The sequence below is a fragment of the Phasianus colchicus genome, chromosome 24 (genome assembly GCF_987193195.1).
Source record: "Phasianus colchicus chromosome 24, bPhaCol1.hap1.1, whole genome shotgun sequence".
Taxonomy (NCBI): Eukaryota; Metazoa; Chordata; class Aves; order Galliformes; family Phasianidae; genus Phasianus; species Phasianus colchicus.
Genome location: NC_143459.1, coordinates 6,616,658 through 6,757,824, shown reverse-complemented (window position 1 = coordinate 6,757,824; position 141,167 = coordinate 6,616,658). Strand labels below are relative to the sequence as shown.

At 46.0% G+C, this 141,167-nt stretch overlaps 5 protein-coding genes and 2 long non-coding RNA genes across 32 annotated transcripts; 3 read left to right on the top strand and 4 right to left on the bottom strand.

Annotated features, from left to right (window-relative positions):
* Positions 1-23,679: 23,679 nt before the first annotated feature.
* Positions 23,680-31,560, bottom strand: LOC116229899 (uncharacterized). 3 transcript variants are annotated; one of them, XR_016459753.1, is made up of 5 exons: positions 29,326-31,560; positions 29,181-29,229; positions 26,779-28,462; positions 26,101-26,233; positions 23,680-25,805 (listed from the first exon to the last, which is right to left on the bottom strand). It is a non-coding gene; the product is annotated as an uncharacterized LOC116229899 (long non-coding RNA). The 3 variants fall into 3 exon arrangements; XR_016459754.1 differs by lacking the exon at positions 23,680-25,805 and having other exon boundaries at positions 25,844-26,233; positions 29,326-29,403; positions 29,711-29,730; XR_016459752.1 differs by lacking the exon at positions 23,680-25,805 and having other exon boundaries at positions 25,844-26,233.
* A 4,641-nt stretch (positions 31,561-36,201) lies between these two features.
* RCAN3 (regulator of calcineurin 3) lies at positions 36,202-44,867 on the bottom strand. Of its 2 annotated transcripts, none has more exons than XM_090124048.1 (5): positions 44,529-44,867; positions 43,255-43,494; positions 40,910-41,083; positions 39,023-39,194; positions 36,202-38,228 (listed from the first exon to the last, which is right to left on the bottom strand). In XM_090124048.1, exons 2-5 carry the CDS (start codon positions 43,447-43,449, stop codon positions 38,020-38,022), a joined length of 750 nt encoding a protein of 249 aa, XP_089980174.1. In that variant the 5' UTR covers positions 43,450-43,494; positions 44,529-44,867; the 3' UTR covers positions 36,202-38,019. The 2 variants fall into 2 exon arrangements, with proteins under 2 accessions (XP_089980174.1, XP_031450550.1); XM_031594690.2 differs by having other exon boundaries at positions 44,324-44,864.
* A 98-nt stretch (positions 44,868-44,965) lies between these two features.
* On the bottom strand, positions 44,966-56,917 carry NIPAL3 (NIPA like domain containing 3). Of its 10 annotated transcripts, none has more exons than XM_090124045.1 (13): positions 56,782-56,882; positions 56,049-56,454; positions 55,554-55,917; positions 54,825-54,893; positions 54,555-54,726; positions 54,377-54,436; positions 53,731-53,876; positions 52,994-53,090; positions 52,482-52,617; positions 51,753-51,841; positions 50,406-50,469; positions 49,254-49,348; positions 44,966-48,633 (listed from the first exon to the last, which is right to left on the bottom strand). In XM_090124045.1, exons 3-13 carry the CDS (start codon positions 55,650-55,652, stop codon positions 48,434-48,436), a joined length of 1,227 nt encoding a protein of 408 aa, XP_089980171.1. In that variant the 5' UTR covers positions 55,653-55,917; positions 56,049-56,454; positions 56,782-56,882; the 3' UTR covers positions 44,966-48,433. The 10 variants fall into 10 exon arrangements, with proteins under 10 accessions (XP_089980171.1, XP_031450545.1, XP_089980170.1 ...); XM_031594685.2 differs by having other exon boundaries at positions 56,369-56,454; XM_090124044.1 differs by having other exon boundaries at positions 56,679-56,875.
* Positions 56,918-68,815: 11,898 nt separating this feature from the next.
* Positions 68,816-120,147, bottom strand: GRHL3 (grainyhead like transcription factor 3). Of its 11 annotated transcripts, none has more exons than XM_090124035.1 (22): positions 119,485-119,620; positions 112,648-113,002; positions 108,323-108,419; positions 105,020-105,348; positions 104,808-104,905; positions 104,223-104,413; positions 91,644-91,744; positions 83,887-84,073; positions 83,153-83,214; positions 81,591-81,927; positions 81,245-81,324; positions 79,918-80,071; positions 79,007-79,118; positions 78,236-78,330; positions 76,029-76,187; positions 75,214-75,292; positions 74,711-74,844; positions 73,829-73,863; positions 73,064-73,152; positions 72,845-72,930; positions 71,800-71,864; positions 68,816-70,233 (listed from the first exon to the last, which is right to left on the bottom strand). In XM_090124035.1, the coding sequence occupies exons 7-22, from the start codon at positions 91,658-91,660 to the stop codon at positions 70,119-70,121; spliced, it is 1,806 nt and encodes a 601-aa protein (XP_089980161.1). In that variant the 5' UTR covers positions 91,661-91,744; positions 104,223-104,413; positions 104,808-104,905; positions 105,020-105,348; positions 108,323-108,419; positions 112,648-113,002; positions 119,485-119,620; the 3' UTR covers positions 68,816-70,118. The 11 variants fall into 11 exon arrangements, with proteins under 11 accessions (XP_089980161.1, XP_089980160.1, XP_089980162.1 ...); XM_090124034.1 differs by lacking the exon at positions 104,223-104,413 and adding an exon at positions 92,426-92,604; XM_090124036.1 differs by lacking the exon at positions 104,223-104,413.
* LOC149915144 (uncharacterized) lies at positions 111,470-112,855 on the top strand. Of its 3 annotated transcripts, none has more exons than XR_016459763.1 (3): positions 111,470-111,553; positions 111,677-111,786; positions 112,775-112,855. It is a non-coding gene; the product is annotated as an uncharacterized LOC149915144 (long non-coding RNA). The 3 variants fall into 3 exon arrangements; XR_016459762.1 differs by having other exon boundaries at positions 112,747-112,826; XR_016459761.1 differs by lacking the exon at positions 112,775-112,855 and adding an exon at positions 112,616-112,724.
* On the top strand, positions 120,059-126,115 carry IFNLR1 (interferon lambda receptor 1). 2 transcript variants are annotated; one of them, XM_090124043.1, is made up of 7 exons: positions 120,059-120,129; positions 121,945-122,068; positions 122,317-122,498; positions 122,920-123,062; positions 123,574-123,730; positions 124,268-124,392; positions 124,607-126,115. In XM_090124043.1, the coding sequence occupies exons 2-7, from the start codon at positions 122,001-122,003 to the stop codon at positions 125,519-125,521; spliced, it is 1,590 nt and encodes a 529-aa protein (XP_089980169.1). In that variant the 5' UTR covers positions 120,059-120,129; positions 121,945-122,000; the 3' UTR covers positions 125,522-126,115. The 2 variants fall into 2 exon arrangements, with proteins under 2 accessions (XP_089980169.1, XP_031450557.2); XM_031594697.2 differs by lacking the exon at positions 120,059-120,129 and adding an exon at positions 120,141-121,091.
* Positions 126,116-130,247: 4,132 nt separating this feature from the next.
* On the top strand, positions 130,248-136,162 carry IL22RA1 (interleukin 22 receptor subunit alpha 1). The gene is made up of 6 exons (XM_031595139.2): positions 130,248-130,414; positions 131,121-131,299; positions 132,605-132,789; positions 133,251-133,386; positions 133,606-133,727; positions 135,155-136,162. Exons 1-6 carry the CDS (start codon positions 130,248-130,250, stop codon positions 136,160-136,162), a joined length of 1,797 nt encoding a protein of 598 aa, XP_031450999.2.
* Positions 136,163-141,167: the final 5,005 nt, after the last annotated feature.

Sequence of the window (141,167 nt, the reverse complement as noted above, 5' to 3'; positions counted from 1 at the left end):
ACCCTAACCCTAACCCTAACCCTAACCCTAACCCTAACCCTAACCCTAACCCTAACCCTAACCCTAACCCTAACCCTAACCCTAACCCTAACCCTAACCCTAACCCTAACCCTAACCCTAACCCTAACCCTAACCCTAACCCTAACCCTAACCCTAACCCTAACCCTAACCCTAACCCTAACCCTAACCCTAACCCTAACCCTAACCCTAACCCTAACCCTAACCCTAACCCTAACCCTAACCCTAACCCTAACCCTAACCCTAACCCTAACCCTAACCCTAACCCTAACCCTAACCCTAACCCTAACCCTAACCCTAACCCTAACCCTAACCCTAACCCTAACCCTAACCCTAACCCTAACCCTAACCCTAACCCTAACCCTAACCCTAACCCTAACCCTAACCCTAACCCTAACCCTAACCCTAACCCTAACCCTAACCCTAACCCTAACCCTAACCCTAACCCTAACCCTAACCCTAACCCTAACCCTAACCCTAACCCTAACCCTAACCCTAACCCTAACCCTAACCCTAACCCTAACCCTAACCCTAACCCTAACCCTAACCCTAACCCTAACCCTAACCCTAACCCTAACCCTAACCCTAACCCTAACCCTAACCCTAACCCTAACCCTAACCCTAACCCTAACCCTAACCCTAACCCTAACCCTAACCCTAACCCTAACCCTAACCCTAACCCTAACCCTAACCCTAACCCTAACCCTAACCCTAACCCTAACCCTAACCCTAACCCTAACCCTAACCCTAACCCTAACCCTAACCCTAACCCTAACCCTAACCCTAACCCTAACCCTAACCCTAACCCTAACCCTAACCCTAACCCTAACCCTAACCCTAACCCTAACCCTAACCCTAACCCTAACCCTAACCCTAACCCTAACCCTAACCCTAACCCTAACCCTAACCCTAACCCTAACCCTAACCCTAACCCTAACCCTAACCCTAACCCTAACCCTAACCCTAACCCTAACCCTAATTGATGGTGCCTAACCCTAACCCTAACCCTAACCCTAACCCTAACCCTAACCCTAACCCTAACCCTAACCCTAACCCTAACCCTAACCCTAACCCTAACCCTAACCCTAACCCTAACCCTAACCCTAACCCTAACCCTAACCCTAACCCTAACCCTAACCCTAACCCTAACCCTAACCCTAACCCTAACCCTAACCCTAACCCTAACCCTAACCCTAACCCTAACCCTAACCCTAACCCTAACCCTAACCCTAACCCTAACCCTAACCCTAACCCTAACCCTAACCCTAACCCTAACCCTAACCCTAACCCTAACCCTAACCCTAACCCTAACCCTAACCCTAACCCTAACCCTAACCCTAACCCTAACCCTAACCCTAACCCTAACCCTAACCCTAACCCTAACCCTAACCCTAACCCTAACCCTAACCCTAACCCTAACCCTAACCCTAACCCTAACCCTAACCCTAACCCTAACCCTAACCCTAACCCTAACCCTAACCCTAACCCTAACCCTAACCCTAACCCTAACCCTAACCCTAACCCTAACCCTAACCCTAACCCTAACCCTAACCCTAACCCTAACCCTAACCCTAACCCTAACCCTAACCCTAACCCTAACCCTAACCCTAACCCTAACCCTAACCCTAACCCTAACCCTAACCCTAACCCTAACCCTAACCCTAACCCTAACCCTAACCCTAACCCTAACCCTAACCCTAACCCTAACCCTAACCCTAACCCTAACCCTAACCCTAACCCTAACCCTAACCCTAACCCTAACCCTAACCCTAACCCTAACCCTAACCCTAACCCTAACCCTAACCCTAACCCTAACCCTAACCCTAACCCTAACCCTAACCCTAACCCTAACCCTAACCCTAACCCTAACCCTAACCCTAACCCTAACCCTAACCCTAACCCTAACCCTAACCCTAACCCTAACCCTAACCCTAACCCTAACCCTAACCCTAACCCTAACCCTAACCCTAACCCTAACCCTAACCCTAACCCTAACCCTAACCCTAACCCTAACCCTAACCCTAACCCTAACCCTAACCCTAACCCTAACCCTAACCCTAACCCTAACCCTAACCCTAACCCTAACCCTAACCCTAACCCTAACCCTAACCCTAACCCTAACCCTAACCCTAACCCTAACCCTAACCCTAACCCTAACCCTAACCCTAACCCTAACCCTAACCCTAACCCTAACCCTAACCCTAACCCTAACCCTAACCCTAACCCTAACCCTAACCCTAACCCTAACCCTAACCCTAACCCTAACCCTAACCCTAACCCTAACCCTAACCCTAACCCTAACCCTAACCCTAACCCTAACCCTAACCCTAACCCTAACCCTAACCCTAACCCTAACCCTAACCCTAACCCTAACCCTAACCCTAACCCTAACCCTAACCCTAACCCTAACCCTAACCCTAACCCTAACCCTAACCCTAACCCTAACCCTAACCCTAACCCTAACCCTAACCCTAACCCTAACCCTAACCCTAACCCTAACCCTAACCCTAACCCTAACCCTAACCCTAACCCTAACCCTAACCCTAACCCTAACCCTAACCCTAACCCTAACCCTAACCCTAACCCTAACCCTAACCCTAACCCTAACCCTAACCCTAACCCTAACCCTAACCCTAACCCTAACCCTAACCCTAACCCTAACCCTAACCCTAACCCTAACCCTAACCCTAACCCTAACCCTAACCCTAACCCTAACCCTAACCCTAACCCTAACCCTAACCCTAACCCTAACCCTAACCCTAACCCTAACCCTAACCCTAACCCTAACCCTAACCCTAACCCTAACCCTAACCCTAACCCTAACCCTAACCCTAACCCTAACCCTAACCCTAACCCTAACCCTAACCCTAACCCTAACCCTAACCCTAACCCTAACCCTAACCCTAACCCTAACCCTAACCCTAACCCTAACCCTAACCCTAACCCTAACCCTAACCCTAACCCTAACCCTAACCCTAACCCTAACCCTAACCCTAACCCTAACCCTAACCCTAACCCTAACCCTAACCCTAACCCTAACCCTAACCCTAACCCTAACCCTAACCCTAACCCTAACCCTAACCCTAACCCTAACCCTAACCCTAACCCTAACCCTAACCCTAACCCTAACCCTAACCCTAACCCTAACCCTAACCCTAACCCTAACCCTAACCCTAACCCTAACCCTAACCCTAACCCTAACCCTAACCCTAACCCTAACCCTAACCCTAACCCTAACCCTAACCCTAACCCTAACCCTAACCCTAACCCTAACCCTAACCCTAACCCTAACCCTAACCCTAACCCTAACCCTAACCCTAACCCTAACCCTAACCCTAACCCTAACCCTAACCCTAACCCTAACCCTAACCCTAACCCTAACCCTAACCCTAACCCTAACCCTAACCCTAACCCTAACCCTAACCCTAACCCTAACCCTAACCCTAACCCTAACCCTAACCCTAACCCTAACCCTAACCCTAACCCTAACCCTAACCCTAACCCTAACCCTAACCCTAACCCTAACCCTAACCCTAACCCTAACCCTAACCCTAACCCTAACCCTAACCCTAACCCTAACCCTAACCCTAACCCTAACCCTAACCCTAACCCTAACCCTAACCCTAACCCTAACCCTAACCCTAACCCTAACCCTAACCCTAACCCTAACCCTAACCCTAACCCTAACCCTAACCCTAACCCTAACCCTAACCCTAACCCTAACCCTAACCCTAACCCTAACCCTAACCCTAACCCTAACCCTAACCCTAACCCTAACCCTAACCCTAACCCTAACCCTAACCCTAACCCTAACCCTAACCCTAACCCTAACCCTAACCCTAACCCTAACCCTAACCCTAACCCTAACCCTAACCCTAACCCTAACCCTAACCCTAACCCTAACCCTAACCCTAACCCTAACCCTAACCCTAACCCTAACCCTAACCCTAACCCTAACCCTAACCCTAACCCTAACCCTAACCCTAACCCTAACCCTAACCCTAACCCTAACCCTAACCCTAACCCTAACCCTAACCCTAACCCTAACCCTAACCCTAACCCTAACCCTAACCCTAACCCTAACCCTAACCCTAACCCTAACCCTAACCCTAACCCTAACCCTAACCCTAACCCTAACCCTAACCCTAACCCTAACCCTAACCCTAACCCTAACCCTAACCCTAACCCTAACCCTAACCCTAACCCTAACCCTAACCCTAACCCTAACCCTAACCCTAACCCTAACCCTAACCCTAACCCTAACCCTAACCCTAACCCTAACCCTAACCCTAACCCTAACCCTAACCCTAACCCTAACCCTAACCCTAACCCTAACCCTAACCCTAACCCTAACCCTAACCCTAACCCTAACCCTAACCCTAACCCTAACCCTAACCCTAACCCTAACCCTAACCCTAACCCTAACCCTAACCCTAACCCTAACCCTAACCCTAACCCTAACCCTAACCCTAACCCTAACCCTAACCCTAACCCTAACCCTAACCCTAACCCTAACCCTAACCCTAACCCTAACCCTAACCCTAACCCTAACCCTAACCCTAACCCTAACCCTAACCCTAACCCTAACCCTAACCCTAACCCTAACCCTAACCCTAACCCTAACCCTAACCCTAACCCTAACCCTAACCCTAACCCTAACCCTAACCCTAACCCTAACCCTAACCCTAACCCTAACCCTAACCCTAACCCTAACCCTAACCCTAACCCTAACCCTAACCCTAACCCTAACCCTAACCCTAACCCTAACCCTAACCCTAACCCTAACCCTAACCCTAACCCTAACCCTAACCCTAACCCTAACCCTAACCCTAACCCTAACCCTAACCCTAACCCTAACCCTAACCCTAACCCTAACCCTAACCCTAACCCTAACCCTAACCCTAACCCTAACCCTAACCCTAACCCTAACCCTAACCCTAACCCTAACCCTAACCCTAACCCTAACCCTAACCCTAACCCTAACCCTAACCCTAACCCTAACCCTAACCCTAACCCTAACCCTAACCCTAACCCTAACCCTAACCCTAACCCTAACCCTAACCCTAACCCTAACCCTAACCCTAACCCTAACCCTAACCCTAACCCTAACCCTAACCCTAACCCTAACCCTAACCCTAACCCTAACCCTAACCCTAACCCTAACCCTAACCCTAACCCTAACCCTAACCCTAACCCTAACCCTAACCCTAACCCTAACCCTAACCCTAACCCTAACCCTAACCCTAACCCTAACCCTAACCCTAACCCTAACCCTAACCCTAACCCTAACCCTAACCCTAACCCTAACCCTAACCCTAACCCTAACCCTAACCCTAACCCTAACCCTAACCCTAACCCTAACCCTAACCCTAACCCTAACCCTAACCCTAACCCTAACCCTAACCCTAACCCTAACCCTAACCCTAACCCTAACCCTAACCCTAACCCTAACCCTAACCCTAACCCTAACCCTAACCCTAACCCTAACCCTAACCCTAACCCTAACCCTAACCCTAACCCTAACCCTAACCCTAACCCTAACCCTAACCCTAACCCTAACCCTAACCCTAACCCTAACCCTAACCCTAACCCTAACCCTAACCCTAACCCTAACCCTAACCCTAACCCTAACCCTAACCCTAACCCTAACCCTAACCCTAACCCTAACCCTAACCCTAACCCTAACCCTAACCCTAACCCTAACCCTAACCCTAACCCTAACCCTAACCCTAACCCTAACCCTAACCCTAACCCTAACCCTAACCCTAACCCTAACCCTAACCCTAACCCTAACCCTAACCCTAACCCTAACCCTAACCCTAACCCTAACCCTAACCCTAACCCTAACCCTAACCCTAACCCTAACCCTAACCCTAACCCTAACCCTAACCCTAACCCTAACCCTAACCCTAACCCTAACCCTAACCCTAACCCTAACCCTAACCCTAACCCTAACCCTAACCCTAACCCTAACCCTAACCCTAACCCTAACCCTAACCCTAACCCTAACCCTAACCCTAACCCTAACCCTAACCCTAACCCTAACCCTAACCCTAACCCTAACCCTAACCCTAACCCTAACCCTAACCCTAACCCTAACCCTAACCCTAACCCTAACCCTAACCCTAACCCTAACCCTAACCCTAACCCTAACCCTAACCCTAACCCTAACCCTAACCCTAACCCTAACCCTAACCCTAACCCTAACCCTAACCCTAACCCTAACCCTAACCCTAACCCTAACCCTAACCCTAACCCTAACCCTAACCCTAACCCTAACCCTAACCCTAACCCTAACCCTAACCCTAACCCTAACCCTAACCCTAACCCTAACCCTAACCCTAACCCTAACCCTAACCCTAACCCTAACCCTAACCCTAACCCTAACCCTAACCCTAACCCTAACCCTAACCCTAACCCTAACCCTAACCCTAACCCTAACCCTAACCCTAACCCTAACCCTAACCCTAACCCTAACCCTAACCCTAACCCTAACCCTAACCCTAACCCTAACCCTAACCCTAACCCTAACCCTAACCCTAACCCTAACCCTAACCCTAACCCTAACCCTAACCCTAACCCTAACCCTAACCCTAACCCTAACCCTAACCCTAACCCTAACCCTAACCCTAACCCTAACCCTAACCCTAACCCTAACCCTAACCCTAACCCTAACCCTAACCCTAACCCTAACCCTAACCCTAACCCTAACCCTAACCCTAACCCTAACCCTAACCCTAACCCTAACCCTAACCCTAACCCTAACCCTAACCCTAACCCTAACCCTAACCCTAACCCTAACCCTAACCCTAACCCTAACCCTAACCCTAACCCTAACCCTAACCCTAACCCTAACCCTAACCCTAACCCTAACCCTAACCCTAACCCTAACCCTAACCCTAACCCTAACCCTAACCCTAACCCTAACCCTAACCCTAACCCTAACCCTAACCCTAACCCTAACCCTAACCCTAACCCTAACCCTAACCCTAACCCTAACCCTAACCCTAACCCTAACCCTAACCCTAACCCTAACCCTAACCCTAACCCTAACCCTAACCCTAACCCTAACCCTAACCCTAACCCTAACCCTAACCCTAACCCTAACCCTAACCCTAACCCTAACCCTAACCCTAACCCTAACCCTAACCCTAACCCTAACCCTAACCCTAACCCTAACCCTAACCCTAACCCTAACCCTAACCCTAACCCTAACCCTAACCCTAACCCTAACCCTAACCCTAACCCTAACCCTAACCCTAACCCTAACCCTAACCCTAACCCTAACCCTAACCCTAACCCTAACCCTAACCCTAACCCTAACCCTAACCCTAACCCTAACCCTAACCCTAACCCTAACCCTAACCCTAACCCTAACCCTAACCCTAACCCTAACCCTAACCCTAACCCTAACCCTAACCCTAACCCTAACCCTAACCCTAACCCTAACCCTAACCCTAACCCTAACCCTAACCCTAACCCTAACCCTAACCCTAACCCTAACCCTAACCCTAACCCTAACCCTAACCCTAACCCTAACCCTAACCCTAACCCTAACCCTAACCCTAACCCTAACCCTAACCCTAACCCTAACCCTAACCCTAACCCTAACCCTAACCCTAACCCTAACCCTAACCCTAACCCTAACCCTAACCCTAACCCTAACCCTAACCCTAACCCTAACCCTAACCCTAACCCTAACCCTAACCCTAACCCTAACCCTAACCCTAACCCTAACCCTAACCCTAACCCTAACCCTAACCCTAACCCTAACCCTAACCCTAACCCTAACCCTAACCCTAACCCTAACCCTAACCCTAACCCTAACCCTAACCCTAACCCTAACCCTAACCCTAACCCTAACCCTAACCCTAACCCTAACCCTAACCCTAACCCTAACCCTAACCCTAACCCTAACCCTAACCCTAACCCTAACCCTAACCCTAACCCTAACCCTAACCCTAACCCTAACCCTAACCCTAACCCTAACCCTAACCCTAACCCTAACCCTAACCCTAACCCTAACCCTAACCCTAACCCTAACCCTAACCCTAACCCTAACCCTAACCCTAACCCTAACCCTAACCCTAACCCTAACCCTAACCCTAACCCTAACCCTAACCCTAACCCTAACCCTAACCCTAACCCTAACCCTAACCCTAACCCTAACCCTAACCCTAACCCTAACCCTAACCCTAACCCTAACCCTAACCCTAACCCTAACCCTAACCCTAACCCTAACCCTAACCCTAACCCTAACCCTAACCCTAACCCTAACCCTAACCCTAACCCTAACCCTAACCCTAACCCTAACCCTAACCCTAACCCTAACCCTAACCCTAACCCTAACCCTAACCCTAACCCTAACCCTAACCCTAACCCTAACCCTAACCCTAACCCTAACCCTAACCCTAACCCTAACCCTAACCCTAACCCTAACCCTAACCCTAACCCTAACCCTAACCCTAACCCTAACCCTAACCCTAACCCTAACCCTAACCCTAACCCTAACCCTAACCCTAACCCTAACCCTAACCCTAACCCTAACCCTAACCCTAACCCTAACCCTAACCCTAACCCTAACCCTAACCCTAACCCTAACCCTAACCCTAACCCTAACCCTAACCCTAACCCTAACCCTAACCCTAACCCTAACCCTAACCCTAACCCTAACCCTAACCCTAACCCTAACCCTAACCCTAACCCTAACCCTAACCCTAACCCTAACCCTAACCCTAACCCTAACCCTAACCCTAACCCTAACCCTAACCCTAACCCTAACCCTAACCCTAACCCTAACCCTAACCCTAACCCTAACCCTAACCCTAACCCTAACCCTAACCCTAACCCTAACCCTAACCCTAACCCTAACCCTAACCCTAACCCTAACCCTAACCCTAACCCTAACCCTAACCCTAACCCTAACCCTAACCCTAACCCTAACCCTAACCCTAACCCTAACCCTAACCCTAACCCTAACCCTAACCCTAACCCTAACCCTAACCCTAACCCTAACCCTAACCCTAACCCTAACCCTAACCCTAACCCTAACCCTAACCCTAACCCTAACCCTAACCCTAACCCTAACCCTAACCCTAACCCTAACCCTAACCCTAACCCTAACCCTAACCCTAACCCTAACCCTAACCCTAACCCTAACCCTAACCCTAACCCTAACCCTAACCCTAACCCTAACCCTAACCCTAACCCTAACCCTAACCCTAACCCTAACCCTAACCCTAACCCTAACCCTAACCCTAACCCTAACCCTAACCCTAACCCTAACCCTAACCCTAACCCTAACCCTAACCCTAACCCTAACCCTAACCCTAACCCTAACCCTAACCCTAACCCTAACCCTAACCCTAACCCTAACCCTAACCCTAACCCTAACCCTAACCCTAACCCTAACCCTAACCCTAACCCTAACCCTAACCCTAACCCTAACCCTAACCCTAACCCTAACCCTAACCCTAACCCTAACCCTAACCCTAACCCTAACCCTAACCCTAACCCTAACCCTAACCCTAACCCTAACCCTAACCCTAACCCTAACCCTAACCCTAACCCTAACCCTAACCCTAACCCTAACCCTAACCCTAACCCTAACCCTAACCCTAACCCTAACCCTAACCCTAACCCTAACCCTAACCCTAACCCTAACCCTAACCCTAACCCTAACCCTAACCCTAACCCTAACCCTAACCCTAACCCTAACCCTAACCCTAACCCTAACCCTAACCCTAACCCTAACCCTAACCCTAACCCTAACCCTAACCCTAACCCTAACCCTAACCCTAACCCTAACCCTAACCCTAACCCTAACCCTAACCCTAACCCTAACCCTAACCCTAACCCTAACCCTAACCCTAACCCTAACCCTAACCCTAACCCTAACCCTAACCCTAACCCTAACCCTAACCCTAACCCTAACCCTAACCCTAACCCTAACCCTAACCCTAACCCTAACCCTAACCCTAACCCTAACCCTAACCCTAACCCTAACCCTAACCCTAACCCTAACCCTAACCCTAACCCTAACCCTAACCCTAACCCTAACCCTAACCCTAACCCTAACCCTAACCCTAACCCTAACCCTAACCCTAACCCTAACCCTAACCCTAACCCTAACCCTAACCCTAACCCTAACCCTAACCCTAACCCTAACCCTAACCCTAACCCTAACCCTAACCCTAACCCTAACCCTAACCCTAACCCTAACCCTAACCCTAACCCTAACCCTAACCCTAACCCTAACCCTAACCCTAACCCTAACCCTAACCCTAACCCTAACCCTAACCCTAACCCTAACCCTAACCCTAACCCTAACCCTAACCCTAACCCTAACCCTAACCCTAACCCTAACCCTAACCCTAACCCTAACCCTAACCCTAACCCTAACCCTAACCCTAACCCTAACCCTAACCCTAACCCTAACCCTAACCCTAACCCTAACCCTAACCCTAACCCTAACCCTAACCCTAACCCTAACCCTAACCCTAACCCTAACCCTAACCCTAACCCTAACCCTAACCCTAACCCTAACCCTAACCCTAACCCTAACCCTAACCCTAACCCTAACCCTAACCCTAACCCTAACCCTAACCCTAACCCTAACCCTAACCCTAACCCTAACCCTAACCCTAACCCTAACCCTAACCCTAACCCTAACCCTAACCCTAACCCTAACCCTAACCCTAACCCTAACCCTAACCCTAACCCTAACCCTAACCCTAACCCTAACCCTAACCCTAACCCTAACCCTAACCCTAACCCTAACCCTAACCCTAACCCTAACCCTAACCCTAACCCTAACCCTAACCCTAACCCTAACCCTAACCCTAACCCTAACCCTAACCCTAACCCTAACCCTAACCCTAACCCTAACCCTAACCCTAACCCTAACCCTAACCCTAACCCTAACCCTAACCCTAACCCTAACCCTAACCCTAACCCTAACCCTAACCCTAACCCTAACCCTAACCCTAACCCTAACCCTAACCCTAACCCTAACCCTAACCCTAACCCTAACCCTAACCCTAACCCTAACCCTAACCCTAACCCTAACCCTAACCCTAACCCTAACCCTAACCCTAACCCTAACCCTAACCCTAACCCTAACCCTAACCCTAACCCTAACCCTAACCCTAACCCTAACCCTAACCCTAACCCTAACCCTAACCCTAACCCTAACCCTAACCCTAACCCTAACCCTAACCCTAACCCTAACCCTAACCCTAACCCTAACCCTAACCCTAACCCTAACCCTAACCCTAACCCTAACCCTAACCCTAACCCTAACCCTAACCCTAACCCTAACCCTAACCCTAACCCTAACCCTAACCCTAACCCTAACCCTAACCCTAACCCTAACCCTAACCCTAACCCTAACCCTAACCCTAACCCTAACCCTAACCCTAACCCTAACCCTAACCCTAACCCTAACCCTAACCCTAACCCTAACCCTAACCCTAACCCTAACCCTAACCCTAACCCTAACCCTAACCCTAACCCTAACCCTAACCCTAACCCTAACCCTAACCCTAACCCTAACCCTAACCCTAACCCTAACCCTAACCCTAACCCTAACCCTAACCCTAACCCTAACCCTAACCCTAACCCTAACCCTAACCCTAACCCTAACCCTAACCCTAACCCTAACCCTAACCCTAACCCTAACCCTAACCCTAACCCTAACCCTAACCCTAACCCTAACCCTAACCCTAACCCTAACCCTAACCCTAACCCTAACCCTAACCCTAACCCTAACCCTAACCCTAACCCTAACCCTAACCCTAACCCTAACCCTAACCCTAACCCTAACCCTAACCCTAACCCTAACCCTAACCCTAACCCTAACCCTAACCCTAACCCTAACCCTAACCCTAACCCTAACCCTAACCCTAACCCTAACCCTAACCCTAACCCTAACCCTAACCCTAACCCTAACCCTAACCCTAACCCTAACCCTAACCCTAACCCTAACCCTAACCCTAACCCTAACCCTAACCCTAACCCTAACCCTAACCCTAACCCTAACCCTAACCCTAACCCTAACCCTAACCCTAACCCTAACCCTAACCCTAACCCTAACCCTAACCCTAACCCTAACCCTAACCCTAACCCTAACCCTAACCCTAACCCTAACCCTAACCCTAACCCTAACCCTAACCCTAACCCTAACCCTAACCCTAACCCTAACCCTAACCCTAACCCTAACCCTAACCCTAACCCTAACCCTAACCCTAACCCTAACCCTAACCCTAACCCTAACCCTAACCCTAACCCTAACCCTAACCCTAACCCTAACCCTAACCCTAACCCTAACCCTAACCCTAACCCTAACCCTAACCCTAACCCTAACCCTAACCCTAACCCTAACCCTAACCCTAACCCTAACCCTAACCCTAACCCTAACCCTAACCCTAACCCTAACCCTAACCCTAACCCTAACCCTAACCCTAACCCTAACCCTAACCCTAACCCTAACCCTAACCCTAACCCTAACCCTAACCCTAACCCTAACCCTAACCCTAACCCTAACCCTAACCCTAACCCTAACCCTAACCCTAACCCTAACCCTAACCCTAACCCTAACCCTAACCCTAACCCTAACCCTAACCCTAACCCTAACCCTAACCCTAACCCTAACCCTAACCCTAACCCTAACCCTAACCCTAACCCTAACCCTAACCCTAACCCTAACCCTAACCCTAACCCTAACCCTAACCCTAACCCTAACCCTAACCCTAACCCTAACCCTAACCCTAACCCTAACCCTAACCCTAACCCTAACCCTAACCCTAACCCTAACCCTAACCCTAACCCTAACCCTAACCCTAACCCTAACCCTAACCCTAACCCTAACCCTAACCCTAACCCTAACCCTAACCCTAACCCTAACCCTAACCCTAACCCTAACCCTAACCCTAACCCTAACCCTAACCCTAACCCTAACCCTAACCCTAACCCTAACCCTAACCCTAACCCTAACCCTAACCCTAACCCTAACCCTAACCCTAACCCTAACCCTAACCCTAACCCTAACCCTAACCCTAACCCTAACCCTAACCCTAACCCTAACCCTAACCCTAACCCTAACCCTAACCCTAACCCTAACCCTAACCCTAACCCTAACCCTAACCCTAACCCTAACCCTAACCCTAACCCTAACCCTAACCCTAACCCTAACCCTAACCCTAACCCTAACCCTAACCCTAACCCTAACCCTAACCCTAACCCTAACCCTAACCCTAACCCTAACCCTAACCCTAACCCTAACCCTAACCCTAACCCTAACCCTAACCCTAACCCTAACCCTAACCCTAACCCTAACCCTAACCCTAACCCTAACCCTAACCCTAACCCTAACCCTAACCCTAACCCTAACCCTAACCCTAACCCTAACCCTAACCCTAACCCTAACCCTAACCCTAACCCTAACCCTAACCCTAACCCTAACCCTAACCCTAACCCTAACCCTAACCCTAACCCTAACCCTAACCCTAACCCTAACCCTAACCCTAACCCTAACCCTAACCCTAACCCTAACCCTAACCCTAACCCTAACCCTAACCCTAACCCTAACCCTAACCCTAACCCTAACCCTAACCCTAACCCTAACCCTAACCCTAACCCTAACCCTAACCCTAACCCTAACCCTAACCCTAACCCTAACCCTAACCCTAACCCTAACCCTAACCCTAACCCTAACCCTAACCCTAACCCTAACCCTAACCCTAACCCTAACCCTAACCCTAACCCTAACCCTAACCCTAACCCTAACCCTAACCCTAACCCTAACCCTAACCCTAACCCTAACCCTAACCCTAACCCTAACCCTAACCCTAACCCTAACCCTAACCCTAACCCTAACCCTAACCCTAACCCTAACCCTAACCCTAACCCTAACCCTAACCCTAACCCTAACCCTAACCCTAACCCTAACCCTAACCCTAACCCTAACCCTAACCCTAACCCTAACCCTAACCCTAACCCTAACCCTAACCCTAACCCTAACCCTAACCCTAACCCTAACCCTAACCCTAACCCTAACCCTAACCCTAACCCTAACCCTAACCCTAACCCTAACCCTAACCCTAACCCTAACCCTAACCCTAACCCTAACCCTAACCCTAACCCTAACCCTAACCCTAACCCTAACCCTAACCCTAACCCTAACCCCTAACCCCTAACCCCTAACCCTAACCCCAACCCCAACCCCAACCCCAACCCCAACCCCAACCCCAACCCCAACCCCTCAGACCTACCTCCAAGTGTGATCCAAGTCGTGATTGTAACAAAGGAAGACACTCCACAGCCTTAAATGACTCAGCAATAATACTTGTTAAAGCACTATTTGCACAGAAACTATACCAGCAATTATACCTTGGGAAGTACATCAGGCTTACCCATATTCATTACAATTCCTGAACTTAGTTTATAGCCACAGCATTCATGTATTCTGTACATGGCACAATGCAATTTATAGGTGCAGCATCCATACATTCCATATGTGGCACAACACAGTTTACAGGCGCAGCATTACACAGATTTAATATGTGGCACAATGCAGTTTAGAGATGCAATATACACTTACTCCATACAGTTTAACACACGTGGTTTACATACATCAGATTAACCAGAGAAAGTTCACAGAGCCTCCATACCCCATTAGTGACATTACATTTTCAAAAACATTATGTATTGCAATCCACCTCAAAAGCAGTTTTGATCTCAGCCCATCCAAAACAGAATGCAAGTCTCAGACTGGCCGGAAAGGAAGGCAAATGACCAACGGCCCTTGGGTGTTGCTTACAGGGTTGGGTTAGCCCTGCGGTACAAACAAACAAAGCAAAGCTAACCCAACCCCGTAAGCAACGCAAAGCTAAAGCCAATTTGGTTCATGCAAAATGACTGCAAAGCCAATTGGGTTGATGCAAAATGACTGCAAAGCTAAAGCCAATTTGGTTGAGATTAATTGACTGTACGTGCTGAAATCAGCACAACTCTCAAAATGGCCACAATGGGGCACGAGTCTCAGACTGGCCAGGAAGGAAGGCAAATGGCCTCCAACGGCCCTTGGGTGTTGCTTACGGGGTTGGGTTAGCCCTGCGGTACAAACAAACAAAGCAAAGCTAACCCAACCCCGTAAGCAAGGCAAAGCTAAAGCCAATTTGGTTCATGCAAAATGACTGCAAAGCCAATTGGGTTGATGCAAAATGACTGCAAAGCTAAAGCCAATTTGGTTGAGATTAATTGACTGTACGTGCTGAAATCAGCACAACTCTCAAAATGGCCACAATGGGGCACGAGTCTCAGACTGGCCAGGAAGGAAGGCAAATGGCCTCCAACAGCCCTTGGGTGTTGCTTACGGGGTTGGGTTAGCCCTGCGGTACAAACAAACAAAGCAAAGCTAACCCAACCCCGTAAGCAAGGCAAAGCTAAAGCCAATTTGGTTCATGCAAAATGACTGCAAAGCCAATTGGGTTGATGCAAAATGACTGCAAAGCTAAAGCCAATTTGGTTGAGATTAATTGACTGTACGTGCTGAAATCAGCGCAACTCTCAAAATGGCCACAATGGGGCACGAGTCTCAGACTGGCCGGGAAGGAAGGTAAATGGCCTCCAACGGCCCTTGGGTGTTGCTTACGGGGTTGGGTTAGCCCTGCGGTACAAACAAACAAAGCAAAGCTAACCCAACCCCGTAAGCAAGGCAAAGCTAAAGCCAATTTGGTGGAGAGAAATCGATTGTAAAGCTAATGCCAGTTTGGTTGACATAAATGATGCACATACTGAAATCAGCGCAACTCTCAAAATAGCCACAAAGGGGCATGAGTCTTAAACTGGCTGGGAAGGAACACAAAGTCACATGAGAAGGAAGGATTGATTGGCCTGGAAGTAGAAGGGCCCTAAGGAAGGGTGTGGGTGAGTTGGATTTGCTAGGCTGACGCCAATGGGGTGAACTATAATGAGAACAAGTACTGCATTCCACACATTGCCTGCGATGACCTTGGGCGGTGGTAGGGGCTTGTGGCAGAGTGAAAGGAAGACTATGGGAAGGGAAGAGACCAGGGGATATGAGTAACAGCTCAACTGAACTAAGCTGGCGGTGAGTGTGGGAGGCCTGGAAAGAGCACGGCATCCCAGGGGGGAAGTCGTCGACTGGAAGTGTCAAAGGCATCCTTGCCTGCAATACAGAGAGACACACTTTAGAAAGAGGAACGCCAAGACACAAACAGCGCTCACCATAAAACCACCCCCACAAAATGTGCAAGCAAAAGACCACCCCAACAAATGACTTAAGATTAAGGTTAGGAGTATTTAACAGGAAAGATGTAGGATTATTTTTAGTACTACTAAATACTAAAAGGTTACAGATGGGTTTAGTGCATCATTAGAGGGTAGCTTCAGGGTTAATTTGGACAGGTAGTATAGTTATCTATACAGTCATGGTTACAATTAGCACTACATTTGGTGTTCAGAGCTCATTAAGGTTGGGGTGAAGACATTACAGTTAAGGTTATTAGGATCATGCGCAGAGTGACTGTTAGGGAAAGCCTAGGCAAAGGCAAGAACACTGAAGCAAACACCAAAACAGACTGCAAAGGTATAGACAGTACCCAAGAGAGGGCAACATCAAAGGCAAGGCTAAGTCATGGAAAACAACAAAGAGAAGGCCGCGTCAGCGGCCGGGCCCAAAGAGAAGGCCGCGTCAGCGGCCGGGCCCAAAGAGAAGGCCGCGTCAGCGGCCGGGCCCAAAGAGAAGGCCGCGTCAGCGGCCGGGCCCAAAGAGAAGGCCGCGTCAGCGGCCGGGCCCAAAGAGAAGGCCGCGTCAGCGGCCGGGCCCAAAGAGAAGGCCGCGTCAGCGGCCGGGCCCAAAGAGAAGGCCTCAGGGAACGCCAAAACAGCACAAGACTGAAGAGAATGCCGCAAGGAACACCAAAACAGCACAAGACTGATGAGACCATTATACAGAACACCATAACAGAGGGCAAGGCCCAAGAAAACACCGCAAGGAACGCCAAAATGGAGGGCAAGGCCCAAGAAAACACCGCAAGGAACGCCAAAATGGAGGGCAAGGCCCAAGAAAACACCGCAAGGAACGCCAAAATGGAGGGCAAGGCCCAAGAAAACACCGCAAGGAACGCCAAAATGGAGGGCAGGGCCCAAGAAAACAATGCAGGGAACGCCAAAACGGAGGGCAGGGCCCAAGAAAACAATGCAGGGAACGCCAAAAAGGAGGGCAGGGCCCAAGAAAATGCCGCAAAGGACACCAAAACAGAGGGCAAGGCCCAAAAGAACTCCACCACAGACACCAAAAACAGAGACCAAAGAGAATGCTGCAGGAAATAACTAGGCACAGAGGAGAGGCAAGGGGAACACACAAGGAAGAGAACGGACAGCCTATAAGGCACGCTGAAATGCAGAAATGAACTCCGGGTACCCTACCTTGTGTCTTACTAAGTAATGGGTAAACATTGCCCTTACCTCTTGGACAGATTATTACCGTCAGCAAAGTTGGCTTCCGCGGCATCGCAGGAAATGTAGATTTCTGTTCCTGGCTGTTCTCATGAAGAGCCACAGATCGCTCTGTGCGGTTGTTATGGTGCTCAGGAGCGCCACAGCTCTCTGCTGCCACCTGTTGGACACAATACAGTAATTAAGGCACTGCCCCACATATGCGGGGGCTGCACCTGTGCACACTGCTCTAATGATGTCACAAAGGAGCATCAGGGATAAAATTAATGCTATTTGTTGGTTTGAAGACACAGTTAGTTTATTAGTTTAACAATTGCTTTCTGCACTACGATTGGGATGAAGGTTAATTTGACAGAAAACAAGGGGTGTTATTTTTATTGCTGCATTTAGGGTTAGAGACATTTTTTTTTTTTACATCAGGCTAAGGGTTAGGTTTACAGATGCACTGCAGGTTAATGTAATTATCATTAGAGTTCCCATTAAGCTAGGGGTTCAGGTCAAGATCAAAATTAATGCTGCCTCTCAGCCAATCCCAGAGAGCCAAAGGCAAAGGCGTGCCAAACTCCCAGGACAAGCAAAGGGAAATCTGAGGTAAAGGCAAAGGAAACAGAAAAGGCTAAGGGAAGGGCAAAAGCAAGGAGAATGCCCAATGAAAGCCTATGGTGAGGGCAAGGGCAAGGAGAGCACAGCAGGGAAGGCCAACGGCAAAGGCCAACAGAACACAGCAAGAAATGCCTAGGTGAGGGCTAAGAGCACACGGCAGGACGTGCCAAAACAGGAGGCCGAGAGGACGTGGCAGGGAATGCCAGAACAAGCAGCCAAAGAGAACATGGCAAAGGAAGCCAATGCAGAAGGCCAAGAGAAGGTGGCTAGGTAGGCCAAAACAGGAGGCCAAGGAGAATGCCACAGGGAATGCCAAAACAGAAGGCAAAGGTATAGACAGCACCCAAGGGAAGGCAACATCAAAGACAAGGCACAGTCATGGAGAACAACAAAGGGAAGGCCTCGCCAGAGGCCAGGCCTCAAGGGACAGCCGCGGGAATGCCAAAATGAAGGACAAGATCAAAGAGAATGCCGCAAGGAACACCAAAACAGCACAAGACTGATGAGACCATTGCACAGAACACCAAAACACAGGGCAAAGACCAAGATAATGCCACAGGGAATGCCAAAACGGAGGGCAGGGCCCAATAGAACAATGCAGGGAACGCCAAAACGGAGGGCAAGGCTCAAGAGAACACTGCATGGAACGCCAAAATGGAGGGCAGGGCCCAAGAAAACACCGCCAGGAAGGCCAAAATGGAGGGCAGGGCCCAAGAAAACACCGCCAGGAAATGCCAAAACGGAGGGCAAGGGCCAAGAAAACAATGCAGGGAACGCCAAAACGGAGGGCAGGGCCCAAGAAAACACCGCCAGGAACGCCAAAATGGAGGGCAGGGCCCAAGAAAACACCGCCAGGAACGCCAAAACACTGGGCAAGGCACAAGAGAATGCCACCACAGACATCAGAACAGAGACCAAAGAGAATGCTGCAGGAAATAACTAGGCACAGAGAAGAGACAAGGGGAACGCACAAGGAAGAGAACGGACAGCCTATAAGGCACGCTGAAATGCAGAAATGAACTCCTGGTACCCTACCTTGTGTCTTACTAAGTAATGGGTAAACATTGCCCTTACCTCTTGGACAGATTATTACCGTCAGCAAAGTTGGCTTCCGCGGCATCGCAGGAAATGCAGATTTCTGTTCCTGGCTGTTCTCATGAAGAGCCACAGATCGCTCTGTGCGGTTGTTATGGTGCTCAGGAGCGCCACAGCTCTCCGCTGCCACCTGTTGGACACAATACAGTAATTAAGGCACTGCCCCACATATGCGGGGGCTGCACCTGTGCACACTGCTCTAATGATGTCACAAAGGAGCATCAGGGATAAAATTAATGCTATTTGTTGGCTTGAATTGTTAAACTAACTACAACTTCTTTTCTGCACTACGATTGGGATGAAGGTTAATTTGACAGAAAACAAGGGGTGTTATTTTTATTGCTGCATTTAGGGTTAGAGACATTTTTTTTTTTTTACATCAGGCTAAGGGTTAGGTTTACAGATGCACTGCAGGTTAATGTAATTATCATTAGAGTTCCCATTAAGCTAGGGGTTCAGGTCAAGATCAAAATTAATGCTGCCTCTCAGCCAATCCCAGAGAGCCAAAGGCAAAGGCGTGCCAAACTCCCAGGACAAGCAAAGGGAAATCTGAGGTAAAGGCAAAGGAAACAGAAAAGGCTAAGGGAAGGGCAAAAGCAAGGAGAATGCCCAATGAAAGCCTATGGTGAGGGCAAGGGCAAGGAGAGCACAGCAGGGAAGGCCAACGGCAAAGGCCAACAGAACACAGCAAGAAATGCCTAGGTGAGGGCTAAGAGCACACGGCAGGACGTGCCAAAACAGGAGGCCGAGAGGACGTGGCAGGGAATGCCAGAACAAGCAGCCAAAGAGAACATGGCAAAGGAAGCCAATGCAGAAGGCCAAGAGAAGGTGGCTAGGTAGGCCAAAACAGGAGGCCAAGGAGAATGCCACAGGGAATGCCAAAACAGAAGGCAAAGGTATAGACAGCACCCAAGGGAAGGCAACATCAAAGACAAGGCACAGTCATGGAGAACAACAAAGGGAAGGCCTCGCCAGAGGCCAGGCCTCAAGGGACAGCCGCGGGAATGCCAAAATGAAGGACAAGATCAAAGAGAATGCCGCAAGGAACACCAAAACAGCACAAGACTGATGAGACCATTGCACAGAACACCAAAACACAGGGCAAAGACCAAGATAATGCCACAGGGAATGCCAAAACGGAGGGCAAGGCTCAAGAGAACACTGCATGGAACGCCAAAATGGAGGGCAGGGCCCAAGAAAACACCGCCAGGAAGGCCAAAATGGAGGGCAGGGCCCAAGAAAACACCGCCAGGAAATGCCAAAACGGAGGGCAAGGGCCAAGAAAACAATGCAGGGAACGCCAAAATGGAGGGCAGGGCCCAAGAAAACACCGCCAGGAACGCCAAAATGGAGGGCAGGGCCCAAGAAAACACCGCCAGGAACGCCAAAACACTGGGCAAGGCACAAGAGAATGCCACCACAGACATCAGAACAGAGACCAAAGAGAATGCTGCAGGAAATAACTAGGCACAGAGAAGAGACAAGGGGAACGCACAAGGAAGAGAACGGACAGCCTATAAGGCACGCTGAAATGCAGAAATGAACTCCTGGTACCCTACCTTGTGTCTTACTAAGTAATGGGTAAACATTGCCCTTACCTCTTGGACAGATTATTACCGTCAGCAAAGTTGGCTTCCGCGGCATCGCAGGAAATGCAGATTTCTGTTCCTGGCTGTTCTCATGAAGAGCCACAGATAGCTCTGTGCGGTTGTTATGGTGCTCAGGAGCGCCACAGCTCTCCGCTGCCACCTGTTGGACACAATACAGTAATTAAGGCACTGCCCCACATATGCGGGGGCTGCACCTGTGCACACTGCTCTAATGATGTCACAAAGGAGCATCAGGGATAAAATTAATGCTATTTGTTGGCTTGAATTGTTAAACTAACTACAACTTCTTTTCTGCACTACGATTGGGATGAAGGTTAATTTGACAGAAAACAAGGGGTGTTATTTTTATTGCTGCATTTAGGGTTAGAGACATTTTTTTTTTTTTACATCAGGCTAAGGGTTAGGTTTACAGATGCACTGCAGGTTAATGTAATTATCATTAGAGTTCCCATTAAGCTAGGGGTTCAGGTCAAGATCAAAATTAATGCTGCCTCTCAGCCAATCCCAGAGAGCCAAAGGCAAAGGCGTGCCAAACTCCCAGGACAAGCAAAGGGAAATCTGAGGTAAAGGCAAAGGAAACAGAAAAGGCTAAGGGAAGGGCAAAAGCAAGGAGAATGCCCAATGAAAGCCTATGGTGAGGGCAAGGGCAAGGAGAGCACAGCAGGGAAGGCCAACGGCAAAGGCCAACAGAACACAGCAAGAAATGCCTAGGTGAGGGCTAAGAGCACACGGCAGGACGTGCCAAAACAGGAGGCCGAGAGGACGTGGCAGGGAATGCCAGAACAAGCAGCCAAAGAGAACATGGCAAAGGAAGCCAATGCAGAAGGCCAAGAGAAGGTGGCTAGGTAGGCCAAAACAGGAGGCCAAGGAGAATGCCACAGGGAATGCCAAAACAGAAGGCAAAGGTATAGACAGCACCCAAGGGAAGGCAACATCAAAGACAAGGCACAGTCATGGAGAACAACAAAGGGAAGGCCTCGCCAGAGGCCAGGCCTCAAGGGACAGCCGCGGGAATGCCAAAATGAAGGACAAGATCAAAGAGAATGCCGCAAGGAACACCAAAACAGCACAAGACTGATGAGACCATTGCACAGAACACCAAAACACAGGGCAAAGACCAAGATAATGCCACAGGGAATGCCAAAACGGAGGGCAGGGCCCAATAGAACAATGCAGGGAACGCCAAAACGGAGGGCAAGGCTCAAGAGAACAATGCAGGGAACGCCAAAATGGAGGGCAGGGCCCAAGAAAACACCGCCAGGAACGCCAAAATGGAGGGCAGGGCCCAAGAAAACACCGCCAGGAACGCCAAAACACTGGGCAAGGCACAAGAGAATGCCACCACAGACATCAGAACAGAGACCAAAGAGAATGCTGCAGGAAATAACTAGGCACAGAGGAGAGGCAAGGGGAACGCACAAGGAAGAGAACGGACAGCCTATAAGGCACGCTGAAATGCAGAAATGAACTCCTGGTACCCTACCTTGTGTCTTACTAAGTAATGGGTAAACATTGCCCTTACCTCTTGGACAGATTATTACCGTCAGCAAAGTTGGCTTCCGCGGCATCGCAGGAAATGCAGATTTCTGTTCCTGGCTGTTCTCATGAAGAGCCACAGATCGCTCTGTGCGGTTGTTATGGTGCTCAGGAGCGCCACAGCTCTCCGCTGCCACCTGTTGGACACAATACAGTAATTAAGGCACTGCCCCACATATGCGGGGGCTGCACCTGTGCACACTGCTCTAATGATGTCACAAAGGAGCATCAGGGATAAAATTAATGCTATTTGTTGGCTTGAATTGTTAAACTAACTACAACTTCTTTTCTGCACTACGATTGGGATGAAGGTTAATTTGACAGAAAACAAGGGGTGTTATTTTTATTGCTGCATTTAGGGTTAGAGACATTTTTTTTTCTTTTACATCAGGCTAAGGGTTAGGTTTACAGATGCACTGCAGGTTAATGTAATTATCATTAGAGTTCCCATTAAGCTAGGGGTTCAGGTCAAGATCAAAATTAATGCTGCCTCTCAGCCAATCCCAGAGAGCCAAAGGCAAAGGCGTGCCAAACTCCCAGGACAAGCAAAGGGAAATCTGAGGTAAAGGCAAAGGAAACAGAAAAGGCTAAGGGAAGGGCAAAAGCAAGGAGAATGCCCAATGAAAGCCTATGGTGAGGGCAAGGGCAAGGAGAGCACAGCAGGGAAGGCCAACGGCAAAGGCCAACAGAACACAGCAAGAAATGCCTAGGTGAGGGCTAAGAGCACACGGCAGGACGTGCCAAAACAGGAGGCCGAGAGGACGTGGCAGGGAATGCCAGAACAAGCAGCCAAAGAGAACATGGCAAAGGAAGCCAATGCAGAAGGCCAAGAGAAGGTGGCTAGGTAGGCCAAAACAGGAGGCCAAGGAGAATGCCACAGGGAATGCCAAAACAGAAGGCAAAGGTATAGACAGCACCCAAGGGAAGGCAACATCAAAGACAAGGCACAGTCATGGAGAACAACAAATGGAAGGCCTCGCCAGAGGCCAGGCCTCAAGGGACAGCCGCGGGAATGCCAAAATGAAGGACAAGATCAAAGAGAATGCCGCAAGGAACACCAAAACAGCACAAGACTGATGAGACCATTGCACAGAACACCAAAACACAGGGCAAAGACCAAGATAATGCCACAGGGAATGCCAAAATGGAGGGCAGGGCCCAATAGAACACTGCATGGAACGCCAAAATGGAGGGCAGGGCCCAAGAAAACACCGCCAGGAACGCCAAAATGGAGGGCAGGGCCCAAGAAAACAATGCAGGGAACGCCAAAACGGAGGGCAGGGCCCAAGAAAACACCGCCAGGAACGCCAAAATAGAGGGCAGGGCACAAGAGAATGCCACCACAGACATCAGAACAGAGACCAAAGAGAATGCTGCAGGAAATAACTAGGCACAGAGGAGAGGCAAGGGGAACGCACAAGGAAGAGAACGGACAGCCTATAAGGCACGCTGAAATGCAGAAATGAACTCCGGGTACCCTACCTTGTGTCTTACTAAGTAATGGGTAAACATTGCCCTTACCTCTTGGACAGATTATTACCGTCAGCAAAGTTGGCTTCCGCGGCATCGCAGGAAATGCAGATTTCTGTTCCTGGCTGTTCTCATGAAGAGCCACAGATCGCTCTGTGCGGTTGTTATGGTGCTCAGGAGCGCCACAGCTCTCCGCTGCCACCTGTTGGACACAATACAGTAATTAAGGCACTGCCCCACATATGCGGGGGCTGCACCTGTGCACACTGCTCTAATGATGTCACAAAGGAGCATCAGGGATAAAATTAATGCTATTTGTTGGCTTGAATTGTTAAACTAACTACAACTTCTTTTCTGCACTACGATTGGGATGAAGGTTAATTTGACAGAAAACAAGGGGTGTTATTTTTATTGCTGCATTTAGGGTTAGAGACATTTTTAATATCAGGCTAAGGGTTAGGGTTACAGACACATTGCAGGTAAATGTAATTATCGTTAGAGCTCCCATTAAGCTAGGGGTTCCGGTCAAGATCACAATTAACACTGCCTCCCAGCCAATCCCAGAGAGCCAAAGGCAAAGGCGTGCCAAACTCCCAGGACAAGCAAAGGGAAATCTGAGGTAAAGGCAAAGGAAACAGAAAAGGCTAAGGGAAGGGCAAAAGCAAGGAAAATACCCAGTGAAAAGCTATGGTGAGGGCAAGGAGAGCACAGCAGGGAAGGCCAACAGCAAAGGCCGAGAGGACGTGGCAGGGAACGCCAAAACAGGAGGCCAAGAGGACGTGGCAGGGAACGCCAAAACAGGAGGCCAAGAGGACGTGGCAGGGAACGCCAAAACAGGAGGCCAAGAGGACGTGGCAGGGAACGCCAAAACAGGAGGCCAAGAGGACGTGGCAGGGAACGCCAAAACAGGAGGCCAAGAGGACGTGGCAGGGAACGCCAAAACAGGAGGCCAAGAGGACGTGGCAGGGAACGCCAAAACAGGAGGCCAAGAGGACGTGGCAGGGAACGCCAAAACAGGAGGCCAAGAGGACGTGGCAAAGGAAGCCAATACAGGAGGCCAAGAGAAGGTGGCTGAGTAGGGCAAAACAGGAGGCCAAGGAGAATGCCACAGGGAAGGGAACGCCAAAACAGCACGCCGAGGAGGACATCACAGGGAACACCCAGGCAATGGCTATGAGATAGCAGGAAGTGCCGAGGACAACGGCCAAGAGAACATGGCAAGAAATACCAAAACAGAAGGCTAAGAGAACACAGCAGTAAATGCCTAGGCAAGGGCTAAGAGAACATGGCAGGACGTGCCAAAACAGGAAGCCAAGAGGATGTGGCAGGGAACTCCAGAACAAGTGGCCAGAGAGAACATGGCAAAGAAAGCCCATGCAGAAGGCCAAGATAAGGTGGCTGGGTAGGCCAAAACAGGAGGCCAAGGAGAATGCCACAGGGAACGCCAAAACAGGACACCGAGGAGGATGTCACAGGGAACGCCCAGGCAATGACTATGAGATGGCAGGAAATGCTGAGGACAACAGCCAAGAGAACATGGCAAGAAATGACAAAATACGAGGCCAAGAGAACATGGCAAGAAACACCAAAACCAAACACTGAAGAGAATGCAGCAAAGAAAGCTAAGTACAATGGCCAAGACAATGGGGCACAGAACACCAAAACAGGACAGCAAGAAAATGCAGTAGAGAATGTCTAGGGTAAAGAGAAGGAGAACACTGCAGTGAAAGGCCAGAGACAAATAGAATGTGGGAAGAAAAGGACAGGCAGCCTTTGGGGTAACCTAAAATGCAATAAAGAGCTCCGGGAGTGCTACGTTGTGCCACGCTACATAATGGGTAAACATTGGTGTGCGTATGCTGCCCTTACCTGCTGGGCAGACAATTACCAGTCAGCAAAGTGGGATTCTGGGGCATTCCAGGAAATCCAGCTTTCCGTTTCTAGCTGTTCTCATGAAGATTCACACATCTCTCCATGCAGACATTACAGCACCTGGGGGAACCACAGCTCCCAGTAATGCTGCACAGTAACGAAAGCACTACCCTGCATACATTGGGGGGCTGCACTCTGTGCATGATGCTGCTCACCAGCAGCACAGTAGCTGAGAACAACACACAAGAAAAGGCTCAAATACCCAACAACACTTTTGCTTCCATCTCCTCTGATAACTGCTCATTATATACAGCCCTCACCTTTGGCTGTGCAGGTGGGGATTGAGAAAGCAATGCCACCCCCACCAACAACCTCCCTGCCCCACACTGAGAGTCAAGATAGGGTTTGAGATCACCTGAGGAACCTGAACATCCAGGAGTCTATGGGTCCCAATGAAATGCATCCCAGAGTCACGAGGGTATTCGCTGATGCAGTCAACAAGCCATTCTCAACGGTATTTGAGAAGTTGTGGCAGTCAGGTGAAATCCCTGGTGAGTAGAAAAAAGGCAACAGCACACCTGTTATTACGGATAAAAAGGATGACCCTGGGAACTACCAACATGTCAGTCTCACCTCTGTGCTGTGAATGATCGCAGAGCAGATCCTCCTGGAAGTGACTCCAAAGCACATGTTCCAGTGCATGACCACCCTGAGTGAAAAACTTCCTCCTAATATCCAACCTAAACCTCTCCTGTCTTAGTTTAAAACCACTCCCCCTTGTCCTATCGTGATCCACCCTCATAAACAGCTGTTTCCCCTCCTGTTTATCCACTCCCTCAAGTACTGGAAGGCCGCAATGAGGTCTCTCCAGAGCCTTCTCTTCTCCAGTCTAAACAAGCCCAGTTCCCTCAACCTTTCCTCATAGGAGAGGTGCTCCAGGCCTCTGATCATCTTAGTGCCCTCCTCTGGACCCGCTCTGAGAGTTCCAAGTCCTTCCTGTGCTGGGGGCTCCAGGCCTGGACGCAGTTAAGCAGATGGTGCCTCACGAGAGCCGAGTAGAGGGGAAAAAAAAAAAAAAGAAAAGAAAAATCACCTCCCTCTCTCTGCTGGCTGTTCTTCTTTTAATGCAGCCCAGGATATAGTTGTCTTTCCAGGATGCAAGTGCACACTGCTAGCTCATGTCCAGCTTCTTATCCACTGGGATCCACAAGTCCTTCTCTGCAGGGCTGCTCTCAAGGGGTTCTTTGCAAAGTTTGTATAAACATCTGGGATTGCTCCTTCATCAGTGACATCGACAGTGGTGTCGAGTACACCCTAATGACACCGAGCTGTGGGGTGCAGTGACGTACCAGAGGGACGGGGCACCATCCAGAGGGACCTAAATAGGCTGATTAGCAGGCACAAATCCAAGTGCAGGGTCAGCAGCTGGGATGAGGGAATACCCGCCACCAGAACATGCTCGAGGATGAAAGGACTGAGCGTAGTCCTGCCCATAAGGCCTGGGGGTACTGGTGGGTGGGAGCTGGACATGAGCCAGCAATGCGCCCTCCCAGCCCAGAAAGCCACATGTATCCTGGGCTGCATCCAAAGCTGCAGGGTCAGCAGGCGAAGGGAGGCAATCCCCACCCCTCTGTTCTGCACTGGTGAGGCCTCACCTGGAGTGCTGTGCCCAAATGTGGAATCCTCAGTGCAGGAGAGGTACGGAGCTGTAGGAGCATATCCAGAGTACAGCCACAAATACGAACCAAGGGATGGAACACCTCTCCTATAAAGACAGAGAGCTGGAGCTGTTCAGCCTGGAGAAGTGAAGGCTCTGAGGTGACCTGGTAACAGCCTTTCAATACCTAAAGGAAAGAACAAGGAAAAATATCTTTTACAGTGAGGGCGGTGAGGCAGTAGAACAGGTTGCCGGAGGTGTGGTGGATGCACTGTCCCTTTCAGGACGAGGCTGGGTGAGGCTCTGAGCAACCTGATCAACCTGTGGATGTCATTGTTCATTGTGGAGGAATCAGACCAGATCATCGTAAATGGCACCAAGTACTCCAGTTGGGATGATCCACATCAGTCACAGAGCCTCTCCACACCAGACCCAGCATTCAGCAGATCAGGGGCCACATTTTGTCACACTGTTGGGTCCCGGAGCTGCAGAGCTACTTAATGTGGGTCAGGGGATGGAAGGAAGAGGGGTGGGAGTTTGGGAAATTAATAGCATCCCCTGGCAAATGGGATGAGATATCCGGGGAGATCCTGACTGTAGTCATCCAGAAGACGACAATCCTTTCTTTTTTATTATCACAAAGCCAGATCTGCCATTAAAATAGAAAGAGCTGTAGGACCCTGGGGTGGTTGGCCACAATATGCCCTGACAACGATGCCCTGGAATCCATTATCGCTGACAAATCTGTAAGGAAAATATCAGAGACAATCATAAAATATGAACAGAACACGTGTGGTCAGTATGCTCAAGCAGCGCAGACTGTATTATTCTGAGCGAGGATGAAGCAAACGGCCACTGGGGTTTGGGAGTGTTCTTCGGGTGCCAGCTGATGCACCTCGCTCTATCAGCAGCCATGGAGCTCATTGGGATGGGAGCACAGAACCCGTGGAGTGAAGCAAGCCCCTTTTAACCCTACTCGAGCCTTAAGTGAGTTTCCCCACAGTCATCACAAATATGGCTGCATACAAGCAATGCACCAACATGTGGCTCGTGATTATCTGCTCCACAGTTCTCACACCACTGATTAGAGGAACCCTGGCAATCCTTAAACTCCATCAACCTGCAAAATAAGATCAGAAGAGACACAGAACATAATTTAACACATGTTAATTATGCACAGAACGCCTTTAAACAACTCTGCATGGGTGGAATTAATACATGGCACTGTTAACTACAGCCATGAAGTGGGCTGGGATGATGTGGCAGCAGACAAACCATGTTTGGAGCCCCAGATTGGAGATTATGGGGTGAGAATCATGAAAGAGGGAATAGAGGCTCGACCAGAAGGCTTAAAGATTTGCAAACACAGTCTACAGAATCCCTTTATGGAAAAGTTCTCATGATTCCCAGAGCTGCAATGCTCCGTCAGCTAGCCAGCATTATTGGGGATGACTGAAGCATTCCAGAAGCGAGGAAGCATTGAAAGAAAGGAATGTACATCAATCCCTCCACCAGCAACTCAGAAAGGGAGAGAACCTCTTCATCTTCCTTAGAGAAGAACCGAAGGGCATTGTAAGAACACACACAGCAGATACAGCTGCTCTAAGCCAGTTCAGAATCCCCCAAAAAAGGGGGAGCTCACAGCCCTGCAATAAAGAAGGAATTGCTCACCCCATTCCAAGTGCTTGCCCCACACCCCAAAGGAAGCAGTCTCCAGGTAGAGATGCTGCCCTTACAGCTGCCAGCCCTTACATGTAGCCAGGATCCTTTGAAAAAGGGGGAAATCACAGCCCTACAAAGAGGAAATCAATTGCCCCATTCCAAAGACAAACACTCACCCCACACTCTGAAGGAAGCAATCTTTAGGTAGAGATTCTGTCCTTACAGCTGCCAGCCCATAAATACATAAATATGGTCAGAATCCCCCAAAAAACATAGAGCTCACAGCCCCAAAATAACAAAGGAAATATTCACCCCACATACCCAAAGAGGCAGCCTCCAGGGAGAGATACCAACCCTTAAATGTGGTCAGGATCCCCCCAAGAAGTAGATATCACAGCCCTGAAATAAAGAAGAAACTCATCCCATTGCAAGGGCTCACCCCACGTGCTAAAGAAAGTAGTCACCAAGTAGAGTTACTGCCCTTACAGCTGCCAACTCTTAAAAGTGGTCAGAATACACCAAAAAGGGAAGATAACAGCCCTGCAGTAAAGAAGGAAACACATGCCACACACCAAAAGAAACAGCCTCCAGGTACAGATTCTACCCTTACAGCTATCAGCCCTTAAATGTGGTCAGGATCTAACAAAAAGGGAAGCCCACAGCCTTGAAATAAAGAAAGGATCACACACCCTCTCCAAAGGCTCACCCAATGATCCCAAGAAAGCAGTCTCCATGAAGAGATGCTACCCCTGTGGCTGCCAGCCCTTAAATGCAATCAGGGAGGGATGGAGCCAGGCTCAGTCCTATCCGGTCCCACAGGAGAATTGCTTCCACCTGTGCTCGCAGGGCTACACCCCTCACCAGGTGCTCAATCACTGCTTCAGGTGTGACCTCACAGTTCCCATAAAGGCATGAAGAAAAAAAAATAATAATAATGACTGGCAGGCAATTGGGTCCACCTGTCTAGCAAGGGGAGGTTTATCAGTGGATGAGCTATGACAGCTCACGTATTTTGATCCCAATCTGTCCTCAGAGACAGTTGGTGACATTTCTAATAGATAGGAGAGCACAGATTTCAATACTGACACAGCAAGATATAGAGAAGCTGTGTGTGCAGCCTGGGAAGCAAAGGGTTGAGATTGTCGGTGTGAATGGAGCGAGTGCTGTTGGCCAAACTGCTAGGATCAGCATATGGCTCCCTAGTGAGAAATGTGCATTATCTGTTCTCTTTGCAATTAAAGACCATCATGAAAGTATTTCAGGATTCGGTGTCCTCAGTCGGTGAACCTGGCACCTGCCTGTATGGCAATGTGTGGCTTTTGGGCTCAAGTGTCAATCCCAAACCCCAAAGAAGTAGGGAGGCTGCAGTGTGCGTACTGCATGCAGCGCCTGCGCTCCTGCAATCACAGATCACCGATGTACTGCAGTACCCCATTTCTGCTGCAGGGGAGCAAAGGTGCATGCAGTGTTGCTGAGTGATGAAAGGGGTGGAACCAAATCCATTCCTTCCCAACCCTCATTTAAGGGCTGGCAAAGGAAGCATGGGGCTTTTGCTGTGGATTCCTGCCAACCTGAGGTCTTTCAATGTGGAGTAGTTTTATTTCTGTGCCCATTCATGCTGCGCTGGAGCTGATCTTCATTTGCTGCAACCCAGGGATTATCTGCTCTGCTGTTGCTGCTGTGCTTTCCAGCTCATTGTGGAGGTGAGAATGTGGGGGTGACACTGTGGCAATGGAAGGGTATCACTGAGGGGGACGTCAGGGAATGATGCTGGGGGCTGATGTTGGGATGATCAGGGGTAGGGACCCTGAGGTCACGTTGGGGAGTGATGCTGGGGTGTGATATTGTAGGGGTGACACTGGGGGGAATATCAGGAAGTGACAATGGGGTGAGGTGGTTGGGGGGCAAGGTTGGTTGCTGAGGATGAGGTTGGTTGTTGGAGGCGAGGCTGTCGGGGGTTCTCTTCCACTTGAGCTCCGTACCATGCAATGGCCATGCCAGTACAGTGTGCAGTGGAACAAACCCTGCAGATCCTGATCAAAGATCAAAGCAGAAGAGAGGCTGCAGTGGGGGTGAAAGGCCAAGTTGAGGGGATGCCCTGCTGGCACTGCCTATCGCATCCACTGACAGCATGTTCCTTTTCTCTCAGTTTGCCGTCTCTCAAGGGTCAGAAAGTAATAGTGCACTTGTTTGGGGAAGTTCTGCTTCCTATTTACGGGGATTATGGTGACACGGGGGTGATACTGGGGTGATACTGGGGAGTGACATCAAGGAGTGACACTATTGGGGTGAAACTGTTGGCTGATGTGGGTGTGATGCTGTTGAGAGGTGATGCCAGAGTTGATGTTGGGAAGGGATGTTGGAGAGTGATGGGGTATCATTGACGGTGACATCAGGGAGTGGTGCTGAGGGGTGACAGTGCTGGGAATTGTGTTGAGATATCAGTGGGGTTTAACATCAAGGAGTGATGCTTGAGGGGAGACACTGGAGTGATGGTGGTGCTGAGGGAACTTGTCCGGATGATGTAGGGATGATACTAGTGATATTAGGCAGTGACAATTGTTGGGGGGTGATGACGTTGGAGCGACAGTAGGGTAATGTTAGGGAGTGACATTGAATAGCAATGAGGTATCACTGGGGGGTGACCTCTGGGAGTGATGCTGGGCAGTGACATTGTTGGGGTAACTTCCCTAGTGCTGCTCACCACACCATTCCTGATCCAAGACAGGATGTCATTGGCCTTCTTGGCCACCTGGGCACACTGCTGGCTCATATTCAGCCTACTGTCCTTCAGTACACCAAGGTCCCTTTCAATCAGGCAGCTTTCCAGTTACTCCTCCCCAAGCCTGTAGGGTTGCCTGTGGTTGCTGTGACCAAAATGCGGGACCTGACACTTGGCCCTATTGAAACTCATGGAGTTAGCCTCAGTCCATCAATGAATTCTGTCCAGCTCCCTCTGTAGTGCCTTTCTACTCTCCAGCAGATCAACACTCCCTCCCAACTTGGTGTCATCTGTGAACTTACTGAAGGTGCACGCAATCCCCTCGTCAAGATCACTGATAAAGATATTAAATAGGAGTGGCCCCTGGGTGACATCACTTATTTCTGGCTGCCAACTGGCTTTAACTTCACTGACCACAACTGTTACTTGATTTACCCTCTGATCCCACTGCTTCTCCCCACAGTTCCCCCTCACTGTCCCCATTCCCCCCCCTTCTTTCCCCCAAATTCTGTTCCAGGTGCAGATGGTGCTGCCCCCCACCACACAGCACCCTCCATCCCAACCGCCTTCATATTCTCCTGCCCTGCACACTGCCCCCTGGCCTGGTTGCCTGACATCTGTGGGGTGAGCCCCACAGCACTGCTCCACAGCTTCTCAGGGCACACACTCCTACACTGTAAAGCTGAGCTGGGGGGGGGCTGTTGGCCATGGGGGTTGAAGTGGGGCTGAGGTCACTATGAGGTGTGGAAGTCGATATAGGGCATGGGGTGCTATAGGGGGGTAGGAGTCAATGGAGGGCCGGGAGTAGCTATGGGGCCACAGGTCACACTCAGTGGTGCTGCTGCTGCTGCTGCTGCAACCCCTGCCTGCGGTACGCTGCCATCACCATGAGGATGTGGAACCTGCTCATGCAGCACAACGCTGCTGTATCCTCCACCTCCTGTGAGAATGTGTAGGGCAACTGAGAACCTGATTGCCCCAATTCCCACAATTGGCCCTGCACCTCAGCCCCACTCCTTGCACCAGGCCCTAACCCCCCCATCTCAGCCCTAAACCTGTCTCCAAACGCCAAATCCAAGGCCCAGAGGGATCCCTTGCCCTATAACCTAACATCTGAGCCCCATGCCCCAAACTCTGCATTCTAGATCCTGGGCTCCACACCGCAAACCCACGCTCCGCATCCTTGTCCTGAACCCCAATTCTATCCCCGGGTTCAAATTCAGGTTTCAGTACAGGGGTGGGGCAGGAGGATGGGTGTGGGGTCTGGTGCTTAGGGCCCGAATAGGAGTGCCGGTATGAGGTATGGGGCACGGATGGGGGGCGTTTTGGGGCCAGATGCGAAGACTAAGTCACATCCCATCTGGACGTGGGGCTGTAACCAGGACCCCACGCCCCAAACCGCATAGGCAGACCCCTCAACTATGACAACAAAACGCTCAAACGCCCCAACTTCAAACCCTGAGCGGTATGACTCATAGCATGGTACCTCGGTGTAAGCCGCATGAACCCCCAGACCGCCCCAAATCCCCCCAAAAGCCCGCACCCAAATCACAAAACGCGCTGTCGACAAAGCACTACGCATGCGCCAGTGCCGGCAGAGCAGTACGCATGCGCGAGATTCGGGACATCAGTACGTGTGCGCCAGTTTCGGCAAACGCATGCGCCCGATCCAGCACAACAATACGCATGCGCCAGTGCCGGCACAGTACTGTGCATGTGCCTGACCCGTCGCAACAGTACGCACGCGCCAGTTACGTCAAAGCACAATGTATGCGCGATTTCCGGCACAACACTACGCATGCTCCAGTTGCGGCACAGCACTACCCTTCTGCCAGTTCCGGCAGAGCAGTACGCATGCGCCAATTACGTCTCATCAATATGCATTCGCCACGTCCGGCGTAGCAATACACACGAACCAGTTCCCGCACAACGCTACGCATGTGCCAGTTCTGTCAATACACTACGCATGCGCCAGTTCCGGCACAGTAATACGCATGCGTGAGCTTCAGCACAGCACTACGCATGTGCCTTTCTTGGCACAAGTGTACGCGTGCGCTGTTCTCTTTACAGCACTACGCATGCGGTGTTTCCGGCACAACACCACGCATTCTGTTCCGCGCATTGGCCACGCAGCGGCAGTAGGGACCGCGGATAGAACTTCTCCGATGGGAGTGACGCAGGCCCGCAACGCAATCGCCGGCCTTTCGCTCTCTCTTGGTGACAGGGGAAGTACGCGAAGGTGGGAGGGGAGGGGAGGGGAGGGGAGGGGAGGGGAGGGGAGGGGAGGGGAGGGGAGGGGAGGGGAGGGGAGGGGAGACCTGAGTCGAGGGAGTCCCCTTTACCAATACAAGCCTGGGAATAAAAGGATTGAGCATAGTCCTGTACCAGTACCGGGGGGTACTGTTGGATGGCAAGCTGGACATGGGCCAGCAATGCGCCTTCGCAGCTCAGAAAGCCAACGGTATCCTGGACTGCATCACAAGATGCATGGCCAGCAGGTGAAGGAAGGTGATCCAGCCCCTCTGCTCTATACTAGTGAGGCCTCGCATGGACCGCTGCATCCGGATGTAGAGTCCTCATTGCAAGAGAGACATGAACCTGTTGGAGCACAACCAGAGGGCCACAAGAGATGAATGTACACACCTCTTCTGTGAGGACACGCTGAGTGAGCTGAGGCTGTTTATTCTGGAGAAGTAAAGGCTCTGAGATGACCTGGTTACAGCCTTTCAATATCTAAAGGGGAGCAAAAGGAAAGAAGGGGATAGACTCTGTAGCAAGGTCTGTTGTGGTTGAATAAGGGAAAAATTAGGTTACATGTAAGGAAAAATATCTCCTGGAACAGACTGCACAGAGATGTGGTGGATGTGCTGTCCCTCGAGACTTCCAAGTATCCAGGTAGAGATGCTTCCCTTCTGGCTACCAGCTCTTAAATGAGGTTAAGGAAGGGTGGAGTCAGGCTCAACCCCATCTAGTTCCACAGGTGAACTCCCTCCACCTGTGCTCACGGGACTGGCTACACTCCTTCACCAGGTGTTCAATCACTGGTTCAGGCAAAAAGTTAGAAGTGGGGAGGGAAAAACAAAACTGGAAGTAAAACTTCTCCAAACCTGGGAAACCCATGCTAAGTGCTTATGAATATCTGTAAAAAATGATCAAATTGATGTGATCATGTTGGGTTTTTTTGCCTGTTGTTTTGGTTTGTTGTTGTTGGTTTTTTTCATCTGTTACATTGTTTTTAAATATGCACACACAAACTCTACTGTGTGAATTTAAAGATCATGAAATGAAGGCACGTTAACCCCAACACAAACAGCAGAATCCTACAACAAGATAGTTGACACTTAAAATGCTGCAAGCGTGACCTAGAAGTCTAAATTAAAGATAAAATACATAACTGGAAAACAGCGTAGCATGTGCCTTCCCATGGAGGTGCATACCATGACACCAACGCAGCGTCTCTAGCCACGAACTTTAGGTGAAGGATATAGATACACTCAAATGGATGTCATGCAAGTTCTCCTAAAGCAAAATAACCCAGTAGTCACAACTGGCTTTCTATTATGTCAATAACTGCAGAAGAATTCTGTCTTGCTTTAAACAAAGGCAGGCAGCTGCTGAAGCACACGTTCCTCCGTGGTGTCAGAAACCACTGACTTCACTATCAGTGGCTCTTCTGCACCAGGTTGGATGGAGCCCTGTGCAACCTGATCTAGTACCAGATCTGGAGGCTGTGGCCCTGCCTGTGGCAGAAGGTTGGAACCTGATGATCCTCGGGGTCTCTTCCAACCAAACCATTCTATGATTCAGTTCATCCACAGATCACAGAATTACAGAAGATTCCCTTCTGTGAAGGTTTTGCTTCACCTCCTTTTCACCCACCCATGTCAGGACTCGCAAAGATCTACCTGTCATTTCCTACAGCTCCCGTGAACCCCCCACGCCTGACATAAAATCAAGGCAGAGATTGTGCCAGCACCCTGGGGGCACTGTCTGGCACAACAGTGGCCCTACACACCACTCCAGCAATGAAACACAGCTTCACAGGCAGTAAAGGAATGCGGTCTTGTAGCATTTTTCACTTAAGTCAGTTCTATTGCTCTGATCTGTGCTATGAGGGCACTCTCGGCCTGCTTCTGCTGTCTAAAGAAATGCCTTCTGAACTGGACCTCACCTGTGACTGAGGCAGGACGGAACCTCACAGCACAAACATATGCTGTACTACAAACGAATGTTAGAATGTCCTTTCTGTGGAAATGGCTTTCTGTAGTTTTTGAAAAACTTTTTATTACAGCATAAGCATAAATAACAATGCTGCACCCAGATCCAATGCTCTCCCTTACAATATTTGCTAAGTGTCAAACCCCCACTGTGAGGGAAACATCCCAAGGGAATCTTCACTGCTCACTCAGTTGCACCAACATAAACACTGTCAGAACACACAGCAAACTTGGGCTAATTAAAGAAAACCACATGAATGGTGCTGTATCATTTTTATTTTAAGCCTCTTTACACAAGGAGTGATGTTGGAATGCAAGGTGTGATACACTTTACACAACGTACACTGACAAAATCACTCATTCCATTTGCCTTTACAAAATGGTTTTGGAAAGTTTTCACTGAATCCCTACTTACACAAACTGTTACAGTGGGGTAGAAATTAAACAACTGACAAAATATAAATACCAGAGAATCCAAGATTGACTTCTGGCATTTTAAAACACACAAGTCTCGTGGCAGAACAGCAAGACAGAAGTCAGACGAAGTGATTTGAACATCTGAAGAAATACATAAATATCAGTACCTTTGCAGCTGAGATGAACAAAATCTCTGGAACAAGGACCTGCCTGCAGGATCCCACTTTGCAACTGCAAGCCAGTGGCAGGAAGGGATCGCAGCTAGCACAATATGGACCTGAAAACTACTGTGCCTGTGCAGATTCACGATCACTGCTACTTCTGTTGTCAACCAAGTGAAAACACTTTGGAAAGTTCAATGAGCACTTCAAATAGAATTAAAATACACTAAAACGATTTGAAAAAGTCCAATTTCTGAATGATTTCTATATATGCATATAAGCAGCTTGGCTTTTTCTGTGTTTTGTTTTTTTTTTTTAATAATAGAAAAAAGAAGAATCTGTGTAGACTAAAAAAGGTTGGTTATAAAGTAGCATAAAAGTGTAGTAGCATATGTCACACGATGAGGCATATTTTCCTCCTATTGAAATGCTTAACACGAGTTTACAGAATTAAACATCTGTATTTTAAAAAATGCATCCTTGTCTCTAAAGCAGCAGGTACTCTATCAGACAGAGGATGCTGCACAGGAAAAAGTCACAATGAAAAACAGCAGAGAAGGGCTCAAACTGCATAACAGCTGGCTAAGCCAGGCAACTGACTGTCTTCAAAAAAATAAAAATGACAGATCAGGTTTAGGACCACAGGTCAGAAATCTACCCTAGGTGTTTTATCTCCTCATATCATTCAGTCATACGGTCACTTTGATTTATTTATAAATTGAGGCCATCTCTAGGATGGAAGAGGGACAAACATTACCACATTTCCAGAGAGGATAAGAGAACACATTCAGTAGCTGAATCCCTATTTCACTCCGCATATTGTAACTCACTCTTAAGCAGATGTCAGTGCAAACTGTTGCAGCCATCAGTGTACCATCAAACAGGAGCAGCAGCAGTGCTGGAGACAGATTCAGGGTCTGTCTTGTAGTGGTCTGTGGTTCTTCCTCCTGTACTCTTTTGTGTAGTGAGCAGAACTATTGGAATTTAGTTCCATATATGTATTTGAGCCTCATGTCAAATTAAAAGCATATCTGAGAAAAGCAAGTACTAACCTTCAGCTCAGAAGACTGATAACTGGGAAGGAATTTTAGCATGAAGACCTATGCCTCACTTCCACTTAAATAACTGGAAGCTGCTGCACAAGCATGGATCAGTTTATAACTGCTATACAAATAACTTCTTCAAATCCAGTAGTGACAGAAAAATATTATTTTAGCACTCGGTACACCACACTTTACAGTATCAAGAGTAATATTTCAATAAAACTAAACTTCCTATTTTTCACTATTGCAAGTCAGGTGGATTTGCTACACTTGGGAGACTAGTCCTTAGAATTAAAGTGCTTTGCAGAGCATTGGCATCCAAAAATCTCGAACATGAGAGACAACTACAAGTAAAATCTGTTGTTGCTATGTATAATATATAGCAGGACAACAGGCATCAACGTGTGTACTCATTACGTGTCTGGTTTTTGATGACATCCTGAGTAACACACAGTTTAACAGTGCATAGTACCCCCTACCTCCAATGTACAATCAAATGCTTTAGATTCATTCAGTATTGTTGCAGGTGGCTCCGGACGCCTTGTCTGCATGATCCTCTGTTTAGGATTTTTTAATTCTTCTTCCTCTTCTGTCTCACTTTCACAGACATGGACGACGACACTAGGAGTTGATTCTGTCCCTGCATGAAGCTCATACTTCTCCCCTGAGGAGCAGCAAACAAAGACCATGCTAAGAACGTCCCAGGGAACAGCATTAAGCTACTTAATCGCAAAAACTCCTTAATAGCTGCACCAACACAATCAAAAGACAAGCAGCATAAAAATTTTTAAGTGATATATTTGTGCTACGCATTCATAGGACATTTCTAAATGGAAAACCATAAATGCATTTGATAATATTTAATCCTCCTAATTCCCTGTGAAGTTATGTTGCTACTGTGCCCAGCAGTGGCTTTCTGAGAGGACAAGAAAGTAGCTCCCTTCTCTACACCACTACTTGTCAGAACATTTCTCTCACCTGTTAGGACTGCAAACAGCTCCCTCCTCACAAGCACTGAAGCCAATTCAACAGATTACACATTAGGTTCTTTGTGTGAAAGATAAACCTTCCTTTCAGGGAAACTAAACAGCACTGTTCTGAGTAAGACCCATGAAAAATTTTGATGATGCAACATAAAATCCATATTAGCATCCTTAACAACTGAAGCCACCAACTTGCAAGAGATTGTACATCTCATTCCTCTTCTTGTTTGTCAGTCAATAGTAAGATTATAGCAAAATTCAATAAATGGATGACACAGAACCAGTGCCACACAGTCCAGTTCTGTGTTATAATTTCAGTCGGTTACAGAACAAAATAAACAGTGATAGCTTACTTTATTCAAGTAAGTACCCTCATGTGAGAGAGACTTGGTTCTTTTCACAGAAAAGTAGATAAATGCCCTGGATAAGTACTTCTGAAGTTAAATAACACAACAAAAGCAGGTAAATATCCCACCTGGTCCCAACTTGGAGACAGCACAAAGGAGGTCATAGTTTATCAGTGGAGTTGCATCTTCAGTCTGTTTCCATCCAACTGGGGGAGATGCAGGTGGTGATATCAGGAACTGTTTAACAGGTTGTGGAGGAAGAAGGTAGGACTTGTCTCCTACTTCACTGGACACCTGTACCTGAAGACAAAGGCCAGGAGTTGCAGAACAAAATCACAAACATCTATGTTTATTTAGTCTGTTTCCCCAGTAATATAGAATTATAGAATCGCTACCGTTGGAAAAGACCCACAGGATCATCCAGTCCAACCATTCACCCATCACCAATGGTTCTCAGTAAACCATGTTCCTCAACACAACATTCAAATGTTCCTTGAACACCTCGAGGATCGGTGACTCCACCACCTCCCTGCGCAGCCCATTCCAGCGCCCGACCACCCTTTCAGAGTAGTAGTATTTCCTAACGTCCAGTCTGAACCTTCCCTGGCGCAGCTTGAAGCCATTCCCTCTAGTCCTATCACTAGTCATATGGGAGAAGAGGCTGACCCCCAGCTCACTACAACCTCCCTTCTGGTAGTTATAGAGAGCAATGAGGTCTCCCCTGAGCCTCCTCTTCTCTAGACGGAACAATCCCAGCTCCCTCAGCCGCTCCTCGTAAGACCTGTGCTCCAGACCCCTCACCAGCTTAGTTGCCCTTCCCTGAACACGCTCCAGGGCCTCGATGTCTTTCTTATAGCAAGGGTCCCAGAACTGGACACAGTACTCGAGGTGCGGCCTCACCAGTGCTGAGTACAGGGGGACAATTACTTCCCTGTTCCTGGTGGTCACACTATTTCTGATACAAGCCAGGATGCCATTGGCCTTCTTGGCCACCTGGGCACACTGCTGGCTCATGTTCAGTCTAGCATCAATCAACACCCCCAGCTCCATTTCCTCTACACAGTCTTCCAGCCACTCTGCCCCAAGCCTGTAGCACTGCCTGGGGTTACTGTGGTCAAAGTGCAGGACTCGGCATTTGGTATTACTGAATCTCATCCCATTGGCTTCAGCCCAGCTGTCCAGCCTATCCAGATCCCTCTGTAGGGCCTCGCTACCCTCAGGCAGATCGACACTTCCAGCAAGCTTGGTGTCATCTGCAAACTTACTGAGGGTGCACTCAATGCCTTCATCCAGGTCATCAATAAAGATATTAAACAGGACAGGCCCCAGCACTGACCCCTGGGGAACTCCACTCATAACCAGTCGCCAGCTGGATTTAACTCCATTCACCACCACTCTCTGGACCCGGCCCTCCAGCCAGTTCCTTACCCAGCCAAGAGTGTACCTGTCCAAGCCATGGACTGCCAGCTTCTGCAGGAGAATGCTGTGGGAGACAGTGTCAAAGGCTCTACTGAAGTCTAGGTAGACTACATCAACAGCCTTTCCCTCATCCACCAGACGGGTCACTAGGTCATAGAAGGAGATCAGGTTGGTCAAGCAGGACCTGCCCTTCGTGAACCCATGCTGGCTAGGCCTGATCCCCCAGTTGTCCCACACATGCCGCGTGATCTCCCTCAAGACAATCTGCTCCATAATCTTCCCCGGCACTGAGGTCAGGCTAACAGGCCTGTAGTTCCCCGGATCCATATCCCCGGATATGGCTGTTCTCTGTATTAACAATGCTTAATCCAATCTAGATTCAAAAATAATAGCACAACATTTCAGATAAGCAATGCAGGTTAAGAAACTGGTCTGTTTTGGCAGTGTAGCTGTCAATGAATAGATAATACATGCTCGTGTATAAGAGCAAGACGTTAATGGTTGCTTCAGAACTTCTCAGAAATGAAACTTACTGTCAAATACGAAGCAAGGGAGAAACAGGCACACATGCAAACCAAATCAGCATTCCATAATACCTGTGCAAAATATAGCTTCAGTTTTTTTCCATTGAAGTCAGTTTCATGCAGTTCAATCCGTGCTCTTGCTGCTGCCTCTGGATTACTGAAGTTTATCCTTACTCTTCTAAAGCTTTTAAACAACTGGAATGTAACTTGATTATCATAGACAGTGAAAAGTGCTTCAAATCTTTCCTAGAGATGAAGTACAGAGATTCTTCAAACACAACATGAACATTTTCACTCAAGGAAAACACATTCTGCGTTCACTTTCCTCACCCAAATCCCCATGCGTTTCCTTAACACCCTTCTAAACCTGCGTGTTTCATAGTTCTCCCTGACTGCTCTATCTCACTACTAAAATTCCAGGAGTACACTGATGTGTAAAAGCCCATGTAGCTCCCACGAACTGCCATCTAGTGACAGTTAAACCAAAAGCACAGAGGTCAACAAAAATAACTGCACACTTGCACCTGACTTTCACCTGAGCATCTCCGAAAACGTGATGCAAATCAGTTCATTTTTAGGCCTGATAAAATAAAGCATAGAGTGATTAAAGAAACTAAAAAAACAAAAAACACAGGATTAATGAGATTGCTCTAGGAGAGAAAGACTTATTACCAAACACTGTTTTTGGCAAAAAGCAAAAATAAAAAACACAAATATTATTGAATTAGAAATCTTATTAATCATTGAGGAGATTGAACATAACTGCATTGTTAAAGATTCAACTTGCTTTAATTTACTAGTTCCTTTTTATTAAAAACCTAATTTGCAGATTTTTTTCCCCCAGTTTAAATGCAAATATTCTCACTCACTGTAAAAAATCAAACTCAGATCAGCAGAAGAATGCAAATGACATATTTTCAATTTTATTTACTCTGCTTTGATAATATTCCATTACTCACAGGGATCTACATAAGCAAAGGAGCAGAGAAGAACAACTTTTAAGAACTCTTTCTAAAGGCAAAACTTATTTGTTTAGTTTCAAAAGACTCCAATCTCTTTACACAAATCCTGTTGACTCCTGTAATAATACTTATAGTATGGGGTTGCTACTGACTTCCGTTTCAATCAGGACAAAAGAAACGCTATAGATGATGCCTATGTTAGTTTTAGAATTATTAGTTTGCAATTTTTTTCTGCAAGCTGCACCATCTCAAGGTCTTTATTAAATCAGAAAATCCATTCCTTCTGCACTCTGACCAAATTTGGTAATGAACAAACACAGAACTACAATCTAGCATAATCACTATTTCCCAAATAACATTTGAAATTAACCAGAGGAGGTTACATCCACCAATGGCTTCATCGCGCATCCAATTACTCCGATATCGTTAGAGAAGAACACATTGCCCTCAACACACCTGATATGCTCAGACTGTGGGAATACCCTCACAGAAAAAGGAAATGTGCCTAAAAGTGACAAATCCCTGGCAGACACACAATGTAATTTAGCCAGGCAGCATTCCCAGCGCACACTTTCTATATCAGATAATGAGTTACGGGGCGCTGCTGTCTCTGTAGCAGAGCTGAATTAGTCTGGTGCAAGACTTAATGTTTCGTAGATCAACTGCTGCTTTCATTGCCCTCTTCCAGAAGTGGTAACAACCACTGATCCAACTGGAGGGTGAGCCACTCTCAAGAGGCTTCGGAGAATGCAAAAACAGGAACAATTTAGTCATCTGAGATTTACAGGTGTATGCAGGAAGGGAGGTGCCACCTTGCTCTCTTCAGTTTTTTCCTCAAACACTCATGAGCTACCAATAGTCATTCCTGATGCTCTCAGATGCAAAGAGCACGCACAAATCTGACTGAATACAAAGATTAGCAGCCCAGGGAAGATTTAGTTTATTATAAAGTCCTAAGCAACTATCAAGAAGTTATTTTAGTTCAAAGCAGAACGTGCATTCTGAGAATTTACTATAATCTTTAACAGAATCCTTGCCTTGAAGTAAAACACAGACATTTGCCTTCGGATTATACATAAATCTTTCTTTAAATTTAGTACTTTGCATGAAAAGAAAAATCAGAAGAGTCTTTTTGTAGGAGGAGCCCTGTCACCACTATTAGCAATTTGAAATGCCTGAACGTTGCATTACTATCTCCTCTTGGGCAATCTACTCATTCTTGATCTGAGCTCACTGGTAAATAACTTGGGTGGCTCATTTCCTCCCCCTCAGACAACACACAGCAGTACCAGACAAAACATCCCCTGCTGCCTCTGTACTTGCAATGCCAAACCCAGATCACAGAATCACAGAATAACAGAATTGCCAGGGTTGGAAGGGACCTCAAGGATCATGAATCTCCAACCCCCCTTCCACATGCAGGGCCAAATACAGATACACCTCACTTCACCCTACCTTTTCCTCCTGTACCTCAAACACCGCTTCATGCACGCTGCAAGCAAACAGTGAGGTAGGCAAGTCGCTTAAATCCATCATCTCTTCCAAATCATCTTCATTTTCTCCAAAAATCATCTGTTCTTCTTCTTCTTGGTCACTGCTGTACAGATCAGACTGGCTGTCGCTCCAGGACTTCATAGTGTCTCTGAGCATCGTCCAACCAATGCAGCAGTGTGTTCTAGAGCTCCTGGTAACGGTCTGCCATTACAAAAATGCATTCAATGATGGCAACAAAATACTACACTGTGAATTGTTTTCTGTCCTATGCAATGACAGCAAGTTTCAAACAAGATGTCTGAACAACGCTGGAATTGCCTGAGCATCCCCACTGCTGCAAGGGAGGCCACCATTTCTTTCAATAAGTAACAAATGCTTGAATTTTACTGGAGAAGTCATCGTGTTCCTTTTGATAACAAGGATAGAATCTCACTCGCTGTTGACTCAATGGAGAGAAAGCAGTTATGCCCTTCATCTCCTGCACACAGCTTGTAGGGAAAACTCTATACAAGTTAAACAAACATCTCAGCAACAAGTGAACGGTTCTGCATGTTTTGCAACACAGCATTTATTGCAAGCAGGAAAACAAACCTGAGAAGTTTCCATAGAGGGCTCTGAACTATGAAAAGCGTTGCTTCCATTTTACAAACACATTCCACATAGGAATACGCCGCCACTCTCGTTTTTAACTATAAACCCACAAGCTTAACACCAGTTTTGTCCAACTCCATCCCAGGAGTTACACAATGGTAATTGAGCGCTATCAGAACATAGAAGAGGTTCCCTGGGATGGGATGTGTAACACCAACGTACCACTGTTTGTTAAGTACTAACAGAAACAGTACCGTGAGAGGCGTTAACGGACGAGGCAGAAAGCCACAAGGCCAGAAGGGCCAACCCGAGCGGGAAGGCAGCTGAACGCTCCGTCCAGCCACCCCCGCACCGGAAGCGCAGCGCTGCGCTCACTCGTCCGTGCAGCGCTCTGAAGGCAGCCCCTGTCCCGGCACCGCCCCACCGCCCACAGACCCACCTGAGAGCCGCGGAGCTGGGCCGCCCCACGCAGCTCAGGGCGCACCGCCCTTCAGCTTCCAGATCGCGAGGGGCGATGGCGACGGGAGGAGGCAGCGCCGCGGGTTCCAGGCTCTCTCACACACAACCGTGTGAAGACGGGGCGCGCAGCGCTAAGGAGCCGCTCCACTCCGCCTGGCTGTGCCCTCCCGCTACACTGCGCTCACCTCAGGATAGACATTCGACGCCCGAGGGGGACGGAACCAGAGATGGCGGCAGGGGAGCAGAGACGGCTCAGCGAGGGTCCCCTCAGCAGCGAGACGAGCCGCCTAGAGGGGGGCCGTGCGGAGCGATCCCTGCGGGCGGGGAGCGGCGCAAGCGCGCCTGCGTGCGCTGTCCCTCATCCCGCATCGCCTCGGGGAGCCGGGGAGGAGGAGAGGGTGGTGACCGGGATGGAGGGGGCGACGCTGCGCATGTGCCATCCCCGCCCTGTCGAGGCCGAGCGAGGGGCAGCGCCGCAGCAATCTGCATTGCATTCACAAATGTACAACTAAAACCATTTTTTTTTTTTTTATGTACATAGTACTTGTGGTTGTAAACAACTACCGTCTTAAATTCCTTCAAGATTTTTACTGACTAAAGCTGATTAAAGCTATAGCAAGAATATTTTTACCAGAATCTTTTATTAAGTTAAATTTCCAGAGGTGTCATCAAAGACAGAATTAAACAGACACGCAACACTGCTTACAAAAAAAATGAAGCAGTCATCCTTAGGATTCAACACTGCAAAGCCACATTTATACACATTTCCATATGAACATTTTATACATTCAGACAACACTGCAGCTGTATGCCACAGCATAAAGCTATATGCAAGATACACAGTGAGAACATATTAAGTGCACCAGTGCACTGAGAAGCCACACAGTGTAAAGGCCACAAAAGTCATTTCACATTTGATAAAGAAGCTAGGAGAGAGTCAAGGACCTATTCTGCCCAATTCATAATGGAGACAGCAGTCAGTTGGATTACATGCACGCTTTTTCAGTGTTTGATTCTGAACAAAATGCTGCACATTTGGAAATCTAGTTATGCTCCACTGTTTACAGTACACTACTTCTCTGTGGATAAACTGAAGCTTTGACATTTCATGTGTTAAATAATGTGCTTTACAGGAACAGGTTACTTTCCATGCTGCAAAAAAGATGAGCATGTGGCATGCAGCTCTCCTTTAAATTTTTTGTGGAAGTTTAGTTGTAAATGCCTGCTGCACTCCCAGGCATGGCCACCGTCACCTCAGCCCTAGAAATATTCTGTAACAAGTCTGAGGTACAGAGAACTTCCCATTTTCAGTTACCAAGCTCTGAATTAGAGAAAAGGTAAGGAGGTAATTGTAATCCTGAGCTATACCCTCCTTCTGTTAGAAAGACTGCATAAGTCCTACACTCAGTTTACTTGTGCCTTCTTAGGAACAGAGACAGCATCTGTAAACACGTAGTGCAGAGCAACATGTACAATCTTCTGAAAGCTTGTGAGAAAGAACAAGAAAGGAAAAAGTACATTAAAAAAAGTTAAAATTCAAGTATTGAACATAGGCACCACGAAGGGGTGAGGATCAGTCTGGCAGTCTTATCATGCTTACTGTGTCTAACAGACTGGCAAGAGTGCAGCTCTCACAACATCAGTGCACCGAGTTCAACCCTATAACACCAAAAACTTCTCAGGCTCTACTGATTTGTGTGCTCTAGAAACAGACACACAATTAGCAGTATTTCACATTACTCAATAGGAATTACCTACCTGGGAATCCCCTGCCAGAAAGCTTCTAAAAACAAGGTGTTAGGAATAAAAACAGCCTTACAATTTAGGAGAAAAAGCTAACCAGAAAAAAACAAGCGGCTGCGAAGTCTGCACATCCATCAGTTGCAGTTTTTAAATACTACTAAGAAACTAAGAACTGGGAAAACAATGCTCAACTACACAGGATCACCCTATGAATAGAATTCAATAGCAAGCCCTTTTCAGATCCTTTTGATTAATATTTTACTTATGTATTTTATACAATCTCTGTAATAATTAAGGAATATTGCCATGTAAAATGTGGAGTTTGTAGGTTTAGCACAGTTGGTCTTAAAATAGCTTGTTTCTGTGCCTTCAGAACTATTAGGTCAATTACCCACTGCCTCATTCATTACAAGGAAAGAGAGAAGCCGGCGTACTCATACCCTTCCCAGCCAGCCCCCATTGTACTACTTTGTTCTGTATTACAAGGAACAAAAGCTACACATAACTTCACAAACAATCGATTAACAGGGACACAGGCAGTAGAACCAGCATCAACTCCATCAAGATTAATGTACTGGTAAATTAGCCCATTAACATTGTTATCTTACTCAAGCATAAGTAGTATTGCGGACAAAAGAAAAATTGGTATTTCTTGAGAGGTTTCCTAAGCTGCAGTGTATGCAACGCCACTAGTTTCAATTGTCAGATATACCAAGCTGAAGAAGCAACTTCACATATAGGCACGTGCACAGCATCTAGGCATCTTCTCTTCACAAGGGCAGGGGTTTATTTTTATTTAAGTTGCACAAAACTGTCAATGCAGTCTCATGTATTTCCAGATTAAATTAGTATTCGTAGCTGACAAGAAAAACATATGCAAAAGAATAGTTCTGTTGTCATCTGTAATAACATGAAGCAGGAGGAATTATAAGTCAGTTAAGCTCTCAAGTAGTGGAAAAAGAATCTGGCCATGAATCAAAAAAAAAAAAAAAGGAAAAAATGCAGGAAGCCACAGCTTTAAGTTCAAGATCCTTCCAAACCCCTTAGTATCAGAGCTACCACTTAAAAATGCACAGAACACATTCACTATTCATTTCAAATTAAGTCTTCTAAGGTCATGGAGACACTCTACTATGCATACAGCCCAAGATACAACAAAGTAGACTTAAAATTTTGTTTCCCAGTAAAATGATTGCTTTTAGAGAAGATGATATCAAAACACCAAAAACAACTGCATACTCTTGTAAATGTTGTACTTTGTCCCCTTTGTAACTGCTTACAGCCATCTCTTGGAAGAGCTGGAAAGATAAATATCATAAGTACACAATGCTTCATTATTCTGGCAGTTCTCACTGAGTGCTGGACTGTGTGTGCTCATTTTTCCTACCAGGTCATTCACAGTATTAGGACAGTACCTTTTTTGCTTCTTAGAATAAAGGAGCACAAAATGGCACCCCTGCCTACAACACTGTAACACTGCCAAAGGAACGTTGACATCTTTAAGCATTTAAAACTACTAAACAAAGTTGGAAACCCTATCTCAACTACAGAGAGAAAATAAAAATGGTAAAGAATTGGAATCTCATCAAGACCGACTAAAATATCCTTTCCGGTCACATTACTACAGAGCTGTCCCTGTACCCTTTGATGCAACTTGTAGCTCTTTCTGTGAAACCAGAGAAATAGCAAACAGTCCTTATTCTAAACTGCCATATAATCCAATGGTGCTAGATGAAGAATTAATATGCTCAGTGCATACATTCAACACAAGCTAGAGAATGGCTATACAAGAAAAGCACAAGAATACTTAGTAAGTTTCAGTGTTCATTCGTGAAAACAGTTAGATTTTATTGCCATGCTAAGGTAGCATGATGGTTACATTAGAAACATGAGGGTTTACAACTTTTCTAAAAATCCATCTGTCTCTCTACGTAGAAGATTAAATCCTTTCCTCCTCTCACTGTGAACAACTCCTGAAAACCTCTATTTGAAAATAAAACCACTCCCAGCAGGGCTAAAAATTACATGGTTACTTCTCTTCCCAGAGCTCTGCATTCTCACAGCAGCTGCTTTTTCGTTAGTTTCCTAAAGCCATGATACTGTATTCAGTATTTCATGCTCTCAGACAGCAGCCTTCAACAGAGGACTGTAATTTACTTCTTGCTAAGAGGAATGCTTTCAACTTCACAACTACAGAGTTGCTTATTTAAAAAAAAAAATTAAAAGTTAAGTTTGAGACAAACTTCAAACTGTATCAAAGTTGGCTTAACACTTGCCTATATGTTAATCAGGTAAATAAATAAAGGGCATACTTCTGATGAGTCAAAATCAGTTCCTTAAAGGTCATTCACTCCTTTTTGCTGTGCTCCAGCACGCGGTATGGTGGAGCAGAAACTCCTCTGGAACCATGCTGCTCCTGCACTATGGGCAGTGTAGCTGGTGTATAAATTTCTGGCGTGTTGTCATTGTTCTCTAGGGCACCATAGGAAAAAGAAGCTTTGAGGTCAGGCTGAACTGCAATCCCTTTGTCATGCATGTTTTGCATGCCTGAAAATAGCAAAAGCAGAGATTAGATGTTTAGGAACAAAAGCACATTCTTCCTGCACTCTATTAAATCACCAAATTATACAGACTCTGGGTTACTGGCATGTGGCTCATCAGATCCTTGAGTGTTAAATGAAAGAATGCTTTTCAGCTAAGCAGTAAAGCAACTAATGGAGGAAATTATGCTGTACTGAATGCAGGATTGCAATCATGTATTTATCAAATGCTACATGTCTTTTGTACATATCATCAGAAAGACAGTTTCGCTATACTTCACAAAATAAGTTTCTGCTCCTTCTGGCTTCTATCTTTTGCCGTGTACCTCAATCTTCCATAATCAATTCTTCCTACTTGATGAAGACCAATCCCAAGTAAATGCTCAAAACCTGTAATGTTCCCAGACTGTAGCCAATGGGACTGTTGCCATACTCTCCCTGGAGTCAAAGGACCCAGAGTAAGTGTCAAAGTGGAACATGATGTCTTTTCTGCTTCATAAAAAACATGGATGTACCCCTCCACGAGACAATCAAAGAGAATAGAAAAACAAAGAACAACTTAAGAGAGACTCAAGTTTGAGTGAGAACTCAAGAAATAAAAGAAATAGGGCAATAAGCCATTGTTACCTGGCATAGCATCCATTGATATATAGGGTTCAAACGGTACAGATTTCTTTCTATTTCTTGTGATCAGGAAGACACCTAGAAACGCTATGAGGCATCTGAGAAAAAATAGAAGATCTTTTGAGATGACCGTGAAAATGGAAAGGAAACAATGCTTCATAACAGGCCCTCAGAAAAATCTATAGCTAGCACAGTAAAGAATTCAGAACTAGAAGAGAATGATCTACAGAATGAGAAAGAATTCTCAGCTGAGTAACCCTTTTTGACAGGACTGAAACGTAACTAGCAATCGCAACTTCACACCTTTACCAAAATGCAGAGAGAAATTTTCACATTAATCTTGACTAAGAGCAGAAAGAAAGCATATAAAAATTTTATCTGCTTTGATGACATTCCAGGATTTTACAGCCTAAACTATGCAAGGTTTTCCATGGATAAACACACTGACAGTTGTCAATCTTCATTTTTACAGCATGTTGACAGAGGAAGACAGTTAATAATACTAAACTCCCAACTGTTGTTTGTTTGTTTTCACATATTAAATTGAAAGGCATTTCAGGTTGCCCCCTACTTATGGAGAGTTAATCACATCAAACAGCATAGGTAGGACTAAACACTGAGTTACAAAGTGAATGTTTTACTGATTATATCTGCACTGTGTGAATGGCCATGCCGCTAAGAAACAGGATTTCTGAAGTCCCATAATAAGACAGTGAAGGCTCAAATAGGTGTCCAAGAGATCACTGCTTCTGGTTATTTTACAGTTCCAGATTGGTGAGTAGATAGTCTCAGAGCATTCCACTTCACCTTAAAAGGTGTGAATACACTTGGAAAAACAATCCATGTGATTCAACCAATAGGATCCCCAGTACTGTAAGCAAGACATTACTGTGAAGCGTAAAAGTTGTACAATTATACATAACCTACTGTGACAAAATTCCTCTAGAGCATCCATCATCACTCAGATAAGGTATGGAACTATGGGCCAATGTGTGCTCTAACAGAAAGAGCGTAGCCAGTTTGTCCTCCTTCACAGCAGGTTACACATCTCTCGTATACATACATAGACACACGTACTTCTGTACAGATTTTTAAAGTTCAGCCACATGAAGAAAAACTACTCAGTTTTCTATTAAGGAAACTTAAAACACTTACCCAAGTGCAAACATACATATATGAAGAACATCTTCACCAGTGAAATCCAGGTAGAAAGTTGCTCCTTGAAAAGGAAATAATTCATGATGGCTTTCTTCCCAGCTGACATGAGCAATTACTGCTGCATCTCTAGCACTGGTCTCTCCAGAAACTAAGTCAAGTAAGATCACTATTTCTATAGTTAGCATGTTTAGTTGGCTTTTTTTTTTTTTATGGTCTTAATACAGAAAAGCATGGTCTGATTTCCACTGCAACAGAAACTGCACATTTACAAACTTTTTAGAATTTGACCACCAAATTAACAGTGCAATTACTATGGCCGCAAGTAAACCTGTACAGCAGCACAGCAACTAGTACAAAGTTTTCAATATTGGGGTAGGGAAGGAAATAGTGTTAGAACTGTTGCAGGTCACTATGCAAATCAGCCTAAGCTGAATTCTCACCAGATAGTTATTACCATATAAACACAAGAGACCACATTTCCCAAGTCTGAACAACAGACCAAACTGGACCTCTCTAGCTATAACAGGATAAAAACCCTTGACTCCAATTAAGCATACACAGCTTAAAAACGTAAGATGACAGATGTCACTGTTGCCTTAGATATCTACAGGATAAAAAGCCTGACATACACACTCTGACTCCAACTCTACATTTCTAAAAGAAGTAAATAAATTGATTAATCTGAGAGCAGCACATGATTTGGAACATGACACAGAACAACATTAGATAAACAGTAGGCCATGATCTTTCATGGTGTTGAACAGAACTAAAAGGCAATATGTAATTTTAAGGGGGCAGGGGACTTTTTTCCCCCCTTATATATCCAGAAGGAAATTACTATTTACATAGACAGTGTATCCGCTTCATTGTGATGAATACTTTCTCTAGTGTCTTTTTTTTTTCCTTCCCAGTTTTGCTCATATATCTAAGAAAAATCTTCAAAGCGCTTCCTCAGGTTTGAAGCCTAAGTGGGTTTAAAATGCTCATCTTTGTTCATAGTCAAAACTTCCTCTATGCAGCTAAGGTCTAAGATTGGAGTCCTCTGTACAGAATGAAAAGAACCTACAAAGTTGAAAGCAGTCGCATCCTACATACAATGCAAACAAAACCATCAAGAAGAGACTCATAACAGGTTTGACCAGAGGAAGAAAATAAATAAAATGAATTCATATTTTGAGAGAAAAAAATGGAAAGCAAACCAGCTCCAGAAGAGAGATGACAAGGAAATACAAGTCATTGTCTCGCTGGGTATTCACGTTCCTCAGCTGTAGCTAAGAATTATTTTCCAAAAATCTTTTGCCCCTCTTTCAGAAAGGATCAACACGCTGTTTTGAGCGCTGTTACCTGCTGTGATAGCTACTGTTGTCGACAAGATGTAGCCAATGCTCGCAATCTGAGATGAGTCATAGAGCTGTGAAGCTTGAGCTAAAAATCTGTAACACAGTGACAGATGACAGAAGTTAACCTGGAAAGAATACTCAAACCGCAGAGTAGTTAACATCCACCAGCACACTTCTCCTTTCTGGAGGTACCTTTCAAGTACCTGGGGAATACATTTAAGAAACTTTGCTCTTTCTCAGTACACCTGCATAGGCATCCCCTGGAATTAATAGAAATGACAGATGAACAAACATTCTGCTGAATTAACTAAAGGCACTGCAATTACAACCACTGACACTGGGGTCAGGACATCACTTGCATTTTGAACAGCTCCTTATCCTTGCTGCTACTTGTGTTTTTACATTATCACAAGAACAAAGGGGAAAAACACTTTGATTTCGGTCAGTGCAAATATACTGTATTTCATTGGCCACCATTTCATTCATACCACTGTTTTGCAAATACTTAAATGATGTATAAATTTGAGATCAATACTACTTAGCAATGTCACTACATGGAAAAGCAAAGAACGTTATCTTAGGCCCCTGTGACACAGATTTGAAGACAGGTGACAGAAGAGGCCAGACCTTCACACTAAAATTTGATCAGCATTCTGGAAATCAATAACAAACATCTCACTGGTTAGAGATCTGCCAAAACCAGTACAGTTATGGAAGAGAGAGATTGTCTTACGTTGCTTGAAAGACTGCTGTAGCAATCATGCACACCAACATGATATAAAATATCGGGTAGTTGAGTTGGAGGTTTCCTCGTATTGAGACAACAATCATGCCTGCCACAGCCTTCACTGTCACAACAGTCATGGAACCTGCAAATGTTTATGAAAATACAGCTGAACTATGTCTTGCTCAGCAGGACAAGAACACCGCACATTCACTCTATATGTGACAAGCAGCAGCAAACAAAGTCAAGATACGTAAATATTCAAACCCTTCTCTAGCATGGAAGGTATTTTACCTCTAAACGTCCCAACAACCTTACCACTGTGACCTTCAGTAAATCACAACCTTCCTATATTGCAGTCTTTCTTATCAACAGGGCTGGGAGAATCTACCATTTGTCTAAAGTGTTTAAACATTATTATGCAATCTTATTATGGAAGGATAAAAGTTTTCATTTCTAATGACACAATGACATGACTAATAAGACTAAGGAAGTTTTCAAAACAATCTGTATCAACTTACCCAACAAAGCTACCAACAGGAGAATTATTACAATGTAGTTTGCATTTTTCTCCTTGTAAAAATATAGTAGCAGGCAGAATATGATGATCTCTACAAGCTACAAAAGAGAGACCATTAGATGTGGAGTTTATGGCATTGGCAGTAAATGGAATACTGAACGAGTCAGATATTAGAATCACAAAACAGGACAAATCAAAGGAAAATGAGGATACTATGCAATTACAGACCAAGTTTAATCCCAATTGAATACTGACCTCACAAATCTCAGTCTGTTTTTCATAATGAAGTTTTGTAAATGATCCCTGCGGCACATATCTAATTTAATAGCCAAGCTTATCTCTGTTAAACAGATTTTACAATATTTTTAATGGCTCAAGAAAAAAGTCTGTCTAGGAAAAGTGCAGATCAAGTACAATATTTGGGCAGCTCTTGGACAGTTGCTCTCAGCTGCTATCAATACTACTTCCACAGGCTGAAGCTGATAGGTCAGGGAGAGAGCAAGCTATTTTAAAACTTTTCAGTTAAAGATACTTAAATTCTAACAGAATAACTCAGAGAGAGAACAGTAGGGTTACAAGTTGCACGTGCACTGTGAAATTGACACTGGCAAAAGTGACACAAGTCCATTAGCAAGTACAAAGAAATACCTCTAGTACTCATAACGAAAAATAATGCTTGAAAACCTCTCAACCAGGAATATGGCAGAAAACAGTCCCATATTTTATGGGCTATCTTACCACATACAACAGAAACGGCCAGCTCACTAAATGCCTAGTGATATTTTCCCCTGTCATCTTCTCATGACTATTAGGTCCAAATGTAATCAGCAGGTAAGTTCCAACAATTGCCAAACCACAGCCTACAAAGGACAAAACATATCGCCCTTCGGCAACCAAAGGACAAAAAAAAAAAAAAGGAAAAAAGTAAACAGTTAGCGGGTTAGTATGGATGTATGGGATTACAATCTCACATGCATGTGGCCATGACACCATGCATAGTCCTCTAAGTGACTCATTCCTCTGCCCTTCATGCCCTACTTCCAAATTATTATAATTAAGAAACCTCAGGCAACAAGCATGCCATGATTTGAGGAAAAAAAAACTCATACCAAGTAGCATCTGCTAAAATAACTGGAGTCACAAGATCTGCGTCTGGGGCTTATCATGCCTTGCACTGCCTACAGCCTATTTTCCAGAAAGTGGAAGAATGAGCGTTCCAGCTCTGCAAACATATGTATGCATGAAATGTGGCTGATTCAGTTCTGCCTAAGCTACTGCAGTGCCAGGGACCCAGGCTCACCATCTCTGACTCTTAAGAGGTCATGCTGTGCATAGGTCAGCTTGTGAATGGAGGAAAAAAATGAAAAGAAACTGCACTACTTACTCAAAAATTCCTTGGGCTTCCATTTTTCTTTAATAAATATAATTCCTATGATTGCACTAGCTATAACAACAGGAAGGAAAAAAAGAGAAACAGGATGATCTATGTATTGGTCTGGTGACCAGTTGCCTCACACTAAAACGCATTCAGACTTGCATGTCAGTCATCTCTTTCCTCTTACCTATAACAGACACTGCACTGAGAGGCACAATCAGTGAAAGAGGAGCAAAGGCATAAGAAGAAAACACCCCCAGTTCTCCCAGAACCAGCAGAAAAAGTCCACACCACCATGTCTTGGTTTTGAAATAGGCTCGGGGATCTTTGGAACCTGCCAACCGGATATGGCTGTATTTCTAGAAAAGAGGATAAAGGCACAGAAGCTGTGGCATGCATGACACTTTTTAACACAAGATGTTTGAGGCAGGATCAATATTTGTTTCATGATACTCACCTGGAGGTTGAGTGCAATACTGATAACAAGGTGCCCAAAAATAGCTAGTAATGCACCAATCAAGTTCTCCTGTAGAAACAAAATAAATATACAGATATTACATTTACCTACTGGACCTTGAAGGAAGTTGGGGTCTTATGCGCAATGTGGAAGACAGCAGAATTAAAACGGTTCCCTCAAATACTAGTCAATAAAATCTGTTTTTATCTTCTCCATGGGACAGAGGAAAATTCACGTAACTTTTCTGTAGCTAAATTCCAAATCTGTGAAACTCAGGCAAAAGATAATCCATTATTAATTGACACTTTATGAGAGAGCTAAATTAATAAGTGCAGGAATATTTCTCAGCAGGAAAGAACAGACTGCTAAATGCAACCTGTCCATTCATTCTTTCCTTTAAATATGCTTTCATAATGACTTGGCATTAAGCAGCACATGGATCAGAAATATTTGCATTCCGTGAATCAGCTTTCAAGAACTATTCTGCTCTTCTCCACCTCACCTATAACATCTGCTGGTTCAGCGGGCAATTTAGCTACATTCAAAAACGCCTGAGATACCTCCCCACAGCAGACAGTAAAGCTTGCATAAAAACTTGCAAACGTAGAAAAAGCTCATGTTAGTCTGGACAACTTTTACAACATACCCGAAACTGAGTTCTAAATGAAATTTTTTTTTTATACACAGAAGTTATGGCATCCTAAGAGTAGACTGGAGTAAAGACCTGACCTTATAAGAAAAGGAGTCTGCGTGTGGCTGCACAGAAACTGCTGCTGTGGCCACTGGGATTTGCTGAAGTTGCACGTGTGGACTGTTGCCTCCTTCCATTTTTGTTTAAGTGTTTTTCAGCCTTCTGGATGACAGAACTCTTTAAAGAGGCTTGAGCTCTGCTGAAGTCAGGTCATTCTTGACTTGGTACCACTTCTTCCCATCCATCCTGCTTTGCTTGCTTGAAATTCTCTGCAGCTTGTCTGCTTTTCTTCCTCTGCTGGGTTATGCTGAGAAAGGATAGGCGCCACAAGCAGAGGCATAGATAAGCCAATATTTCTAGCAAGTTACTGGAGCAGCAACATCATATTCCTCCAAGATGACACTAAGAACAATGTAGAAGAAAGGAGAAAAAAAAAGAATCAGTTAAGTGAACTCAATGGTCAAAAAGCTGCAACGAAACCCTGTGATAGATAGTCCATATAAAAATCCCCAGAATCAAACCAACAGTCGCACCTATCAGCAGAGAAAGTAGAATTTCTATGCCTTCTCAAAGAGCCTCAAGCACAGGAACTCACTCTTCCCACAGCTCGCAAACCGGCCTGGCCACAAAGGGGGACGTTTAACAAGCTGTGCCATTTGGAACGATCGTACCCGAAGTCTCAAAGGATCCAAGCCCTGCTTTCTCCCCTTTCCTGCCTACAGACTTCCTTCATTAGCTCAGGACGCCGCACGACGTCGACCTCGCAACCCCACGCGCTGGGCAGCTCTTGGCGCCGCCGGGGGGCATCACCGCGTCGCGCGGCTCCAGACGGGACTGCCGGGACTAGACTCACCGCACAGCACCACACGCACAAACCGGTCCCCGGTCCCGCACCACGGCGGCTGCTTCCGCTAAAGGCCTCAGGAAGCATCCATGGTCCTAAGGGACAGACGTGATGAAAAGACCCCTTCGCACAAAGGGCCACACGCTGCAGCAGGGCGCAGTCCGACAAACAGGTGAGGGCTCAACCGGGGCTGCCCACAGCGGGGCTGCCGAGCGTTCCTCAGTCCGACCTATGGCCTCAGCGCGCAGCTCAGGCCCGCACCTAGACCGCTATGATTCACGGCCCGCCCCGCGCAGCCTCAGCCCCGCGCCGCACTCACCCGGCGGCCCGCAGCTCCTGTCACCGCCTGGCCCTGCTCACCTGAGGCGGAGTGAAGCCCTCGGCCCAAGGAGAACCTCTAACAGCAGCAGCGCCTTACTTACAGCCAGGACATTCCTAGAGCCCGGTCCTGAAAGCAGCAGAGAGCACTCCCGCCCCAGATGAAGACCGCCTCGCCCGCGCACTCGGCTTCTAGAGTCACCTTAACGCGCATGCGCGAGTCGCCCGCTTCAAGCCACCTTAACCAGCTGCGCACGCCCAGCAGTGCGCAGGGCTGCTTTGAGAGCTTGCCTGTGATTGGAGATCTACCGGATTTTGAGAGAAACAGGCCTGATGATTGGAGCAGATGAGGGCCGGCCGCTGTCGCGGTAATCGTGGGTATTGCTCCCTTAGTGCGCCGCATGGCAAGGTGGGAATTGCGGGACCAGGTGTACACCGTGCCCCGTGCCGGGAGGCGCCTATGATGGTGTGGCCTTGGCGGTTCGGGTTCGTTTGCTTCAGCAAGCGAAATGGTGGTCCCGTTAAAGTTCGTTGTGTTGGGTGCGCGAATCTCGCGGCCGTGGTGCTTCAGATCGTAAGGTCCCGCCCGATACCGCGCAGTGAATCGTTCACAGCTGGAGAAGGGAAATCCCAACGACGCGAGTGATTTTCTTTCAAAGCACAGCAAATATTTATTAATGAAGGCAGTCATTACGAAGTGACGCCCGGAGAAATTTATATCACTGTCAGTTGGGTGTGTGCATGAGGGGCAAAACTGAAGTCCTTGGAAACATTCAGACCAGCACAGGGGGATGGGGAGCGCTACCACTCCCGGCTTCCCGGTGGCTGCGTGTCGTGGCTGTGTTTTGTGTGAGGCAGTGGGAAGCTCGCTGCAGGCTATCTGGCGGCACTAAGCAATTCTTCGTCCCTTACACAGCCCTCTCTCCAGCAATGACTGTCACAGGGTACTCACTACCTCTGCCCAGCAGCATCCCTCCCTTCTCACCGAGCTACAGTGAATTTGAATTCCGTATTGCAGCATTATTGCCAGTGCAGCTCTATACCTCATCCTGATCAGTCGAGGTGTCCATGTTTTTGTGATGCCTGTAGGAGACCAGAACCGGGGCTGGCTGCCACCTCCCTACCTCAGGACAGTCACCACACCTCTGCTGAGACAGGGCCTTTGATCCCAGGCCTTCAGATGTGCAGTTTAGAGAAAATCAGTGCTGTGAAGTGCATTGTTAAGGTGCACAGCAATCTGCAAAAACAGCACTGAATCACCATTATCAACATTAGTGCTTCAAAGAGCTTCCCCCCCCCCCCCTTTGCTTTTAAATAAAATAGGAAAATTAAATGCAAAAATGCTGATTTTTTTACTTGCATACAGCATCAGTGTTAGATGTGCCTTTTACTTATGCATCCTATTTGAAATGAAAGCTGGCATTGCAATTACATGTTTTCTGTATCTCCATTTTCAGTTTTGTTACTACTGGCTGTTCATTTTAGGTTTCCAAATTTCCTCCAGTCCTTATAAGCAACATGGGAACATAATCTCAAACTCAGGAAAAAAAAAAAAGGATTTAATTCTCAATCAAAGTTACTTCAGTATACGAGGCAAATAAGAACAGCGTTTCATGTCGTTTTCATGATTTTTTTTTGCAACTCATAATGGTCCTGTTTTGTAATCAAGAATAGAAACTAAGTTTAGATTGTGGTTGTTAAATTAGCTTTGAAATCACAACTGCTAACAGTATGAGGTAAATGGTAAAGCAATGTTAGTAGTTTAAACCTTGAAATTATCATTGTCCATACCATCTCCCTATCTTTCACCAGCCTAGCTTTATCCATGGTCCCTTTTCCAGCCTTCTTGAGCTTCCCTGGACACGAAAATATCCTGCACATATTCTGAAATTCAAGAGCAAATTCAAATAAATCAGCAGAGTTAAAGGTTGTGTAGTAATAGAAAAATATGACTCTTCCTATCTTTCAATATTCTTCACCCTGATCCTTCCCTGACTGGTCGGACTTACATTGGTATGTGTTTTATCTGGCCAGCAGAGGGAAGCAGAAAGATATTTTGTAACTATACCTGTTTATAACTGCTCTGTGCAGTTTCTTTTCAAGTCTACCCGCACTTATAGGTGCCAAGGACCTCCTTGGGCTTCCTGGATGTATCTTGAAAGCTAGTGGAAAGAGGGTGCCCATGGCTTCTCTTGACAGTCTCCTATTGTCTAGTGGCTGTGATAACACCAGAACTCTAAAAATGAAGTATATTCAGAATTTCTGAAACGTTGCATCCCAAGTATGTAAAGTAGATAAATCTCAGAAATATTTTGCTTCTTCCCTCTTCTTTTGCCTTTGGCACCTTCTCTTCCTTCTCCTCTCTTTGATCTCTTACTCCCTGCTTGTCTCTCCCATCTCAGTGATATCAGGAGCATATTATCTCAGGACTGAATAAGAACAATCAAGGATGTACAGGACAAAAGACGAGGGAGAATGATCAAGGTAGAGAATTTGTTTAAATATCTTCCGTAGGCGCCATCAGTCTGACTGGTCAGCTTCCAGGAGTTCCAGATGACCTGATGCTAAGTTCTGACTGAAAAAAAAGAGGCAGAGTCTTAAGGTAGCTTCACAAAGCACTCTCCTTTGAGAACTTCCTGCTTGATGAGCAGAGGGGGCAGGAAGCCAAACCACAACTATACAAGGGCTTGGCTGATTCTTTCTTAAACTTTACCCTAGAGAATAGTAGTTACTGCATTAGGTAGGGGAGGGAAACATTAGCTCCATTAATACTGGACCTTTTTGGGGTTATTGACTTATTTTCCTCCACCAAAAGCACTTGACTACTACAGCACTACAACACAAGCCATTTTGGAGCACATTCCTTTAGCAGGGTAGTTGGGAATAAATGCCAGTACATGACATTTACCTATTTGTAGTGTAGGCAATGTAGAGAGCTTATTTGCTTCTTACTACCTCACCTGGAATACCTAATAGGTTAGTTGACCCACTTTTGTAACTGTGCCAGTTTACCATTCTATTCACACAGCTCTGTGGGTGCCAGGGCACTGAGGTTTGGAAGATATTCCTTGTGGACTTTCCACACATCTGTGTGTCCCCTTATATTTACCAGAATATAATTCATAATATTCTATGGACACAGATATGCTGTCATTGCAGCAAGAGGTAAATTTCCAAGACTCTGTAGATCTCTAATCTCAACTGCACTGATGTGATCACATGCATGCCAAACCTAGAGCTACATGCAGTGAAATGGAGAAGGGCTCTTTAGTTGTTTTCTTGACATGTGCTGACCTAGAAGGTGCTAATCAACAACATGCTGCCAGGGTAGTAACTCACCTTTACAGGGTAGGACTAGCATGGGACTCTGTCCAAACCTCAGCAGGCTGGCCGGCAAGAGCAGCCAAGCCTGGGCAACAGCAGGGAATTGAGCTTGTAGATGCAGGAGGGTTTTTTTGTTTGTTCTTTTATCATCATCTGCACTTTTATTAGCCAGTTCAAACAAATTCTTCAAACTTGCTTCCCTCAGCACAATCATGGAGCACGTGGTGGGGATCCTCAAGCATGCAGCAGAATTTCCACATGACAGGGCCACACAGAGATGCAAGCTGAAGATCACAGCAGTAAAGTGATCGTTCTGCTTCTAGTTCTGGTGTTGATTAAAAAAATATCTTTTAAAAAGTCCAGAAAAAACAGAGTCAGGAAAGGTGTGGTGACTGCAAATAATGCGTTCTGCCCACATGGTGAATTAACTAGGTCCATCTCAGATATTACGAGTGAGATTTTAGGTTTGCTGCAGCTCCCAGTCTTTACTGAGTACACAGCAGGGAAATTTGATCTTCCTCAGACTCAGAAATACTCAGTTTTCCATGCAACAGGAGATTTGCATTAAAATGTTATAATTTTGAAACAATTAAGACATCTACCTTAATGCACAATTAGAGCATAAAATTAAGAGGTGCAAATGATGGCTTGAAAAATGGTACACAAAATAAAATACTACTATCCTTTATCCTGTTGCTACACCTTCAGCTGGAATGTTATGTTCAGTTCTGGCTTAAAAAAAAAAAAGGCTATGACAAAAATAGACTCAATATACAGATAAGATATACAATCATTAACTTCCTACTAAAAACTGAAAACACTAAAGATGTTTAGTTAAAAGAGAAGGTAAATAAAATGGTTTGAAATTTGTGAGATTATTAAGGAGAAAGAAAACAAATAGCTCTTCCATATCATATAAAACAGAAGATATCAGCATAAAATTAAAAAACAAAAATCTAAAAGAAGGAATTAAGTATAAAAACAATATTCATTCTACATTTGTAGACTGGGATGGTTGTTTACTAGGAAAGCTGTTGGGAGCAAGAGATAATCAAAGTAAAAACCAATAGTTAATTTATGAAACTCAGCCATAAGGGCCCATAAGACCAATTATAAGAGTTTAAAAGTTGATTAAATACATATGGAAGCATATAGACAGCAGTGGAGGACAACGGATGGGGCAGGGCATACCTAGTGTGTAATGATAGTTTGTTTGATGTTCCACATGATGCTGTGAAGTTCCAGAAATCATCGGAGCTAGTGTAACCAAGCTAGTTTGGGTACAGCTCTCAAGGTAGCTTAACAGCCCAGAGCTTTGCATGATGTACTTATCCTGTGCCACTGCAGTCAGTATCTAAGTGCACAAACGTGAACGTAGCTCAGGTATTTCTGCACGGTCTGCAATCTCACCTCTGACCATGCTGCAGGTATACCCCCAGGTGTGAAACTTGAGCATACTTTAGGCAGTAACTCTTCAACACCAAGAAAGTAAAAATACATCCCTGACCCTGGGACAGTGACAATCTCTGTCCTTCTTGCCGCCTCACTGGCTTTGATACTGATGATCCCACAGCATCCCATGAGTTTCCATCCTCGAAATCAAGACTGTGTTGGTTGGTTAACTGTAAAGAAGCTCAAAGCAGGTGAATTTTACACCTTTAGCAGGCTTTAAGGTTCAACCTCAGGGTTGGTAATGAGATCTATGTACAACTGATGTAACTGGCTGTGTCCTTCTGTTTGCTGTGGATCTATGTCAGTTTATATTATATAAATTGAACCCCTCAGGTTCAGATCCTCAACCTCCTGCTGCGTACTTATTAGTCCCCACCCATGTCAAGTGACCAGGCTTTGCTGGGGTGTTGCAAGCTTTAGTCCACAGGAATTTAGAGAGTGTTTTGAGATATGGAACATGTTAACAAAACAAAGTGCTAGTAACAATTATCAGATAGTTTATAATAATACACACACAGTTAATGGACTTTTTTGTCCTTTCGATGTTTTCTAGCAATAGCCATGGTTACATTTGGTTTGTTTTGTTCCTCTTTAGAGAGTTTTTTCTTTTTCAGGATGTCTGCATTACAGCCATTTCCTAGCAAGCTTTTCCTTTTAAACTGCATTTTAATGCAAGATCCACCCACTGTTCGGAAGGGCAGGACATACTCTTCATTGCATTTGATGACTTTCCATAGCTGTTTAAAGCAGAATGAAGACGACACAATTTAATAAGCTTAGTAAGTTGCCACTCACAGCTAAGACATCTTAACTGGCTTCATGCATGTTCTTGAAGCAATTTATGCTTTTATAAAGTAATTTGATACAGTTTAAACACCAGCTAAAGTGCTTTAAGCAAGCGTGCCTACCTCACTATTTGGGTGTGCAAAGAGCACACATACAGAGTTACTGAGACTCAGCTGACATGGGGTAATCATGTTTGCTCATACAGTCTTATACCAAGACTGTGAACTTTCTTGTAATGACTCACTGTGGCTGAGAATCTGCCCCAGCATGTTCTAAGTTGATTAAACTAGTTTGCAGGCCATAATTATTTTCTATATCATAGTATAATGGATTCACATCATATTATTTTTAACACTGTAAGAATTTGCTTCTGGGAATGGCCTTCTTAAATTAATCACTGACTCATGATTTACTGTAGGAGATAATATCTAACCTACAAGAAGCAGAACAGGAAACTATCTATTTAAAAGATGGCAGTGTCTGACAATTTATGACTATAGACAAAGAGACATCTGAAAAGAAAAAGAAAGCCAGATCCTTCAGTCTTTATGTGGTCACTGCTCTCACTAAAGCAAGAAGGAACTTTTGTCTAAGAACAGGAGGGCCTGTATTTGAGGCAGTGACAGATGAAAATTGACAAATACTGGGGGGGGGGGGGGGGGGAATGAGTGAGCAATGAGAAAACTGTCTCAAGTTGTCTTTAAAGCTGTCTCTGGCTCTTAGACCAAACCCTGTAGTAAAATAAGTCCAGTTAAACATCATGACTATTCTAAGTATTTCACCAGCTTAATATGGAAAAAATAAGAAAACCAGGGAAAAACATCAGTCTTTTTGTGTTTGACTCTTTTATCCAAGTGTCTTCTCTCTATCTCCTCACTGTTGTGCTTGAACTGTTGTGTTCTTCTGATTACATCAGTGAATTAGCCTTGACCATTAGAAGTTTTAACTATTAGATTAGATAAAAGTCAGTTTCAGCAGTCAACAACAACAAAAACAACAAAAAGAAAACCACAAGAAAAATAATCCTGCCTTCTGGAGCATGTTTCAGGAGGTTAGACTTCAACCTGAAAACATAAAGAATCTTTCCTTTCGCTCATTTCAGCATCAATCTAATCTGTGATTTTGGTAACTCTCATAACCTTTGGCACCATAGTTTTTGGACTCGAAAAAGCAAGCAGTTATCACTGAGTGTGTGAGCTCTTTAGGAGCTGTGAATGAAACATTTTCCTCTTCCACATTCTGAAGAAGAGCAGCAGCATGCAACAGGGCAGTGACTGTTTCAGGTAGCTGAGTGCTCCATGGGAGCAGTGTGACCTTCCTCCCCAGGGACTTTTGACACTTCTGCCCAAGCTAAATCACTTGGGGATCACTAGCGGCATAACTGCTGTGCTGCACACTGAGTTCAGTGCAAGTTGCAGGAGGACGCAACCACTCCACCATTATCTGCAGACTTGAAGAATCTCTTATTTCAGTTTATTCGAGTCATGCTTAGTTAAAAGCCACCAGACCATGGAGACACCCCCTTTCCTGCAGTTCCTTCCAGAGGCTGTCTTGCAAATGGCCTTTAGGTGTCTTGGCACTGTCACCTCAAATGCTAGCCTCAGTCAACCGCTTGAACCAAACTAGACACTTAGCACTGACGCTGGAGAAATCAGAGACAGCAATTAAAAGCAAAAGTCACATTTGCTGGAAAGAGTTTAATGTCCTCAGTGTCTTTGCAAATACAACCTTTATATGCTGGGCTGTCAGAAAGAGACCTACTTACAGTTGGTAAGCACTCCCAAATTTTAGTCCTAATACCACCTACAGAGCTGCATCATTAGAACCATTCACAATGGAGACGACTCTGTCAGGACTCTAGTGAGCCTGCCTTCCAACTGCTGTGGATAGGCCCCTTTGAATCTGCATTGAGACAGCTTTCCAGAAACCATACTAACAGTTTTGAGTAGCCTTAAGGAATTACAAGAACACCTCATAACTCAACGTAAATGCCAGAGACTTCCAGGGAAGCTACATTAGTATATAATGTACCAAGCTGCACAGTACTCTGACTACAAAACAGGTCTACTCCTGGCCCATCATCTGTTGAGGTTTGAGACCCCAAGCATGAGGGCAAGTAGCTTATTATACAAGTTACATCACATGCAAGTTCTCCTCCTGTTTGATTCTTTAAAATTACTAATATTTCCATTTGTGACTATGCTCAAGACAAAGTGTAGTATTGCCTTATCAGTGTCTCTTGAAGTAAGTTCTGCCCAGGACAGCACTTTTAAAACCCAGAATTGATTTCCCCACACAGTCCTGTTCTACCGGTTCTTTTTTCCCTACATTTGCTGACTAATGTACTCTCATTCCTCAGCACCAGTGTTGTAGCCATGTTTGGTATTTACATCTCTTTCCTGTTTATTTTGTAGGTCACTACAGCATCAACAATTCCTTATCAAATTGTCTCCCAAGGGTATAAATCTTGCTTCAAGTCAAAGATCTCCAACTGACAAGGGCAGATAAATATGCTACAGAACTTGCAAACTACTGGCCACATAAGCCTACCAAGGAAGCAAAGAGAACTCATTTCATATTAGTCCAACTCTGGAAAACAAGCCACTTTCACATGAACGGGAAACTATGTCAGAACAGAGCAATCCTACAGTGTCCCATTGTATCACCTGGTCCAATTTGGCCAGTTATTTCCACACGTTTGCAGGAACTGGCTTAGAGATGGAAGGGCTACAGTACATTGCCTTGAAGAAGACTGTGGGCTGATAATGCCCTGGAGCAGTGTATCGGAGGTAGCAGTATCAGATGATCTTTCAGACATTTACAAACAGTAATTAAGTACTGCACCACCTTTGTGATGTAGGGGTAATTTCTCACCCCCCATTTTACAAAGCAAGAAGCCAGAGCACACATGACCTGGAAAAAACCTTCTGCTCTCATATCCCAGTCTGGGGCTTTTACACTAGGCTGTGTTTCTTTTCCATAGCCAATGCCCTAAACTTACCCCTGAAAAAACACGCTGAACATAAGGGGTCAAATCTGGGAACCACCAAGCAAGAACAGTGAGGGCTGCTCACAGCAGTATTGCATCTCAGGGAGCCTAATGGGTAAATATTGGCCATTTCCCCAGCTCCTCCTAGGGCTGGGAATTAGAGCTGGAAGGAGGCTTGTAAAACTCTCAAGTACTTCCTTCAAGTCAGAACTGCCATTCCCACGTATCACATCCTACCCCTTTCAAAGGGATTAAAGCCATGGAAGGAAACTCCCTTCTCCAAAGCCCTCTGTTCCCTTCATAATACTTATGAGAAGACAAATAAATCTGCCTATCAGCAAATCACTCAAGTAAATTTATTGTCACCATGCAGTGACTTTGCCTGGCCTTAGATTAAGATCAACAATAAATTCCTGACCACAAAGACATGAAAAAGCCCACAACTCTCCTTACTCAACAAGTATATCTTCACTACATCTCTCAGCAGTTGTATCTTTTAGCAAAGGTTTTGTAAAAGGATTGGAAAGCTGCAGGGTGGGAGGGAAGCAATGCCAAGTAGTGTTTGATAAAGAGAGAGGGCTAGAGGAAAGGACAAATTAACTATGAGAAGTGAAGATCGCTGCTCCATAACATAGGAAAGTACAAAAACATTTCACACCCACCTGCTCGCATTAAAGCTTGCAGCCTCTCCTGTTTCAATCATTGGGAGAGAATGAGAGGAACTCCCTGTTGGAGTCATTTGGCATTGCTGCTTTGGCTTTAGTGCTATTTTGCTTTGGAGCAGCTGAGCATCAGGTCTCTGCAGAAGTTGAATTGCTGACAAGGTTTTATATTTTACCGTAAATAAAGTGAGCTCACTGTGGCATTGCAATTGGACCCTTCTCCTCCCCTCCCCCCCCCCCCTTTCTCCCAGATCATTTCCCAGGGATTTTAGTTGAAGAAATTAAGTATTGACCTCCTCAAGGTATCTGTGTCATTGATCATCTCCGAACATACTGTGTGGGTGTCCTAACAAAACACAGGATTCTGTTTTTCCCTTCACAGCAATGGAGAATCATACCACACACTGAGATCCTCAGCTGTTTGATCAATGATACAAGGAATGAATAAGCATGAATAAAGGCATAGAAACTGGATGCAATTTGTACAAATGAGCAGCAGAGCCCTTCACCCAGCATCGAGGACACCAGAGCTCTTGCAAAATGAAGCTCACATACTGCCATGTTTCTCTTTTCTTAACGCATCTCTGCCACTGCAGGTGCTTATTCACCCAGAGCTGGGAAGTATTCCTTCATCTGTGAACAGAAGTGGGTCCCAGTGCTGCAAGCTGGTGCGCAGCACTGCGCACCAGAGTCAAGTTCCTCAAACAGGACTGCTTTCAAACTCTGCAGCATACTTACTCACAATAAACAGTGCTGTCCTCAGCCTGATAGTACAGCAGCTGATCTGCAGTACATGGTGCTGCACATTGGAAGATGATCATAAGCTGAAGTTGACTTAAAAGCCTCTAATTTCCTTGATATTGAATAATCGCTACAACTAATGGGAGTTGCAAAAAGCTCCTCTTAGTGCTCCTATAAACTAAAAGAGAGGTGCTGCAGGCTGATCATGCCCATAAAAACATTGCCCTGGGAGGGGAGTATTTTCTTATCAGCATCTAAATATATGAAAACAGTGCAGACAAATCCTACACTTCTGCTGTGTGCTCGTTCAAGGGATGGACACTTCGGGTTGTCACACAGCATCAGGCTTTGGTGCACAATACCTGCACAGAATGCATATCATACTTCCGTGGTGCGAGTTGCTTGCATGTATAGACACCCTCCACCACATACCCCACTATGTTTTACAAGCCTTTTTGAGCATTTCTGACTCAAATCAGCACAAGCCAGCTGCTGAATATCCAGAGCAGACGCTGCTCCAGAGGAAGCTTCTCTCATTTACCAGTCAGTGTAGGGCCTTTGCAAAACACAAGTAGGTTCATACTTTCACACGACCTTTGTTCACTTAGAGATGGATTGCCTTCGTCACTTGTATCTTCATCTTCAAAAGGAACTGGTGGGCTCCAGGCAAAGAGTCAAGAATGCTTTCACACATATCTGGGAGCTGCTTTACGCAACCTCTACAGCAACTCACATTTGCTGGAAGGGATGAATGATACCAATCAGCAAAATACCCATCCTCCCTGTGATGGCAGAGGGCAGTGACAGTACTTGTTCTGACACTGGCATGAAGTAACCAGCATTTCCCTGCATGCAATACGGTTACTATAATTAAAAACCTGACAAATTGAGGCTAACCTAGAACCTGCACCGGAAAAGTACATGTACATCTTAGCCACCTTTCCGCAAGCAGAGGAAGTCATTTGAATAGTGCAGATGAGCTCAGCTCCAGTCTGGACTGTTCTTACCCTGCAAAACTTAAGAAAGTCTTGTGGAACAGTGTGAAGTGGACCCTTGTACAATCCAGCAAGACTCCACATTTTTGTGCTGGGAGCCCAGTTACCAACAACACAGTTTTTGCTGTTTTTAATCAGAAGTAATACTACTGGAGTCCACAGAGTTAGACTTGTGCAACTGTGTGGGGAATCAGATGGGTGACAGTGACTTTATTTATACCAGCAGGGAGTTAGCTCTGAAACTAAGACATTCAGTGCAACTAATTGAGAGATTAGCAGTCAGCAAGAGCCCATGGCATTGCATACACACACCAGAAAAAAAATCTCCAAACAACTAAAACCAACAAAGCTGCAGCCTTTCTAAATCCATACTGCTCCCTCTGAAGGCATGGAAAACACTGTTTTTCCCCCTTCCACCTACCCTCTTGTCTAGCGTGCTCCCCTCCCACAGGCAGCAGTGGACCTCTGCTCTTACCTTGTCCAGCAGCCCAGCTGGATCCAACCCACCCGCAGCAACCAGCCATGGGGGCGCCCAGCACAGGCAGTCCTACTACAGAGGTCTTCCCAAGAGGAGCAGAGCCTGTTCCTGCCCCTACTCCATGGTCTGGGACGTTGAGGGGACCTGTTGACTTTGCAGCCATCTGTTCCAAGTAGTGTGGTATTCTTGGTGTGCCTGTTTTCTTTTTATCTCAAGCTTAAATTTGGCAGTCCTTACAGTAGCAGGACTGTAGGTAGGCACAGCCCTACAGAACTGATACTGAATGAGAGAAGTCCTGCTGAAGATGGAGTCTGAAGTATGAAGATGAAGGAGTGCAGAGTGCTGAGAGAGATCTTCAGTGGCAGATAAGTCTTTGGGCTTACCTGAATCTCATTTCAAAGGCCCTCCTCATCACGATAACAGCAATTAAGTAATCCAAAATTCTCCAGGCTGACACACTTCAACATCTCAAAACCCCCGTTCCAGTGGGTGTAGAGCTCCTCTCTCTTCTGTGATTGAAGGATTCACATGCCTTTTACTTTGACGCAGATGGGAAAAATCAGAGGATTAAAAAGGGAAAAAAAAAGTTTTCACTTTTCAGTCATTTAAGGATTATTGAGAAAATGGAGGCCTCTGCTTCCTGTTTTTTTTTTTTCTTGTTGTTGTTGTTGTCCTTTTTTTTAACCTGAGGCAGCTGCAGATATATTTTTAGCACAGGAGACCCAGAGGTGTTAAGAGGCAGCAGGTGTGAGGAGTTTGGGCAGCACAACACCGGTGGAGGAAGGTATAGAGCTGCTACCCATAACACTGCCTGGCCCAGAGGATCAAGGGTGGGATGCTGATCCTATGAGCAGAAGTATAACCAGGCTTTTTTTTTTTTTTTTTTTCTTAAAATTTTAGCAAACCTGTGAAACGTAACCCCTTTGAGCCTTCCTTCCTCCATCAGAAGGATGTGTCCAGGACTACCCCGTTTCCTCCACCTGCCCTCAGTAGCACAGCAGTGCGTGAGCAGCTGCTGAAACAGAACCAGGAGGGAGAGCAGAGCCCATCTTGCAGAAGGGAAGGGAGGGTTCAAGAGGAATCCAGGCACAGACCTGTGTGCACAAAGAGAGCCAAGGCTGTTTAGAATGACAGACTTCTTGTGCTGTTAAAAAACATGTGGTGCAAAACCCACATGGAGTCCTTCCTGTTCCTCTGAGGTTCTCTCCCTGCCCTGGCTTCTCTCCAGCCCTTCCTGACTCAGACCTCCAGAGCCAAGTTAAAACAGTTTGTATTCTGTCTCTGAACCTTTATTACTATGGAATATCCAAAGCAACAAAACCAACAACACAGTTACAAAAGGAGTTCACAGAGAAATGTGAAGCAGCCTGTGTTTGAAATGCTCTGTGTCACTGCACTGAGTCAAATATAAAACAATGCATATTTATACACATATAAAATATAAAACGAACGATACATTAGAAATGTATAAACGGGAGGCCACGGAGGCCTTGGTGGTATTTACAGAGAGATGGTGGTGGAGGGCATGGAAGCAGGCAATGTCCATTTAACTGAGTTTTAAACATATCTATGAAAATCTCTGCAGACAGAGAAGCTTAGAGCCAGGCTTAGCCCTGCTGGAAATGGTTGGAGGCTTCTGTGGGACTGATGGGCTGGGAGAAAGCCAGAGCCCACAGCTGGATCGGCCTTGGACTGAGGCAGATGGTGAGCAGAGACTGTCCTCACTGCTGCCCAGAGCTAGCAGCCATGTTAGCTCAGCTGCACCTTCCCAGCTTGAACAGAAGGTCAGGCCTGTCTCCAGAAGGGAACAAAATAAAATAATAAATTCAATAGAGAGAAGTTCTGCGTTCACTTCAGTAACAGATCTTCCAGCTGTCTCCAGCCCAGCAGCGCAAGGCCCCACCCCACTGGCAGTTTTCAAGTAGAGGCGGGATGAGGTGGGATACTGGGCTGAGCTCTGTTGGGTCACGTGCTGGTTGGTAGAGAAGTCCCAGTAAGTGCTGACTGCGGCTTCTTATAGCTCCTTGAGAATGACCTGGATCTTGTCCTCCGCTTCCACCATGTCCAGGAGAAAGGCCATATGGTTGCTGTAGTGCTGGATGATGTTATTGTCCATGTTGACCAGGATCCTACAGGACAGGGAGAGCAGTCGGGTCAGACACTGTGTGTTGCAAGGCTTGGGGTGCAGCTTAACCTGGAGGATTTGACAGCACCACATGCTCTGGGTCCCCACTTGTAAATGCACCACAGACAAAGTCTCATGGCACAGGGCAGCCCTCTCCAAGCAGATGTTACCAACAGCATGGAGAAGAAACTTCTGATTCTCCCCTCCCCACCTTGCAGCTGCCTACAAGCCTCACTTTAGCTCTGGGAACAAATAGGTCCTGTGGGGGATCAAGTCATAGTGACACCAAATGTGCTGGAAGATCACATCCAGGGAGCTTTAGGACCTTCTCATCTCATGAAATCAGAAACTGAATGAAGAAGCAGAGCTTTAGTCCAATCCTCAGCTTCCCCTGGCTTCTGCTCCCCTGTGTTTTTATGTGGAGCACCACTCTGCTGGCTGTGCTAGTGAGAATGTAGGACTGCATAATGCAGGACCTGTCATCGGCCTTTCTTTTCTACCAGTCTCTCCCCACACTCAAAACTGGGATCAGGGCCAGTAACAAAATGAGTTCATTTCACAGGCAGTCACTGGTGCTTGCAAAGCCTGATTGTATACCGCTTGCTCTGCAAGAAAGACTCTGGACTTAGCTTTATGGAAATAACTTGGAAATTTATGAGCCCTTCTCTTTCCAACAGCTGGAAGGAGAACTTGCTGCCAGAGAGGGGGATAGCCCAGGAGTTGTTTTCTGGACTGAAGAACATCTCTTAAAGTAGCACCTGGCCCTACATCAAGACTGCTGCCTTCCACAGAAGATTCAGCTGCTGATCCTCTGCTCATTCAAGCCAACATCACTCTCTCTCAGCCACGTATGTTGTCCATATTGACCAGTCAATAATAAAGATCACAGTGGAATCATTTGAGAAATTTCATATTTACTGCAAACCTCTGTCCATGCCCTGAAAAGCTGTAATGGTCCCCCAGTAACACCTGACAAGTGTCCATAGTGGGACCTGCAGCGCTGCACTTGGGCTGCAGGAGAGCCCCATGTGTGCAGGAGGGTCTGATCCACCTCCTAAAGTCAAAGTGGAGTTTCCTGCTGACCTCCTTGGTCTGGGGATAGGATGGGAAAGCTGAGAATGGGCACTCCTCTTTTAGAGCTCTCCAGTTATCTATTGGGGCTTTTACTTAACAGGTATGATCTTTCTCTGGGACAGGGACACTCAGGTATTCGGTTTGAAGAGGCAAAGATTTATACATCTCTGATGACAGTAAGATAAGTACTCTAAATCCTCCAACTTTCAGACTGAGACATAAGGGATCACCCATTAAACTCCCCCAACATTCCTCCTTCATCCATCTGCCTTTCCTTGGGAGCCTTTACACTCCATACAAATATAATACAAACAACCACTATCCCAAATCTTTAAAGCCCCCAAGGATCCGAGTCTTATATGTTCCAAGTAGTGCAGACCTCACATGGCTTTCCTTTTTATTGTCTTGCTAAAATGCTATTTCAGCCTATGGCAGGGTACCAAAGAGAATGGGGTCGTAGAAGTGCAGCATAAAAGCAGATGAGAGATTAGCTTACCCTCTTTTGCATTTTTTGTAGACTTTATAAATGCTTTCTTCAGGCAGCCCATATTTTTCTGAAATCTGCAAGAGAAAACACAGCAATTCTTGGTACTTGTAAAATGAAATTCCTATGATAAACATCAAAGATAACACTGAGCCAGAGGTATTCAGCAGCAAAGGATTACCCCTCCCTTTTTACTGAAGAAAAAAAGGCTGAAGCAATGGTTTGAACAGGACAATTTGAGCATGGTTCTGTCTAGAGCTGGTCTGCATGCTCTGATGGGAGCCGTGCAGTTTTCTCCCAGCTGTTTTCAGTAGCAGCTTTTGTCCGTCTGTGGTGAGGTAATGAGGGAGGGAAAAGATGGCAAAGAATCTTCTGAGTCCTCTGACTCGTCTGTGCTGACATTTCTCAGACTATTTTTAAAAGGTTGTAAAAACCAACAAAGCCTGAAGTGCAGTTGTAAAGCTATCCCCAGTCCAGGATATTGTTTGTTTTGTTCTTAGTAAGCCCCGGAGAGAGGTAGGTTATCAGGGACGTTGCTGATGGTCACCACAGAAATACGGCTGTGTGCTCCCCAAACACTGCACAAAGAATTTCAGCACAAGGCCAGGGCTGCCTTCACATTGCACATATGTGGCCAGCATGAGAAAGGAGCTTTACAATTGGATTTGCTGTCACAAGATGACGCTTCGATGATGCTCTGAACAGAACACAGAATCATAGAACCATTGAGTTCAGAATCATAGAACCATTGAGTTGGAGGGGATTCTTAGAGGCCATCTGGTCTCACTCCCTGCAATGAACAGGAATGCCCCCACTTCATCAGTGCTCAGAGCCCCATCCATCTTGCCATATGGTGTGTTCTTCCCTTCTGTGGCACACCGCATAACAAGCATTTCTGGGTAGACTTCACCTGTCCTCACAGTTTCCATTTCCATTCTCAAAAGAAAGCAGACGAGATATAAACAGCCTTATATCCACTTTTCTATATGCCAAGTGCCAACACCCTACGTTCTGTGGTTCGTTCATATGCCACATATGTGTTTTGAGAAACACTCACAGCCATTCTGAGGCCCTGGAGATCCGGTGTCTTCAACATGAGAGCATCAAACACTTCCTCTGATTCCCTCCGCACGTACAACAGCACTGAAATGAATAAAGCACAGCACTGAGTCAGGGCTTTTCACAGAGTGATATGGCCTCACATGCTTCAAGATCCAGAGCTACTTTAGTCTATAGAAACATCACATTCAAGAAGAGTTCCCACTCCAAGGCTTACCTCTCTGAGGATCTTCGTCCTTCTTTTGCTTTGGAGGTGCTGGGTCAAATTCATCTGTGAATGAGGCCCCACTCCTCTTTAGGGGCAGCCTGAGAAAGAGGAACACGGTGCTCTCAAGAGGACAGAACAATATAGCAGCAAACAAAAAGCAGTTTGACTTTTGACTGAAAAACTGATTATCCCAATAAACACCCAGCAGTTAAATATCGGTTCTGTAATTTCAGCCACAGAGTATCTCCGGATCTGCAACTTCTTGCCTAATGCACACGGCACATCAGTGAATGTGGGCACTGGTTTTGGTACCATGTAATTAAAAAAGCGTTTTCTGTCTCCATGTCCTCATTGCTCTGTTGGTATCACCAGATACTGGATCAAGCCAGGGGATAAATTCCTGCTTCTCCCCACACTAAGCTCATTACAAGTGCAATTTCTCCTTCATTCAAGTTTCTTTTATAGCAGTGAAAAGATGATGAGAACACTTAAGTGATCATTCTATGAATTATTTTTTTTGCCTCTTTTCAAATTTGGTCTCAGTAAGAGCAGCGGCCAGACACCTGGCGGAGGGGCTCACTGACAGGGAGGAAAGTAGTGTCCTCTTAGTACCTTCTAAGCCAAACTTTAACACATATTTTGACACTCAAGGGCTTCAGGGAGATACCGTGCTTTTATTTTACATCTACAGTACTACAGATATTAATTTGCCATAATATGCCCAGAGAAATAGAACAGCTGATGGATGGAAAATACAGACTGCTGCATTCTTACCTGTTTGCAGAGTTGGGAACAGCAGGAGTAAGAGCCTTGAAACAAAAAGGAAACATTGATCATTTAGTTTGTGGTGTCGGGAAACAACAAAACTGGCGGGGAACACAAGGGCACATACTTAATGTGATTCCTTCTCCCAGTTCATCCATTTTTCCTTGAGAACACAGTTAAACTCCATGGGCATCTTGGATTAAATGAAAACTGAGATAAAGAAGTCTCTAGACTCCCCTCCTCTGCCTAGAAGAAGCCTGAACACATATCTGACTACATCAAAAAGCAGCTCAAATCCCATAACCTGCTTGGGGTCAAGGACCAACTGTTCTTCAGCAAGGTCTTCGGTTGCACACTACATTCTGCCAGTACCTGTTTTTGCTGTGATGCATCAGTACAGCAGCCACTACAGTGCTGTCACAGGTGACTTTTCTCCCTTCTTTTGACAAACCAACATCTGTTTCATAAGGAAATGGTGATGAGCTCTGGAGGAGGCTGTGTCTAAGATGTCTCAGGCTCAAGGGCAGATAGAAGGGCAGAGGAGCAGTAAGAGATGTCTCCTGCACAGGGTCAGATGTGGCTGTATTTTTCTACAGTTTACTTTCTGCCAATATTTCTCCCACCACTCTCGTCCTCTGTGGCTCCAGATGAAATGTATAAACCACAGGACTATCTGCAAGGAACACAGAAAAGTCATCCTGCCCATCACTGCTGCATGGCATCTAGGCCACTCCTGACAGCTGCATCTTCAAGTTCACCACATTTCCACAGAGGAGCTGTGGTTTGGTTTTCTTTTTTTACATAACACAAGTCATGCTGGGGAGTCTGATCAGGTTGGAAATGATGGGGGTGATGAGAGCAACAGGTTGGCTGTTCTGCAAAGGGACTTACCGTGCCACATCTCTGCTGGTTTGAAAAATGGAGATTGGGGATGAACAGGACTGGCTGGGTTTCAAGGTCAGTCTCTGACCTCAGGAGTGTGATCTCATTCCCTCTGAAGCCAGACAGCACACAGCCTTTCAGACCTACAGATGGAAAGTGCAATTCACTTCAGTCCAGGCACTTAAGGGGTGACTACATGCAAGTGGGAAAGTGCCTGTTCAACATCACTCAACAGAAATATTAGAAAATGGATGGATCCCAAGAGACCCAGGTCTTCAGGGCCTGCTCTCTATCATCTCCTCCAGGACTGCTCTCTTCCACGATCCCATGGCAATTCAGAAGGATTGGTTAGTATCAATAATGGGCTTTGACAGTCTTGGGAGGAGGAGACCTGACTGACAAGTTGTTTCTGAATGGGGCTGATTTCATCAGACATGGCAATACTCAGGGCCAGATCTCATGGAAGTTAACAGATAGGCTACCACGGATCAGGTGACAAACATCACACTAACCATTGTTATTGGAGTCCAGGCATTTTCCTTTCCTTCTGAACTGTTTCCGTTCATCATCCCTCATTTTCCTCTCTGCTCCCTGTGGGAAACATGAGGCAAAAATCAGGACACTGATAGCTTTAACGTAACGTTGGCAGTAGAGGGTTTACTAACAAGAACATGAAGGTGAATCACAGAATGGCTGAGGCTGGAGGGGACCTGCCATGGGCTGGGTGCCCCCACCAACCCAGGTTGCCCAGGGCTCCATCCCACCTGGCCTTGGGCACCTCCAGGGATGGGGGCACCCACAGTTCTGGGCAGCAGTGCCAGTGCCTTGCCGCCCTAAAGACAGCCTTTATTAAAAGTGAGGAGGTTGTCTCATCTCAGAGACTTCCTAAAGGCCATCCAGAAAAAGAACTGAACTTTCTCATATTTGTAATTATTTTATTTTTAAATGTTTTTAGAAACAAAAAATGCAGACAAAAATAGCTGTGAGAAATGTTTCAATGGAAGGATGCCTGAGGCTGGGAAAGAACCTGAGAGGAGATTCTCATCTCTTCTTCTATTTAAAAACTTGTCAGAATAGGAGAATTAATTAAAAGGTACAATCCCATGCAGGCCTGAAATGGAGAAAACTTACTTAAGGCTCTGTTCTACAAAGGTCTTGGTGGCGCAGACACATTCTGGCTGCCTTGTCTTGCTCAACCAAGTGTGCTGAGCCATCAGTGCTCCTCCACACTGCCTGCTGCACTGTTTGGCCTCTCACAATGCCTCTTTTTCACCTCCTGGGGTTTAATGTTTCTCTCAGCCAAGTTGGCGGAAGAGAAGTTTTGTACCTTATCACAGAATATCTTGATTTGGCAGACAGCACGGTGCACCAGCTGATTGGTCCCATTGCCATAGTCGTAAGTGTCAATCTGGAGGTTCAGTGGGACACCTTTCACTCCTTTCTGAGAGGAGAAGTCAGTGCTCAGGCAATTCACCCCAATAAACACCTGCAGATAGGAACAGAAATGGCTACAGCTTGTCGGCACTGAAAACATCCTCAAACATCCATCAGAAGTTTGATGGAATAAAAGGAGCTCACGAGACAAACCTCAACGTTCCTGTCCTTAGCTGTACATGTAGGTTGTGGTTCCCCACAGCTGAGCACAGCTGTGGGTTGTTTCTAACTACATTCTTCCCCATCACCCACAGCAGCAATCCAGAGAAAGAGTTTTGCACAAATAGCTCATAAATCCCCAGTTGTCTGCTGCTCTCTGTTAACACTTGGGTCATCCACTCCGATCAGTTTAGGGAATCATAAAATCCTTAGAGTTGAAAGGGATCTCCAACTCCCCTGCAATGAACAGGGACACCACAGCTAGATCCAGTTGCCCAGGGCCTTATCCAGCCTTGCCTTGAAAGTCTTCAGGGATGGGGCATCAACCACATCACTAGGCAACCTGTTCCACCGCCTCAGCACTCTCAGTGTAAAATATCTTTTCCTTATATCTAACCTAAACGTACCCTCTTTGAGCTTAAAACCTTTTTTCCCTTATTCTGTCAGCACAGATCCTCCTAAAGAGTCTGTCCCCTTCTTTCAGACCAGAAGCAAAATTCAGACCAGAAGCAAATTCTGGCCAGGGACATTCTTGCTGATATTTCTGCTCTTTCAGCTGAACAAATGACCTTCAGATAGCAGTGCCCCACAGGAAGGGAGAAGGTCTAGGCTTCATCTTTCCAGAATCACAGATCACTGTTGTTAGCTAAACAAATACTTCTCCTCTGCTGGTCCCTGCTCACTAGTATGCAGTCAGTTACCTCCAAGTGGGAACTTATGAAGAAAAGCTGTGCGCAGATAATCCACATTATACCTCCAAATTACCAACTCATCTGCGTGACCCTGAAATTTCCACCGGACTCCCTGAGAACAGATTTGCAGCTGCTGAGGCTCTCACAGCTCCCCCCGCAGGGCTTTGGCTGAGGATTTCAGCCTTGAAATTTAGCATCAGATCTACTCAATATCTACAGGCAGAAAAGAAACCACTTCTCTGTGAAGTTTAGCTGCAAGAAAAGAAGTAACAGGTGCCACTGAAGACCCAGACACTGGACACCCTCACACTGTGGCTCCCAGAGCAACTCTCTGAAGTCTCACCCCTACTAGCCCCAGGCCAGTGCATGTACAGAGTTTCTGCTGAGAGTTAAATCCAGTTTTGCTGAGGTGCCCCTGAGGGCTTGCCACATACCTGACATATTTCCATTTCTGACAACTTTGCCTTGAAGACATTTGTTAACCTCTTGGGTTGTAAAAGACTAAGGTCACCTTTGGGCTAAAAGAAGGGCTTAATGAGATTCCAAAGCAAACCAGAATTTTCCCAAGATACCAGTTTCAGGGAGACAGAATTTATGCTTGCTTTTTTTTTTTTTTTTTCCCCTCCTTTTTTCTTTTTTTTTTTCCTTAGGTCTTTCATCTTTTTTTTATATGCTCCTTTCAATCTGCACTGGAAGGCAAAGCATTAAGAAGAGATGAAGAGATGCAGAAGAGGCAGCAGAGCTCTCTTTGTAGGAAAGATGTTGATATAAGCTTTGCAGATTTTAAGGTCAAAAGGGATCTTGTGACCTGCTTGGCTCCCTTCCACATCACACAACTCAGAAAAGGGTGGCCAGTCACTTCTGCACCAAAACTCTGCCTTGGAAGAGTTCCCTGAGCTGCAGTTTATTTAAATAGGTTTCACCCACATGTGAGCAGAGCCATGATCACTGCCCACTGCAAAGGGCTTTCTGCAAGAGTTATCCATCAGCACTAAGAAAACATCTCTGAGCCAGTCTCAGGTGTAGCCAGAATGTTTATTAGCTAATGGCAATGCTTAAACACACAGAGAAGCAGTGCATCCTTCCCTGCAGTCCTAGCAGACAAACACAACCTGGGGCCACTGGAATAGCCTTGTTTGGATTTTAAACTTTCTCTGTCTTCCGTTTGAGAACCAGAGAGTGGACGGACATGGCTGTGCTGTTAGAGAGGCCTAGGGCTTCCCATTTCCCCTCTATAAGCAGATTGTACCTTTGCTTCTTCGTGGATGTTCCACACAAAGGACAGCGCATTGTAGGCCAACTCCTCGATATTCTGAACTGTGTTGAAGTTTTCTTTACAGTCAGCTGAAATGCAATGAAGAAGCAGTTTATACTCTGCCTGCAGAACTGTTTGCATTCCCTGGGCCTTCCTCTCACTGGCTGACCACTGCTTAAACCTTAGCATGCATCTGTAAAGCCAGGAATGACCCAATGTCCTAGCTGGCAACTGCTGTATGTGCAGTGATTTTATACAAAGTCAATGTATATTGGTTCTAAATTCAAACAACCACATGTCCTGCTCTGAGCCATGACATGTTCCAGAAGGTGCTACCCCTAACCCTACCTCTGCCCCTACCCTTTGGCACAGCACAAAGAGCTATAAACCCTGTGTGCTAGCAGTGGAGAAGGACAAGCAGAATCAAAGTCTTTCCTAACTTAGATTCCTAGATTCCAAGAGGCCATAGGTCACATCTCTAAGAGCCAAAAGAGTTCAGCAGTTTCTGCTCCTCAGACTGAGGCTCTTTGTTGGTGTATTTTGAGCTCCTTGTGCACATCCAACACTTGGCAAACAACATCTTAAATCCTGAAGGACCGTTCATCAGACAGAAAAGATCTGAAGCCAGCAGATCAGCCTGCTCCCCTCTGCTTCCCCCCAGGCCAGAGTTCTGAGCTGCAACGGTGTTATCGTGTATTGAAAATGCAGTAAACTGATGATAAAGCTGTCAACCCAACCCAGCCATCACCACAGCCATGCTCATACCAACATCAATGACTCTCTGCTTGGCTGTGGGCTGGCGAGAATGCCAGTGCTTCCAGAACTTGAGCTGCTCTGTCGGGATCTTCTCATTGTCAAAAACAATCATCACAACACTCTGTAACACAGTGAGAATATCCCATATCAGTACACAGCGCAGGCTCATGCTTGGTGCCCTCACTGCCCTTTCCATCTGGTGCATCCACACACGGGGCAAGGGCAGCTTAACATCATCGTTAATGTTACATTGCTGGGGAAATTAAGGCAGACAGGGAAGGGACTTGACCATGATCCTGCAGACATGCAGCCACAGAGCCAGAAGCAGAACCAAGGTGCCCTGTATGTCCCCTACTTGCACTATCCATGTGTTTCCACTGACACCAAGGCATGCTGCACTGCGGAGTTGTTAGCAGTGCTGCAGTAAGTATTAGGCTGTGACATTCTAGAAGGTCTCTCGAGACATTCTCAGTTTCAGGAATCCTATAAGCTTTGAGTTGTCCAAAGTCTAGCTCCTAGATACAGCTCAGGGTTGGAGGACTATGTTTCTTTGTGGAAGCTCAAGGTCAGCCATAGCCTTGGGGTGACTGAAGCCTGGCCACACACACCAGAAGCAAGACAGAGCACTTCCCTCCATCCCTGGTCTTCCTACCAGGCCCCTCAGCCAACCACCAACTTGGGAGGCATTTTGTGCATCCCAAACTCAACTGCAAAAAGTATCAGCTGGCACGTTACATGAAGGCTGTTGCTGTGCATCAGAGGATTAGCCTGCTATGAGTGAATCCATTCCATTCATCGCTTTAAGTCAACAAGAGCCACAAAGCCATTACTCTTTATGTTCAGCTGCTTTCCCAGGCCAGTACAATTGCTGAATGTCTGACTATAGCACATGTCAGCAAAATTGTCAGCTTGTCTCTTACCTTCACTTTATTTGAGGACAAGTGTAAACATTTGCTGTCTCCAGCTGTCCGCAGTGTGATGGGGTAGAACTGTCCTTTGTTGAGGTAGGCCATGGGAGAGTCCCCAGATTTTATATGAATGGCTTTGGGCGACCCCAGGGTGTATTCAAAGTCACTTGTATTGAACAAAGAAAGAATGATGAATAAGTACATGCTGCTGTTTCACTTCAAAAGCAAAACAAGGTATGCCTCCAACCTTACAGGTGACAGACACTGCACACACAGAAGTCTCTGCCCTATTCCCATCTCACATCAAATCATAGAGTCCTTAGAGTTGGAAGGGACCTTTAAAGGTCAGCTAGCCCAACTCCTTTGCCATGAACATTTCCCTACAGCTGTGCCAAGCACCTTGAAGCAGAGCACACACTGATCCTCCCAACACCCTGAGGAACAGCACTTTTCCAATAGCCACATTTTACCATTTGTTATTGTTTATGGCTTCAAAAAAGAAAAATAACACACATTGCTTTGACCCATCTTTTTGTGTGGATGGCTACAGAAACAGCACACAATCAAAAGCCTGAACCCAAACAAACCAAAACAGGCACTGCCGATGAGACTTTCAAAACCTAAACTCAGATTCCTGTCTCCAAATTGTCTCCTGTCTCACCCGTAAATGGATAATCCAGGAGGACTGTGTTCTAATGGGTCCTGTAGAAACAGGAGGACCTGCAGGATGGGGATATCTCCAATTCCTGTTTAGTCACCTGCTCTTTTTCCTGCTCCGCCTTCCTGTGATGCCATCTCTGAAGACAGACTTGGCAGCTTCTCTTCTCTAGAGCCAGGAGAGCCTTCAGTGTGGGGACAGACAGCAAGCAGAAAGCCTCTGATTCATAAATGCGAGCTGCTGTCTGTGGTAAAACCCCCACAGCTGATAGCTGAGTCACAGAGTCAGGTTGACTCAGGAGGCAAATGAAAGGTGGGAGGTGGGATAATGCCACTTGGAAGTTTGGTGCAATATCAAGAGCAGGAAAGCTCTCTGAGAGAAGGATGGGAAACAGTGAGCTCTCGCATGTTTTAGGAATGAGAGGCAGTAACTTTACAGAAAAACCCTTCCAACACTAATCTTTATTTCAAACACCAAACATAAAATTTGTAACTTCTCTGCGTCTAAAAAATCAGAGAAGAGCAACTTGCTTCTGAGATACAACCTCTCTGCAAAAGATCTTGGAGTTTGCCATGGCTGCTGCGAAGGCCAGTACTGGGGTGGGGAGAGGGCTGCAGCCATTCCCTAAGAAAGGTACACAGCCAAGAGCACTGGAAACACAGAGTGTGGACTGACAGTTACCTCTTAACACCACCTGTAAGATAACTCTCGGAGCAGGGTGGCTCTGGCTGGGGCTTGAGGATATCGCTGAAGAGTAGTGACTGTGGAAAAGTGGAAATGAAACAGTCACATTTAGAATCTTTCACCGCTTTGTCTGTTCACCTTCTCCCACTCATTACAACGGAGGCCTCATTTCAAAGCCTTCTAAAACCAATGTAACACCCCCAATAATTCGGTGGAAATGCCACCAAGCTTTTAATGCACAAGCAAAGTTCCCCCTGACTCCAGCACAAGGAAACCCCAAATAATAGACATTCTTGTGCTGGTACCCCAGCACTGCCACCATGCAACCCACTGCAGCTCTGACCTCCTGAGGATCCTCTTTGAACGTGCTGTCTGGCTGCCACCTCTGCTGTGGTGTGGCCACGGGGTTGGTCTCAAAGAGGGAGTTCAATGAGCTATTGTCGTACAAGTCCCCTGGAGGGACCATGTAGGTGTTTGGGGTGGCATCCAGTTTGCTGGTTCCTGGTGGAAGCATGGCTGGCTTGTGAGGAGTAGGGATGCCTTCAAGACTTAAGCCATTCTTCTTCTGTGGTTCACAATATTCTTGGGTCATGGAAGTGTTTTCAGACAAGAGCTTCATGAGATGGGCTGAGCCGTCAAAGGATGTGATATCTGAGTCATACTCCATTCCGTGGCACTGCCTGGTGGAGAAAGGGGTCCATCTCAAACTAGAGAAGAGGGTGGACCACCCCAGCAGGTTGTCACAGCAAGGTGCAGATGTCCCAGTACACAGTTGAGGAGCACGCTGCACAGTCTAGCTGCTGAGCCAGTTACGTACATCTGCTTGGTATGGGAATCTGACAGGGCCAAGAGAGATCTCCCCTCACTCACACACCTCACAGTGTGAGCCAGAGGTGCTCTGCAGGTAAGAGCTGATCACACAGAATCAGAGAATATGGTTTAGACTTGGTTGGGAGCTCCGGGTCCAGGGCCTATATCCACCATTTCTTGTTATGGGCTATTAAATGTTCAAAGCAGCGGGGAAGATGAAAAAGAGAACTGCTATATGGACAAAAATGCATTCCCATCCCACCCAACAAACCATCTTTCAGTGCAGCATTCCAAGAACTGGTCCCCTCTGCTGGAAGAGGCAGTTTGTTAACCCCATCACCATGATCAGAAAAAAAACCAGCCCCCACACCTTTCGGGGAGATAGAGCTGAATGGGTAGCTCTCACCCACTCTGCTTCAAGACTTTCACCTTTAGGTATGTGCTGGAATCTATGTAGTTCATAAATATACTGCTGTTATAAATATGGGCCAGAAGTCTGTCAGAGAGAAGAAAATAACTTACTAACGAAGAAAGAATGGAGGACCATTTAAGAGGCTTATTCTGTTGAGGATTTAAAAATAGACAACCAGAAAAGGTTGCCAAAGTACACAGCGTCCAGGAAGAGCAACTGAATTCATAGTGGTGAATGAGCTATTAATTTCATAGTTAATTATCTGAAAACCTCAAAGCACAAATGGGATTCACCGGAAGAGAATCCTGGGAGACTGCAAGCAGTCAGAACAGAAACCCTTATGGGCCTGGTGGAGAGGACTTCACCATTACCTTCTCTCTGTGCCTATCCGATTGGCACAATATAGGAAATAAAGATAAAATCTTCAGCTATTGCACATTAGTGCAACTCCTTCTGAACACAGCGAGATGGATCCTCAGTAGTGTAAATGGGTGTAGCTCAATGTATACCTGCTTGGGATTCAGCCTAAAGAATTTTAATACATGTCTCGGTTAATAGCCTCCACTGTTGCTGGTAATAATACTATACTTTGATGTTTGTTTTATGCAAGTGAGGAGACCTAACATGCATGCAAGCAATTGCAGGAAAATGAGACAACTAGAGAGAGCAAAAATGAAGCTCACCTCTTTCCTAGTTCATTACGTCCCATCATACCCGATGGAAGAATCCTATTCTCCTTTGGGACCTAGAACAAGGCAGAACAAAGAGTTAGTTCGTTGTTAGATTTTATTCACGGAAAACAGAGGCAAATTTCACCCTGTCTGCATGGCACAGATAAAAAAACAGGTGAATAACACTGGGTGAGGATCCAGGAGACCCAGACCCTCCTTCTGGTTCTGGCATAGATTGCCAAGGTAACCAGAGGCTACCCAGCACATCGTGTTCTCGAAACAATTCTGAAAAGCACCCAGGTGAGTGGGAACATCAGTTTGTTGATTCCATTCAGGTCTAAATCCTATCTGCATTTCATGCAGCCCCATCCTAAAGCACTGCTGGAAGTGAGAAAGCTGGAGAGTCTGCAAGGCACCTGGCTGTTTCAGCTTTATGTCTCTCAAAGCATCCCCACTTCTTATCAGAAAGCTGTTATATACAAAGAACCCCATCCTGAGACCCAAGACACTCATGTCAGTTTTCCACCCTGTTCCAGCTTTGTTATATAGAATGAGATCAGTTTACATCTGTGACTGGGGTCAACAGTGGCCCTCTATGGCTGGGTATTTCCTAAGGATCACTGCACAACCAACACAGAGAGCCTGGGGGGGGGGGGTACCCCCTCAGAGGGCTCAGCATGTTTTACCTTCACACTTGTCCTGTGTGACTGACTCCCCCAGGAAACCCAACCCCAATAGTAACGTACCATATAGTAGTCATAGAGGAGGCTCAGGGCAGCCACACTGTCATCATCTCCATTCACCCTCATCATGGCCTTAGTTGCTGCGGTCAGGGGGTTCTCCAGGTAGGTTTTCCAGGCTTCATCTTCATTAGTGTAGGAGAACTTCTGGAAGTTCATGGTGTCATTCTTCATCAGACGCACAGATCTAAAACTGAGCCAGGCAGAGGGAGTAGGGGATAAAGGATATGGATTTTTCACAGTAACTTCCATGCCACCCAGCTGGAGTCATGAAGGGCTTCTGAAAGGCACTGCTGCAATGGAGGAAGGCCACCTTCCTGTTCCTCAGTTCCCAGTCTGGGCCCCAAAACTCAAGATCTCAATACCAGGGTTACACTGGGGGCTGCATAGAGGGACAGAATTTTCTGTCATTTGTAGGTGATTTCTCTTTGAGGGAAGCAGACGGGCCAATCTCAGCACATTCCCTTCCCCTAAGAAATACCTGTCAGAGCTGAGGCTCATGAAACTATGCGTGCTGAGAAATAATGCACCAAAATACTGTCCCTCCTGTTCTTTTCTGGCACTTTCTCCAGATCTCTCTTTCTGACGTTAACAAGCTGCCAGATATACAGTTATCCAAACACTGGTCACCTTTCCTTCTCCTTCAGCAAATCCTACATGAATACCCCCTGTGGCTCTGCACTGTGGGCTCATCCCACTCAGGGCGGATGAGTCAGTGGCTTCACACTGTTACATCCATGCAGATAAGCTGTTGCTGCAACAGGTCATGGTATTCCCCATAGGAAAACACAACCTCTGTGTCCAAACTTACATTGGTTCCCAGTCTCTCCCACAGCAGCACACACGAGGCCAACAGCTGCCCCGCCATCTCGCGCAGGAGAGGACCTGCTATGGGCACTGCTAACAGCCTGGCACCCAGTTCCTACGGTTGTCAGTGCCCCCATGAAGGCATGGCAGCAGCTCCTGGTTATGGGCAGCCCCCCAGCACTGCTGTAAAAGACATGCTGAGCTCACTACTCTTCCTCACATGCTGGGAAAAGACACCAGCAGAGGTTTTAATCCGTGCATGAAATCTCACCAGGTGCTCTGTGAGTTCTATTGTCTTTAGCGTTTCTCACGCAGCCTTCCCTCCCCATCAGTGCTGCTGCCATCTCCAAGGCGAGCAATAGGCATGACTCAGATTTCATCGCGTTGGCTTGGCGATAGGCAGACAGTCCTGTCTGGGCAGGACCGCTCACCTGCTCCCAGTCCTATCTTCTCAAGGAAGAATAGGCAGCAACAACACACACTCAGGTGAGATGCAGCTCCTGTTGCTGGTAATCGACAGAGATAAACACGCCATGGGGGGATGTAGCAACAAAGCACCCAGAAGCTTAAAAAAAGAACAGATATCATAAGGAAGAATGCTTCAGAGCATTGTTCTCCCTCGCATAAGCCCTCAACCAGGCCACTCCTGGTCGTGCAGATCCATGAGCCACTGTGAGGTCTTGATCACCTTCCCACACCGTGGGGGAGATGCAGATGGGGCAAGGGCTGAAGATCCTAACTGCTCCCAGCTTATGAAGAATTAAATTTGAGAGGTGCCCCAGGGGCCTACAGCTTTTGTCCACATGTGGCTCTGCTTTGCTGGCCAGCCCAGCCGTGATGCTCGCAGCATCTCCGCCCCAGCCCTGCCTGTCCCACCACGGGCTCCATCGCACCTTTTTGCAAGCACTCTGCTCTGAAGGCTAACAAGGTGAGGCCAAACCTGCAGAAAGAGGGTGATCCAAGGAGATAAGCAGATATGATAACAGGTTTGATGCACCTCTTTGGCACCAGGTGTATCTCAATCCATGCAACTACAGCATACAGTCACATGTGTTCTACACCTACCTCCAACCCAGCATTAGCAATCTCTGTGAAGTAGAGATGCCAGGAAGAAACATCCAAATCCAGATCCAAAAACATACGAACTTTACTTTCATCACTCCTCACGATGCCTCTTCCATGTAGTTGTGCCAAGCTTGTCCACAGCAAACTGCTCTGTTGAGCAAAACAATCTTTCCTTTGCAGGCACTTGCCATAGTGCACAGGCTCAGACAAAGCAGCGATCAGTCAGTAGAACACAAACCCATGGGGCCAGAGCTCTCCTTTCTTGGGAACCTTGGGACTGTGTGCAAAGCAGATTTGGGAGGGGAGCAGTCTGTTTCCAAATAGCTCCTGAGTTTGACACACAGTGATACCAGCCCTTTTTCCCTGCTCCATCCCACTCCATCTCTGTTTTTCCAATTTATCTGCCCAGCCTACCATAACAGAGGCCTCCTGATTATGAATAAACACTCAGGGCCATGCTGAAACAGAAGAATGTACCCAGAGGGTCTGGGTGGGGAGATCAGCTCTGAAAGAAAGAAGCACTCATACTCCTTTCACTTTTTCTTGGTTTTAGTGGGTGGTTTGCCAGTCTTTAAGCTTGGTGTTGCTCATCTTTATTCTCTCCCCTCTAACTGCAACCCAAACATGAGCAGTGCTAGATGCTCTGCAGAAACGTCAAATTGTCCATGGCAACCAGCAGCAGAACTCAGAGTGGCACAGCAGAACCGCTGTAGTACAGCGATACTGCTGGTTCTTAGCCCCGGTTTGGTGCATTGTGCTCACCTCCCTGCTGGGATAGCCCCAGCGTTCCTCAGGGCCCCCTATATTAGCACATGGGAATGGACCAATGCCACGCTTAAGAGCTGGGCAAAAAAAAAGGAGGACTCAGCATAACAGCTATCTCAGGGCAGAGGTTTTACCCATACCTCAGGCCCTCCTACAAAGGAAGGACAGCATCCCTATGTCTAAATCCAAACTTCTGAGCAACATTCTAATTTTTACCCTATCTTTACCAGTTTAATAAATAAGCACATCTGAAAACAGGGCAACAACACAGCTATCTGTAAGCACACTGCCACAGCAAGGCATAGGAGAGGCAGAACCAGAAAAAAAAAAAAAGCCCAGAAATAAACACCTGAAACAATGGCAAGAAATTCTGCCGAAATGCTGTGCATAGCAATGCTGGTCCTGAGGTGCCAGAGCTCCAAGAAAGCTCTGTTCTCAGTACCCAGACCATTGCAGCCACAGGCCCACGTGTTCACTGACAGGGGGAACAAAGACATGGCCCCTCTCACAGGGTTTTCTCAGGCCCAGATCAGCCTCGGGGAGTGCTGATGCTCTCAGCACAGCATCCAACCACCACCAGCCATCCTCAGCTCTGTTGTCTCCCACAGAACTGGGCTGTGCATGAGGCAAGATGACCCTTGCACCCAGCAAAGATCCCACACTGTACTTTACTGCATGTGGGAACCACCAACCAGATGCATGCTGCCTGGGATGAAGAGAGAAAGGGCTGTTGTGAGCACGTTTGACAAATGACTCCTGTTCCCCACAGACTTGATCCTGCTCAGTGAGCACAAAGGCCCAAATCTCTGCTCCCACCTCCCCTGGACCATTCCACACTGGGGATACCGCTGGCACCCTGCTGTACCTAACATCATCCCAGAGGTATCCACCTACACAGCCATATTTCACAAACAAGAGGTGCGTTAGCACCTTTCCTGCCTAACATAACAGATTACAGCACAGAGTTTGTTGGCAGCTCAGGAATTACAGCTACTTTTATCCAAATCTGCGTGTGATATCAGGTGCTTCAGCCCTTGGTTTCAGAGTGATCTGCCTTCAAAGCTGGCTGGAACAGGCTGCCCAGGGGAGTTGTGGAGTCTCCTTCTCTGGAGATATTCAAGACCTGCCTAGACACCTACCTGTGCGACCTGGTGTAGGGAACCTGCTTTGGCAGGGGGGTTGGACTCTATCTTTGGAGGTCCCTTCCAACCCCTGTGATTCTCTGATAATAGAAAACCTTCTAACAAAGAGTGGTTGGGCAATGGCACAGGCTGCCCAGGGAGGCTGTGGGGTCACCAAGGAATGTTCAAGAACTGTGGAGATGTGACACTTGGAGACATGGTCAGTGGGCAGCATTGGTGGTACACGGACAATTGAACTGGATGATCTTAGAGGTCTTTCCCAACCCTAATGATTCTGTAAATGCAGGAACACCACAGCAGGCCTTGAATCAGTGCCTCTGACAGCATCTGCCATTCACCAGCACATCTGAAGCACTTCCCACTCATATTTGCATGGCAGACAGATCAGGACACACCTCATGTATGTGTGTTCAGAACACAAACCATCCTCTCCACCAACACACACACAGAGTTCATTTCTTTTCTACTGCTCTCCAGGTAATTAGTTTTTAACATAATAAACATTTGTGGGTTATGAGGCTCCCGACAGAACAGACCCTGTTTCTGCTCACAGTTCCATTCTTCCCTCATCCCATCCCACCAGAGTCCTGCAGTCAAACACTAGGAGATGGGGCTGTCTCCTCCTTACATTGTTACATCTGTTCCTCAGTGCTCACTTACAAATGCCATAAGAGCAGAGGTGGCTGTTAATCTCACAGAAGGTTTGCTCTGTCAGTTACACAGCCAGGTCAGTGCTGGAGCCACAGAACCACACAAGTGTGTTGGAGGGACCTCACAACTCCCCCACTCCATGATGCATTTCAAGAAGTGTTTTGCCCTTCAAGTGATTCAGATTGGTTCTTAGGAAAAATTTATTTTCTGAAAGGATGCTCAGGAGCTGGAATGGGCTGCCCAGGGAGGTGGTTGAGTCATCATGCCTGGAGGTGTTCAAGAAACGTTTAGATGTTGTACTGAGGGACATGGTTTAGTGGGGAAATATTGGTAGTAGGTGGACGATTAGACTGGATGATCTTGGAGATATTTTCCAACCTTGGTGATTCTGTGACTCCACAATTCTATGACACAAGTATGATTCATCCCATCCTGGGTGTAAGCATTTCTTGAGAGCAAGCATCTCAGCTCAGATGCTTGGTAAAGACAAAAAACAAAAAGAAACAAAACTTTGGCACCAAGAGCCAAGTGTGTCGGTAAGCAAATCCTGCTCTTTGTCTTTGAATGCTAAAGATTATAAACACTGCAGGGACAAAAAAGTACTCTGGAATCAGGTGCCTCACACCCTGCTGCTCTCACCCATAACCACAGCCACCAGCCAGAACAGCAGCACTGGGAGGGATAACAACAAACATCAGTGCCATCACACTCCCTCATCTCCTGAGCCTCTGAAACTTGCATACTGGCAATGGAGTTGCAGCCAGAACACAATCATACTCTAACTCCACTCACTGCAGTGCTCACAGTGCAGCGCAACTCCAACAAAACAGTTTACATCAACCAACAGTTCCAGTGCCAGACTGAAATGGAGGGAGTGAACTCCCTGTAACTGTATCCATCAGTTGAAACTGTGATCCAAAACAGAGACACCATGTAAATCTTGACTTATGTCTGCTTTGAGTCTCGACTTTATTGGGGGAAGGGGAGGGGGGAGAGGGTGTTACTCCTTTGTTTTGAATTGCACAGCAGTTATCACATCTTTAATTTGCAAATCCCTCTCCATACAACTTATAAAAAAACAACATATCCAACGCACATTTGCCGTAGAAGTGTATTTTGCTTCAGTGCAGTTATCCCTTGTGTGCTTTGCTGCCAGCATTTCATAAAAGGGCTTTAACTTTTCATTCACTAGGAGCATAACTCAAGTTTTAATAACACACCTTATGCATGACAAAAATTTGCTTCTGGCAATCATGGTTTCGACCACAAAACCACAACTGGGAGTAACTCCTGATTAACTCCTTCAAGCCCACGCACTGCAGCGCTAGACGCAAGTTCAATACAGGCGACAATGGAAATTATCAGTCAGAATATTTTAGAATAGGCAAAACATCTCATTCTCTCATGTCACGCTAGTGTCTTCCCAGACCTTTCTGTGAAATTAAAGTCATAAAGAGGAAGATCACAGAATCACTGTTGCAGGGAACCCCCAAAGCCCATCCAGCTCCCCCCCCCCACCATGGGCTCCTTCCCCCACCAGGTCAGGCTGCTCAGGGCCCCATCCAGCTTGGTCTCAGGCACCTCCAGGGTGGGTGGGATCCTGGGCAGCCTGACCCGGCGGTTAGCAGCCCTGCCCATGGCTGGGAGAGATGGCTCATCCTGCAGCAGTGCATCTTTATGGCAGCAGCAGTGCACGGGACTACAGCAGGTGCCTGACAGCTCTGCCTGGCATGTCCCACAGCTTGGATCCAGCCTGGGATCCGTTCTGCTATCTGTCCCGCTGTGCTCAGCCTCATGTGAGGGCTGCATTATAAAGCCTTAATTGTGAGAGGCACAAAGACACCCACTGCTGCCCTTCCTGAACCTTTACGTGGTCACAACAGCCTATTCCTCACTGGGGTCTACAGACCTGCCCCCAGGAAACCCTCTCTCCAGCTACGGGCTGGAGACCTCTAAAGGGAGATTTTCACAGAGATCTGTGAAGGTGTCCCTGGGTTCAACCTACAGGAGCCTTTCACCTGTTTTTCACTGTGCTATCTGAGAGAAGATAGCAGCAACCCTTGCGTGTTATCAGTCCTTGAAACTGAATGACAAAGGGATGCTGTCTCTGCCAGCCCCCCCCTTCCTAAGTGAAAGGCCCAGGGGTTAACAGTCCGTTAGAAAAAGGAGTCAAACAACCATGTAATTCATGGGTCACATCATGCCCCGCTCCATAATTACTGATACATCAATCTCAGTCTGCAATGTGCTCATGCACTCAGGATTAAGCACACGGCCTGACTTGAAGCCCCAACACAGTGACTACAGATCACCTGAAGAGTTCGGAAGGTGAAAATTTGTCACTGATTCTTAACCGACCCCCGAGTGTAAGGATCCCAGTATTTACATTAAACAACAATTAGCTCTGCACATTTTCAGGGCTCTTACTTAGGAAGAGATCAGCTGTCACAATGCCTCTGTCAGGTCTGTAAAAACACACACACCTCTGTGCATTTCTTTCAAAACAACCTTCTGAAGTGCCATATCTGTACACAGATATGCCCATGTATGTGTATATACTTTAAATATATCTTGTTGTACCTATATTTCTAGATATGCTTTATTACACATACATATTTCACACAGGGCTACACATCTGGGCAGCTCTGGAAGGCTGCACCAACAATAGCATTCACTGATTTTCTGCATCAGTTTTCAGCATCACATCACACTGATGTCACGCTGCTTAGTTTTGTTACAGAGATGTGGAATGCAGGGGGGCAACGCACAGCCGTCAGCATCCACAGACACACACATAGAGGATAGAGAGTTAAAGGGGATCAACAAAAAGTGCATTTTCTTGTTTTTGAAAAATACGCGTCAAAACAAGTTTGTACAGTCAACTACAGTTATTTGATGGAATAATGTGAAGCCATTTACCTTAACATGCTGTCCCACCCCCAAAAAATAAAGTAAAAAAAAGAAAACAAAAAATTGTTAAATAATTTATACATTTTTTCTACTAAAAAGAAAAGCACAAAACAACACATGGAAAAGCATGGGATGGCTGTAGATTGTGTTAGATGGCAGATTTTCCCTAGATAGACCTGATGTGTCACATTTTATCCCAGGGGGAAAAAAAATAAATAAACCAGGATTGGGGTTTAAAAACCTGCTAAATAACACCAGTGGAGTGGAACCTCCTCAGGGCAGCAGCAGACTGGGGGGGAGTAGAACATCCCACAGACATCCTAATCCTGCTGGAGGGGATTCCCTGAGAGCTCCCTGAGACCCGCAGTCCTTCAATCAGCCCCATATGCAGGGAGCCGGAATGACAAAAAACACTCTACTTACTCGAGTTCATTGGACATCCTTCCTTGCGTTCCCAAATCCTTGCAAACGGTAAAACCCCTGATGACTTCTCTCGTCTAGGACCTGCTGCACACAGACATTGCCTGCAAAGTGTTTGATTTATGTTGAGGTTTTGCAGGCAGGCATGTTGCTGACAGCAGCCCGAGGTCAGCGCCCATTGGCTGCCGACACAGGTGCGGTGGGACAGGTACACCCAGACAGGTGCAGCTGTAACCCTGTGTGCGCCAGCACGGCACTGCAGGAGGAGGAGGGAGAAGCCCTGGGGGCAGACGGGGCAATAAAGAAAGGAGTGGGTTTGGTTATTCATCTCCATGATAATTAGTTTCAGTTTGGCGGACATGTTCCATGTACCGCAATGCCAAGAAGCTGTCATTTTTATGGATCTGGTTGATTTCTCTTCGGCTGTTTCTTTATAGATATATATACAGGAATAAACCAGGGAAGAAGAAAACATCTTCATTTTGTCTCATTCCTAAACGGTAGTTGCACCTATAGACCTCTCCTTCCTTTTCTTCCCTTCCCTGAGCTGCTCCTTCCAGGAAGTCTATGCAGGATGGTGTGCTTTTATCTTAAAACAGCAGTTTATAGGAACCCAACTGTGAGATGCCACAACATGCAATGAGGACACTGACTCAGAAGATCTCTACCATTATGCTGAGCGCATAAAGACTGGGATGTGGGATAACCCCTCTGTATGGCCCACACAGCTCTGCCACGCTCCTCTGCAGGAATACCACCCGGGCAATGACTCTGGAGCAACTCACCTGCAAAGGGTGAGCAGGTTTATGCAATAGAACAAAACTCATCATGGATTCAAGCACTCCTGTTGGATGGTTTCTGTCATCCGTGTTGCAACGAGAGGCAAAGGATGGGCTCAGTGGTGACTCATGTTGACTGGATTTGAAAGGCAGAAGAGGATTTTACGAGACAAGTTGGTGCAAGCCTTTAGACAAAGGGAAAAAGAAAGGCTTCCACCACTCTTTCCCATGCCCCATCACTCCATCCCACTGAATCTGCCCCACTCGGTGCCCTGCACCAGCAGATGGATACAGAAGGGGAAAGAGCTGCTGAGCTCTCAGCCAGGTGGCCAGTGGCCTTCCCAGTCCACTCAAGCAGGCAAAGGGCATGTCCACACAGGCAGATGTGGAAACAGCACATTACTCTGAGTACAACACCCTTTAAACACAGCCACACGGTGCATGGCCATGTGCTGGCTCTGGATCAGGACCAGAACAGTCACAGCCCATCCTCTGAGAGTGAAACCAAGGGCCTGGAGAGCACCTACTGCCAGAGCTGGGGACAGGGGAGGAGGGCAATGCTGAAAAATCAGTGGAGTGAAGGCTGGAATCAGAATCAATGCCATGACAGGGGCCATACCATGTGAGAGCACAAAAAAGGAGAGAATTTGCAGCCAAGAAAAGCACTAATCTTAGGCAGTAGTGGCCTTAAGTGATCAGTACTCTGATTATACCTCCAAATTAAGGAATCCTTGCCCTGGGCATTGCAACCGGAGTGGGAGTGCTGGGAACTTGCCCTTCCCAGGGGTCCAGCCAGAGGGAAAGTACTGTCTCTGGGCAGCACAGCAGGGAGCTGCATCCCTTCAGGGCATTTCCAATCCCTTCTGAATTTTAGAGAGCCTTACTAGATTCCAGCAACAAAAGTGAAGGAGGGGAAAACATTAGCAGAGCCAGACCATGCTGGTGAATGGCAGGGCACAGGATTCTGACCTTCCTAAGAAAAAGCTAAGCTGAAGAGAGGGAGAAATGCATGTGACAAAGCTGACACACTTTCCCTTAGAGAAAGGCTCCCAGCACTTCTATGGATAGATCCAATCCCCGTCTGGATGGAAAGGTTTTGATGTCCAGACTCTGCTGATGGCTTAATAGTGGGGCTGATGTTGTCTGCTGCTCTGTGACAGGGGATAGCTAGGGAAATTTGCAAACACTCCCCTTCCCTCCACAATTCATGTATGCCTACTGCAGCACCAAGGAACCCCGCAGCCTTCAGGAGTTACAAGGCCTCACTAAAACCGCTCACATCAGAAAACAGCCCTTTAGTGACAGCCCTGCACATGTCCCTATGGCAGCACTGGTGGGCTCTGCTCTCCCTGGTACCTTCCTGGGGCTGAATAAATCCTAGCTTCCCACAGCCAGGATCCTCCAAGCCATAATGATGCCAGAGGACCAGGACTCTTCTGCATGCCACAGGGGATGCAGGGACCACCACCCTCACCCTGCCACATCCCTTCTCCAGGGTGCCTCTGTCTTTTCTCCGATAATGCAAGTTGCACAGTGCCCATGAGGCCTCTGGGCCCAAATACCCAGACAATTCTTTTGACTATGATTTTAGTATTTTTAATTATTTTTTCTCTCTTTTTTTTTTTTGTCTATACTCCACCCTCTAAGAGTATCTGGTGAGGGGGTGGGATAGAAGAAAAAGACCAAGAGATACATTCCCTGTGCATAGAACCCTCCTACTTCCCTTCCACTCCCCTGTTAAATATACCTTGGAACAAAAGCTCTTTATTATGCTCTAAAAATAAAGCATGCAGCGGTCAAGACAAACTGCAAAGATTAAAAGACAGGGCCAAATTCTGCTCACAGCTACACCCTCTCTAAGGGAACAGGGTTGCATTTGTGTTTGGATTGTTAAACCCTCTTTAAACATCCAGGGGCAAACTGTGATTAGCTGCATTTTGTTACCAGTAGATCAGCATGTGACTAAGGACAACATCACTCACTGGCCCCCAGTTCTCACCCCCCATTGACACTGCTGCCCTGTGACCAGGCCACCCTGGTGCTCCCGCTTCATCTTCAGCCACTGATCTGGCACTTCAAACCCCCTATTCCCAGCTTGGTTTCTTTTCCATGTAACCTGAAAGTAACTTCAAAGCAAGGGCTCTTACAGAGTCATAGAAGCACAGCATGGCTGGGTTGGAGGTGACTCCAAAGCCCCCCAGCCCCACCCTTGCTATAGGCTGGCTGTCCCCACCAGCTTAGGCTGCCCATCCATGGCCTCAGGCACCTCCAGGGATAGTGCACCCAGAGATCTGGGCAGCAGTGCCAGCACCTCACTGCCCTCCAGGGAGAGAATTTCCACCTGACATCCAACCTGCATCTTCCCTCTTTTAGGTTAAATCTATTCCTCCTTGCCCTGTTACTGTCTGCCTTGTAAAAAGTCACATTCCCTCCTGTTTTAAGGTCCCTTTAGGTACTGGAGTCCTTTAGCACACAGGGCTTTCCCCCTGAGAGCTGTCAAACATCCCTCCTCACTGCCCTGCAGTGTGCCAGGTATTTCAGCTGTGGCTCAACCAAGGGTTATCAACACACTTCAGCAATTAATACACAGTAAGTGGAAGCAGCCTGAAGCAGGTTAAAACAAGTTGTTCTGCAAAGGGAGATGTGGCTGCTTCAGGTGCTTTTCAGCAAAAACACTGCTTGCAACACACAAATTTTAAGAAACTTTTGAAACCTAAAGCAGGCACTGCTATTCAGTGACACCCCTACCTCCAAGAGCCCTTTCCTTGGAAGCAGAACAAAAAGCTGAATGGGCATCATACACAACACAACAGAGTGATTCTTTGTGGCTGCTGTTGTGCTACTGTCATAGCAATAATGATGAAAAGAAAAAAAAGAATTTGCTCTGAAGTGAGCAAGAGAGATGGACCCCACAGTAACCCTCCCCAGTGGCTATGCTCAGCCAGTGCCTGGGGGGCTACAAGGTCTACTGGGTCCTGGTACCACTAAGCAGCCCAACTCAATGCTAAATCATCCTTTTAACAGAGCCAGGCCTGTTTATTATTACCTGTTGTAGCCCACAGGGCGATAGGAAAATTCCTGTCATCTTTATCTAGTTCTACCTGTTCTTACACAGTAAGAAGTTTGGGTTGCAAACAACTGATCCAACCAACAGTCCTTGGGGCAGCACCTTCAGCTGAAAAGAACAAAAACAGCCCACAGCTTCTCTCTGTGGAAGGAGCTTCACTTTCTCACTAACTAGAAGGATTGAAGTGCTTGGGAAATTTCTGAAATGGACCAGATACAAAACATCAAGTATTACTCCCAACCATTCCTCCTATTGAGGCATTCTGATCGGTTCTGCTCCCCTCAAGAAGTTACCTTCCACCTGTCAGTGAGGATACAGCAGAGATGGGTCCAGACTCAGATACCTCAGCTGACCCTACTCATCATCAGTCAGCCCTCTATGAGCACATGCAGGGAAACATCACTAGCAGAAGCTGCTCAGAAGAAATAGCCCCCATCAGCCAGTGGTTAACCCCAGCAGAAGGGACTGGGCTCAGGTTCAGCCTCCAGCTGCAGCCCCAAGGGTTTGCACCCCACTGTCTGCACAGCCACGCAGCTGCAGAGATGCAAGCTCTGGCTGCAGCCCAAGCATAGCACAGAAATGGATTTCATCCAGTGAATTCCTAACTAGTGAATAAAAAAGGAAATACGAATGAATATCAGTCAGCCCTAGTGGACCATAATGAATCTGCTTATGGAGCCTAGAAAGACTTATTTACATGACTGTTTCTTTTCTGTAATGAATTAGAAAAGCTCAGGCTGGAAATCTGTAACTACGCGCAACATCTGTAACTCATAACGTCTTGGGGAGGTTGTGAACTTTGATGGTTTCATCACAAATCTGCTTACACTTGTAGTGCTGTTACCAGTTCATTTGTTGCCTTTTTAAACCTTGACTTCCTGTAATTATGCAATCATATTAAAGTTTTTTCTAAATAAAAATTCGTCCTTCAGGATTTTTGCAATATGCCGCAGAACAAAACCTCAGTAGGCTTATGAATGGAGAGAGAGACATGAAAATAACCCCCTTATACACACAAATCAGTCCTGTGGTTGGCAGGACCATGGCTGGTGATGCTGGAGCTGGTCAGCATTGGAATCTGACCAGTGACAGGAAAAAGAGGGATGGCATAAACAAGAAGAAGGGAGGTTTAGCTTAGATGTTAGGAAGAAATGTTTTGCTCAGAGGGCAGTGAGACCTTGGCACTGCTGCCCAGAGAGGTTGGGGGTGCGCAAACCCTGGAGGCGCCCAAGACCATGGAAAAGGTCCCGGGCACACTGAGCTGCCGGGAGACATGTTTGGGGTTTGGAACTGGATGGTTTTTAAGGTCCCCTCCAACCTCAGCCATTCTGTGGTTCTATGATTTCTGCATCTCAGCCCTTTGGCAGGAGCCAACTTTCCCACAATACATTCAGAAGACAGCTGTTGGACCTGGTTATCTATAGAGAAAAGGAAGGAGAAGTTAGCTTCACAAGCTTGATTTGACTCTAAAATCATCTCTGGATTTAGGATTCTTGTGCTTAGATCCCAGGTCTGGTTTGGAGCCACCTTTCACTCCTGGAGCACCCAAACAAAAAGACAAAGATGGTGGAAGGGGAGCAGCACCAGGCTGGGCAGGAGCTTGGTGCATCAACTGGTGGGATGTACCAAATGAGATGTGCGGGAAATGCATCTCATTTCCACTGGATGCACTGGATCCCCTGACAAAGGGCTGCCGGGTGACCAAACTGTCATCCTGCAGTTATTCAGCACCTGGTGCTGAGCTCTAGCTCTCAGCTACTTACAGACAGGGTGGGATTTACTTCCCTTTGAAAAGCCCTATCCAGCAGGCCCAGCATTGGCCCTGCTTGCTGCCCAGGGGCTCCAGCTTTGCCATACAGCTATCAAAGGAAAAAGCAAGACTCCTGCAGAGCACACTGCACACGGGTGCTGCAGCAAAGCCGGAGCAAAGCTTGCAGTGCCAGAGCCTTTTATAAAAATGACAATTTGGGGTTGGCAAAAGGCGAAACCTGGGCTTTCACACTTTATCTTCTGGTGCAAGCACAGCTCAGTAGAGCTCCTGCAGGACATCACCTCCATCTGATGGCTCACTGACTGCTGTAGCTGCTCATACCACCAGGCCATAACCAACAGTGAAGGTGAGAAATCTGCCCATCATAAATGAAATCTGAATTCAAATCACATCAGCATATTGTCCTCTTGGATAACAAATCTAACCAAAACTCATACAAAAAACATTGGATCCTTTTTAAATTGCCCAGTGCCGGAACAGGCTGCCCAGAAAGGTTGTAGATGCTCCAGACCTGGAGATGTTCAAGACCAGGTTGGATGGGGCTCTGGGCATCCTGGTCTAGTACCAAATCTGGAGGTTGGTGGCCCTGCCTGTGGCAGGGGGTTGTGATCCTTGGGATCCCTTCCAACCCTGGCCATTCTATCTCAGTGGAACTAATAAACTCACAAGCCTTCCTACACAGAAAATTCAGCAGAGGAGTCTGCTTTCAGTCTGGGTACATAAGGTTAGAACCCCTGTCCCAAGGCAAGAGTTTGAGGGATTAACAGAAAGTTCACGGCATGGGCCCAGCTGTCCCAAGGAGTGGAAAAACAGCAGGGAGTATTGCAATACTGAAAGACACACCATGATGCCTTGGGTGGCAGTTAGTACATACAAGCTGCTGGCCCTTAGGGACCTGGGGATTTTCCTTCCCTGTAGAAAATGCCTGCTGCTTACAAAAAAAACCTGCTGCTTCAGCTTTGCTACATTGATGACTCCATCAATCTTGTTCTACTTCAAGGTCTGTGATCAGACTCTCTTCAAAGCTGACACTTTCCTCTCAAATACTCTGTAGCACTCAAATGTGAAGTTGATATCAACTTCTGATAACAGCACACTTGATTCACCTGCAAGCCTCTGCTGCTAGGTTTGAGCAGAATGGCACTCATCACTGATATTCAGGGAGGATCTGTTGTCACACCTTACATCTATGGCACAGAAACAGGAAGCGGGAAAGCAAAGCACTGCTTACCACATGTCAGTGTGCAAGCTTCGTCTCACACAACCTCTGCATCAGTTCCAGCCGGAGGCCTGTTGGAGCAGTCTTGCCCTTGGACAGATGCCACTCCTGGGGCTCTCGTGGGATCTGTAGCCATGACCGTACAAGTAATTTTATGCAACTCTTAGAAAAATTTGCCTACCTGGAGTGTCTAGTCACCCACGCAAACCACTGGTGGAGATGTGACTTATAGCAATGCATTTTTACCCCAGTTTGAAACAAGATCAAACAAATTGCACTGTGCCAGCACAAGCCATGTCTGTGCCAGAGCCAGAACTGTGCTTGTGGCCAAAGCCCCAGTGCAGCTGAGTCCTAGAAAGGCACAGAAAGGAAGTTACAACCTCATCTGGACATAAAGGGTTTATAACCGTGACAGTGAGTCCTTCTCCTGTGAGGTCCTATTGTAGCTTTAGGGTTAACCTCCACACATGAAATCAGTACTTGCTGCTCAGATTTTCAGCGCAGAACAAAACCATTTTAGTATGAACTGGGAAAAAAATCTGGGTCAGTCCTGGGAGAACCCAGAGCTCAGTGAAAAGGTAAAGACAAAGACCGGGTTTGGATGAGGGATGCTACACTATAAGAGGAAGCCTTTTACGGGAGAGGAGCCAGAAGAAAGCCTTGGAAGTAGAGCATATTTTTCCTATTCTTGAATAAAAAGTCAAACAAACATGTCACAAGGCCACTGCCCGGCCCCTGCCTCCCCCTATGTGTTCCTATGTGTTCTTGTGCTTGCAGGTCTCAGTAGGGAGGACTTGTTCCTTGTGCTTTGGATTGTGGATGGTTCCTTTCTCTCACAGAAGAGACAACTGCCTTACAAAGAGCCCCAGGGGCAACGGACACAGCCATGGGCAGAGGATGGCATTGGGAGACATTTCCCCATTGACCTGAGCATGACTTCTGACTGACATTTGTGTAGAGCCCATCCCCACCATATCAGATCCTCCCTCCCTGTGAACTCCTCTGTTCAAAAGACCCTAGGCAGCTCCCCTGGGTAATGTGAACCTGCATCCAATACCAGCCATGTGCTGCCTGTGGTCAAGTCATAAAATGAACGATTCAAAATTGCCCTGAAAGGCAGATGTACTAATTAGAGAAACTTGGGTAGCAATTCTGAATACGATGCTTTTAATAACTGCAGGGATGTTGAGAAGCAAGTAAATTATATGATGAAAGTCTACCAGACTGCAAAACTCAGATATATAATAAACAAGACTGGCACCAGGTTGAAGTCCTGCCCCTGGGCTTGGCATTCTGTCGGATTGCCTTTCCAGATGAGAAGTAGCTGGAGCTTCCTGTCCTGCTAACTGCTTGACAGAAAGGGATTTCTCAACAGCATCCTGGGAAATCATCCCAAAGAGGCTAGAATTAGAGAGGCAGAACTCACCAGGGACAGGCAGAGAAAAGGTGGAATGGCTTTGAACTGGAAGAGAAGAGATTTAGGTTAGATTTTAGGAAGAAATGTTTTACTCAGAGGCTGGACCTTTCCTAAATGTGAACTCCTGAACGTGTGCAGATCCCTTCAGTTGTGAGACAGCAGAGACTGCTGACAAGGAGCAAAGCAGAGCATGTCTGTTCGGACCCTGCCCAGAGCTGCCCTACGAAGGAGGACAGCTCAGCTGCAGTGTGCCTAGAAGAGCTTCCACTCTCACACAGGCTGCTACATGTCCCAAACAAGCCACACACAGTTATTTTCAGTGGCAATTAAAGGCTAGTTCTTGTTTCAAGGGCTGAAGAAAGAAATTGCAGGAAGAGCTGCCCTGACCAGTATGCCAATTCACTTCTATTTCTCCTGGCCTGACATCTCCTGGAATAATACATGGAGTTTGTAGCCCTTGCATAAGGAGCTGGGAGCAGCACTTGCTTTAGAAGTAATCATCCCAGCAGGAGGAAAGTTTCTCCCTGCAGGTCTCAGATCCTTTATTGACCCTGCCTCAGCACAATGATAGTGCACTTTGTCAGTTTTGCAGAGAGCCTCACTGAGCTTTGCACTGCTTTGTCCCAACTCCTGTGTGTCTCTATTATGATTTTTTCCAAAGACCTCTGGTAGGAGTTAATGAGCTCACATTAAGTGCAAGTTTGGGACTAAATTTCCTATTCAGCACATAACAAAGCAACTGCTGTTCACTGAATTCCCATAAAGCGAAGAGACCACACACAACTTCACTGCCCTCAGCCCTCTTAAGGTACTACTGTCTTCTTAGAGACAGGGAGACAAATAGAGGAGAGGCTGGTGGAAGATCACCACCCCAAAGCACTCCATGGACTGAAACACCAGCACAGCATTCTGCAGGAGCTCAGCTGCCATTCCTGTAGGGCAGAGAATGGCCACTCTTCCACTCCCCTGCATGGCTGAATTGCAACCCGCTGAGTCACAGCCCCACAGAACACTCGCCTGCTTCATTCCTTAGCTGCTTTCCTTCTCCATAGGCTCCCTGTTAAGTGAATTTCGCTTGTGTCAATTTGATGCCCATAAATCACCGCACACAGCTAATAAATTAAATGTCTCATTGACCCTACATCTGGGATGGGAGGACTTGGGCACAACAAGAGTAGTTATGTGAACATCACCACAAAGGAACTGCCAGCCTCATCCCATCCACTGCCACATGATTAATGATGGGTACAAAATAGGGCAGGCTGAAAGGAAGAACAAAGCATGACTGATGTTCCCAAGCACAGAGTTAAGACAGTCCAATGGTGCCATGACTGGAGTTGCACAGCGCACCATGCACCAGCACTGCTCGTGGAACAGTTGAGGTTGGAGGGGACCTTAAAGACCATCCAGTTCCAACCCTCCTCCATGAGATGTATGCCCCGCCACCAGGTCAGGCTGCCCAGGGCCCCATCCAAGCTGGCAGAGAGGGAACACAAACATGTTACTGGCCGAGTGAGTAAACATTCAGGGCTCTTTCGCAATCAATAATGATAGTACAAGGTGTGTGTGAACTTCCTGTAGACTGCTCTGCAGTTCATTCTGAATTCACCAAAGCAATTAGAGCATCTTTTATGCAAGAGCTGAAATTCACCTAGATTGATTTAAAAAGTATAATTTCCTGTTCAGAACTGCTGGAAATTAGTCATCACTTTTCCATGCTCCATCTGGAATTCGCTCAGTCAGCACAGCTATAGTGGTGGCATCTAAGAGAAATGCACGGTTGTAGACTTTCCTCAAGTATTTCCTATACTTAGACTGAGAAATATCCCAAATATGCAGCAAAGGCACCATCCCAGCACAGCGCATGCTCATTTTTTCCTCTAGTGAAAACCATCATGCAGCCAATAATCCCAGATGTCCTTTTGCTTGTAGTAATTTTCATGGAGGCAAGTATATCAACTTAATAGAATGAACTGTGATTTTTAGGAAGTGAAAGTGACAGAAGAAATTAACAGAATACTTTTTAAATAAATTGAAGAAATACACTGAACAAGTTACAATCCTAAGAAGCTGCATTCACACAAACATGTCAGTTTGTGCATGCAGTCATCTCATTCCCTATTTTCATGGTTACCTGCCCAATTCAGGTGTGCAGACAATTTGGGCAGCTCAGAGAGCAGTGAATGTTTCTGCTGTGACAGAATTATCTGGACTCCAAGAAACCTGTTCTTTCCTTCCACCAAACTCAATGAAAACCAATAGATGGAGTAAGACAAAGAAAAACAAGGGATTGACAATTTCATAGTCTATGGGGACACTGCTGAACTGACTAACAGCTAAAAGACTAGAACACTCCAGAAAGAAAACTGTTTTGTTTATTAAAACAATTAACATAGCTTAAAAGGAAGAGCACTCTAGTAGGTAGGTGTGAATGGACTGCCCTTCTCTAAACTGAGGTGTGGCTGCTCCAGAGGTTTTCCCAGCATTTTGGTGCCTTTTGATGTAAACCACAGAAACTAAACTATATGAATTAAAATCAGAGCTCCTTAAAATTCACCAGTTCCAGAATTATTCTTGGGAGCTGACCTATCCCTAGAATACCTCCAGGTGTACAGTCACAAAGGAACTCACATGAAAGTTCGAATGAGTCTTTGCTGACTTCTTCCACCCAGTGCTGACCCATTTCCAGCTATCAGTGGCTTTCAGCCCCCCTTTTTTTTTTTTTTTTTTAAATAATCTCTATGAATTCTCCATTCTTATGTATTTATGGAATTTAAACCAACTGACAGTAAGCTTCCTTTCCTCAGTTACCATCTGCAGACTCATGAAAAGTCACGCAAGTCTCCTTAGAATCTGTAGTTAAAAAGACTTGATTCCCATCCCTTCATTGCTTTTCTTGGGAAAAGCCAGAATTTACTCCAGCATATTTTTGTTCCACACAATAAAAGTTGCTCTGCCATAGAAAGCAGCATATTGAAAGTACTCTACCGGCACCATCCAAAGCTAACAGCATCCCTAGAAGATAAATAAACCCAGCTAATTATGTCTACTGATAACAGGAGAAAATGGAATCAAAGGTGTAGTATCTCGCTCAAGAGTACAGAATGAGAGAGCAGCAGAACCAACAACAAGCACTACTGACTCCTGTCATGCTGTTTCCAGATTCTAGTTGGGAAAAAGTGGAAAAAAAGGCTCTTAAATCTTCTTCTTGCTAACTTTCTGCTTCTCTTTAGAGCAATAATGGATAGAAGTTGGTTGGATATTAAGAAAAACTTCTTCTCAGAAAGAGCAGTGATGCATTGGCACAGGCTGCCCAGGGAGATGGTGGGGTCACCATCCCTGAAAGTCTTTAAGAAAAGGGTGGATGTGGTACTTCAGGAAATGGTCAGTAGGCAATATTGGTGGTATGCAAGTGGCTGGACATCTTTTCCAATCTAATGACTCTATGATTCTAAGAAATCAGTTGAAAATATTTAGTCTTAGAATACCTCCATCCAGTAATGCCAATAAACCCCCAGTGAGGAAAAAACATAACTAACCAGGCTCTGGGATGCAGAAAGGCATAAAAAGTGATCATATAACAGATGGCAAAATAGAAGTGTAGGAGACAGAGTTATGGACAACCCCAATTGGATAAAGGAGGATTTGAATTTCCTTTGCAAAAGAAAAGCCACAAACCTGGGAGATGCGTGGAGCCATAGGAAATGTGGGGTAACTGCACCAAGTAGGAAACTGCCACAAAAGGCTTTGAGCTTTAGAAGTCCTGTCTTTTATCTATGGAGCTTTGGGGTAAGAATGGTGCAAGATGAAGTAATAAGCATAGGTGCTAACTGCACAGGGCATCTCCATGGAGCTTCAGATTAAAGACTCCAGAACTTTGGGGAGTAAAGGAATCTGTTGATCTTGGAGACAGTAGGTGGGGAGGCAGCTGCACCCTTTGTTACCAACCTGCCTCCCTTCCCCATCTGATCATGTAAATGAGGGCTACAACTGCTGCAGTTTACAGCATGCAACATCTGAGCTGGGATCTCAGGAGAGACAGGGATGGATTTATTTACATGTTCAAGTTATCTCTGCAAACCATCTGACAGGGGCCCCCTCGCATTTGTAGTGTGCTGATGAAAGTAAAAACATTGTGCCTGGGTGTTTCTGTTCATGCTTTTAGCACTAAAGATGTAAAGGCCAGGTCCACCACCTGTTTACACTCTCTTAATGCTTGTACTGGTTATAGTCTGCTCTGACAAAGCCTGGCACACCCCTGACAATGAATACCCATGCTTTTCAGGGGGGGGGGGGGGGGGGAAGGGAGAGAAGCAGGTTCAGACTCACTCTGAGAATCAGCCTGAGCATCAGCAATCCTACAATCCCATCCTGCTTTCCTCTGCCAACAGTAAAGGGGAACAATAAGAAACAAAGCTACAGGCATTGCAGGGGAAGAAATACTGCTGTTCCACCAACACCAATCCTACCTGGCATAATACCCCAATGCTGTGCCTATACTGCTGAGTCCAGAGAAACTTCTGCAGAAGAAAATCAGCTGTAACCTTAAGACATGGGAGCTGTTAGGCTGCAGGCATCGCCCACCCATCCCAAAAGCCCGGAAGTTCCTGATTTCCTGCAGGGTGATGATGGCCCAGAACTGCTAAATTCATCATGATTCATATGCTTCTATATGACTGACATTACACCTGCAGCAGCAACAACAGAGAGTTCTCAGAGCAGGCTCTCATGGAGTAAGCAGTCTTCATTCCTGTCTGTCCATCTGTCTGTTCATCCATCCCTTAATACTGGGGGATAGGGGTAAGAGGAAGCAACAGATGAACCATCCCACAAATTAGCCTCTAGAGCTATTTGTAACCAATATGCTGGCAGGTGTAATTAATTGCCTTCCTACCATTATCAACTAGCACTCACCTACAGTCCTGAGAATTACAGCTCTACAGCAGGACCCAGCTCTGTTCTCCCATAAAATAGCTTCTGCTGCAGAGCAGTTGCACCCTTGTTTGTCATATCTGCTACACAGAGTGTATAACCAATTAATATAAAGATGCTATAATTATGAAATAAACAAAACAGTTTGGCTACACAGGTTATGATACCAAAAAGAGAATAGAGAGAATGCTTACCCATATCCTGGGCTCGCTGCAAAACGCCAGAGGAAGGATCCTTTCTCACTGGCAGTCAGCTCTTAAATGGGTCTAGAAGAGATGCAGCCAGGCTCCACCCCTTCCGGCAGCACAGGTGAATTGCCTTCACCTGTGCTCCCAGGACTGACTCATTGCTCACCTCAGGTGATCTATCAGAGGTTCAGGCCGTGATTCAGCAGTTCTCATACAAAAGAGTTTTTACTGCTGGCTCAGAAGACAGCAAACACACAGCTTATCTGTTCCTTTTTCACCACAGCAGTTGCTCTTTAGCATGGTTGAAGAGGATTTTGCTTTCAATAACATCCTTCCTTTGAAATAAAAAAAAATTACACCAAGGTAACAGCAGAAGTTCTAGAAATTCTGAACATTTTAGATGTTCACTAGAGTGTTTCACATCTCAGCTTCTGATGAATGATACAATACCCACTCAACAAAATATTTTCAGATTGCAACTTCCCACTGCAGCCTGGAATGCAAACAAAAGCTGAAAATCAGAAATTGCTGATGTGGCAGACCCACAGCTGCATTTTTTTATCAGCAATCCTAATATCCCTGTGCTCACATCTTTGGGCAAATATGTTTCCAACCAAATGGTCACCCATAAGGCAACTCATGAAGGACTGAACGAAAGAACAAATAAAATGAATTGAGGTCCCACTATTTCTGCAGTGTGGTTCCTGTGTTTTGAATGCGTAAAGCTCATTGAAGGAGCAACAGAGACAGGTGAGGCATCAGCCAAATGTCCTTGGCATGTGCTATGGAAAGATGATTCAGAGAGTTCCCAGTGGGGCTTCTCTGCTTGCAGCAGGTATTGCCAAAACTGTACTCTTTGCTACCAGCATCGTGGTGCTGAGCAAAGCAAACAGATCCTGCAGCCTCACAACAGGAAGACTCTGTGCCCTGTGCATCTCTCCTTGCAGCTCTGCTGGCCCTAAGCTAGTCCCAAGCAGGGTGCAAAATGAGGGTCAGTGTGCAATGAGCTCCTAAAAGAATAAAGCTGTGTCCAGTGCACAGCAGAGCAGAGGGATTTGCAGCCACAGGAAGACTGCTGAGACAGTGTTGACTGGAAAACATTACACCTCCTAATAACATTGGCAGTCATATAAAGGAGGAAAAAATGGGATATTGAAATCTCCTGCTTCAAGACATGTGCAGGTGGCCTCTAGGGACAACAGAAGATTTTTTCTTCCCATGCACAGCGTTGCTCAGGTAGCTGGGTGCTTTCTGTCAGATTTTTCCATCCACAGAAATACCATGCATCAGCAGCTGATGGTAAAAACATACTGCACTGGACTAGCCATTGGATTGGTTTGGTAAGAGCATAGAAGAAATAAGCCGAGCAGTAGTACAGTAACAAAATAAAGGGAGTGCTGGAGGTAAATCTGGCCCTGGGATCCTAAAGAATCAACAGGGAGCTCTCCAAAGACAGAGAGGAACAGATCAGACACAGAGAAAGAACAGATGTGAGCCAAATTACTACGCTTTGACTGGTGCAGCATATTCCATCCTGTTACACTGTCAGGCCAAGTAATGCATCAGCGGGATTGCTTTTCAGTGCTCCAAAAAGGAGTTATCTCGAGTGAATTAAATGGCCAGTTCTCCTAATTGCCAGTTTGATTTGACCCAGGGCCTCTTCCAATTCACTGATCATGATTTCAGTATTGTCTTTCCTCTGAAATAGTTCTCATTTTCCTAGCGCTCATTTTCCTAGATGTTAGTTCTGGTATTTCTGATAATTTCTTGCAAAACCAGCCTCATGCAAGGACACTTGTTCTTCTCTAGCTCCCCTAGAATACTTTCTTCCCCCATGCATCCTAGCTCATTTGACTTGCTCCGGTCCCCATAACCCACAGTTTTGCTGTTGGTACTCACATACTTCTCATCTTTTGTTATCTCCAAATTAAACACTCTTTGTTTATAGCTGGTTAGTTATCAATCCCTGAATGCCTGAATTTGCACTCTGCACTCTCTGTGTCATCCTCTGCTCCTGAAGACCACTGTGCCCTCTCTGCAGGATGCCCTAACCCTCTTCCTCTTTTGGTGATATGAACGAGCAGTTGATTCTATCAGTGCACACATTTTTTGGAAACAGACACATTTGGAAAATACTGAAAAAGACCAGGCCCCAAAATGATTCTGGAAAAATTCTTCTACTGATCCCCTTCCTGTAAGTCCTTCAGCTTTCAGCTCTACCTATGAAGTGAGTCCTGCTGCTTCCGTCCTCCTTTCTGCTTCAAGTGAATTCTCATGTCTAGACAGCATGTCATTTTCACAAAGCCTCAGACATTGCTACATGCTGATAGTAATTCTTTCCTCCTGTGTTGCTTGGAGATGGGCCTATAGAGGGGAACAAAGTCCACCAGATACATGCATCAAACCCTCTCTATTAGAATGACTTGGAAACTGCATTCCCTCAAGGAAATCTGTATGAACGGCAAGAGAAGAAAGTGTCACATGAAGCCTCTCTGCAGTCATTCATGTGCATGAATCAACAGATATTGTTTTCCTTCCCAGTAATTAATTTCAGTGTATTATTAATTGTAATAACCAGCAATTTTTAATGACACAATGAGCCTCTCAAAGCCCTAGCACTTGGTTGTTGCAATTAAACTAACTGTGGCATCCCCTGAGCAGAAGAATGGTCCTTCCCGTGTCTTTCCACTCTGCGCAGCGCCAGCGCCCAGGCCTGGAAGGTGATAAGGAGATCAGGGGCTGCAGATTTCCTATGGGATGTTGAGGAAAGCTCTCTTTGCCTCCATCTCATCCATAAGATTAGTCCTGTACTGCAACAGTTTACCTGGGGATTAGCTTGTTTAAAAAAACGGGGATTATTTGGGTCCTTGGGATCCATGACATGGTGTCTGCTGAGAAAAAAGGCAGCATTCTGGAAATACTGCTGAAAATGGCTCCAAAAAACGGCCTCATTCAGGTTCTAGGTTGACTGGATGACCTGAGAGGTCTCTTCCAACCTTAATGGTTCTCGGATTCTACGGCCAGGCAGCTGTTGCACTGGTTGAACATTTAACCCAGGCTCACACAGTGAGAGCATCACAAATGTGTGTCATTTCCTCTGCACAATTGCACCAATTAGAAACAAAACAATGGATTGCCACATCTGCCATTCACTTTATGCTTCTCACATCACAAGTACATTATAATCAGATAGAAAAAACACCAGCATTAACTATGGCATGAATATCTTAGGCACATCCTGACCAAAACAAAATCTTAAAAAATTATCATTAAAGAAAAGATCTTTCAAATGAGCAGCAAAATACCCACCTGAACATGTTCATGACAGATCCCATAGCAGCTGTAGTCTCCTTCAAACAGGGACAATCTCCCGTTCTGTCCTGGTCCCGATGTAGCACAGGAGGCCCTGCAATTGCAAACGCTACTACAGTAGCAATTAAGTTTCCCATTAAGACGCACATACCTTATTATCAAGAGACAGTAGTCACCATTACTATAGCAAAATACTCAAGTTGAAGTCAGTAAACTGATAATTGTTTTATCTGAGTTCACTATATTTGTTTAAAGAGCTCATTTAAAAAATGGTATCACAGCTGTAAGAGTCAAAACAGCTAAAAGATCAATAATTCTCCAGTCAGAGCTGAAGATATGATTAGATTGGGATCCTGGGCAGACAGATCTGGTGGTTGGCAACCAGCCCATGGCAAAGGGTTGAAGATCTTTAACATTCCCTCCAACATAAACCATTCTGTGATTCTGCGTGACACTAGAGTTCACTTCTGTCTTTAACAAAATTATGTGGATCAATTAGACAAACAGAGAGAAAAGGCTCTTGCTGTTTGTGCCAAGTTTTTGCTTGTTAGCGCAAGTTCCTGTGATGCTAATAAGACCAATGGACTTCCAAGCTGAACCAGCTTCATACTGGGTTGGCACAGGGCACGGAGATGAAGTTCCTGATACTTGTGTGTGTCCACATAAACCTTAAGATTTGGTCTAGGAAAGAAGTTTTTACAGTATGGGTGGTGAGGCACTAGCACAGGTTTCCCAGAGAGGTGGTGCTGCTCCATCCCTGCAGACACCCCAGGTCAGGGGATGGGGCTCTGAGCACTGATGAAGCTGTGGGTGTCCCTGTGCACTGCAGAGGAGTGAGACCAGATGGCCTTTAAGGGTTTCTTCTAACTTAAAAGATCTGTGATGTTATGAAAACTGGTCTGAGCTGTGGGCAGTTACCTGCTTAGTCACTTCCTTGCTCTGACACAATCAAACTTACAAATCATGTAAGTAAGTGTAATGTTATCACCTAGCAATGTTTTTTTAAATGAAAATTCTGGACTATAACCCAACACAATGGCTTTGGACAACAGGTGAATCTCAGAACCTTGCTGTTGTAAACCCCATCCTCCCTTATGAATCTCCACCCCCTTGTTTATTTCAATCCCTTCCTGTAGGACATTGCGCCTGGCTTGTAAAATCCTGAGAGCAGAATCAAACCATGACAATAAACAGCTATTTGCATCCTCTGGGAGAGTAACCTGACCCGGGACTCACTCAGAATGCTGGGATCAAGATCAAGTACATTTACATACATGCAAATTTTCCCATCTGCTGTGCAAAAATATTCGTCTGAGATACAGGAAAATATGGTTCTGACTCAGAATTGATGCTATCTTTCCAGTCAAGATTAGAGTCTAAATTGTGCAACGTAGTTTAGCTCACAGTATCAGTTGCCACGCAAAAGACTGTTTCATGCAGAGGTGTGGTCTTTTCAATGATTGCAACAAATACAGACCACAGTTGGCTTCTCCTTCAGATCCAATACAGTTGGAAAATGCAGCCAGTTTTTCAGATCTGATCCTAAAATAAACTGATTACTCCTCGTGAGCTGCGGACTGGCTTTAAATAATGGTGAAATTAAAGGGATCAGAAAGGTTTTGCATGTCTGTGAAGAGTCTGTCTCTGAAGACTAAAACCAGAAAAGGTGAAAGCACTTAAAAAGAAGAAGGAGAAGAGGAGAAAAAGAAGCAGGAGGAGGAAGAGAAGGAGACGGAGAAGAAAAAAGTTTTGTTTTTCCCACAGGAAACTTCCATCACTGTTGAATTCTCCCTAAGGATGTTTCTGTATCTGTCAACTGTAATGCATCAGCACAAACCAGAGGGCTTTGGTGGTCTGAAAGGCAAAGAAAACCACAGTTGTTTTTTAACCACCACCTCAGCTTAATTCCAGTTAACACATTTATTATGCAATAAATCTAATTTTGGATGATGTTGGAAAGAAAAATTGTGTGGTGTTTTCACAAGCGCACGCCTGATGCTTAATCAAGGCTGAGAGAGACATTTTGCTCACATAAGGCTGAAAACTGCCAAAACAGAGGTGAGGGGATTAAATCAAAGGTGTATAATAGGGAGGCAGATGTAGGAATGCCAAAAGACTTTGAACCCCTGAAATGGCAAACCCATTTTCCACCAGAGCCCCCACACAAAGACTTTACAATTTCAGTGGCAAAAGAAACAAGCCAAAAGATTTCCTCCATACCTTGGAATAATCCCCTAGAAAATTGCACTACCAATGCAAAGCTTATGTCAGTGTCTACAGGGAGCAGGTTTTCCTCTTTACTTGTCCCTCCTGATCTTAATGAATTCACCTGCCGTTCTGACATGCTTCTATGGCACTCAAAGCCCCAGAAATCAGTGTGCAAGGAGCTGTTCAGTGATGGCCTCTGTCCCAGTGGACATGATGTAACTCCTAAAAAGGCAACGACTGCTCATTATTCGTTATTTGCAGAGGGAATAAAAAAGATTTATATGGCACTAACGCATAGGTAAGTGTAAGTATCATTAGCAGTAATTACAGTAGCTGCCTCTATGATCCTCCTCTGTTATATGTGAGGCAGACTTCTTAAGTACAGGTTTGTCTGCTAAAAATCCTCTGTCACAACAGAGAGCCCTCTGCGATCTGCTCTCACCAGTCCTGTTCTGGTCGAGTGGGCTCCTTGAGGGAAGCAGTGCTTCCTGGAGGGAAAGTACTTCACAGACTGCTTGCTGTGTCCCTTTTCCCACATGCATTCACCAACAGCTTTGATACCAGAGACAGGGCTTTGCCAAATCCTCCAAGGCACAGCACAGCAGAAGGCCCTGACCCCTGCTCTTGGAGCAGGAAAACTTCTTGCTTCAAGCTAACATTCAACAGGGGACCAGAGGTGTGAGGAAGGTCTTCTGCATAAGCAGTTGTTGGTGGGTAAGGGGAGCATTAAATAGGATGAAGAGGGTGTGGACTGAAGATAGGCAGTAAGATCTTCTGCGATGCAAGCAGCAGCTTTGTGCAACAATGCAGCACAACGCAGAGCCCAGAGGCTGCAGCTGTGTCCACCCAGTGCCAGTGGTTCCCTCTGTGTGACTGCAGAATCACAGAATCATAGAATCACAGAATGGGACCATAGAGACTATCTAAGTCCAAACCCCCTGCTGTGGGTTGGGTGCCCCCCACCAGATCAGGCTGCCCAGAACCGCATCCAACCTATGCTTGGGCACCTCCATGAATGAGGTATCCACAGCCTCTCTGGGCAGCAGTGCTAGTGCCACGCTGCCTTCTGAGTAAAACATTTCTTCGCAGCATCTATCCTAAATCTCCCCTCTTTTTGTTTAAAGCCGTTCCCCTTTGTTCCAGGGCCCTGGCCTAGCCCATGCTTGCACCCAAGAGGTAGCGAGGAGAGGAGCATCAACCACAGCCTCATCACTCCCACACAACCATGAGTTGCCTTGTTTCTGCTTAATGAGGTGAGGATTAATTAGAGGAGGTAATGGGCTTCCGTGGACAGTGCTGTCAAGTGCCACTGGCTGCTATGTGTTGATTCTGTCATCCCACAGTTGCTTTGCAGTGACTACAGAACAGGCATAAAAGGAACTTGGCCTTCCCTAGTTCACAGCAGATCCTTTAGGAAGGACGGCTGATGTTGAGCAGTACTGAGCAACACTAAGTGTACACTTGGCACTTGAATAACTGTTCATGCCAGAAAAGAGCAATTCTGTAACACACACACTGCTTGAGAAAAGGTGACGTGGGAAAAGCTATGTTTTTATAACTCCAAACAAAACATACATAAAAAGGCATTTTCAACACTAGCAGTGGTTACTCCAGGCCATCTGCCAATGGGAGCATGATGACGAAAACCACAAATAAGCTGGAGGATGTGAACCAACAACACAACATTTGTATTCTATTACTGTTGAAAAATAGGGGCAGAAAGTATAGGGAAATTGTCTTTGGCATTTGTTTCCTTTAAACAAAAAGTTGCTTGCCTTAACTTTTTCTTATAAATGCACTTTTCATCTGCTGGGGGAAATGCTGCTCAGAGAAGGCCCAAAAATTCCCAGTGCAATAGTTTTCGCTTTATTCCTTCACTCATAAGGTTGGGGTAACTCTCACCACCCTGGCCAGCCCACCTGGAAGCCAGTGTGCACTCTCCTTCATGTAACCCAGTTCAGAGAGAATGAACAAGCATTACGCTTATGCTATCCCATTTCTGCATTTGCTCTACGCAGAGCTCAGGGCAGAGTGCCAATGCTGTGTGTACAAAAATAACTGAGCCCTGACTTTTCTTCTTAGATCCTGGCAAGGAAGGTTAGAAATTCACTCACCTACAGCAAACTTGGGGCCCCTTTAACAGCTCCTCCAGGACTGTGTTTGCCTGTCCTGTGGGACAGGTGATGTATGAGATTTCATTTCATTTTCTCAAGACATGACATTTTTGTTGGCTCATGGAAGGGGAAGATATCTCATGCCCTACTAAAGATCTTCGCATGAGCACACCTGAGGGCAGACAAAGCTTCTGCGTTCCCAGGAGACCGTGTGAAGTGGGATGTGCTGTGAGGGGGGACAAGGCTCCTTGAGAACTGTCTGTCATGAAGGAAGAGCAATCATTTTGAGAAGAGCAGGTGTCCTGGGCCTCTTCTACACTGCGTGAGTCATCTGGGACACAGGCAGATCCCTGCCCTATGGAACAGGAAAGAAAAATGGCACTGAGATCTCATGTAGTTGCTGCAGTTTGGAATCTGATGACCTTCACTGATCCTGTTCATCAAAACACACTTTGAATTAAATTACAGTAAATCCAGTGAAGACCCTTTTCATGCTAATTGAGTATGCATGGACCACTCTGATTCAGACTGAGTGTAAAGGCACTTAATAGATCACTTCATGCTCATATTTTTAAGACACTATCAAAAAGACCTTGAAAATACAACACAAACATAACTAAGTGTTCTCAGACAAAGGGATCTCCCAAAGTTTATCTATGGAGGTGTTTGAGGAAAGGGTGGATGTAGTACCTAGGGACAAGGCTTAGTGGGCAACATTAGTGCTAGGTGAACAGCTGGACTGGATGATCTTAAAGGTCTTTTCCAAACCTACTGATTCCATGATTCTATGATTCCATGAATGTAAAACATCAGGATTGTCTGAGTTACTACATTTAGCTACAGAAATGCCATCTAGAAATGTCTTGCTCATTACAGAAGCTGTAACTGCTGAGTGTATAATGCAGACATCAGAGCAGAGATCCCAGCTATGGGCCCTCCACGTGCCCTCCTGACTCATCACAGTCTTCCTGCTAACCTGGGCACGCGGCACTGCCTACAGCAGAGATCAAAGCAGGGCCAGAGCTGGGCAAGTGGGCTGAGAGACAAAGAAGCCACAAATGGAGCTGCACACTTACTAATGAAAGCCAGGGATTTGCAGGCATCAGGGCAAAATGACCACCTTGGGATGGCAAAAAGCTGGTTCTTCCTGATTTACAGAACTTGCTGTGGGAGAGGCATGTGGGGAAGGGGAGTCTCTCTTGTTAGGGTGAGCCAGATCCGGGGTCATCCAGTGGCAGCTAGGAAAGAGGACAGGAGTCTGGACCATCTCAAGAGGCAGAAACACGCACAAGTCTTACCGCAGCCTTGTGGTGCTGAGGCTCTCAGTTAACTGAGCTCTTGAGCAATGTCTTGTTTCTGACCATTCCAGAAGTGGCTTTTTACAACTGGAAAAACAATTACTTATTTTCTTTCAGTGTACCTGATTAAGTTAAAAGAAAACACCCTGACAAATGCCACTGCATCACAAGATAGGCTTTGATCAGCTGGAGCTGCCAATGCTCCTCAATGCATGCTGTACATCACTGACTTGGCTGGCTGCATTTGTCTGCTTCCATCAACTGTTCCTGCAAGGGAACCGTCTGCTGGAAAGGGCAGCATGGGGGAGAAATGGAGTTACTGGATAACCCCTGAGTTTTCTCAGAGGGAGAACTCAAGAGCACTTTGTGTTTAGAATACCATCCAGCTATGGTAAGCAAAGGCCGGATGAAAGTGCATTTCTGAGCAAGATTTCTGCAAGAACTGACCTTCCAGCAATAAAAAACCTTCAACAGCTCCCATGGGTCTTGGGCACCCATTCAAACTCAGCAAAGGAGGTTCAGGTCCATGGAGTACAGGTACTACTGGCCTTCTTGGGCACTACTATGGTGGGGAATTGTCTCTCCACCCCTAGTGTGCAAAAGTGTTCCCGCCTGGAAACAGCACTGTTCAGCTCAAGGACCAGAGCACAGATTTCAGACTTGGCTTCCAAAGATTCTGCTCAGGAAAGGAGATAGAGGTTAGAGACAAGTATGGGAGAAGGAGAAACACTGCTGCTGAAATGCTATGGCATTTGACATAAGATATGCGGAGAGATTCCAGAAACTTGCTTTATGGTTATAAAAAAAAAAAAAAGAAAAAAAGCAAGCCCCATTTCCATTATCCTTTTATTTCCTGCTAATTGTTCAGTACTCTTTCCAGTCTGGAGCATGAAGCACCATGGCTGGCTCATCTCCTGCCTACCGGCTTTGTAGGTTATCTGGGGTGCGGTGAGGAGGAAGGGGGAAAAGGAATGACGGGATGCGGAGCAGATGATGCTCATTAATTTTGGAAGAAGATATAAAAAGTAAGCATTAAAGTCTATCCGAAATACAAGGATTCAGCTGACTGAGAGCTCATCTGCTTCTATCTCTTGGCTAATCGTGAAGGCACTTCTGCTGTGTCACTTCAAAGGCTCAGCACAGCTGGGAGGGTTTTCATCAAAGCTTCTGTATGTCTGGGGGAGGTTTCCCCCCCATGAATATACATCACTGGAGGCTCATTTTCCCAGCTTTTCCCATGCCTCTCTCTGATTGATCCTCATTTCATTCAGATGAGTTCTTTCTCTCTGGATGGCTAAAGGGCAAGAGACAGCTCCCTCCAAAGCTTTCCCACTTGCCTGATGCCTCTCTGAAGCTTTTCCTCTCTTCAGAGTGGGGGAGGGAGGGAGCTGTTCAGACAAGAGATTGAGCCTTTAAATTAAATTCTTGTCATCCAAGGGCTGGGCCTGATAGCAGCGGGGGTGGGAAGCATTTTCTCCCAGTATCGAGACTCTGGCCGGATCCTCATCTGGTGTAAATGTGTATCAGTGGATCAACCTCAGCAGTCATGAGATCTGAACTCTGAGCCTTAAAACACTGCCCCTCTGTAGCAGCTGGATGAAATCAGCATCATCCCCTGTGCTCCGCAGAATACGTGAGCTCCACAGCCAAGGAACACTTGCTGAAGTTGCTCAATTCCACCTCTTTTTCAGTGGGGAGGGAGGGCTGGGCAGCCTGGTGGAATTTCAAACACTCAGCCACCCTCAGCCAGGTTGGGATTTCACAATAGCCCAGGCCCTGGGTGCACCCAGCACGTGCAAAGTGCTGGTGGAAACGCGGGACCCTCTCCTAAGCTCAGAAGCGAGCTCAGCCCTCCTGGAAATTCTGGGCCTGGTGCCATGCAGTTACAGCACGTCTCCTGGCTGGTGGCCAGACCAGGAAGCCCAAACCTCACCCTGGCTTTTCCACCCTCCGCTCTCTCGCTGCTTATTCCCTGGGGCCAAAATGACCCCAGGAATCGGCAGGTCAAGACAGCGCTGGAGCAACTGGAAGCACTCCCTTATACCACTGATAAAGGAACTCAATTTGAGTGATACTGTGTTCTTGGTGATGCTTTTTAAAAGAAATATTACAAATCTCCTCTGCAGTGACCCAAGAAAATGAGACAGACTTAAGAGGGCATCCATCTGGTCAGTCCTCTCTTGCACCAGTGACATCCACAGAATATGGGGACATTCCAAGGGCAGCAGAGCAGCACAGCAAGCATGGACCATCCACCAAGTCTTACAAGCAGAGCCTGCCTGTGTCCTTACAGCAGGAAACATCCTCTCTTAGCTCAGAGTCCCACCAGCCTGGAGCTCTGACAGGGGGATCTAACAAAGTCCCCAAGGACATGTCAACCTCCTGGGGACTCTTCCACTGCCATGATGTCTGTTGGCACCTCCAAATCCTGTCCATCACATTCAGTTCCAGACTGCTGCCCTCCCCTTTCAGCAAGAGCCTCTCTGGAGAGGCATACAGAGCCCACTCAGTTGTGTTGCTCCTGCATGGGACTGGGACGTTCCTTCTCACAGACCATGATGGGATTTTCCCTCATCCATCCCCTAAATGGGTAATTGGACCTTGAATGGTGTATCACTTCTTTCACTGGGATGTGTGGTTGCATCTACTTTGACACAAGCCCCTTTCTGAACTGCAAGTTGGCAACAATAAAAAGGAGAAGTCTTTAATTAGTTATCTGGCTAATTAACTTTTACAGCAGTGTGTAGCTTTGGCATCCAAATACTACAATGCAAAACACTGCAAACATTCAAACAAATGCTGCCCTCCCTGCCAGGAAGTGCAGCTGCCACTACAAGTGGTTGCAGAACAGCATCTTGCTGCCTCAGTGTGGAAATCCACCTCTGGGCACCCCACACACCTCCTTCTGCAGTAACTCACCTAATGGTGATGTCCACATTAAAAACACAGTACATACACAGCTTCCCAATGTCATGTGCTCCCTTACCAGCGTGTGCATTCACTCCACTATTGAGTGAAATCCACTGAAGACAAAATGTGTTTCCTGCTTGAAAGGAGTATGTAGAGACCCCTGCATCCCCTGTCCAGAAAGGGGAAGAAGAGCCTCATAACAAGGGCCAATGCATTGCATCTTGCAGTCCTGAGCCCCCCGAGAAACCCCCAAATTAGGCAGGGTGGCATGGCACACAGTACAGAAATGCTTTCAAGGGACAAGCTCTGAAGCCTGTGGAATGACCCCCGAGAGCACAGTTTGGCTCAAAGAGTACAACCGACAGGTTGCTAGAAATAAGTCGCTCTCTCTGTTGGAACATGCAGGGTCCCCACTGCTTTTCCCACGCTGATCGGTGAGAGGTGGGGGTTTCGAGAGGCATGGTGCCCCCAGGAGGTTCCCGTGTTGTTGTATCTGCACTGCGGGCTAGCAATCATTTGACTCTGTGCACTGGAGTTTCACCGTTACTGCAAGTCCAGGCAAGCTCCCTGACTGCTTTCAGCATGAATAAAAAGGTGCTGTAAAGGGGAGGGGACAGATTTCAAGAAACATGAGAAAAGCGTAAAACCCTATAGTGACATGAGTCCACTGCCTGAGCAGTGCCATTTCACACTGCTGCCCTGCTGCTTGGGGCAGGGGCACAAAGGCAGGACAGGTCCATGATTTCAGGCTGGGACCCGAAATAAGTCTGCTCTGTTGCAATTCCGGCTTTACGTGAGATCCATATAACTACTGCATTTAATTCACTTGTGGTAGAAAACCAGTTGGCAGGTCTGGGGCTCTGCTGGAGAAGCAGGTGGTTGCCTTTCTGGTGATGCAGCCAGCTGCCCGCAAAGGATAGTGACGGGAATTTTAGCAAGGCAGCACTGTGTTTGCACACCACATGGCTGCATGCAGAAAGCAGGTCACAGGGAAGGTGAAAATGAAGTCAGTTTTCATTGTTTGTTTGCTGTGAACAAATAAATAAACCCTCGGGAGGGAATGGGCTCATCCCATGAGAGCAGGGTTTTTTGCCTTATTTAGCAGGGGCTTCTCCTGCTGAGGAAAAAAAATCTCTGCAGATCTGCCCCTATTACATGATGAAGCAGCCAGGGACAGGGCAGGTACAATCGTCCACGCCACTGCCATGGGACAAGAGATGAAGAGAAGGTCTTTCCCTTTCGTACAGACATGCATCATACCTGCCCTCCCCAAAAGAGAGGAAGATCTGAACCTGGAAGTGACAGTGATGTCTGTAAAGCCCCCTGCTCATCCGTCTAAGCTCCAGTCAGGACAGCTCTCCACCTGCACACAGCAGCACCCATTCCACCTGACTGCAGCGTTAGTGGTAATGAGGTTGGAAAGGGAAGAGGGTCTGCTGACTGGTGACTGTACACTGCTTGTGCAGGTATGAAACAGCTGGGAAATGCTGCACTCTCTTGGGAAGCTCCCAAGGCTTTATACAAGCACCCTTATTACCTACCAAAGCACAATGGCCTAATGAAGCTCTGACACAAATCCAGTATTTAACACCCTGTTGGGACTAACAGGGTCCAGGTGTCTTTGTGGGATTACTGTAGTCTCCTTACCATGCAGAAGCAGACTTAGAGGTGCATACATTCTTTAATTGAAAGCCTTGTATCTGGAACTGCATCAGCTATAGCTGCTGTGTGTGTTTTGTAGACTTGGATTCTTTGGAAAATCCCAAACCAGAAATAAAAATAAAGAATGTGAAATGATTCGTAGCATCTGTATGGAAAATACATTATCTCGTTTGTTTTGTTTTTCATTTTAAATATTTCCAGGCTTGGTTTAAAAACCAAATCAAGTCTGTTCTCTTCTTTTTCTCTTGGTGACAAGTTGCTGAGATGCCTGTCTAGGTCAAGGGGACACTGCTGTATTTTATTTAGCATCACTCAGCTCTGCCGACTTTTTAACCCTCCCATTACCAATAGCAATTTGTTCTTTTTCCGCAGAAAGAGGAAAATATTTTCCCCACCAGCTCAGGCTGCCCAAGGCCCCAACCAACTTGGCCCTGAATGCCTCCAGGGATGGGGAATCCACATCCTCTCTTGGCAGCAGTGCCAGCACCTCATTGCCCTCTTAGTAAATAATCTCTTCCTAACATCTGACCAAAATCTCCCCTCTTTTAGTTTAAAGCCATTCCTACTTTTCCTGTCACTATCAGACTGTGTAAAAAGTTGGTCCCCCATTATAGTCTCCCTTCAGTACTAGGAAGCCACAGTGAGGTTTCCCTGCAGCCTTTTCTTCTCCAAGTTGAACAGGCCCAACTCCCTCAGCCTTTCTTCATAGGAGAGGTGCTCCTGCCCTCATATAATTGTCACAGCCCTATTTTGGACCCATTCCAACATCTCTGCATCCCACCTGTGCTTGGGGCCCCAGGCCTGAACACAAAACCAAGCAGAAAACATCTACTCCTTCCTGCAAACTGTGGTCAAATGAAATGTTCTTTAACTTTCAGTTATGGATCATTACGGTTTGGTTTCCCATGGTGCCACTCAGACCAGAGATGCCTTATTAAGTGTTGCTAAGACGTGGGCTTTTTCTCACCTGGATCTCGGCACGCAGCACACACAGCTCTCTGCCAGGACCAGTGCGTGGGTGGGGCAGGAGCAGGAAGGAGTGGGATGACAGCACTTTCTGCCGGCCAGTTCCCCCAGCGGTTTCACAAAGCCACACCACAGCATGCAGTGGCCGCCCCGCAGCACGCTTCCTGCAGTGCCCCTCCTCAGGAAAGGACCGGGCAGGACGGGTTACTCAGAGAGGGTTTGCCCTCGTAGTCTGAATCATGTAGCGCGGACAGGCGAGACAAAACATTGTGTTCCTCAGCTGTCAGCGGTATGCAGAGGCGCAGATACAGCGCTCAGAGGAGGGACAACCCCTGTCCCAAAGCATGGACGTGACTGAGTAGACCAGCGGGAGAATGCGCAGTGATTAATGGATTTGCGCAATGCATCACTAAGCCCAGACCCTGCAGAAGCCGCATGGTCGCTATGTGCAAACCGCCAGGCTCCCAGCAGCGCGCTGACGGCTGCAGCAGCGTTCTACCCCCCACGTCTCTGTAGCTGCTGGCTCTGCGTACCGTGCAGGTAAGGCGGAGGGGGGTCAACGCCCAGTGGGACGGGACAGCCAATCGCACTACGAAGAGACAGCGAACTGCACTGAGCGCGGCGCGCACACGGCGCCGACCCGGAGGTAGGTTCCGGAAGTAGGGGTGGGTTCCGGTAGTCGGCTCCGGAAGTTCCCCCGACCGGAGCGCGGCTCATCTCTCCGGGTGGCAGCGCCTCCATGCGGCCGGAGCTGGGAGAGCCGCGCAGAGCCCGGCCCCGCCCGACCTGGCCCTGAACGCCTGCAGAGATGGAGCACCCGTAACCTCTCCGGGCAGCAGCGCGAGCGCTTCACCGTCCTCTGAGCAAAACATCTCTTGGTACCATCTAACCCAAACCTCCCCTCTTTTAGTTGATGCCACTCCCCTTTGTCCTGTTCATCATGGTTCAGAGCACAACCCAAACATGGAGCTTCCCACCTCTGCACTCTGCTTTCCACACTGGCATCGTTCTGTACCTTGTAGAACGTACTCTTGGCCTGATAACATACACTGAGAGAAAATCCTTGGCTCCTCATGAGTATGAGACTGACATAACTTCACGTAATTCTGCTAACAGGTTTCTATACCTGCTAGGTTATTATCAGGTATCTCATGCAGTAAAACATTATTTGATTTCTATAAATATTTGACAGCCACACAGGTAAATTCCAAAGGTCACTTTTTATGAGGTGCCTCAGAGGAAAGGGCTCATGCCATGTTCTGTTCTCACGTAGCCTGTTCCAGAGATCAGCTCTGTTACACCGGAGGGCATTGTGCTGCAATCTTTGCAGCATTTCTGCTTTCATCCCAAGCAGTCTCACCTCTGCTCCCTCTTCAGTTCAATGAGTAGTGCCACATTTGGGCTGCACAAGGAAGTGAAACTGTGCACATGCGTGTCAGTAATTAACCACATGTTCCTCCACCATCCATACAACTTAGTACAGGAAAACAATACAATGAAAAGGTAGCAAGGAAAGAAATAAATTACATGTGGAAAAGTTCTGCTGCAGCATGTCTGCATGGAGAATCAGAGTGCTGGCAGTTCTGTGCTTCCTGTGGCAGCCCAGAGGTACGTCATGGCTTTGTCACTTTCGCTTTGCTGGGCTATGTGGCTTTGCTTGGGGAAGGGAAGACATAGACAACATGTTGAAAGCAACAAGGATGGGAATGATTTTCATCAAGTAAAACATTTCACTGTAAAGAAATGGCAATTTAAAATCGAAGAATCATAGCATGGCTGAGGTTGGAGGGGACCATAAAGACCATCCCACTCAAACCCTTGACTGTGGGCTAGTTGCCCCCCACCAGCTCAGGCTGCCCAGGGGCCCATCCATGGTCTTGGGCACCTTCAGGAATGGGGCACCCACAACCTCTTTGGGCAGCAGTGCCAGTTATCTGACTATTGAATGAGTCTTGTTGAAGACTGCAATGTACGTGTTTATTTACCGGAAACAGCTGGTGACAAAAAGTACAAGTGGTGAGCCTGCATGCTGCATTCTGCTGTACTTGTGACATGTCTGCCTTTATGAGTTGGAAGTGGATGGGTGGAGTGACCCAGTGGTGTGTGCCTGATCTGAGCTTCAGGAGGTGAGAGAACAAGGGAATCAGGATGGAGTTTGTGGGGTTGTGAAACAGATCACAGGAGAATCCAGTGAAACTATGGGGGATGCTGCTCCAATTACAGAATTGGATGGCTCACACACATTGCAGTCCTAATTCTGACAGCTGTTGAGATGAAGATGTTTTGTGGTGAGGTGAGGAAAACACAACAACAGACATACCTGTTTCCTCAACTAGTTTACAGTCATAAGTGAATTGAGCTGCTGTGCCCCAAATTTTGAAGCCACCTTTGTCAACAACAGGTGATATTTCCTATTTCCAAAGCAGTGTTTAATAATTCACTTAATTTCCTTTTTGATCAGGTCATTGTCAACTTCCTTCTCCTCAGAATGTTACATTACTGTCAAAGAATTTTGATATGATTTTGACATGGACTCCAGGAGAAGGATCTCCACCAGATGTGTTGTACACTGTGAGGTATGAAAGGTGAGTGCTTACAAAGGGAGTCTGATAGGAAATATGGCACAGGGCAAACATCTCTGGGTGTGCTTAATCAGAGTCATTATGATCAGTGATCTGACTGCATTCTTTCACCAAAGTCAATCCTTTTTTGTCTGGAGAGTGCCCTGAACTTTCAGCAAGATTCAGCATCCATGCAGGAAAACACTTCCTTCACTTGCTGTATAAATTATAACAAAAGATGTTTGATATGGTGTGTTTGTTTCTTGTTTTAGCAAGACACGCATGGACAAATGGATAAAGGTTCCTCATTGCAGAAATATTCACAGTATCTCTTGCAACCTCACGTGTGTGATTCCAAACTTCTTCATTAAATTCCGGGCTCAAGTAAAAGCCACTTCTGGACAACTCCATTCACCATGGGTAAAATCACAATTCAAGGAATACCATTTAGATGGTGAGTGTCTGTTAGGTATAGCCTGGCTGGAAGGACATCCCAGCAACAGTATCTGCATGAGCAAATTAGTTAAGCCACACATAGCAGGAAGAGAAACATGAAGTTTTATGAATGCCAGAATTGAGTGGGCACAAGGTACAGTGAGCAATGATGATTTGAAATTAAGTTTTGTAGCTGGTATCAGAATTTGTTTCATCAGTGCTCTAGGTGAATGAACTGGTTTCAAGCTCACCACAACAGAAAGACAGTATCACTGGGGCTATGTTACATTAAAAAACGAGATGTTCCTTTACCCTCCTCCTTCCTTCCATGTCCACCACAAGATATCAGCTAGATGTTTAGATCAGCCAAATAAAACATTACTTCTGTGAAACTACGATGTCAGAAAGCACTATTCTTACGTCTGGTCACTCATTTATAGTGGAACTGGCTCCTCCACTGCTAAACATGAATGTAAAGGAGAACGTAATCCATGTGAATGCCACTTTTCCTATGGCCAGCTGTGTGGAGAGTTTATCTTGGATGTATGACTTCAACTTTTGGGAAGCTGGATCTGAAGACAAGGTCAGTAAAAGAGGTACTACATAGATGAAATGAATAGAGGAATGAAGCTGAAGTGAAATAGCTGCAAATATCTATGCAGGAAGTGACTGGAGGCTGGCCTAGAGAAATTGAAATGGCCACACCAGAGTTAACTAAAGCTGGAAAAGAAATGAGTGTGTTACATGCAGTATTTTTGTTTTATTGGTAGTTCTGTTTCTTACTCTATTTTTATTTTTATCTATTTAGATGTGATGTTCAGAGGCAACTGAACAGTCAGAGAAAAATCCAAGGTTTAGAACAGCTAGTTTGGGTGCTGCTAACAGCATAGCTGTGGCAACAAAGAGCATAGCACAGACATGAAGAGATGCTTACTACAAATAGCAAGCAAGACAAGTGCCTCACTACACACCTTCCAACCATTGGTGCCGTGCAAACAGGATGATGAGACTCATGGCAAAAAGGGTAGAGAAACATCATCCCAAAAATGAGAGAGTCATCTTTCTAACCCTCTGTTCCTTTTGTTTCCAAACAGAAGCAATACAGAAATATCTTTAGGAAGAAGGCAGTGACTATTGACACCACTGCACTCAGAGGCAATTACTGCTTGAATGCCAGATCCTCCATTCAAAGCATTGACTTCAAGCACAGTAAATTCTCCCAGCCAGTGTGCATGCTGTTAAACCATAAAGGTATGATACTCCTGAGGAAGGATGTACTAAGATATCAGATGAGATTACAGAAAGTCAAAGAATTCCATAAAAATCAGCTTTTCAGGAAAAAAAAAAAAAAAAAGCTTGCTGTTAAATTGTTTGGATTTGGATTTTCAAGTGAAAGGTTTCTGCCTTCTGTAGCAATGTTTTCATTGGAAATATCCAGCCCTAAGATATTTCCTGAAAATCCTGAATTATTATACTTGAGTTATGTTACCACTAAAGCCTTAGGAATTTTCAAATTTCTCCTGGAAGCGGGGAAAAAAAAAGTCAATAAAGCCTCATCCTTTACCTGCTCTAATTAAGGCACTGGCTGGTATCAACAATCATTTCTACCATTTCTGACTTAGAGGCTGATCTTAGGCACATCTGTCATCCTTTTCGCTGGAAAAATAGGATCTTGAGCCTTAACAATTTCAGAGATCTCGGAAAGAAAAGCTGACCATAAGAGTCCATTATTAGCATAAAATATACAACCTTCAGGAAACTTGTTTTTGTCTTTTTCTGTTTCACCAGGGGAATGGAAGTTCCGCTTTTCCATCATGATCCCTGTCTGTGTCCTCTTCATCCTTCTGACAAGTGCCTCCACCATCTGGCTGCTGAAACAAGATGGAAAGCATAAGCAGATGCCTCAAGCTTTGGTATGGCCCAAATGCTGGAGTACCTTCCCAGATCAAAATCTGGCTGATTTTCAGAGGGTATCTGGGAAGGAGTGTAAAAGTTGCTTATGGTCTGTGCTTCTCAGTTCTGCATTCAGAAGTCCCTTTATAAGAGAGCTTTGATTCTGGCGTGTCCTATATCCAAAATTTGCTTTGAAAAGCATCATTGACCTATTTTGTGTCTTTTTTCCGATAGGATTTATCGAATTGTAAAATTGCTGGCCCAACCTTTTGCTGTGAGCGCAGAGAAAATGAATTCCTCATAGACTGTCTTATCTGCACAGATAAGCCAATGTCACAAGGGAAGAAAAACAAAACTTTAGCACAAAACAACAAACTATGGATGGCTTCCTTCCTACCATCATCATCAGAAGAAGAGGAAGAGGAAGAGGAAGAGGAAGAAGACAGTGGTAGTTTCATCCCATACACTGAAATGCTTCAGTTTCCAATGAGACACTTCATCTTTCAAACATCCAGAACAGCTGATGCAGAAACTATCTTGGGCTCCACATCTGGAGGTCTCTTTGTGGATGGTGGATCCGCATTTGACTTAAGCGCCCTCGGTTTCTCTTTCTTTCCCATGAGAAAGAATGAGGTGGACTCAGGATCCCAAGGAAATGAAAAGGCATCACGTTCTCACAGTTCCTCTTTGGGAAGAATATCACTCACTGATGTGAGATTCCCAGGTCCCAGGGAACATGGACAGCATGATACAGACAGCGATGACTGCCTAGAAGTGAGCCTTCTTCACACACTAGTGAACAAGAGTTGCACCAGGCTTCCAGCTGATGAACACTGCCTGTATAGGAAAGATCATGATTTTACCATATGTTACCAGAAACCAACACTTGATCAGCCTGTCCAGGTCAATGAGAACTCGCTGCTCAACGAGGATCCCAGCATGGAGAAACTCATTTACTTTCAGACATTACAGGTGGCAGAAGATGAAGGTATTGCAAGTGACTGTGACAGTGATAATTTCACAGAAGGGACACCTCCTACATCCATGGTGCTAAGTGATGCATTTAGAACTTCAGATATGGAAAATAGATATGATAAAAAGTTTAAATTCAAAGGCTATCAGCACTCACATTACATGAGAAGGAGCTAGAGTGTACCTTGCAGTTCTGTGGCATGCCTGGAAGATGCTAGAGAGCTACAGAAATCCAGGCAAGGATACCTGGACAAGAACAAGGACAAATAATTGATAGTGCTGTGGATTGTTTGTGTTTGTTTTTTGATGTTTTTGTTGTTGTTGTTGTTTTTAATTTAGAGATAGAGATACTAGATAAGATTTTTTTTCTACTGATATCTGGTCCATCGAAGATATGGCTTTGGGACACAAAAGGTGTATTTTTTTTACTGCTAGGTAATGTACATTAACTGTGCTTCTGTAGGAATACAGCTGTGATAGACATTAAACTATGACATGGGACACCATCTGAACCCAGCAGGGGTGAGGCATGCAGTGATACCTTTGGTAGGTATCGCATTGCAAACATGCAGTGCCTTGTGTTCTCTTGAGCTTTGCCATCAACCTACAGAGATCACCTTCTATGTTTCAATGGAGTGAACCAAAGTCACAGTGAGAAATGTGTAGCATGTTTATTTATTTATTTTGTTTATTATACAAATGTACTTGTTTTTTTTCCCCTGCTGTGCAGGATGTTTGAGAGATGCCGTATGCAGAAGTAAAATATTTTCATAGATAAATCTCTGTGTGTGCTTTCATATTTCACACAACTACAAAGAGTGGCTGTAGCTGATCTTAAAAAGCAATATATTTTAAAACAGGACTCTGTCATAGGCTTCCCATTTCTACTCTTTTTTTCTGAGTGGGGTTGTATGAGACTTCCCAGCCAGGTCTCCAGCTGGGTCACTGAAAGAGAAGGATTGCAACTCTCTGAGCCAAGAATCAAATCAGAAGACACAGGAGAGACAGGGCCTCTCTTTGCTGGGCAACACTGACTATTTTTAATTTGTGCCCTTTGCATCTCATGGAAACATATTCTCCTAGGTTTCTTTCTCCTTCCCCCACTCCCCCCCAGTAAAAAGACATGGAGGAAAGCAATATGTTTGAAGAAAGAGGGAGAAACAGAATTGTTTCATGTGAGGGAGGGATATCAATGTTGATATCTCTAAAGAATCGGAAGAAAACATCAGAAAGAGGTAGGGTGCTGGGGTTGCTTCAGAAGAGGAAAGCAAGATGTACTAATTAAAATCCCACCTTAAAATCAAAGAAGGAGGTGGTTAAAAATATTACTGAACTAGAAACCTCTATTTCTTACCCATCACCCCCAAGGTATCCTTAGGTTCATCCTGTATTGAAATCCCTCCTCTTAATTTAGAAAGATACAGATCATCCAAATATAATTACCAACCAATTTCTTGAGCAATCAAGAAAATCCCCAAAGCCTTTAGTTACAGGAAGCTCAGAAGTTGAGTAACTTCTACAAAATTACTTGGATGTGTCATAACTTTCCCAAAAGGGCCTGTGATCAATTCTCTGTCTTGTCCAGGTTCTCCCAGGATGAGAACTGGAGGGAAGGCTGCAAACCAGATAAGCCTTACTGGAGGAGGCAACATCCCACTCTTGGATGTCCTTTGCCCAGGCTTGAGACCTTCTTTCCACTGGAAAAGGATGAGGAACAGCCAGAGCACCTTGCTCCCTCTGTCAGTCTGTATCTTCTACCTTACCTACTGGCTGTAGGTATGCAATGAGTAAAGAAACTCTCCCTTTTCATTGGAAGAGCTGTGATCCAGTTCACCAACAAATCTGGGCATTGCTCAGCTGCTGAAGAAGCCTGGAGGAATTTGAGTCTTATGCAGTGGCCCAGTTAGTCCTACACATAATCAAGAACTCAGGACAGGACTTTCTCATTTCGTCAACAGTTATGCCCATGGGATAAAGTAATCCAGTGAGGTTACCCAGTCTGTGTTGAGTGAGTAGTTAGATGATAAAAATTCAAAAGCAGTGCCTAAGAGAGCTTTCTAAGCTTCAAGTTAAGCTATACGTGTGAAGCTTTCTCCACTTATGATATCTTAGGAAAAATAAGCAGCATGCAATAGTACCAGTTCTTCTGGTTTTACACACTTCTGGTGGTTCTAAATCCACAGCTCCTGAAGACAGGCTACTGGTTTTCACTAAAGAAGGAAATGTCTTCCCTTTTTCTGAGAAGAAGTTGAAAATGTGACTGAACAACACCCTAAAAGCCTAAGAAAGGAATGGAAAATGAGCTATGTCTGTTTCTTGCTTAGATTTCATATAAATGTGTAGTTTTTTATTGGGTGATATTGATGATATCCAGAATAGAGCCTCATAGTGTCATCAGCCGCTAAAATTAACTGTAGGTCTACAGGTGAGAAAAGCTATGAAAAAAAACAAACAGGGGCAAGACACGCTCCTGCTACAGAAAAGCACCCTCCTTTCTATGTGAAAGGAAGACCTTCTGCAGCCACCCAGCAGGACGCACACCTTGGCAGACCTGATTTGTGCTCTGCCTGGTGCAGCAGGGCCATGTGAGTCATTTTGGCTCCCATTCACACCCAGTATGAATAACAGCAGAGCTTAAACACTACTGATCTGTTTTGACTTTCATTTCAGGAAAATATCGAAAGGTATTTCCTAGGGAAATAGGTGTCTTGTTTGCAGCAGTTACAATACCAGCTATGTGCAGAGCAGTAAATATTCACTTCCGGAGTTTTAAAAAGTTAAAGCTATCCAACCAGAAAAGCAAGCCCCAAAACTGAAAAATCTCAACAAGGGCCTTTAGTCAGGAAGCTCTTTATCGGGAAAATGGCATTTGGCTCTCTTTCAAGAAAAAAGACGGGGATTTTCTAAGCCTCTGACTTGTGCACCTTTGTACAGTTACGTGTGTATACTCGGAAGGAGTGTTCCTGTTTGTCCCTTAAATGCTCTCTTATGTGCTCACACATGCGTGCAAATCTTTTGCTGGTGATCTCAGATGAGCACGCAGGCGGGACAGCAGCTCTGCAGCCAGTTACTGAGCAACAAATCCAACCTGGCCTCACAAACAAGAATTTAGCTGTTGTAAAAGGTGATTCACCAGCACACTGGATCGACTGCTTGCTCTCCCAGCCCGCCTTGCACTGCTATTCATGAAGAAACTTCTGGTCGTCTTGGCTGTGTGTTCAGTGGTCGGTAAGTCCTGGCTTCTCTCCTATCTCTGATGGTGGTTGTTTCTGTTTGGATCTGTATTAGGGGAGGTAGTTTAGTTGTGTTTCCTGAAGGAAGACCTAGAGAATGAGCTGTTATTCAAGACTGTCCAAAAGCTCTCTGCTGTTTTGCTCTCACCTTTTAACATTTTCAAAGAGAAGAAAAGAGTCCTTCAATCTAAAGTGTTTGCCACTGATACAATATAAGCTGAATCCCAGAAGCGCAAAGGATATTTACAGACTTCAGTCCCCTGTGTCTTGTGCAACGAGGCATGTGAACAGAAGAACAGCTCTGATTTTAAAAGAGAAACAAACAAATCATGGAATCATGGAATTGTTGGAGTTGGAGGGGACCCTTGAGGCCATCTGGTCCCTCTCTTCTGCAGCACACTGGGACACCCACAACTCCATCAGTGCTCATCCCCTGACCTGGGATGTCTACAAGCATGGGACACGACCACCTCTCTGGGAAACCTGTGCCAGTGCCTCACTATCTGTAGTGTAAAAAACTTCTTTCTTAGATCTTGAATCTCCTCTCTTTTAGTTGAAAACCACTTCCCCTGTCCTATCACAACAGACCCTGCTAAATATTCTGTCCCCTTTCTTCTTATATCCCCCCCTAAATACTGAAAGGATCTTGTCCAGAGGTCACCTCCATTCTGGTTATAAATTTTCCTATATGCGCAATGTTGCTGCTTCTACCTGCTTAGCACACCACTTTTTTCCAGGGTATGTACCAATTTATAAATGCCATAAGGGGACTGCTCCTTTCCGGCAAGATCAGGCTGAAGCCCAAACTCTTTCAAGGAGTTGGTTGACACTGCAAAGCAAGAGTTAAGAGTAATGTATGTGCTGTGTAACTTTGAGGACTTGCCTATAGTTCGAATTTACAGAGCTTATCAGTTCTGAAGGTTACTGTCCCAGGTAGGTTTTCTGAATCAGCCTTCAGGAAATTCTGCGCTGTGTGTTCCCATGACGGAATGAAACCCAACTTCTCCAGGATGTGTCATGTGTTGCAGGTGGATTGCAGTTCTGGTATGCTCTGTGTGTTTATCAGACACAGCAGACACTGCTGCTTAGCAAAGCCAGAACCCATCGCCCCTGATGGGCCAAGGGCTGCAGAGAGCCCAGAGAGCTGTGTGCTTCACTCTGGCACACCCAGAGCAGAGTCCAGGCCCCAGGTCCTTGGCATGTCACTCTGCACAGGCAGTCTTCATCCCATAAAACAGATTGTGGGAGGTTAATGGCTGTCATACCCACAGTGGTGTGAAACTGATCTCAGCACATTACTTCCCTGAGTCTGGGCAGACAGCAGTGGCATTCCTAGACATGAATCTAGCCTTGAAATCAGGCTGTTCTTCATTTTCCATCCACTCAGCTGCTTTAAAAGAAACCTGATAAGACACTCGTGCATTCTCTTTTTGACTCTTAAGTTTTGAAGCCCTTCTGTATAAATTCCTGGCTTACATTCCTTTGGGATGAGCCAATGATCTGCAAGGCCTATACAGCAGTGTGCCTAAGATCCAAGTTATGCTTCTGTTCAAGCTTCTGCTTTGCAGCCCCCCTTTCGCAAACTGGGAGCGGGATGTCTGCTACTTCTGTTCACCAAAGGGCTGAGCACCCCTGGATTCGTGTTCATCTTAGGGCTGAGGTGCCAGAATATGCATTTTAACACTGGTTTCTTTGTTACTATAGGCATTGCGACTACAGAGAGGTCGTCATGTCTGAAACGTGCGGCATTTTCTTCTACAAACTTTGAGAACATTCTAACTTGGGAAACTGAAGCAGATATCCCTCCTGGCACTGTATTTGATGTCCAGTATAAACAGTATGTGAATTTTGCTTCTTTTTGGGATTTGGTGGGTTTTATGGCCACTTTTCTCAGAGAAGAGGGCCATGAAAGAAAAGTCAATGTTGCTGTTTCTGCTGCTTGTTTTGCTGTTACAGACATGGTTCTGCTTAGACAAGAACTCAGTAAAGGATAGGATTATTTAAACTGGCAGATGGTGCTTAGTTAAGCAATACTTTTACACCTTGACAGCTTTACGCCATAACAGAGTTTTGCCTTCAGCAACTTACTTCTCTCTGCTCTGCTGATTCACACTTTGTAAGTGCCAGTAATAGCAATTGCCTTCCTCTGGTTCAGTCACCAGAGCTACAAGAAATCCAACCTCTACTACATTATAGTTTTGTCGCATTTGGGTAAGTCTGCAAACTCAGCAGCAAATCTGCATGCAGTCGTTGGGTAAAAGAGCCCAGCAGTTGCTGGCTTGCAGGATGCTCCTGTGTGTGTGTGGCTTGAAACAAGCTGTCCTTCCTCAAAGCAACAGCCATGCAGAAGTGCCAATGGGAATGGATTAAGGGCTGTACCCAGGGGGGGTTTGATTGCCATTTAATTCCCAGCCACTTGCTAATTACAATAATGAATTTTAAAACTATTAAGAATTGTCAGAGCAGCCTGTCTGCATTATTCTGAAGGATTGTATTGCATCTACTCTACCAAACAACCTGAAAGATTTTTTGTCCTGTCAAAGGTATGGAGAGAAAGCCTGGCTTAACAAGCAGGAGTGCCAGAGCATCACACAACTCTTCTGCAATCTCACTCATGAAACAGAGAACTTCACAGAGCATTACTACGCCAGGGTGAGGGCTGCTGGCCACCGCTGCTTCTCCAACTGGGTGCGCTCAGAGAGATTTGAACCCAGAAAAGAGAGTATGTACCACTGCTGGGGATTCATCCTAAGTCTCGCTGATGTTTAGGATCATGTCTCCTCCATTTTCAGTACTGCAAGATTCTGTGCTTGCTAGGGAGGGAGTGAAAGCTTTCCAGGGCTAAAGAGGTGTTCAAAGCCAGGTAGGATAGGGCCCTGGGATGCCCTATCTTCGTGGGGCCAACCAGCCCATGGCAGGGAGTTGGAAGGGGATAGTCTTTAAAGTCCCCTCCAACTTCAGCCATTCTGTGATTCTATGATTCTAAGAAGATTTGCTGGACAAAGCAGCAAACAAGCACATGGGCAGGGCCACCCCTGAGGTCTGGCATCCAGCTGCAATTACAGGGGAATGTCATCTTGTCTTTGGAGGAAGAGCTGCTCTTAAGGTTGAAGAGTGGCAGGGGAGCTTGGTGAGAGAGATGATGGGCACTCTGAGCCCAGACAGTAATACGGGCATCAAAGCCACGAAACATTAAGTCCAGCAAACAAGCAGCCAGTCCAATGGATGCTCCGGGTTCCCAACACCCAAGCGGGCTGTACCAAACACACCACAAAGCCTCTGGAAATTCTCTGGCTGACTCTGTCTAAAATTTTTCCAATGTATGTGTCAAGAATAATTCAAGGATTCAGTAACAGTCAATGGAAGTGAAGAACCTTCACATCTTTGCACAAATCAAGCCATGAAAGAGAGCCATATCACTGCTCTGATCATTAAACATTCTCTTTCCATTGCAGCATAAGCCTTAACAATCCCAGTGAGGTGATCCTCCTGCCCAGAGCCATTCTTTTGACTTCCTTAAGCTATACATCCTTGAAGGAGTAATGAATGCTGCTTTTAAACATCATGTTATAGATTGAGTTACACCTGTGTTTAAATGTTCAGTATTGCCCACACTTTTCACTGCAGATGAGAGTAGATGCACAAGAGCTGAACGGCCCTAAAGACAAAATCTGAAGTAGGAACAGGGATTTAGGCAACAGTGCCCTGTGATGTGATCTGACACTCATCACATGCATGTGAAGGAAAGGGAACCAGCATACAGTGAGAACTTGGTCCCAAGGAAAAGCCTTGGGAAGGAATTTACAGAGACACATGTTGGCTGTAGGCAGCAGAATCCTGAGGGAAGACAGTATCTCTCGTCTCCTGATTTTTCCTATGTCCAACAAAACACAGATCAGAAACTGTTTTGTATGTAAGCAGACATCATCACTTACAGACTGGGGTGCATGTATAAGATAGGTTTAAAACCTGATAACCTATCAGCTATAATCTAAACAGCTGATGCTTTCTGTTCTGTATTTTCTAGCTATTATTGGAGCACCAGAAGTGGAGTGTATTCCTCATGTACGGTCCATAAAGTTTCTTATACACCCCCCTTATACGCCTCTGAGAGGTGAGGATGGCCACCAGCTAACCATAGAGGACATTTACAGCAAATTCAGTGCTGTTGATTATCACTTAACAATATTCAACCAGAGGACGCATCAAAAGGTAATGGACAACCTCATGGCATGAGACACTGACTTTTGTAGATCAGATTTTGCATCAGGTGGAGAAGGGCATCGAAACTGATACACGATGGATGCAATTTCTGGTATACTCATTTTTCCACAGGGGGAACTCTAAGCCTTTGACATTCAGCAGACAAGCAGAACTTTAAGCATTTCTCTGATAATTTGGAAATGAAGCCAGAGTTCAACAGTCTAACTAGCCAAAAGTGAACATGACAGAGATTTGAAAAGCAAGGGATGTAGTTCTAATCTCAGTGAATTGAAATGCAAAAACTGAATACAGTAATAGTGAAAAGAAATTGTGTTTAAAGCTATACAGAATTATCGTTTCCTGTAGCACCTTATTAGTGAATAAAATATGCTGTATTTTGCAGTCTGAGTTCAGGAAATTGTATGTATGTAATCTTTCTGACATACAGAATTTGCTTTTGTTTTAAATAGTGGATAAAGAATGAACATAACAAAGAATTTGAAGTCTCCAATCTGGACCCAGACACAGAGTATAATGGAACAGTGCATCTATATCTCCTTGAGAGAAGCAGCAAATCTCAAGTATTTCGGGTTAAAACACTGCCAGGTAAGGCTGTTAACTCTGCTCAACTAAAAGTCTTTCTGGGACACCAGGTACACAAAAGAGACCAATTCTCAGCTGATATAAAATAACACAGCCTTTACAGAGGTGTTGAAGCAATGCTAGTTTAAAATTCTTGTCCAGTGAAGTCTATAATCATTTGGATGATCCCTTGCAACCGTTCTGACACTACATTTTCTCCTTGTTCTCTCCTTCACTGACCAGATAACACATGGCTCTTCTACTGTTTTGTGGCCCTTGGATTCTGTGCTGGGCTGGCGTTTGCTACTATTGGTTATGTGATCTATAAGTATGTCAAACAACACAGTGCACAGCCCATGTCTTTGGTGAGTGTTGTTAAGTCAATACTGCAGATCTTTGAAATGCTCAGGACTTTGTATATTGCTAGCTGGGGAGGATGCATGAGCAGGTGAGGGCATCGTGTAGGTCATGGTGTCCAACCTTTTGGCTTGCCTGGGCTGCGCTGAGTAAACAGGAATTGTCTCACACATACAAAAACCTACATTAGCAGAGGTACCCCACTGTTGCTGCTGCCACTGCTAAAATGCAGCAGATACTGCCTCTCTGTGCTAAATCCTCTGTTGGGTCTCCTTAAATGCTCACAAGTGCCAATGAATGTCAGTGAGCATAGTTTTCCTCCACATGGAAGAATTCAATTCTACCATTTGCTTCATTTGCAAGTCAGTGTTGGATGCCATTCTATCAGACTGTCCCTATGCTGTTGTCAGTCTCAGGGCAACAAAATGGAATGGCATATTGGTGGGAAGGTTCAACCTCTGCCAACCACTGCCATACCACCAGCATCTGCCTCTGACATTGGGGGGCTGACATCATAAACCAGGAGGCATTACTTTAAGAGCAGCCCTCATTAAATATAAAATTATGTATGTAAGTAATACAATTGAACTTTTAATATTTGCATTAAAACATTAAAAGAGAGCAACAAAACCATAAAACCAGTGGGAAATGTGACTTCTTTGTTGAGAAACTGACACGTCAGTCCCTGGTTTGATGGCAATGACTGCAGTTCTCATGGTGTTCATCAGAGATTTTGGATGAAATTTTACTCCTCCTGCACTTCATCCTTGACAGCAATGGTTCACAAATGTGCTTACTGCCAAAAGGCAATTATATGAATAGAGCATGATGGTGAAGTGAGGGGTATTTCTGTCTAGTAAAAGAGGGATTATGAAAGTCTGGCAAAAAGACATGATCAGATTTTTGAGCAGCATGTCTGATTGCAACTGTATACGTTCCATTTGGAAATACTCAGTTCATGTGTTTAAGTCAAATGAAAATGAAGTTGCAAGTATAAACTGATACTTTTTTTTGCCATCTTGAAACCTACCCTCAAGTTTTTGTATCACAATGAAAAGCACATCTACATATTTTCTGCTGCTTGCAGGGCTGCATTTAGCCAATTATCAGAATGCATACAGTGATTTGCCATCATGTGAGTCAACCCTGCAATGCGCTTTCCCCACGCTCTGGATTCAGCCTAGACAGTGCTCATCACACATCATTCCTTGCATCAGCATGGCAAATGCCTGGTGGTGGTTGCTGGCTCTTATTGGTGTTTCTCCAAAGAAAATTTCATAGATTCATAGAACTGTTTGAGTTGGATTTGTTTGAGTTGGAAGGTTCCCATTTGGTCTAAATCTTCTGTGATGAACGGGGAATTTCTAAGACCCTTAAGCAGATCTTCAAAGTCACAGAGTTCTTGTTGATAACTCTTGTTTGTCTCCTTGTATAGGACTTCAGAGGGGTCTCGTCATTCCAGCCTCTAACTCTGACAGTGGAACACATTATAAAGCCTATAAATTTATCCAAACCTTCACTTCTCATCCCCGAAGTGCAGTTCCCACTGGTAGGCCGATGTTTGGACAAATCACTGGAGCCACCACAACCATTCCATCCATCACTGTGTACCTACCAGCAGCAAGCCAACCTGTCGGTGTTCCAGGACGCCCATCTGCTGTGCCCAGTGAGCACAGCTCCTACTGGATATGCTCCTCAAACCTCTGAGCAAAGCACTGCCAACCTCCCCATGACCTACGGTGTTTGTGTCGATAGCACAGACCATAGCAACAAGAATAACTTCTGTCTGAACCAGTTGCTAAAAGAAGTTTTGTCAGATAGCTCTGCTGGTGGGAAGCTTGTCAGTCATACGCTAGGTGAAAGCTGCAGCCATTGGAATTACAAAGAGCAACGGCCAAATGTGGCATTGTGGGATAGCAATGCCATGAGAAACTCAGCTCTTGTACATAGGAGCCCTCAGCAAATCCAGCAACTGCTGTTGCAGACTGATGGGGTTGAAAGTGAAGAGCATCTGCCACAGCTGCTGCTGCCTTCAGTGGAGCAAGGAGGATGCTATAGACAACAGACAGCAGAACTGCCACTGTTACTGTCTTCAGTGACAGTTAACACAGACTGTGTTCCAGAGGATGAATCTCTGTCACAGCCATCAGCAGCCCACCTCCCCTCAGTCAGCACTGGTAATAACTTTCCTGGAGACAACACAGAGTGGTGGGTGTCACCAGATTCAGCGTCACATTCTGAAAATAAAATGCAGTTTCGGCAAATTTGGGAAGCAGAGAAGCTGCCAGCTGCACAGGAGTTAAACTGCATGAAACTGGACCGTGTCATGACCCAGGACACTATCTCGGAGCACAGTAGTGGCATTTCTCTCACTACACTGTTCAAAGACCTGAACTTAAAAGTACTGTGGGATGAAGCAGATGAAAACACAGAATTTTATTAAGGAGATTTAATGATATTAAAATCCAGGTTTTGTGTGTTTGTATGAAATAGAAGTGTGTCCTGCAAACAGCACACGCAAATAAATGTAGATAGTCTTGTCTTATATGTAACACAGCACTGACAGTTTCCACTATGGTTCCCTCATAGACATAAATACCTTACTAATGTAATTACTTCCTACTATACTATCATACTGTATCTTTTCACTTAATTAGTACATCTTTAGTCTGTGGGTATTCCTCAGATTGCTTATGAATTGGACTACTCTAAAGCTGAGTTAAGATTCAAGTTCTACTTCCAGATCCAGTTTCCTGAAAATTTAGCTGAGCTCACGGCAGAAACTACATCTGCTCTTTACCAGCACAAAACCTCCAGGTCCAAAACAAACCCGCCCTCTGAAGAAATTAAAATGCAGACATATGCAAAGCTGAAAGAATTAAATATAACATACTATAGTGGAAGAAAGAAACAGAAATTGGTGTTCTACTCTCATGTATATGATTCTTGCAAAACAATTGGCTGCTTCGCCTTCAAAGCAGTCATTGAAACTGGGGCAACAGCTCCTCATGTAGCAGTTCCAAGAAACAGAAAGTGCTCTGCCCTGCTATGTTCTTCACTGCTTCTAGAAAGATAAAGCCTTTTTCATCTCTACAGCAGAATTATGCAGTCTTGTCCAAGTTCTAGTGCATACTTTTCAGCTGTTAATTTCTTTCTGATGAAATAGTTACATTCTCTTCTTTCCTTGAGAGCTCCAGGCATAAGGCAGCGAGGCTCACACTCCACATAGGTAGGAACACTGGGATTTGCACTATTCTGGGCTCAGCCCCGTGAACCCTGAATGAATTCTGAGTGCATGACAGCCAGTGACCTCCAGAGGAGAACAGGTTGCTGCTGAGCTGCCTCCTCAATCCTTTACTACCAATGAAGAAAGCACTCCATTGGAATGATGGAGAGGAATTTACAACTGCAGAGCTCTCCTTTGCTCCTGTGACCACATCGTGTCCAGGGCTGAAATGAACCCAAACCAATTTAAAAAGAGAGCCAAGCTCCTTTACTGCTGCATCTTTGCCAAAAGCAAAATGGTATTTATTTGAGGAATGGAGGCAGTAATCATTTTTCATTAAGAGGAGAGTGTAGTTCAGTCCGTTGGTTTCCACTGATGTAGTGAAAAGTGCAACTGTCTGATGACCTCAGGTTTACAGGAGAACTGAAACCAGAAATAAGCAATTTAGAATGGGATGAGGAAGTAGTCACCTGAAAAGTACCGCTAGGGAAAGGCTGACCAGAAGCAAAAATCAGGTGATCTCAGAGAAGCTGAGACTAAATGTTAAATTCCACTTTTTTTGTGTGCAATTTCGCAGATAATCCGTAGCTGTATGGAGAGCTTGTGATGATTCAGTCCAGGATTGAAAGAGTAATCTTAGAAATGCCAGACCTTATAGACAAAGATTCAGACTCTGGCTCCAGCATTAGTAACAACCAAAGCATTATGGCCATGTCATATGAGATCAAAAGGTTGTCAGAGGCCCCAGGGTGCTCCTAACCCCCCTGGGGGAGCTGCATTTCAAACCAGTGATGCCCGTTCCTTTATACAGAGTTGCCACAGGTGACATATCTTGTGTCAACAACATTCCCAAGGATGCTACTCAGGGAATCATCAAATGCCACAGTGCCAATATTTTGGCTCATGTTGTGGAACACAGTTTTCTGTTCAGAGTCAATATGGGCAGCACAGTGGGAAAGGGAAGAGAAGGGAAGGGAAGGGAATTGGGTGGGCTTTAAGGTCCTCTCTGACCTCAGCCATTCTATGATTCTATATGCTGACCTTATTGCCTTCCACTTAATGGCTTTCGTAATAATATCGATAGCCTTGTTTGCTTCAAAATGCATCACAGCCAACAGCTCTGCTAGGATCTAATTATCTCATTCCCATTCCATGTAAGAACACTTTTAGATAAACAGCATGGTTTCAATGCTGTTTCAAAGGTCATGTCATGCAAGCCATCTGTACCAAACAAGAGTCTGTTCTTTGTTTCTCTTGACTTTCCCAGACAACAGCATTGATAGCTCTAGATAATGAAAAGCAGCACTGCCTCGCAACACAGACCGTGCTTATTCCCAGGCAGATGTCATGACGGTGACAAGTGAGCAGTTCCAGTTGTCCCGAGGATGGCAGCGCAGCAGGTGGCAGCTGTAACCCTAGAGCAGAGCATTGCTCTTTGTCTTCTCAGCTAAATCGGGGAGCTGTCACTGAGCTGCTCCCCATGCCAGCAGCCGTGCTCCAAGCAACCCGGGGAGCTTTGTGTATCACTGGAGTGAGGCTCACATTCTCCATGTCAGTTGTTTTGGCACTGGAAGGCAAACTAGCTGAAGACACTCGAAATCACAGAATACTTTTTTGATGCATTCCTTGAGGAAAATCATACTGAAGGAACAAAGAGAGAGCTCCAAATTCTGGAGATGGGACGAGACAGAGTTGAGGGGCAGCTCTGAAAGCATTAAGACCAGGTTAGAACAGACTTTATGGCTTCCCTCTGGCATCACTGTGGCCTAAATATCACTGTTTGTGATGGGGAAGAATGATGCAGCAGAGCTGCAAGACAGAACTTGCACAGCAGCCAGACAGTAGTCTTACTCTCACAGGTTCAGAGGACTTAAATCATGGAATGGCTTAGGTTGGAGGGAACCTTCAAGATCATCTCGTTTCAACCCCCAGCCATGGGCTAGTTGCCCATGTAGTGCATGTGAATCTTTTTTCCTTTTCAGAATGAGAGTTTTTATTTTGAGAATGAGCATTTCATTTTCCCCACTGACGACACTGACTCCCAGAATCAAGCCTTCATTTACTTGTTATGAGCAACACATAATAGTCATAGCCAGCTGAAACGTAAGAACTGGTGTTGACCCTGATCTAATAATACATTTACATGATTTGGCTGGGGTTGCCATTCACTAAAGGGATGTCAAAATGTCAAAATAAATGATTTCAGTGCATTATGAAGCAAAGGCATTGTCAAACCAAGAGAAATTCCCAGAATAGGTTAAAGCATTCATAATTAATTTTTGTTCCTCTGTGAGCCTCTCTCCTAAAGAAGCAGAGGATAATACAATGTTCAGATACCCAAATTTTGGAGGCAACTCTCATTCCTTGCATCACTTGGCAATAATTTGCTTGATCTAAAAATCAGTTTGCAATTAGTTGTCATTGCAGTAAACAGCTCAGGCAGCCCTGCATGGGTCTCCCCATTGTCACAGCGATGGCATGGCAGGATGCTATATTTAAGACTTGAGGATGGGCACTCCAACATGGGGAACATTCTTTTGGGGAGAGTCATTCTTAGTGTCAACGGGGAATAGGAAACGTTCCTTTGTCCTTTCTCTTTCGTGAAGACAGGCACTCTCACTGTAGTCTTCATAGGGTAAGTTGATTTATCTGCAAATAAACTCCGGTTTACAGCAGGGTTTTAAATGATTTTATAGCAGCATCTTTGTATGATCCTGTTATTTGCATCGCACCTCAGAGATGGGTTGTGCTTCGTGATTGATCTGCTTTGAAGTGCTGTTGCTGTTTTTCCAGGATTGTTCTTAGGCAACTAGTTTTAATTCATATTTGCTCACATAAATCTATTCTGCTTTATTGATTTGTTAAGAAAAATGCACATATTTCGATTGAAAAATGTATATTTTAACAGCTCAGAACTCTACTGCTTTGATACAAACACCAGATTATAGAGCATTGGATAATTCCCAGGAAAAAACAGAAAACAGTATATATTAAAAATATCCTCGGAACAGTGACTGTTTGTGTATGTGGAAGCAAAGATTTGATGCCCTGCAGTCATTTTGCAGCTGAAATAGTCCTGAAGACAATTCAGAAATAGTCCTGAAGAGAGTCATATTCTGGGAAATAAAAAGATATTTCTTTCTATAAATATCTGTTTTATTTTCCCTTATTTTGTTCTTGCCAGTGCTTCTTTGTTTCAGCCAAAGTCAACATCCACTGAGGAAATCTGTATTTTGATCTGCATTTGGGGTATTTTGCTCTAACGAGAACAGTGCTTTGCCATGCAGCTGTGCTTCTCCATGGGCTGGTCTTGCACTAGTTGTTTACTTTGACAGAAAATCAGAATGCTTGTCAGAGATGTGGGGCAGTCATGTTTATTATGTAGTATTAAAAAGAGGTAAAGCAAAAATGCAGTGAAGAATCTGTCAAGAGAAAATTCCAAGAACAGCGTATAAGACAGGAGCAGATTGCCAAGTGTATTCGGTATCATTCAGCACCATTGCATCTCCAAAGAGGCAAAGCAGGAAGAAATGGGTGTTGAACATTCAGAGTGGTAGCTGAGCCTTGTGCTTTTCCCATGCAGGCAGGCTTACAGGAAAAGTTAGAGCTCAGAAAAGAAGAATTCCATTGCTTCAGGTGGCAGAAAAATCAAAGAAATAACAATAACCGACATTTACTTACTCCTGTATATTTCTGAATCAAACCCCGACTCCTTTCCGTAATATTCTACAAGACAAGAAGGAAATGCTTTTAGGAAATCTCATTCCAGTGTTTATCTTCCCCTCAAATATGTACAGTGACACTCCGCAAACTGCTCTTGTCTCTCAAAGCCACTCTTAGTGTGACCTTCAAAGTGTCATCATGCAGTAAAACATCAATTTGCTTAATGACACAAAGCTCATTCCTCATCTAGAGGACAGCGAGTCTCCCACAGAATTCCTCTTTCAGCAGCTGTGGTTCTTTGGAGGCATTGCCCGCACCACCCAATGTTGCCCCAAGAGCTGTTGGTATCACAGCACAAAATGAGATGCTTTGGAGCTGGAGTCTAAGAATCAGTGCACTGAAACAGGATGAAAGCAAGATGCTCTCTTACCTCTAAGCCCCAAGAAATGCCCATAAAATAAGATAGTTTTTTCATTTTGGCAATATCAAAGCTCACTCATAAGCACAAGACAAGTATTGCCTGTAAACAGCTGAAACGGAAAGAAATGGAAAAGATGAG

Coding starts and splice junctions, on each gene's coding strand:
- RCAN3 (XM_090124048.1), bottom strand. CDS start 43,449: ATGCTCAGAGACACTATGAAGTCCTGGAGCGACAGCCAGTCTGATCTG. Junction 41,084..43,254: donor TTGAGGTACAGGAGGAAAAG/GTAGGGTGAAGT, acceptor CTTCATCTCTAG/GAAAGATTTGAAGCACTTTT. Junction 38,229..39,022: donor TGTCTCCAAGTTGGGACCAG/GTGGGATATTTA, acceptor GCTGCTCCTCAG/GGGAGAAGTATGAGCTTCAT.
- NIPAL3 (XM_031594688.2), bottom strand. CDS start 55,652: ATGGAAGGAGGCAACAGTCCACACGTGCAACTTCAGCAAATCCCAGTG. Junction 53,091..53,730: donor GGCCGTTTCTGTTGTATGTG/GTAAGATAGCCC, acceptor TCTCTTTTGTAG/CTTGTAGAGATCATCATATT. Junction 48,634..49,253: donor ATCAATGGATGCTATGCCAG/GTAACAATGGCT, acceptor TGCTATTTTCAG/GCATGCAAAACATGCATGAC.
- GRHL3 (XM_090124033.1), bottom strand. CDS start 108,348: ATGGGATCTGTCATGAACATGTTCAG. Junction 74,845..75,213: donor CCTGGACTCCAATAACAATG/GTTAGTGTGATG, acceptor TTCCATCTGTAG/GTCTGAAAGGCTGTGTGCTG. Junction 73,864..74,710: donor ACCAGCAGAGATGTGGCACG/GTAAGTCCCTTT, acceptor TTTTGTTTCAAG/GCTCTTACTCCTGCTGTTCC.
- IFNLR1 (XM_031594697.2), top strand. CDS start 121,034: ATGTCTGCATGGAGAATCAGAGTGCTGGCAGTTCTGTGCTTCCTGTGG. Junction 122,069..122,316: donor TACACTGTGAGGTATGAAAG/GTGAGTGCTTAC, acceptor TTCTTGTTTTAG/CAAGACACGCATGGACAAAT. Junction 123,731..124,267: donor CATGCTGTTAAACCATAAAG/GTATGATACTCC, acceptor CTGTTTCACCAG/GGGAATGGAAGTTCCGCTTT.
- IL22RA1 (XM_031595139.2), top strand. CDS start 130,248: ATGCATTTTAACACTGGTTTCTTTGTTACTATAGGCATTGCGACTACA. Junction 131,300..132,604: donor ATTTGAACCCAGAAAAGAGA/GTATGTACCACT, acceptor TGTATTTTCTAG/CTATTATTGGAGCACCAGAA. Junction 132,790..133,250: donor ACCAGAGGACGCATCAAAAG/GTAATGGACAAC, acceptor TGTTTTAAATAG/TGGATAAAGAATGAACATAA.